The 119,582-nt window shown below is 40.5% G+C and overlaps 16 protein-coding genes and 1 long non-coding RNA gene across 32 annotated transcripts; 7 read left to right on the forward strand and 10 right to left on the reverse strand.

Moving 5' to 3' along the window:
* Positions 1-2,261: 2,261 nt before the first annotated feature.
* LOC6533933 (facilitated trehalose transporter Tret1) lies at positions 2,262-21,295 on the reverse strand. 2 transcript variants are annotated; one of them, XM_015194855.2, is made up of 5 exons: positions 20,971-21,295; positions 13,358-13,395; positions 4,304-4,924; positions 3,752-4,003; positions 2,262-3,689 (listed from the first exon to the last, which is right to left on the reverse strand). In XM_015194855.2, the coding sequence occupies exons 3-5, from the start codon at positions 4,898-4,900 to the stop codon at positions 3,123-3,125; spliced, it is 1,416 nt and encodes a 471-aa protein (XP_015050341.1). In that variant the 5' UTR covers positions 4,901-4,924; positions 13,358-13,395; positions 20,971-21,295; the 3' UTR covers positions 2,262-3,122. The 2 variants fall into 2 exon arrangements, with proteins under 2 accessions (XP_015050341.1, XP_002094633.1); XM_002094597.4 differs by lacking the exons at positions 13,358-13,395; positions 20,971-21,295 and adding an exon at positions 9,669-10,319.
* A 1,303-nt stretch (positions 21,296-22,598) lies between these two features.
* LOC6533934 (ecto-NOX disulfide-thiol exchanger 2) lies at positions 22,599-28,488 on the reverse strand. 2 transcript variants are annotated; one of them, XM_002094598.3, is made up of 7 exons: positions 28,394-28,485; positions 27,515-28,096; positions 26,728-27,453; positions 25,390-25,496; positions 24,057-24,176; positions 23,386-23,994; positions 22,599-23,272 (listed from the first exon to the last, which is right to left on the reverse strand). In XM_002094598.3, exons 1-7 carry the CDS (start codon positions 28,395-28,397, stop codon positions 23,009-23,011), a joined length of 2,412 nt encoding a protein of 803 aa, XP_002094634.2. In that variant the 5' UTR covers positions 28,398-28,485; the 3' UTR covers positions 22,599-23,008. The 2 variants fall into 2 exon arrangements, with proteins under 2 accessions (XP_002094634.2, XP_015050342.1); XM_015194856.2 differs by lacking the exons at positions 22,599-23,272; positions 23,386-23,994; positions 25,390-25,496 and having other exon boundaries at positions 28,394-28,488.
* Positions 28,489-28,530: 42 nt separating this feature from the next.
* On the forward strand, positions 28,531-31,555 carry LOC6533935 (WW domain-binding protein 2). 8 transcript variants are annotated; one of them, XR_006245212.1, is made up of 8 exons: positions 28,531-28,691; positions 28,856-29,155; positions 29,262-29,500; positions 29,653-30,066; positions 30,600-30,641; positions 30,796-30,890; positions 30,972-31,100; positions 31,163-31,243. XR_006245212.1 is itself a non-coding variant. In XM_015194861.3 (6 exons), the coding sequence occupies exons 1-6, from the start codon at positions 28,636-28,638 to the stop codon at positions 31,205-31,207; spliced, it is 1,155 nt and encodes a 384-aa protein (XP_015050347.1). In that variant the 5' UTR covers positions 28,531-28,635; the 3' UTR covers positions 31,208-31,555. The 8 variants fall into 8 exon arrangements, 3 of the variants coding, with proteins under 3 accessions (XP_015050347.1, XP_015050345.1, XP_015050343.1); XR_005561370.2 differs by lacking the exon at positions 30,796-30,890 and having other exon boundaries at positions 31,000-31,100; positions 31,163-31,286; XR_005561371.2 differs by lacking the exons at positions 29,653-30,066; positions 30,600-30,641 and having other exon boundaries at positions 31,000-31,100; positions 31,163-31,299.
* A 115-nt stretch (positions 31,556-31,670) lies between these two features.
* LOC6533936 (probable G-protein coupled receptor Mth-like 7) lies at positions 31,671-34,398 on the forward strand. The gene is made up of 6 exons (XM_039375011.2): positions 31,671-32,652; positions 32,700-32,847; positions 32,946-33,122; positions 33,201-33,452; positions 33,523-33,697; positions 33,766-34,398. Exons 1-6 carry the CDS (start codon positions 32,170-32,172, stop codon positions 33,965-33,967), a joined length of 1,437 nt encoding a protein of 478 aa, XP_039230945.1. The 5' UTR covers positions 31,671-32,169; the 3' UTR covers positions 33,968-34,398.
* Positions 34,399-34,544: 146 nt separating this feature from the next.
* On the forward strand, positions 34,545-41,949 carry LOC6533937 (equilibrative nucleoside transporter 4). Of its 2 annotated transcripts, none has more exons than XM_015194862.3 (4): positions 34,545-35,222; positions 35,428-35,989; positions 39,614-39,856; positions 39,911-41,949. In XM_015194862.3, exons 1-4 carry the CDS (start codon positions 35,008-35,010, stop codon positions 40,892-40,894), a joined length of 2,004 nt encoding a protein of 667 aa, XP_015050348.1. In that variant the 5' UTR covers positions 34,545-35,007; the 3' UTR covers positions 40,895-41,949. The 2 variants fall into 2 exon arrangements, with proteins under 2 accessions (XP_015050348.1, XP_002094637.1); XM_002094601.4 differs by having other exon boundaries at positions 34,546-35,222; positions 39,611-39,856.
* Positions 35,936-39,538, reverse strand: LOC26536221. Its single transcript, XM_015194863.3, has 4 exons — positions 38,659-39,538; positions 36,286-38,603; positions 36,090-36,225; positions 35,936-36,023 (listed from the first exon to the last, which is right to left on the reverse strand). Exons 1-3 carry the CDS (start codon positions 39,134-39,136, stop codon positions 36,106-36,108), a joined length of 2,916 nt encoding a protein of 971 aa, XP_015050349.1. The 5' UTR covers positions 39,137-39,538; the 3' UTR covers positions 35,936-36,023; positions 36,090-36,105.
* On the reverse strand, positions 41,737-45,612 carry LOC6533938. 2 transcript variants are annotated; one of them, XM_002094602.3, is made up of 3 exons: positions 45,094-45,612; positions 42,669-45,040; positions 41,737-42,614 (listed from the first exon to the last, which is right to left on the reverse strand). In XM_002094602.3, exons 1-3 carry the CDS (start codon positions 45,602-45,604, stop codon positions 42,531-42,533), a joined length of 2,967 nt encoding a protein of 988 aa, XP_002094638.3. In that variant the 5' UTR covers positions 45,605-45,612; the 3' UTR covers positions 41,737-42,530. The 2 variants fall into 2 exon arrangements, with proteins under 2 accessions (XP_002094638.3, XP_015050350.1); XM_015194864.2 differs by having other exon boundaries at positions 42,669-45,033; positions 45,094-45,161.
* Positions 45,613-46,340: 728 nt separating this feature from the next.
* LOC6533939 (CAP-Gly domain-containing linker protein 1) lies at positions 46,341-47,327 on the reverse strand. The gene is made up of 2 exons (XM_002094603.3): positions 47,245-47,327; positions 46,341-47,188 (listed from the first exon to the last, which is right to left on the reverse strand). Exons 1-2 carry the CDS (start codon positions 47,284-47,286, stop codon positions 46,427-46,429), a joined length of 804 nt encoding a protein of 267 aa, XP_002094639.2. The 5' UTR covers positions 47,287-47,327; the 3' UTR covers positions 46,341-46,426.
* Positions 47,328-58,565: 11,238 nt separating this feature from the next.
* Positions 58,566-59,149, reverse strand: LOC120321572. The gene is made up of 2 exons (XR_005561270.2): positions 58,693-59,149; positions 58,566-58,629 (listed from the first exon to the last, which is right to left on the reverse strand). It is a non-coding gene; the product is annotated as an uncharacterized LOC120321572 (long non-coding RNA).
* Positions 59,150-68,398: 9,249 nt separating this feature from the next.
* LOC6533941 lies at positions 68,399-72,521 on the forward strand. Its single transcript, XM_002094605.3, has one exon. It carries the CDS (start codon positions 68,419-68,421, stop codon positions 72,439-72,441), a length of 4,023 nt encoding a protein of 1,340 aa, XP_002094641.1. The 5' UTR covers positions 68,399-68,418; the 3' UTR covers positions 72,442-72,521.
* Positions 72,522-73,439: 918 nt separating this feature from the next.
* On the forward strand, positions 73,440-75,552 carry LOC6533942 (putative uncharacterized protein DDB_G0277255). 3 transcript variants are annotated; one of them, XM_039374037.1, is made up of 3 exons: positions 73,440-73,560; positions 73,628-73,756; positions 74,942-75,552. In XM_039374037.1, exons 1-3 carry the CDS (start codon positions 73,500-73,502, stop codon positions 75,529-75,531), a joined length of 780 nt encoding a protein of 259 aa, XP_039229971.1. In that variant the 5' UTR covers positions 73,440-73,499; the 3' UTR covers positions 75,532-75,552. The 3 variants fall into 3 exon arrangements, with proteins under 3 accessions (XP_039229971.1, XP_039229972.1, XP_002094642.1); XM_039374038.1 differs by having other exon boundaries at positions 74,434-74,978; XM_002094606.3 differs by lacking the exon at positions 74,942-75,552 and adding an exon at positions 73,826-74,346 and having other exon boundaries at positions 73,494-73,560.
* A 503-nt stretch (positions 75,553-76,055) lies between these two features.
* LOC6533944 lies at positions 76,056-79,519 on the forward strand. Its single transcript, XM_002094608.4, has 2 exons — positions 76,056-76,261; positions 76,817-79,519. The coding sequence occupies exons 1-2, from the start codon at positions 76,114-76,116 to the stop codon at positions 77,986-77,988; spliced, it is 1,320 nt and encodes a 439-aa protein (XP_002094644.1). The 5' UTR covers positions 76,056-76,113; the 3' UTR covers positions 77,989-79,519.
* A 5,419-nt stretch (positions 79,520-84,938) lies between these two features.
* Positions 84,939-86,472, reverse strand: LOC6533945. The gene is made up of 2 exons (XM_002094609.3): positions 85,847-86,472; positions 84,939-85,768 (listed from the first exon to the last, which is right to left on the reverse strand). The coding sequence occupies exons 1-2, from the start codon at positions 86,307-86,309 to the stop codon at positions 85,116-85,118; spliced, it is 1,116 nt and encodes a 371-aa protein (XP_002094645.2). The 5' UTR covers positions 86,310-86,472; the 3' UTR covers positions 84,939-85,115.
* Positions 86,473-86,691: 219 nt separating this feature from the next.
* On the reverse strand, positions 86,692-87,549 carry LOC6533946. Its single transcript, XM_002094610.4, has one exon. It carries the CDS (start codon positions 87,431-87,433, stop codon positions 86,783-86,785), a length of 651 nt encoding a protein of 216 aa, XP_002094646.1. The 5' UTR covers positions 87,434-87,549; the 3' UTR covers positions 86,692-86,782.
* On the reverse strand, positions 87,539-91,564 carry LOC26535112. Of its 2 annotated transcripts, XM_015194867.3 has the most exons (3): positions 89,830-91,564; positions 89,384-89,487; positions 87,539-88,605 (listed from the first exon to the last, which is right to left on the reverse strand). In XM_015194867.3, exons 2-3 carry the CDS (start codon positions 89,403-89,405, stop codon positions 87,539-87,541), a joined length of 1,089 nt encoding a protein of 362 aa, XP_015050353.1. In that variant the 5' UTR covers positions 89,406-89,487; positions 89,830-91,564. The 2 variants fall into 2 exon arrangements, with proteins under 2 accessions (XP_015050353.1, XP_015050352.2); XM_015194866.3 differs by lacking the exons at positions 89,384-89,487; positions 89,830-91,564 and adding an exon at positions 88,669-89,182.
* Positions 91,565-92,716: 1,152 nt separating this feature from the next.
* LOC26535721 lies at positions 92,717-93,939 on the forward strand. 2 transcript variants are annotated; one of them, XM_015194868.2, is made up of 3 exons: positions 92,717-92,998; positions 93,076-93,194; positions 93,248-93,939. In XM_015194868.2, the coding sequence occupies exons 1-3, from the start codon at positions 92,991-92,993 to the stop codon at positions 93,922-93,924; spliced, it is 804 nt and encodes a 267-aa protein (XP_015050354.1). In that variant the 5' UTR covers positions 92,717-92,990; the 3' UTR covers positions 93,925-93,939. The 2 variants fall into 2 exon arrangements, with proteins under 2 accessions (XP_015050354.1, XP_039229993.1); XM_039374059.1 differs by having other exon boundaries at positions 92,717-93,194.
* A 4,772-nt stretch (positions 93,940-98,711) lies between these two features.
* On the reverse strand, positions 98,712-101,105 carry LOC6533947. Its single transcript, XM_002094611.3, has 4 exons — positions 100,536-101,105; positions 99,034-100,469; positions 98,950-98,982; positions 98,712-98,882 (listed from the first exon to the last, which is right to left on the reverse strand). Exons 1-4 carry the CDS (start codon positions 101,041-101,043, stop codon positions 98,808-98,810), a joined length of 2,052 nt encoding a protein of 683 aa, XP_002094647.2. The 5' UTR covers positions 101,044-101,105; the 3' UTR covers positions 98,712-98,807.
* Positions 101,106-119,582: the final 18,477 nt, after the last annotated feature.

Here is a 119,582-nt window from a genome sequence, read left to right on the forward strand (position 1 = left end):
GAACAAGCAACATAGGGCTCGCAAAGGGGGAATAACTAGGTCTTATAATGTTTGATTCTAACAGCTGTTGAATTAGATGCCGAACTTTTGCCTTTTCGTCTACACTCAACCTATACGGGCGTCTTTGAACCGTCTTATTTTGGTCGATCAAGCGAATTTCTAGCTGTCCTGTAGACACACGGCTTTGTGGAATTCCACTAATAAATGAACCCGAATATTCTTGCAAAATTGATAACAATTGGTCTCTATCAGATCCATGCACGTCGGTGTCAACAGTAGCCAAATCAGGATTGCATTCAGAAACTTCAATGGGTAATATAGATTTTTCGTTAAACATAGTAAGGGCCTTTGATGTAATTGTCACGCCGATTCCCTGGCTCAGAATATCTCGACCAATCAGAGCGTCATACTTGATGTAATCATTTAACACTACATGAAACAATATTTCAAATGAACGTTCACTAATCATAACATTTGCCAGTATCTGTAAAGTGCTACAAACAGTATTACTACCAATACCCTTTAAAATGACTACGCTGCTTATTCTAGTTCCGGATAGTCTCTGCGAGGCGGCTTCTTTGATGAGTGAGCATTCAGCTCCGGAATCGAAGCAGAATTGGAACGACTCACCAGATTGCGATACAGTTCCAACGGGCTCAAGGACAGTACAGATGTTGACTTCTTTTACGATATGGGTTTTGTTAGATGACGAACGCTCCTGACGATCAGGACACACAGTAGAAACGTGTCCATCTTTTCCGCACTTGTAGCAGGTCACAGAAGACCGATCTCTTCCTCCCATGTAACCAGGGCGTTGTTGGCCGGGTTGCTGGGTATAATCTGCCACTGGTTTTGAGCGACACTCCGCCTTTTTGTGGCCGGTTTTTCCGCAATTATGACACTTGATGTGAGAATAGAGCTTAGCTCGTTTTCCTGGCGGCGCTGATGTATTGTTGGAATGCTGGCTCGGTCTAGCATCAAACGAATAAGCTTTAAGTTCTTGTTGTAATTCGTTCCGAGTGTCGATATTGGTGGTAAAAACTAAACGCCTCAAACGCCTGTCAATTCCAGCTGCATGTGCCAGCGCAACGGAGACTGCAATTTGTTCCACACTCAGCGACTTCCACCTGGCCATAAGCGAAGTAACCATTCGGCTTCCGTATAATGACAGGCACTCTCCTTCCGTAGGGCATCCTTGTAGCAGATTCATAACCGCTGCAGCTAATGTCTCTGTTCCCGCAAAATGTTGCAAAAATAATTCTCGGAACTGAGTCCATGTTATGCCAGGGAAGCACGTCTGAGATAGCCAATGGGACGCGCTCCCTTCCAGCGACTTGCTGAGGGTCATCACAAGAGCGCTGCCGTCCAGTTGATTTTCGGAAAATATATAATCCACCGTTGAGCACCAGGATTGAGCGTCTGAGCCTGAGCGTTCGGGATTAAACTTTGGCAATACGACAGCATTTGAGTTTTTTGGGTCTCTTTGTGAGTTTTGCACTTGTTTTAACAGTTCAGAAAAATGGCGACTTTGCGACTCCAAAATTGTCAGTAAATTATTTTCACTATTGGAAGTAGGAGTAGGCGATCCCACTTCTGATGTCGAATCGCGATCACTTTCGTGTTCTGCATCGCTTTCCACCGCGTCAGCGTAACGTTTTCTGGCCGCGCGTTTAATTCGGGAGCGAGGCATGTCTAACTTCTTCGGCGATCAAAAACTTAATGTGAAGAACAAATGTTGCAATAATGCGTAGAACCCGAGTCTACACGCAATACCAACACACTTTGGAGACTTACTTCACTCCACATACATTAATACCAACACACATACTGGCAATTTTGTCTATTCCTTGCTCGTCCCGTTATTAGCGGGAATATATCTCTCTCCCTCTCGCTCACGCCCGCGACCAGACTACGTTCGGCAGAAACAGTTATTTGCCACGCTGTTGCGAAGTAGAAAATGCGTGTTCTAAGAACATGCAAAACGAAAGAGGCGAACACAAAGTAGCAGAAAACGGTCGTTATATTTGAAATTAAAAGTAAATCTGCGACATATATATATTATATATTTTATATGGAGTTACTGTAGTTTATATAAAATATATTTACTTGCTTTGCAAGCAAAGATTGCAACTTAGAATCTTGATCTTTGTTATTTAATTAATGGGCAAAGTTTATAATTTAAATGGTAAACAAGAAGCAACTCTTGAAATCTTTAAAGGACCATAAAATCATTGAGGAGGCCAAAAAAATAACACAGTCGGTTACAACATATTAAATATATTGATATATTTTTATTTTACTCGGTAGTTTAAATTTTTTCATAAATACTATATGCAAGTTTAACAATGATAGACGGGATTTCTTTATAGCTTTCAGCGATTATAAAATTAAATTCAAATATCGGTTGGAAAATTATTTTAAAATGCGTATATTTTGGTTTTACTAAATAAAATATAAACATCTTCCTCTCGCTAACTGTGCATAAATAAATATATTGGCAAATGGCGTGGCTTATAACTTAAACGAGCTATGCTAAGTTAATCGACTGAATGCTTTTGGAAATTTAGACCCAAACAGCTACACATACATAAAGTTCATATACATAGACATACAATATAGTACAATTAGATTAAGAATTATCGAACAAATGCTTGCAAACACCGTAAAAATCCGAACAAATGCAAGTATGCCTTAAAATTTTGTAAAACAGATTTCGTTGGTTGAATGAATAACACTAAATAAGCATACATACATTATATGGATATATATAGGTATGTATATATGTTTTTTCTTAAATTGCTGTTGTCTTTTCTATGGCTGCAAAATAAAAAATATCGCGGCTTTTCTGCAGTTGACCTTCAGTCTTCGCTCTTAGTTATAGTTTCCTGCAATTTTCTTCATCTTTATCTGAATCTGCTATACTTAACCGAAAATCTATGCGGATATTAAATTCTATAAACAAATTCTTCCATCGAAAACGCCAAAAGACTTGCACTAAACGCGAACTTAAATCGAACGTATATTAACAGCAAGTTAACAGTGATTTCCGCTCCGTCTTTCGCCTTCCGGTTTGCAAATTGCGATTTGCGTTTCTGGCTACACAGGTGGATATAGGTGTTCCTTTACTTTTCCGCGGGAATAGCTTCAGGAGTCGACCGGTTGCCAGCCAGCTCCTGCTGAATCTCATTAAGACTCTTGCCCTTCGTTTCCGGCACGGCGAAGAAAACGAATATCACTCCCAGAACAGTCAGACCAGCGAAGAGCCAGAAGGTTCCGCCAATGCCCATGCCCTCGTTCAAGTTCACAAACGTCTTGGTAACCACAAAGGCCAATAGCCAGTTGGATGTTCCGGCCAGCGATCCAGCGAATCCCTTAATGTCGGTGGCAAAGAGCTCTCCCATCATCAGCCATGGCACCGGTCCATAGCCAATCGAGAACATGATGATGAACAGACACAAGCTGCCCACTGGGAGCCAGCCCAGACTTGCCACTTGATTGATGTCCTGGTCCTGGAGGTAGAAGTACACTCCAATGGCGGTGGTGGAAATGGCCATGGCAATTCCAGAAGCCAACAGAAGGATGCGACGGCCCAGTTTATCCACAACCAGGGTGGAGACAAAGGTGGCCACCACCTGCATGATGCCGATGATGATCGTTGCCCACTGGGGTCCGATGCCAGTATTGGCTTCCTGAAATGGAGCGAAGGAGACAAATTTGTTAATTATTTCTGATTGAAATAATTCCCACTCACCTTGAAGATCCTCGAAGAGTAGAAAATAACAGCGTTGATTCCGCAAACCTGCTGGAAGAACATAAGACCCATGCTGATGGCCAAAGCCTTCCGAGTGACGGGACGGTTCAGGGCAGCCCACACGTTCACCTTGCTGGCCTTGGTTTCCCGATCGATTTCACGCAGCTCCGCCAGCTCTGGCTCGTAGTCGTATTCCTTGCCACGCAGCCATTGAATGGACTTGATGGCGTTCTCCGACCGATCTTTGGAAACCTGTCGATGGGGATTTGGTCATTAGACATGTTGAATTACACTTGAAAAGGAATTTCTGGTTTTGATGGCAAACTCGTGGTGGTTGCGTATCTCAAAGATATACAAGGTGGGGTTGCCCAAGGTTTAATCTTGATTGACTGGCAGATTATATCTGACCAATGGATTCTTTCTATAGCGCGCATTTAAGATATTAATTTTACAGGGTGCTTTCTTTGAAACAAATATTCCTTTTTTTTATACAAATTAATGTTTGTTTACAAGCGAAAAGAAAAATGAAAATCTAAAATCTGAAAAACTTACCAAGTAGGTGGGCGATTCTGGCATGAAGAAGAAGATGACGCCAAAGACGAGGGGCAATATGCCACAAATGACGCTCAACCAGAATATGTTCACACCGGCTCCGACGGCATAGACGAACAGGATACCAATGGTTATCATCAGCTGGAAGAAGCTGCCCAGCGTTCCGCGAATTTCCTTCTGGGCAATCTCACCCGTGTACATGGGAGCGGTCACACAGAAGGCTCCACCGGCGATACCGAGGATGAAACGGGAGGCATACAGCATACCCAGATTGGACGCCCAGATGAGCATGGCCCAACCGAGGATGAAGGGCAGCACCAGCAACAGCATGGTCCACTTTCGGCCAATCATATTGATCAGGAAGCCAATGGGAATGCACACACAGGCGGCACCCAGCGTCATGGCCGATCCCACCCACGAAAACTGATCTGCGTCAATGGGGAAATCGTATCCTTCCTGGTCGTGCACGATCACCGTTTCGGCCGGCGATGTCCAACCCAGGACGGTACCGGCGGCGAAGGCGCCACCAGCTGCAGCCAATGCGGCGACATATTGCGGCCACTTCTGGGCGTTATTCGAAGTCGACGTATGCACCATGTTGTCCAGTAGATTCTCCTGATCCTGCAATGGACGAAGGCTTTGATAAGTAAATGTTGAATTTACTAGTAAAATTTTAAGTACTGGTTGGCTATTCTGCAAACACTTCTACGTATGTGTAGTTAATAGGACAACAGGATCGTTGTCCTTTATCGGCATATTTTGTTTAAGATATAAACTGATTCAGTATGCATATTTAAGTAAATGTACATTTATCCTTATTTTACCTAATACGTTACTTTTTACTTTTAATTAGATCGTTCTGCGCTGACCAACTGAATTAGACTGGGGGCCAGCAATTAGCTACCTACAAGTATTATCATGCCATGGTTCTTGATAAGGTCAGAACCCCCAGCTCAGTGATTAGGACATTTATTGGAGGTCCGATAGTGGGCACTTCGTCAAATGCGTGTGCCCCCGAAATTTATTGCACTCTCCCGGCCCCAAAAAATATCAAAACTAGGGGCCATGGCTATCCTCTTCCCGTTCCCATTCCGATTGTGCTCAAGTGCTTCATTATTTCATTGTACCAGTCACATAAACAAACAAAGTAGCACCCAAATTAAGCCAAGTTCGAGCGCACTCGCCACTTAATATCATTCATATGCCGAGTGGTTCGTATCTGAACGCTTTGGACAGAAAAATCCCATAAGACCACCGAGGAATCGGTGGGAATATTTGAAGTTAGGGATGCCGCATGGGAACTTAGAAAGTTGAGACGCAAAGTACTATTATTATGTCCATGTGTTTCCACTTGAATGTTTTTAAGACCGGCACTTGATCAATGAAACTTCTTGTACTTATAAGCATAAGCTGATAGAGTTGCTAAGATAAGGCGATTAAGTAAATGGAAATTACCTAATTAAGCGTTTCATATATAGAGCACTAATGTACATACATACATTTGCCATAGGTACACGTAATAATTTAAAACGCATTAAAGATAATCATCGTGCCAAAATAACCCATTCGATTCCATTCTACTTATAGATATTTCGTAGAAATAAAAACATTCCCCCTTTTAGTCCCCCTTCAAGGTGCTAAGATCAGTCAAGCAGCACCAATTAACTACTCATATAATGTTTGACCACATTGTTAACCATACTCATTGACTTCCGTTCGTTGGCCATAAATTACTTTGGAATCGACATATATATTATACATACGTACATATAGCTTAGGTTATCGCGTGCCTAATCAGTAAGTTGCCCAAATTCCATCCATGAACGTGTTTAAGAATCTTGCAGACCGGCATATCATCATATCAGTCAGCTATATCACAGCTTTTATTTATCGAAAGCTTTTTAAAGATATTTCCATGTTTACAAACAATGTTGTGCTTTATTTTCTGTGCTTAAAGGGGGTGTGTTTCGGTTTTTTTTTCCTAAATGGATAGATTCCATTTTGATTAAACTTGACCTATGACACGTTATTCTTAACACGTTAACACAAATATTTTATAGTTGTTCCAAAGAATTTATGAATATACAAAATCGAAATAGCGTATATTTATGTTACATATCCTCTTACTGTGCATTTGGCACGTGCTATACGTGATTTGTAAATTTTTGTGCGAAGAAAGAGGGCCTGTTCGAATTGCTTTCAACAAATTCGAAGCTCGTTTGTACATTGGCAACATTTACACAATATATTTTGTTGTTCTGTAGCAAGGCGTAAATTCCATTAGTCTCTAAATGGATTCTTTTACAGATATTAGATACAATAGCGTTCATTATCATAATATTTTCGCTCATTGCATTCAGATCTTAGAGACCAGTGTAAAAGCCATTTCGCCTGGTGCATATGGGTAATTTATGGCCATTTTGTCGTCGCCTCTAACTTGCTTTATACCATGTGTCGCCGCCCACTCACAAATCCCACTCAAAGTGCCATTGCCAATCTCGACCCACGCGAAACGAAGGAGCAGAGAACAAATCACTTCCGCGAAAATGCAGGCCGGGATTTGCAGCTGGAAAAAGGAGAAGAAGGAGAAGGCCATGTGGATACAAGGCGTATACGCCCACATATTAACTGTCACTTGGCTCTGGTCGACTGGGGACACACCTCCAGATTGCCAGTCGAGAGTAAACGAAGCGTTCAAATCGCGTCTGAATCGTCTGAAATCGATATCTGTCCACGATTCTGTGCCTTGGTTCGTTTGAGTTCCGTCTGCGGCTAGTGTGGTCAATCCATTGGCTGCCTGTCGTTCTGTATCTAAATTTAGTATTACTGCCAGTTAAAGGCAGCTCTAGGAACCCAGGTATCCCCCGCCGCCCCTTTTTTGGGTGCTTAATCCCCCCACCAACACGTTGATGATACTGGCTAAATATGGGTGGAGGTCCAAGTTCGTTTCAATGTCAGTGGCAGGCGCAGCAGTGCGCGTCATAAGTAAGAATGGTAATTTAATATGGCTTATGGCATGCCACTAAACTGGTTAACTGTAGAGCATAAGCAAATTCCGCTTAAATACTCCATAATTATTTAGTGGTCTAGGTTAAGATATGCACAATAATCCCGGGCTATTGACCATAAAATTTGCATATAAGTAGTTTGAAAGATTCCTACCGCATTTCAACAGAACTGTTTTTATTTGCGGGAATTTAATGGAAATAATTTCCATATGTAAAGCGATTGTTCTCATTTTTTTAAATAATTCCTTAAAACCCTAGGCCTTGAGTATTCCGTGGCACTTTTAATATTAAACCCAAAAATGTTCAAACTAGTTTTATAATAGCTTAATTTGGTGGTTATTACGATGACAATGAAAGTGAAAACGGTGATGGCTTTATAACCATCATAACGAGCCATTTAGGGCAACTCATTGATATTCGAAAAATGTGCCACACTTTGTTATCGAACTGGTCGAGTTTTTATAATTTTGTGGGTCGCATTTTAAAACGTATTCAAATGCTACTCATAAAATCATTCCAGTGTGTGTATAAGTTAAATTTTTAGAGTTTTCGAAGGGGTGGCACATTTAAATCGTGTGTTATTCGTACTAAAATAAACACCCACAAAATTGTTGACTCATTTTGGGAATTCGGGGGAACGAGTTTCAATTGAATTGTCAGAGAAAATTATCATATATGTTTGGTTTATTCCAAAGCAAATCCATATTGTGACTATTGTTGTTTATAATTTCTACCTTCGGGGAATAGGGGATACGCCCCTATTTATACCCGTTACTCGTAGAGTAAAAGGGTATACTAGATTCGTTGAAAAGTATGTAACAGGGAGAAGGAAGCGTTTCCGACCATATAAAGTATATATATTCTTGATCAGGATCAGTAGCCGAGTCGATCTGGCCATGTCCGTCTGTCCGTCCGTCTGTCCGTCTGTCCGTCCGTCTGTCCGTCTGTCCGTCTGTCCGTCTGTCCGTCTGTCCGTCTGTCCGTCCGTATGAACGTCGAGATCTCAGGAACTACAAAAGCTAGAAAGTTGAGATTAAGTATACAGACTCCAGGGACATAGACGCAGCGCAAGTTTGTCGATTCAGGTTGCCACGCCCACTCTAACGCCCACAAACCGCCCAAAACTGCCACGCCCACATTTTTGAAAAATGTTTTAATATTTTTCCATTTTTGCATTGGTCTTGTAAATTTCTATCGATTTGCAAAAAAACTTTTTGCCACGCCCACTCTAACGCCCACAAACCGCCAAAAGCTGCCACGCCCACTCTTTTGAAAAATGTTTTGATATTTTTTCATTTTTGTATTAGTCTTGTAAATTTCTATCTATTTGCCAAAAAACTTTTGGCCACGCCCACTCTAACGCCCACAAACCGCCAAAAACAGTCCTTCGCACTTACACTAGCTGAGTAACGGGTATCAGATAGTCGGGGAACTCGACTATAGCGTTCTCTCTTGTTTTGAAGTGCTCACTTATCACATTATTCTTTGAAAGGCAAAATGGTTTTCCTATAGGTAATGATTTGTATTTCATAGTCTTCTTTTGGCTATTGTGACCTTGTCCAACATAAAACCAAATAAAAATAGAAAGTTTCCACATTGTTTTTGGAACGGAACTCATTAGTTTGATAAGCTGCGCGATCCATCAATGAACGCTTAGCACTCTGAATGCAGGAAAACATACTGGATTTAAGATAAAGTCCACTGAAAAACATTATTGTGTTTTTATTGTTTATCGCTGAAAATATGTGCAGTGCTAGCATGTAAGTACAGAAAAGCAAATTATACTCTATTTTCTGTGTTTGTGCTCGCTTGATAGAGATAGCTTTTGGAATTGGAAAAATACTCATTTCGGCCTGATAATTGCCTGGTAAACTATTTATATCTCGTATCTTTTTGCGGCAACATCTTTCTGCTTTCTGCTCCCCATTTACTCTTCGAACAACTAAGATTGTTTGCCCATTTTGAGCAAACAATCGGAGCTACAACGCAGATTTTTAATGCCCTTACTTTTGAATGGCATCATAACTTGATTATTTTTTTATAGTGGAGCGCATCTGTATTTTGTTGCTTAAGCAACTTTATTTCCTGTCTCGTTTTTCACACATCGTTAATTGGACTTTCGCCGTGGTCTCAACCAAGGTCAACATCAAAAGATGCATTATAACTTGGCTAGCCAGCTGGTCAGCGTTAAATTACTTAAGTTAAGCAAGCACTGAGAAAAAACACTGAATAGAGCTTAATAAAAAAAAAGGAATAACAGAAGTTAAATTATTCATAATTAGCAAATTTTCGAACAAATGATATGTGAAATTTTTCTTAGTGCTCGTATCTATGGAATCATGCGAATTTTTGCGTACATGTGGGGTGGAGCTAGTGCGTCCATTATCGCTGGCTTTGACGATTTTGACCGGCTGTCTGGAGCCGTACTTGGCTCCATTTTCGGCGGACTCCAGCAGGTGGGAGCTCTCCTCGTTGTTGGAGCCGGACTTTTTGTTGGGCTCCTCGCCGCTGGAGTTGCTCGAAGATGCGGTGGACATGGCGAAGGGATTATGTAAACTTCGGTAGGATTGCACAGTTACGATTGGGGGATATGTATTTCAATATTCTTCGGCGAATATCCGTTTGTGTTTAGCCGCTTTTCTCACTTGAAACTGCACTTTAGCTGGCGATATGATAATGTTGAGCAATGCGTCAACGCCTGAGAAATGTCCTTTGGCTTGCGTTTTTGTCCTTTAACACGTCGGCCACCCACGTAGCATGGAATACTTTAAGGCGCATGCGCATCAACAATCAAACATGTTGTTGTCCAAAAATGTATTTTTTTTGTTGGCCCTTCTTTGCCCGTCTAATTAGCCAGTGAACTGGGTGATATGACACGAGTTGCGTTTCAGATATTTGAATATTTTCGGATATGTATCGGTTGATTCATCGATGTTTCCGCCGTGGCACTCGCGAGTATCTTATTTGTGCGCCGAGAGTATCTTTGTATCTTTAACCGCACGCAACGAATGTTGGCTAGCAAATGGCGCGCCAAACATTAAAAAGGCCTCCGCCGGGCTCTACTATGTGGACTCGCCGCTCTCCCAGTTCCCCGGATTCTCTTGCTGGCTGGCTCTCTTTCGGTTTGGTCTTGGGCCTCGGGAAACTGGTCTGGTACCGCTCTCCAGCGACCATACATTGGGGTGAAGACTATATCCATAGGAGGCTATTGACTCTTGGCGGCAAAATCCAAACTGGAATTGCAGGCGCTTTCGTTGCTCAGATTTTCTGATTGTATTTCGGATCGTTCTGCTCGAAATTGCATTCAACGCGGCATTGATGTGGCTGTAAGTGTGCATGTGGATGCCACCTTTGATGCACTACCCAGCTCATGGGGTGCATCTCCTGGGTTTCCGCTTGTTGCATCTGCCTCTCCATTAAGTCAAGGCAATGCAGATTTATGCATTTGCAATTGATCCGAATTGTCAAATTACTACTCCGTAATTTACGCTGATTGAGAACTTTGATATGAAGGAAAGCTATTGATTTCAGTCCATCTAATGTAACGTATCTAATATATATAACTTTTTGAAATTAAAAAAAAAAATACAATTGCTTTTTGTAGTATAAACAGGTATAAAAAATTATTTTATAGAATTTATTTTATAATAATTAAATAACAAAATAAGTACATCTCTTTTAAACTAAGGATTAAAGAAGACAGACTGTTTAAAAATTAATGTTTATAAAAGGTATACAATTTAATTAAAACACTCCAAAATTATATTATTATATTATTTTGCTTTTACTAAAGCGTATATATTGACAGATAAAGAAAAGGGTTAACCTGAAACTGTACAATATATGTAGATGGCCATGTGGCTTTCTGTTTACTGAGCTTCCGTATGCACAGAAAGATTATATAGACACAAAGCCAGCCGAGGAAATGCACTGTCTCTCCTTCCACCTACCGAATCGGGGCATACATGGATCTATAGATATATCTTTGTGCACACTCAATGCTTGTTCAAATTGTAGAATTTCCATTATCAATTCCAATTCCATTTGGCCAGGCGGGGAGTACTATTTGCCTAGCTGCGAGTGGGTACGTTCCATGGATCACGTTTGTTGTGTGGCCGGAAAACGCGGCTGCCACTGAGCATAATAGGTTGCCGCTTTATGTGGGTGAAAATAAGCATTTTCACGCTTTGGCCCTTTTTAATAAACAAACATCACACTGCTCCAAAGCCATAAATGGGTCAGATAGCGTGCGTACACTTTTCATATCAAAATGTTTAAGGCCAGAATCAAGTTGATTCTTAGTGAGAACTTATGGAAATTTTCTGCATACAAATGCTCTTTAATTAAGCACCTGAAATTATTTTTAAGTTACAGGAATTTTTATTGCACTTCTCAGGCATTGAAATGTGTACAAATATAAGTACGTGAAATGCATTAGGCATTTTATAATTTATTCAGGCACATGGGATTTTAAAATTATACTCAAGGAAGCTTTTGCGCAGAAATAAAAATGTTATAAAAACGTAAAAAATATTTAAGTGATGTATAAATAGAATATTTGGTCAATAAAGAGCATACAGAAAATATTTTAAGTCCTTATATCATAAATACAAATATATTTAAATACAAACTAATTAAAAAAATAAAAGAATAAATACAATAATAACATTAAGATATAATATTTAAAAATATCTTTAAAGATATCATCAAAGTACCAGAGCCAAAATTATTAAAAGTTACTCCTAAGATAACTTCGCAATAAAGGCGTTAATTAAAATCACATAAAAATAAAACTAAATAGTTTTAATACGTAATTTTTCTGACTGTACGCACTTTAAAAGTACGACACAGTGAGCTTGTTCTAACGCAACCCCGTTATCGTTTTGCAAACGCGCTTGGCGAGCACCCTTAACCTTGTCCTTGTGCCCGCTCCCATTAACCCCCCGCTGGTGGCAGGGGGCGTTAACGCGCAGCTTGCGGCGGGACTCGAAACACAACCAAACATTTGGCACGCTTCACGATGGGAACAGGCTCGCAGAGCGCCTAAAAGCAGGCTCACCTGCTGCGAAAGCGTTTGCGTAGATACAGAAAGTATCTGCATCTACTGAAAGTATCTGTATCTACACCCAGCGCACGCAGCGCAACACTATACATACTAATTACACGGTGGAAAAGGCCAAAAGGGTGAAACGATAAAATTCCACCGGCGTTATGCAACAGAAAGCTCATTAGCAGTGGGCCAAGTTGACTTAGGCTCTGCATTTTGTTGGCCATTTCATTGAAACTACGTCAGCAGCAGCTACGTCACGCATTCGTGTTGATGTATGTATCTGTTAGATATATCGCTTTTTAGAGGGGCGTGCGCCGCGTGACGTCACGGAAGCCAAGCCCCAAAAATCGGAACCAATCAGAATCGGCTACAGCGTAAAACGAGCCCCTTTCGCATGCCAAAGAAAACTAAATAAATATGTATCACACTTGTACGTCTCTTTGTCTGTGGGCAAATGTAAATATTTCTTTGCACTTGCTTACGAAAATCATTCGTTGGCCCACGAATATCACGCGATTTGGCTGTCTGTTGGTTCAAGTGCAGCCACCAAAAATTTCTGCTGACCCACCATAAACACCCACAAGTAAAATCCATTTTTGTTTCTTTTAAGTACGACCTACATTTGAACTTGTGACAGGGCCAACATGATGTAAACAGCACCGAATTTGATAAATTCTGCTTAGCCACCCACCAGCCAGCAGGGTCCAAAATCAATAATTATTCCTCGACAACGACCTCAAGGTGAATGTATCTATGGATATACATATACATTGGGCCACAAACGCGGCTGCCATGTCCTTGGCAAAGTAAATGCGAGCAAAGGCATGCAATTTCTCCGTAAACTGGTGAAATTTGTTTTAAAATCTGTGCGCTTTATGCCACTTTTATTCGTGTTGATTTAAATTAAAGCTCTTAATTTTGGGTCAATGTCTAGCTGACGGGGTATAAATTAAAATGTTTATATTATAGTTAAATGTATGTTCTTTGTTTACTCACAGTCAACGATCACAGATTGCGAATTTTAACTGCAGTTCCTGAAATGAAAAATTGAAATTTCCCAGTGAAATTGAGGTTAACAATGCAATTTTAATAAAAATAAAAAATGAATCTGCACCCTTATCAGATGTTCATGTTCAGATTGACTTAAAATTAAATATTGCAATTCCCATTAACATTGAATGTGTACATTATGAATATATATTACATATACATAATAATATAAGATAAAAAATAAACAAAATTTTATAAAAATAATTATTTTTAATTTATACTTCTAATTTAAAATATTTGTTTATTTATTATAAATAATAAATACTGTTTTAGATTGTGTCATTTCGAATTTTAGGTTTGCTAACGGACAAAAAGCTTGTTCAAGCGAAAGCTTTCCTTCACGAAAAAGTTTTATTCCTATATTTCCACTTGTAACAATGGCTCTCAAACTGTGTATTTGAGTTGTGGAACGAAGAAGTGTAGAAATGATTCAAACAGTAGGAGATATTTTGCCGGGTAAATAAGTAATTCAAATAATATGTTATCGTAGATGAATTTCCAGAAACACCTGTGACATTTTCGTTTGTTGTGTTTTACTGGAAATGAATCATAGTCCAGCTTTAAGAGCTCTCAAAAGTATATCTAATGTAAAAAATTCAAAAACGAAGTACAAAGAAGTTTTCTACGCAAGTAAGTGCTTTATTTGGAGTACTTCTTAATTATATTGGTTAGCCTTCTGAATAATAATTAAATAAACTTTATAGGTCTTTTATCCAATAAATATATTTAAATGGCTCTCGACGCTATCCTGATAAGCGTTGGAACACCTTAACCCATAAATAAATGACAAGGCACAGTTTATCACAACAATGTACAGGTCTTATCTGCCCCCCAGAATACATTACCAATTTATTGCCAAAAAAGTATGGGATGGCTACAACCATCGATCAAATTGTTATGTTAGTCAGACAGTCAGGCAGACAGAAGAAAGAAGACTGAATTTTGGCATGTAGGAGGTGCTATTATCGCATATCCTTATCACCATGAAGCTACAGCGTGGCGATATTGGATCCACTTCCCACAGGGGGTATTTCGGTATCGGCAATTGGGCTTATCGCAGGACCTTATCGCAGGCATGTCACCCCCAGTGTATTTTGGCTGCCAAATCGGTTTACGAACCAATAGATTTCCATATAACACCATTCCAGATATGGTTCACGTTAAGTATTCGTAATATTTATGTGCAGCCACAAATCGCAGGTCGAGTGCATTATTGGATCGGTCAATCGGGGCCTGCGACTACGAGTACCGGGCTCCAAAAACCTTTGATTGACAGCTCGTAGAGCTATAAATATGACAAGGGACACCATAAAATGCTACGAATATAGAGAAGAACTGGCGCCGAACACACCCCCACATCATCATCATCGTAGCAATAGTCACACGCAGCGCAGCCTTAACTAGAGATTTCCTTATTAAATTCAGTGAAAAGCGAAAATATTTTAAATATCTGGGCATCGTCGGTCTACCTAGCTGGGAATTTATTAGTGCCAATTGAGCGCACTTTACTTTGATTAAAAGAAATCTTTATGATCTGCTTGCGCTCAGATAAAATAAAAACATTCTGAGGAAAGTCATTCAAAATGTATTGCTTAATGCGATAAGATTTGACAGTAATATGGATAACACACACGGAGGGTGAGAAATAGGAGATACAACTTGTGGGGCCAAAAGTTTTTTAATCTACCAGCTCATGGTTTAAAAGGTATTAAACGAGCTTGTTTACTGACAAATCCCTTATATTTTTGTACTTATAATAAGATCATTTGTAATTGGTTTTTTTATCATTGATCTCTCTTGCTCAAAGTTGAAATCTTGTGCTATTCTTATTCAGCACTTCAAAATATAAGTTATAGCTTATCAACTTTCACTGCGTTGAGTTCGTACAGATCGTCGCTATCAGTTTTGCGATTAACGAATCGAACTCTTTGAAATTCACGCGATCAATCTTTGAACTGTATTAAAATCAACACCACTTGAAATTCCTTTCATTCCGAGTTTTTTTTCAAGCACGACATAATTGCAATAACTATGAGGCTACTTTGTGGCTTAAGAATTAGATTGCCTCATGGACGGTATGAGTGCTGTGCTAAGGCTCAATATTAATATGCCGATGGGCATTGATCAACCGTGAAGTCGGCCGGCCAATGAGCCCTGTTCGTGGAAGGTACAAGTTCAAAGTCTTTGCCATTGATTTGCGTAACGAGCGACTATCGCCAATGTACTGCCATTATTATTTAGCCGCTGTTGACATACTCTGATTATCACATTATTTATTGGCGCCAAATGTGGGCTCGTATTGACGCAGGCTGGATCTTGGGGACGAGCCCCAAAAGATGGCGGTAAGGCTGATTATTTGTGATATTGAGGCGAGTGCATTCGCCGGGAGTTCACTGGGTTTATCAGCCCATGTGGAACGACGCCTAGTGGTCGCTCAATCTCGCTGATCTCAATAAATACACATTATTAATTTATAATTGAACATATTATTTCTGCGGGGTGGGCACATTTTCATCTCGTTCGCCGACTGTTTGTGCTGGGATCCTAGTGGCTGGAAAATGTAAAAAGCTCTACCGATTGCAAATCGCAGTCCCAAGGTCCGTATAATCCCAAGTGCCTCTGTGTGGATGACGGGTTAAACAGGAGCTGCAGTTGATTAATACCTAACTCAAATAGAGATGATAAGACAAGCTGCGATCCTCATTAGATTTAATGTGTCGCACAAGTATTTTATTAGATTTCCATGCATTATTAGCACACTTGAGTCATTTCAGACCCTTATCATCCCCATTTTGCACTTGAGCTTGCTAGTTTACAAGGCTCTCCTATGAAGTGGGCCAATTCGTGTCATTATCGTATTGAGTTTCAAGATTCAAAGCCGTTTTCCCACATTTACGAGCTGTTATCACTCGTGTTCAACTTATCTGCGAAGGATAACGAAAGTATCGTTAATATATCTTCTATTTACTTGATTAATTGTCCAATTGCACAATCCAACAGGCTACTATCAACCTTAACGATGGATAAACAAGATAGCATTCATGGTAAATGTTTTCGATTATGCCCAGCAAATATTTGCCCCACTTGAGAGCGTTTCAATCATTTAATCGCATGTTATTACATTTCCAAAGCTGTAATTTCACTTTTCCCCTTGGAATGGAAATGCTTTAGTGAAAAATTACGAAAATGTGAATCAAAATGGAAATTATAGACGTGCCTTTTTGATTTACTATCTTTTGCTTGGCGCGTGTGGATGGAATTTTCTTTGACAGTTTGTCATGTGTTTTCTTAGCCTGATAACAGAAATATCGCCTATTTCTATGGCAAATACAAGTCTTTTGAGTCAAAAGTCAAACAAAATTTGAAATATAACGCTGATAAGAAATTAAGACCACACAGAAGGCTCGTCGAATTATTCCTATGTATTATTTAAAATTGTATTAAATATTTCACGCCTCCGCCCATAAAAACCTCCAATAACATTGAACCAAAGTACAAGGTTAAATCTAATAGTTTTGTTTTGACATTTTTCGTCTCTGAGCTGAAATCTTCAAGTACAAATTGAATCGATCCCTGAAATAACCAAATGTTTATGTAATATCGCTTATCAGCGATTTCCGCAATTCAATTAATTTAGAAGGCAGCGTGAAAAGAACAAAGAACCTTTTTGAAATAAGCCGACACAAATAACCAGTTTAGCTGCAACGATAATGAGCCAGCCCCGTTACGAAATCTCCAAGAAAACAGATGGAAATTTATAAATACATCCAAAACGAATGTAATGTCGTTTTCAGAAAAGTTAAATGTGGAGGGAGCCAAGGAGAATTTTTATAAGTTGGCTGCTGTTATTTGTTAACGAGAACAACAGCTTTAAGCTAAATTTAAAAGGAGTCATAACAAATTGGTTACGTTGAAATAGAAAGGTAACTTATTCAAGTAAATATTTGAATTTATCAGGTTTCTACTGCAACTCCTATTGCATAAACCATACAATTTCCTTTGCAGATTAGGAAAAACAAAATAGTTTAGCTCAAAGTTTAAGTGACATTTATAACGGGAAATTGCCAGTTCTAATTTGCACTTATTTTTGCACCCGCTAATCTGGCATTTAATGATCCATTTCCGTTTGCTGAATTAAGAGCCCAGTACTACAGGTAATCTGATATATGTCAGTGCGTAACTCGGCAGATCCATATAAAAAGTGAATTGAAAAGTAGTCATCAGCGTCACTGCAGTTGATTGACTGATTGTTTCAGTGGATGGAGATCACAGGTGAGGGGTGTGAATATTATTTGTTGATTTGCCGAGTCTGGCTGCGATCTGATTAGTATTCCCACAGAATTCGCGGAAAAACCCAAAACTTCCGTAGATGGAACAGCTGGTGGGAAGAGGAACTACATTTTAACAAAAGTTCACAGAGTGTATAAAGTAAATGGTATATTAAATAACACATTATAGTACGTGATGCTGACGGTTCAAATATAATTGTTTACATGTTTAGCACATAAGCAAAACCAGAAATTCTGTAAACGAAGTGCGAAATGTTAAACAAGATTATCTCAAAAATACCCAGCAACATTTAAAGGCGTACGGCTTTTCATTCATATTTTAAGATGATTTTAATTTTTGAAACGTGAACTGTGTTTAAGTAATGCACTTAACAACAGAGATCATTGATCCAAGCGGCATCAAAAAATGGGGAGGTTGTGAACTTTAAAAGCCAAGAACGGTTTTGAACTCTTTTCATCTTTGCTAAGAGTAAGAATGCGGAATATCTATTAAGGGGCTCGGTTTTTAATATGTAAAATGTATTTAATGAAAGAGAAAATCTATGGAAGATATTGATGCTTATACCAGCCAAAGGTCTATAAATATTTCTAGCAATAAATTGTCCAACGTTTTACTCTCCGCCGAGAATTTTTCAGCTTGTTTGGGTGCAGGAAAATATCTCACATTTTCCCAGCCAAAGTGTGGGTGTCGCCAACAGTTTATGCGCCTTTGATATCCCAACTTGACGTCACAGAAATTTCTTACGCATTATTTTTAGCAACTTGTAGCCAGTGCGGTGATTTAAATGCAGAAAGATACATTTCAAAAGATTAGGATATATGTGGGAACACGCTAAATAAGCCACATGAACTTGACAAAGAAATGTGGTATTTCACTTTCGTTATGCAAATAGTTGTCGACACCTTTCATTGATTAAAAGCCAATCACACAAATGAGTCAACATGGCCAAGGCCAGCGGAATGTATCTGTATCTTGTAATCGCATCTATGTGTGGGTCACTGCAGTTTGTTTACATTTCGCAGCTGAAACGACCGAGTTCCCTGACGTCACAATGCTTCGATTCAATTACAACCACCCACCGCCCCCTGCACCCATTCCGCCCCCTTGTCAATTACCTGTCGCGACACGTGATGTTAATTTCTCCCATTACGGCTTTCAATTCTGATGCATTGTGGCTGGGGAAAATCTCACATGCCCCGCCACTAATTTTCCTATATGCAAATCTAGGGATAGCTTCTCCATTTCACCCAAAAAGTCCCCGTTTTTGTTGCTAGATAATTCACTGGAAAATAGTTGGCTTGCCCTTGAACTAGACCGAGTTAATTGGATTTCGTTTTTGCTATGTGCAACTGCACAAAGTGTTGTTTTTAGTGGATAAGCTACGAACTCGTAAAAAAATGTAAATGAATTGACTTCGATGAACAAACCGAGTTTGGTTACGAGTAAATGAAAATCGGAGAAAGGGCGTGCGGTGTAAACAAAGTCTGACTTATGTTTACTTCATATTTATTTTTCATTCCTGAACTATATCGACAAAATAACTGCATATTCTTGGAATACCTAGTAAGCGTTAGGTATTTAAGGACTGGGTTTGTTTGGAAAGGTTGTGAAGTTTAGAAATACCAGTGTTAATTGAATATCTCAGTTTAATAGTCTGAAAACCCAAGAACTTTGATAAAAATTATACATTTCCTTTGAACTTTACCGTCACTTTCTTTTTTGGATCAGGGTCCACAATTTGAAGTGCACATAAAGCCCAGCCAATCGATTTCAGTTACTTATCAGCAATGAAGTTGTTTCCAAGGCAATCGCAGGGGTTTCTATAAACTTATCAATTGATCTACAAAAACAAAACTTTAATAAAAGGAGATTGTTTTTATTTCGATCAGAAAAAGTTCCAAATTTCTCACGAGCCCCAAAGTACGTGATTCTTTTCCCGTTTTTATAACGCCCCTATCCATTTGAATATAAAATCGAGTTTTGACTATAACTTTTTCAGAAAGGTTTGCCCAGGGGGTTTTTCAGATTACTGGGCAGATACCTGGAAGTACTTTGCGGTTGGGAAAAGTTATGTTCGGGAATTTAAAGCGAGCAGAGTGGGATCATGCCATAAATAAGTGTGTAGATCGTGTATTTAATGAATCGAATTTGTTTACAGCCCATGTGGACATTTGGCACGTTCCAGTGTCTCATCAAGTTTACGCTTAACTCAGCACAAAGCTTTTCCCCCATCGAAGGCGGAATAACATGTTCCCCACTCGACTCTATAGACATAGTTCAGTTCCGAAACGCATGTCACAGTCCCTAATTAATCATTGTTTACTGTCGAAACATTCAAATGGCAAGTGCTAAACTAGGGAGCTCCAACCCCTCACATTGTTCTACTCCACAAATGCCTGCCCCTATTCATAATAGGGGAATGCACTGATTGACTAAGTGCACCACTTTCAATCTTACCCATTGACATAGAATGGACATCAAAAGCCGCTTAGAAATGCTTCACTTCTATCTTTTTCTTCGTATATTTATGTCTTTCCCACACAATTTCTTTTACTGCTTAAATCCCTATCTGAAAAGTGTACTATTTAACACAAGTTTTTTTTTTATTTGAAAAAATATATTTTTGTTGACGCTTGTTTTTAAATTTCATTTGCTTTCTGTTCAATCTTTGACGTCCAAAAAAGTATTTCCTAATGCTCAACAAGTTTTTGAAATGTTTTTATATACTGATGATAATCTGTGTTAATTATTTACTGCATGGTTTTCCATATCGCGTGACAAGAAAGCCTTATATGTATAATAAAATGGCATATATATTAAAATTAATAAAAACACTCAAACAAACAATATGTTAGACTAAATAAAAACTTTTTGTAATTTAAATAAAGCCAAAATGTTTAAGCACTTGTTTACAAATTTCAATTCAAGTATTTGAACTTCTAAGAATAGATAATCAGAACAAACAACATCGCAAAATCAGAATAATTCTTTTTTCAATATTTTGAAATTAGTGGAAAATTTAGAAAATATAGAACTGATAATTTCACACAGGTTTCGCATTTATATGAGTACGTATATTTCTACTAAAAATGAACTCAAGTTGTTTCGGGTTTCTGCATTTATTTTCAAATATTTTTCTGCTTTTCCCTCTAGCCGGTAATTTATCACTTTGTCCGGCATTTTGGTATAAATTTTCGTGTTCGGTGTATTTTTGAAACTGACAGTGGCTTTCAAACTGCGTTCAAAGACCGGGTGAAAATCAAACTTACCCGCCTAAAAAACAAACACACGTGTTTTGTTGTTGCCCCTGCAGCTTCCCACTCGAATTCGTGAACTTGAATTGTCCTTTGAAGAGCGGAACTTTCCCTTCTCTCCTTTTTTTCGATTTCCTCTGTTCTTATTTTGCACAAAGAAAGTGCACGTAATTATATTAAAATATACAGCGGCGGACGAAATTACAGTTCACATTCACGCACATAAAACACACCGTTACTTGGACATGTACGACAAAATCAGTGGCTTATTCCAATGGAATCCTGCTGCGGGTTTCTGGAACAGAACCGCGCGCTTCGAATTCGCAAAAACGACTGATAGCATTGATATAGACGGGCCTCCCTCGTCGACGTCGCCGTTCGCAGCGACAGAAAAGCACACCAAATACACCGACACACAGAGACAAAATACGTTCTGTATTTGATTATCAAATTTTATAGTTATGGTTTAATAAAGATATTCTCTAAAATATCAAAAGTCTTTTTGATTATTGAAGAGCGGTAATAAAGCTAAAAGGTATAAGTTTTATAAATAAAATATCAAATATCTGTAAAACATTTTTAGATATATTTTAGTGTGTACAGATTTAATTTATTTTTATCTTTCAACTCTTCCAGTAGTTAATAATATGCTAGGTCAATGGAAAACCATTAGCTAAAAACCATATACGAATTACCCATGAACTTTAAGCCATACAGATTTTTTTCAGTGTAGCATAGTATTTTGTTTTTGCTTTAGGAAATTTGCGCTCATGTTCTTATTCTCTCTTTTATTTCCCTTCCTCTGCTTATGTACTTGTTGTTGTACTTTCATCTCAGTAATTTTGTTGCTGCGGTTACGGCTTATGCTAAATTTCCAAACGCGCTTAAAATACGATAAGCGTTCCGTTGACGTCACGAATATTGGGTAAACTCAAAGGTAGAGTATGGAATTTCATCACGTCATCAAAATATGTGGGAGGACGGGAGGTTAAAGGGGCCAAAGGATACGGGGAGGCAGGATGCTGTTGGCATTGTCCTTGGCAGAGGACGCGCAGCTTCTTTTCGCGCACTGTGTAGCGGCTTACGCCACCAACGTAAGCTCTTTACGTAATGTTTTGGAGTTACATACATATATGTATGTACATATGTAAATCTGCAGGATAATAACAGATTTCATCATATTGTGTGTCAAAACAGATTTCATCAAGTCCATGAACTATTGCTTAGGTAGAAGCTGAAAATTCTTTAGAATTTAATTTTATAACTTTGGTCAAAATGTTATATGAAATTTATGAATTTAAGCAGCATTATGAATTTAATAGCATTATTAAATCTCTTTTAATGTGTAAACTTTTTCACCAAATAAAAATGATTTTTAATGTAATTGGACAGCGTGTTCGGTTTCAATTAACGAATCATGTAAAGTTTGTGAATCAGGAAGCTCACAACTGATAACACATAAATTGAGTTTAATTTAATTTCAATTACACTGCAAAATAAAACAATTTTAAAAATAAATATGGTAATCCCAACATTATACCATTACATTTAAAAATTTAAGATGCTGTTTCGATATTGAGAGTGCTGGTGTACATTTATGTCATTAACCAAATATTTTATCCGATTCAAATCAAAGAAAACTGTTTGTTGTTAAGCATAAAATTTATTTGGTTCCATTCTTTCGCTTCCGTTCAACAAAAGCAACGCGACTTTCCGCCTCTCAGCTTATTTAAAATATTGATGTATATATATTTTGTATATATTGAATTCATTTAGCTTAAGTGTATACATATTCTTTAGGTTGAGTTATTTAAATAATTGAAACGGTAGTTAGTTTGTGGTGTCTTTCTTCCGATAGAGTTAACTTCGAGTACTTGTCCTTAAACCTGAAACTGGTCTCAATAAGTTGTCATTTCATCGAAAAACTAGCGTCTTTCCTTTGGTTAACATTTCACTTTTCTCCGCTTACTCTCTACTCATTATGATATAGTTGTAAGATAATTAAAGCATTTAATTGTCATCTTATTCGAGTCTACATTCCGCATTCTTCACCTCACTTTGACTCCGCCTGAGATTCAGTTGTTTCGCTGAAGCCACAGAATCTCCACTTCTCCTTTTCCGGCTTGAAGAGATTTGTGTACTTTCCGAGTATATTGGCTAGATCATTATGGTTACTGGGGGCAGCATTGTTGCGCAGCATTTCGCTTAAGTAACTGGCTATGTTGGCGATTTCAACGCCATGGGGATGCAGCACCAGATAGGCCGAGGCAAGAGCAATTATCTTGGCCTCTGACAAAATGAGCGACTTGAAAGACACCTAATATAAAGTAAACGGATTTGAAATATACAAGGGACTATGTGAAGTTCATAACACACATGTAATAATAATAATTTGTATTACAAAATATTAAAATATTTCTTATTACTAACCTCTTCCGCGGCCAATTTTGGGGTTTGCTCCTTGCTGCTTTTATTTATAGTCTCCTCGTTATTTGATTTTGAAATATTTTCCATAATTGACTCATTTGCTTTGCTTTCCGCAGAATCTTTAGCGGGCTCCTGCTTTTCATCGTCCTCGATTTCGTGTATCTCCACCACACCGCTTTGGTGCTCTATGATGCGCACATCATCATCCACTTTATCGATATCAATTATTTCCGGTTCTGCCTGGGGCCGGATAATCTCTGTGCCTTCCCGGCTACACGAGTCCCCACTGCTGTAGTCGAGATTTGAGGCGTTGGATGCATTTGAGGCTCCAGCGCTTGCCTCCTTGTCCTTTAACTTGTCAACTGTTTCCTTGATCTTGGTCTTCAACAGAAGTTGCTTAACGCCGGCATCCTTGAGATTTCGCTCCAGCTGCTCAATGGTCTTGTTGTCCTTTTGTTCGCGTAGCTTCGTCTGCAGCAGCTGTGTTTGCATGTTGCGAATGGTTTCTTGGAGTACCTTTATCTGCTTCTCCCGCTGAACGTAATCACTGCGCTCCAGCGTCATCTCATGTCGAATGGCCTCCAGTTGACAGCGCAGGGAGTCGTTCTCATCCTGATAAAGTTAAACGAATCATTATGTTTTAAGATACATTGAAAACTATTTGAGAAATATACCTTTAAGCCATCACTGTCATAGCGAATTCGCTTGGCGCTGTGTCCGCGTCGATCGTATTCACGCTCATCGTCGGAGATTTCCATTTCATCATCATCCGTGATCTGGACAGTTCGAAGTTCCTGCGTGGCATGCGAAAGGAACTTTAATTAATTACCCGTTGCTACTAGTTGGATAGGTTTCGTTTGGTTTCAGTACCATTGCTTACGATATTATAAATCTATAACCTAGCTATAAAATTTGTGTATTTAAATAATGCATCAAATTTGTTTCCTTTCTTACGACTCTGTTCTGGTCCGCTTACTTACCTCGCCACATTTTCAAAAAGTTTTAGAATTTGTTTTGATTAATTTCTTTTTGCTATTAAAAGTTATTTTGTATTTGTTGCACAAATTATGTATCACAGCAGCAATGATTTTAGTTCTTCTTTTTGCTATTTACCACAACCAATCGATTTGACTGAATGCCCACCAAACCTTCATCGTTTTCTATAAATTTTCATTTGCAATAGAAACTTGAAACTTTGTGGACACTCGGCTCAGGTTTACGTTTAGTTCAATGTATTTAAAGCGTATCGGAAATGTTATGCAAATGCTTAGTTAAAAATAGAGATAGTACATCAACAAATGATACTTGAAAGCCAAGAAAAAATAGACTAAAGCATTACAGATCGAGAGCGAAAGCAATAGGTGTAAAAAGACCTCATATATAGGCACTTATGAGTGATAATGATCTGGAAACTGTTTAAAAATCATCTTTTTAACTTTGCAAAATTAATTATTAAGAACATAGAAATATAATGTACTAGTTTCTAAACAGTTTCCGTAAAGATAATCTTATTCATATATCTAAATCTACATAATTTAAATAATAATACATTAAACGCTTGCAAATTACATTAATATTAATATGGATTTTTTAATTGACATCACAACTGATATGACAATTTCGATAATCGTAAACGCAAACAGCTAAAAAGAGTGTTAATGCACGGGACAAATATAAGAAATTAACAATTAATAATAAGATATTAGCAGCTATAGCAGCGTCACCAATGGAATAGTACCATATGATTATATAGGACGGGTAAATGGGCGACATGCTGAATGATAACACAAAATTGCGTTAGTAAACTGGTTAGACATCTACAGCAACACCACAACAATGATAACAACATCAACATAAACGGATACAACATTATGAAACCGAGAGGTACAACAGCGTATCGAAATTATTGGACAATAAATGACATTTGACATTTGTATTTTGGTTTACACAATTTGCAACATGTTTGAAATTGTTCGTATTTGATTATTTGAACATTTTAGTACGTACCGTGGCTAATTTCTTCCATTGATCGATGTTTTTTCTTTGGGCTTTGGTGAAATGGTCCCAAACCTTCTTGTGACTAGCGGCATTGAACACTTTTTCAATCTGAGTGACTGAACAATAATGCAATAATATATAATAATATTAAGGGAGGACAGAGGGTATTTTTTTTGATTGTTTATCTGGGGTGGTTTTCAGTTTTGCTCTTCACCTTTGTCAAACTAGACTTGTTCTTTTGCGAATAAAATGAGTGAGAAATGAAAAATTAAGTTAAACTACAGGAGAAACCCTCGCATAGCAATTATTTATTTAAAGTAGTTACGGTTATTTAAGGTTGATATATTAGGTACAATCTAGAGAGAATACAACAGCGTGATTACCTATCTTTACGTTTGTCCGAGTCTGAGATTATCTGAGATGCTCTACAAGGACTTCAATCCTTTACTGTACCAATTGCTTGAATTTGCTCTCCGCCTTGCGGCTTACAAACCTTTGGGCCAAATAAGACTTAAGACTTTTGTGGTGGTGTCGAGACACAGTGAAAGTGAGTGAGGATCAGCCGCACAGTGGAACGAATCAGTGAAAGGGGCGACCAACTTTTTAGATAAATATGAAAAAATTATGTCTCATTTTTTTAAATGCTTTGATTCATTCTCGAATCTCGATCAGGGATTGAATCTGTTTGTTAAATGAATCTGCGATATGTAGTTTTGTAGTTTTACGGTTAGACATTAATATTAATTATCGAAATAATTGATAATTTAAGCGGTCTTAATATTAATTCTTATTAGCGGTAGTTAATTGGCTGTAATAATAAAGTAAAACTCATTAAAATGACTAAACTTCCTAGTAAATATATTAATTTTTCAAGTGCCAAAGCTTGTGCTATGGTTTGATTTCCTATTGGATTATTTTATCATAATAAACATTTTAAAGGTAATCTCGATTGTCGCCTCATCCACTGACTTTTGCTGTGCGTCGGCCTTGGACTTTTTCTTTTTCGGCTGGTCTTTACCTGATCCTGCTTGGATTCATTGGGCTTGCTCCTGCGACTTTTGGCGAGCAAATTTTAGACGGTAGATTCTTATGTGGAGTTTGGCATTTAATAATTCAATGACTAGATTTGCTAAATAGTGTGTTGGATGGGTATGGTGTGTTTTGAGTGTAGGTGTGTATAGTTGTGTAGTACGCTGGTAGATTGTTCAGATATACAGACGCTAAAAGGCTAACCCGGGCGCAACGAAAACAGAAAAATAAGATTTCAAAGTGGGAGCGGCGCCTAGTTTCCCGTCTAGACTAAAGCTAAGAAAGCTGATTTTCCGCCTAAATGGCCGGAATACTTACATTGCGTGGACATGGTGCCCATTTGGTTGCGATAGCTGTCTCTGGCCTTCTTCAGGTCCTCCTCTAGTTGCTGTTTATCGGCATGGAGTCTTCGTACATGAGCATGTGTGCTTTGGATCATTGAATAGAAGACATTGGCATTCCGCTTAGTACAATCCCCCCGCTCTAACCACACGGTAATCGTTTGGATGGCCTTGACAAAAGTCTCGTTGGTGCGAAGGTGCTCCGCCACAGACGTCGCCTCGTGATCCGTGTAATGCGGTATTGGTGGAGGCGACTGCGACCGCATCCTGTCCATCGACATGCGTTCACGATGACGCTGTTCCCTCTGATGCTGCCTCTGCCGACACTCGTAATCATACTGATCATCCCGTGCCTGTGCATAATCCACATGCAGGCGTCCAAAGTTTGGTGGTTCATTTAGCGCTGATATACGCAATCTATAGCCGGATAGGTAGATTGCCCTGTCTATGGCACCCTCCTGACGGTAGCGAATATGGCAAAAGTTCTTCTTGGACATGCGCAACGTGGTAATCTCTCCGCACGACTCAAAGATCTCCCGAATCACTTCTTCGGTTATGTTTTCCGGCAGTCCACCCACAAACACTGTCCGGCAGCCTGGTGGCCGCTCCCTTATTGTGGGAGGAGGGGCATTTGGATTAGGTGGAAACAGGATGCAGTTCTTGGTCTTGATCACCTCCTTGAGACCAGCCGGTGCAACGCCATCTAAGGATTTTTTTTATTAGAATGGAGATCTAGGGTGCCAGTGTGGTGTTGGTTTCATTACCCGCATTAAGTGTGGCATCTAGTCCAGCTCCTGCTTCTGTGGTCATTCCTGCTGCTGCTGCCGCTGCATAGTGCATCTGTTGCATTTGCTGCATCGCCGCCGCCATCATGGCCGTAGGATCCATTAGCATTTGAGCATTGGCGGTGCTGTTTGCTGAACCTGTCGGCGTGGAACCCCCTCCAGCCGAGGATGTATTTCCGGGTGCAAGAGCACCGCCTGTTTGGGTGGTCGGAAAGTACAGATATCCAGGCGGCGTGTGCACCAAACCATTTAGGAATAGTTGTGTCGAATCGGGCAGAGTAAGCGAGGAGGGTGAGGTCTGCAATTTGGGTTCCTTGTGCACCGTCGAGGAGCTCACATCCGCAGAGTGTTCGTTCTCATTTTCCAGATCCATGGGCGCACTGCCCTGTGTCTGCTGCTGTGGTTTTGCCATCTTGTTCTGGACCTGTTTGGGTGGCGAAGAGGGAGTTCCCACGACCGATGTGCTCGAGGCCGCCGTGGAAATTGCAGCTGCCAGTTGGTTGAGGAAATTCGGGTGATTTGGCAAACTGACGCCATTCGGCATGGTCCCAAAGAGCGGTACTGCAAAATGTACACAGATTAAAGTTTGCTTTCAACTTGTTTAAAGATAAAAACTTAAACGAAGCCGGTAGCAAAACAAAATAAACAATCAGCTGAGCACCTCAATTTTCGATAGACAAGAAAAAGGGATAAATGTTGGGGGGTGGCAGGTGCCCAAAATGGCGTAAGTGCCCCGCTGATAAAAGTCCAATTTACCGCAAATACTATTGTTTCTTAATTTGCCATGGCTTTTTATTTGTTTCAATTGCTTTGCTACACATTTTGTGGGCTTTTTTAACTCATTATCTTATCACTTACGCATATCAACGCCCCAGTAATTGTACGTCAGGTAGTGTAAAAAAAAACTAATTATATTTAGAGGTGAACTGCTGCTCAACTGGTCACCCTAAGAATAGTATCGATATCCGATAATTTCGGCGTTGCCACACTTTTCACTATGAATCATCAGCTGTCGTCAGTTTTCTAGAAAAACAAAACGTAGTTGTGTGAAATTTGTGCAAATTTTTGTGGATTCAAAACAGTTAAAAAAATAAAGAGACATGTCGGTTAATACGGCTCACGCCAACAATGGCGTGCTCATCCACGCTGGAGAGTAGTAAGTTGCCGGAAAAAGTCCTTAAATTGAAACGGAAAATGCTGTGGCTTCCTGACGTCATAAATGTAAACACTGACGTGTGGCTGGCGATTAAAAAGGAAATCAGCTTATATTCCCGATAAGATAGAAATCCAGCATGTACCCTAATACCTTTTTACTTGCAGCATACTGCTCCACAGCGACAGTGTCTCCATGGAGTTCTCCGGCCAGGACAATCCCATTTTTAAGGGCTCCAAACCGGGCAGGATTTACCTTACCTCCCACCGGATGATCTTCAATAGCAAGAAGTCCTCGGATTCGATGCAGTCCTTCAGTGCCCCGTTTGTTGCTCTTTCGGATGTGGAAATCGAACAGCCGGTTTTTGGGGCCAACTACATCAAGGGAAAGGTGCGCGCTCAGCCAAATGGAAACTACGTGGGCGAGGTCAAGTTCAAGCTCCATTTCAAAGCAGGCGGCGCAATTGAGTAAGTGAATTGTACCCTCAATGGAAACTAACTAGACAAACACAAGCGGTTTGAATAATTCATAGATTCAAAAGGATAACTAGATTAACAAGACAATTTCTTATAGATATGGCCAAGCTCTACTGCGCTCCGCCAAGACGGCGATGAACAACTACCATCGCGGTGGTTTGGCTGGTGATGATCCGCCACCCTATCAGCCGGCTGGAGCCTGGAATGAGGCGCCACCACCGGCTTATCAGCCACCACCTGGCTACTATGGCTGGCTGCCGCAGCATGATGCGTTCAGTGGCCCTGCGCCGAATACGGTCTTTATGAGCGACAATCCGCCGCCCTATCCGGGTATCGGTAAGTTCAACAAGCGTGCACTTTACCCAATCAATACTCGGCTTTTGTTCTGTCACTGCTACGCGAATTGGCAATCTCGCTAACCCACGAAATTCACGCTACGCACTCGCTTCGTTTAACCCAATGGGGCACTCCTCTCTTTCTCGTCTTAGCACCACCTGCGCACCAACCAGCACCGCAACAGCCGCAGGCGCCGTCGTCGAATGAACCCAATTGGTATGGTTTTTCAGCACCGCCGCCGCAACAGCAACAACAGCAGCCGGGTTACGGGCCACAAGGATGGGCTGGTGGCTATGTCCAGCCTCCGCCGTACGCCTCATGTGCGCCGAATTGTCCTCCACAACCGCCGTACGCCACTCCGGCGCAGACTTACAATGGTCCACAGCCATATGGCGGATACGGCAATGTGCCCGGCGGATTCAACACGCCCGGATTTCAGCAACCGAATGGATATCCAAGTGGCTATCCAGGTGGACCACCGCCTCCCGGACAACAAGCAGCAGGAGCAGCCGGAGGAGCCGCCGCATCTGGAGCCAGCTTTATGGGCTTCAGCTTGCCCCCTGGAAGTGAGTAGAGCTCATCAACCTAGTAGTTGAACTCCCCATTAATTAACATTCCCTTTCCACAATGCACTTTTCTAAATTGGTTTTATTTTAGCAGAAGAAAAAATAACATAAGCAAAGGGAGAAGAAAATTATGAATTAGAAGAAAAACCATCTTTAAGCAAAACAATTTAAGATCTAAAATTTTATCAAGAATTTAAAAATAATATAAAATACCTTCTGCCTTAGAACGCGTAAAGAAATCAAGAAAATTCGTATATGATTGAAATGTATTTATCCTCAGTTCGTTATGTTTGTTTCCCTGGCTTACAAAATTATTAAATGTGTTTAGAAGTTAAAATACTAAATGGTTTGCTACACATAATTTATTTTACGGTGCAAGCTTCCTTTTTGAGTACTGTTTATGTATGATTTCTTTCCCACTTCAATTCTCTGATCAGGTTTCTCACCTATTATATTAACCTAGTATTACTAAACAAAAAAAAATTATATTCCGAATCTAAAAGAAAGCCTTTATCTTTTGACCTATTTTACAGTGTAATAAAAAGCTATTGTACCTCAAATAGCCATCCCAACAAGTAAGATTTATTGTTTCAATGTAACCCAACGCAAATATAATACTAACAAAAGCCGAGTCTTCAGTAGTTTAGTCTACCCCTTTTGGTTTAGTGACTTTTTTAATGGTTTCTTCTTTAACTTTTTCTTTACTACCCTCAAAATGCGAACCAATAGTAGCAAGATTTGGCAGCACGCATCATTATTTCTATCCAATTCAAAGACCTATGTGTGTTGTGCTGGTTCCAGCTCTGATACCGTAAACAAAAATTGTAAGAGGTGAATCGTAATGGTGTAAAATTGATGCTGTACATATAGAGCACATAGAGAATATATATTACAAAAATGGATAGTACTTTATCTTGTTTTCTATTTAAACAGATTCCAAAGAAGCAGAAGCTGCAGCAAGTGCATATAACACACCCTACAACCAAGGCGGACCCAGTGGATCAGGCAACAATGATTTACCACCTTCTTATAATGTGAGTAATGCTGAAGATTTCATTTGGAAATGCTTTATCAATTTTTCTGTTTCTTTCTCTAGAACTTGCCACCCAGTTATGATGATGCATCGAAAAAAAATCACTAAAAGAAGCTGAATACTATATTCCCTTACGAAGAAATGCAAAAGAACTAAGTAATTACAGCCCATTCCGTTGAGGATACTCGAAAAGGAATTAATCTATACGAAATTATTGTTGTTTTCGGGCACTTAAAATGTGCTTAGTGAAGAATTATTGCTTACTAAATTCTTAAATAAGCAGCTTATTGTTCATATGCTTTAACTTCTGGTCACAAAATTGGAATTTCGCTCTTTCGGCTTGATAAATTGTATTATTTTATATATGAACATAAAATTAATCAACTTATTGTTACATGAGAAGAGCAGTACTATTTTATCTGTTATTATATAAAAACAATTTATTATATAAATTTATCACACTTGTGTATCTGGCCTGTATTATTATTAGGATTATGTATCAGGAATCCTACAGAATTCATTGGGCTCCTCGATATCAGAACCGTCATCGAATGGTTCGTAACAAAATTCATCATCGAAATCATCGAAAAAAACTCGGAACAATAACGTAATCTAAGAGGTACTGAAAGGTAATTACCATTTTAATGAAGGGAAGTACAGGCTGTCAAAAAACATGTGAAGGGGTTTCTGTTCTTCGGGATTTCAAACCTTTTTCAAAACAGCCATGCACTGATCTATAAATTCAGTATTTATTTGTTCATTGCGTTCCGTTACAAAAACCGCTTAAAACTGTCAGTGTTGAAATATCTCCTACGCATTTCCACTAGCGGAGTAATGAGTATCAGATAGTCGGGGACCTCGACTTTAGCGTTCTCTCTAGTTTTTGAATTTTTTAGCGATAAACCAGGGGTTTCAGGCGGTCCCCAGGGAATACTGTTTGATTATTTGTGATTATTATTATGAAATTATTTGCCCAAGCCAAGTAAGGCTATTTAATTCGCCAACCAAGAACATTGATCAACAGTCGATCAAAATTCTTAGTGGCAAATGTTGTAAGACTCAAACTCAGCATGCGACTTCCTTCTCAGATTTTTTGTATAGTTGTGCTTTTCATTTTTGCGCGGAACTCAAAGGCAGATATTCCAGACTGCAGCTACTTCGACACGGTCGACATTTCAAACGTTGAAAGACAAAACGATTCGTATTTGTACGATGGCATCCCAATCCCTGCCAGCCTCACTGAAGACTACGACCACAAGCAGTTTGCCGACTTATCGACAGAGCCGGTAAAAAAGCATTTGAGGGCTTGCGTTTGCAAACTGCGGCCTTGCGTTCGAATCTGCTGCCCCGCCAAGTACACTTTGGCCAACGGAAAGTGCGGTGATGGTCTCCAGGAGGAGCTCGCCCGGCTAGAGTCCTATATATACCTTAAATCATCCATGAACCTTTCGACGAAGACACGAGTACCATTAACCGAGATGGCTATTATCAGAGATCCGTTCTTATCTTGTGATGAAATGATGCACGTCACGGATGAGTTTGCCTACGTAGAGGTTTGTCATTCAGTACTTCATAAACTGGGCTAACAGTTTGGTTATAGAATGGAACGCTATATATCTCCGATGAGCAGTACTTTGAAAAACACTACTACTGCCTGTACCCGTATCAGTTTAATTCGGACTTTCCAAACTCCATGTGGATAGTGAAGCACAGCTGCGTAACTTACTTACCGGACGGATTCAGGCAGAGTAATGAAATTATTATTTATGACATAGTTATAGACAGTCGAAAATAACTTTATTGGTTTGCAAAGCTGGTTTTACATTATTGATATTTTTTGTTGCAGTCGTAACGATATCATTGATATGCTATATTCTGACAATAGCCGTATATCTATACATCAAGGAGCTGCGCAATGTGACTGGCAAGTGCGTTATATGCTGCATGATTTCAAAGTTTATAGAGTATTTGCTTAAATTACTAATTAATATGAAGTTATTAAACAGTATCTGCTCTCTAGCTGGTTAGTTATTGAATTCATCTATGGGTAAAAGATATCCCTGGATATCTATATAAAAGGAGCTTCTTTGACTTCTCACAGGTTACAGCTTGTACTTTTTCTGGATGGCTTCCACTATCTGGTTCTCCGTCATCAGCTACCAATTATGGAAACTCTTGACGTCGGTCAATCGAGCCGAACCTACTTATAGGTTCCTGCTGTACAGCGCCTTCGTCTGGACCACAGCCGCCGTCATGACAGGAAGTATTTATATGGTTAATCTGATGTGGGAAAACGATCTTAATAAGTGGAACTGGTTGCCTTTGGTCGGTTTCCATCGTTGCACGGCCAAAGGTAAACTTTCAAAGCGATATCTTTAAAAATTGTTACCGAGGTAACGTATTGCTTTACTATATTGGAACAGATTGGAACTCATCCTCCTTGGTCTACATAAGTGGGCCGTTTATGGTCCTGAGCACTTTCAATATCGCCATGTTCACCCTGACTGTCATTTACATACGGAAAGTAAAGAGGGAAATAAAGAAGTTCGCACATGAGGAGCAGGAGAGGATAGACTGCATCAACTTCGACAGCCAGACGTGAGTCATGCTTTATGATAAGTTTGAACCTTGGTCAGCTAGTTATCCTCGCCGTTTTATCAACACAGCTACCTGCAGTTTCTGCGACTCTCCGTCGTGATGGGCCTGACTTGGATCGCACATGCCATTCCGTTTTCTGCGAGGTTTACCAACATTACCTTAAAGCAGATCATAATGATAAGCGACTATTATCACGACGCGTTTGGAATAGTCATTTTCGTTGTGCTTGTGTTGAAGCGCAGTACATTAACTTTACTGATTAAGTCTTAAGTTTTTTGCCAAAACCCTCGTATACTCATTAATTTTAATAATTGATTTGCTATAATTTCTGGAAAAAGAATATAATACAACTCAAGTATACGTATTAATCGCATTAAAAAAATAAATATAGTTTTAAAAGCAACGTAGTTCAAACTGCCAATCTGTTCCTAGAGCAAGTTTCGACTCGCTGAAAAAACTTTGAAAATTACCGCCTAAAAAACAATCAGTCCCTCTTTTATATTGTATTGACCATACGGATGAATATCAGTTTCAAAGATGTTTAAAGAAAACTTTTACATTTCTTATCCCCATTGGGTACAGAAGTATTTACGTTTATTGGATTGCTCATGCTGAATTATTATTTTAAGCGAAAAAATATGTAAATTGAATAAAGTGTACCTAATAAAAAGTGAGCTGATGTATTTTTCAAGGCTGCAAAATTTACTGAAATATAACGAATTCTTGAGATGTAAAAATCTATTTCGCTATAAATTTTCCTCTTTGGATTTATAGCCACCTCGAATTCGGTCATGCTGCCAAAAAAGAAGAAGCTTTTCATTCAGAAGTAGACTTCAATTCCAGTTAGCCGACCGAACAACAACAGGCCGATTTGGTCAGTTGTAGAAAATCAATCATACGCCACATGCGCAGTGGCGGGCGTGGTGAGAAATGTGCCAGGACTTTGACAGGCAACGAGTGGCAAGCAGATGCCTCTTGAAAAGCGGTTGAAATAAATCAAGTAAATAGTGAATGTGCTAAAGCTGCATTGAATTCAAAGGTGTAACAACCAAATCAGATGGTAGTTGGTCATATAAGAATGCCAAGTGGCTAATTGCGCAGCCACTTGTGTCTGTTTTATTTTGTTTATCGATTTGTGTATAACGACGAACTTGCACCCTATATGTAAGTACCGCAGGCAAAACAACAGAGCAGCCCTCACGCCCAGCAAGTGGCCAAACTGGAAAATAATGCCAAGGTCCAAGAACCACAGGCAGTAATTAAATAGGCTTTGCCAGCGGAAATCGTCGCGAAAACAAGAGTACAATATCATGGATGTTGGTGGCCAGGAAACCACCTATGAGCCGCTGGACGGACGTGGTTCCGGGCGTTCGAGGAGCAGTCATTCCACAACCGGTTCGGGACTGAGACGTCCAGGCAGCATGGACAGCCCGGAGTTCGATACCCGTGCACCCAAGGATCAGAGGCACTCCGTCTACCTGGCTCTGCTGGCGGCGGGCATTGGTTTTGTTTTGCCCTACAATAGGTGAGCAGTATGTTTGAAATAGGTTCAGGAATTAATAAGCACTTCCTCATAATAAAGACTTTTGTGTGAGTTTCTTAAACTCTACTTAAACTTATATAGTTTGCATATCCTTAAAATATATACTTAATAAGTAATTTTTTTACAAAACTGTTGCTAAGATCATTTAAAACTTGAAAACTAATTTGGGTATATTGCTGCCTTGCAGTTTCATCATAGCGGCGGACTACTGGCAGGCACGATTCCCGGGTCGCCCGGTGGCCCTGGACATGTCGATGACGTACATCTTCGTGGCCTTCGGCACCGTCCTGATGAACAACATAGTGCTATCGGTGGCGCCGTTCCAGTCGCGGGTGCTCTTCGGTTACATGATATCCTTCACCACACTGATCTTCGTGGCGGTGTGCGAGGTGGCCTGGCACATGTTCGCCTCCAATACCGCATATCTGGTGAATATGTCAGCGGTGGCCCTGACCGCCATCGGATGCACCGTGCAGCAGTCCAGCTTCTATGGATTCGCCTCCATGCTGCCCAAGCAGTACACCCAGGCGGTGATGGCCGGCGAGAGTATCGCCGGCTTTCTGGTGTCTTCCAATCGAGTCGTTACCAAATTGCTGATCAACAACGATCGCGTGTCCACGGTGATCTTCTTTCTGACCTCAACGCTCTACATACTCTTCAGCTACCTGTTGCACGTGGCCACCATTAACTCGCCGTTTGTGCGGTTCCATGTGGAGGCCTGCTCCAAGATCGTTTTGCGGCCGGATGAGGTGAGTGTGTCTTAACTTTAAGGACAACAGTTCGCTTTAATGTGCAACATGGGAAGAGTTTAATATTATTAAATTAGTTATCAAATCAAATGTGTTCTACCTTCAAAGCATAGTGTTTACCACCAATATTTCGGAGTAAGTGTCTCAAAAGCATGAAGTTCCAAATCGTTGGATCTGTGATACATTTCGTCAGGTGCCTGCTCAATGTTTAAGTAGGCTGCGTCATCAGATTCCAACTGAAAAAATTTGATTTGTTATCTAATTTTACCAACGACATGTCATACACCTTTTCGTACCTTTTCGGGAACAAGTGAATTGTTACGTGGGCAATACAAGATCAATGGAGGTTGCAATGCAGCATCTCGTTCCAATTTTATGTTGACCAAAAGTGCCTCTATAAATTCACTGCTCAAATCGTTTGGTAAAAGAAGCGACTTAAGTTTACTGCATGACTTAAATATAGGTCTTAAACTATTTTCGATATTATTGTGGATGGAAGATAGCTCCAGATCTTCCAGGTTACTCAATTGGGCCAATACTTCGATGCTCGCATCACTTGAAAAACCCACTATTAGTTTTTCCAATCGTATCATTTTCCCAATAGGCAAAGAAGCCTCGTAATCAATGAGTGTTTGTTTCAGTGTTAAGCTCTTCAGTTGAACTGATGTTTTAATTAAATCGAGGAGTCTATGCAATGGGAAGCCCTCAGGGTTTTCAATATATAATTCATTTAAGTTTGTGAGAAGAGCTATACTTGCAATGGCCATCATTAATTTTGTAAAGTCTTGGACTTTATATGGGCACAGAGTTAAGGATAATTTGCGCAGTTTTTGATGAGATGGATTAACTAGTGCATTTATAAGGTTTTCAATGCAATAGGAAATAAACAGAACATGAATATGCAGTTCCTTTAAATGAGGCAAATTGGCCAAAAGTTTCAAATTCTTTGGAATTAAGGATAGATCGGGATAAAAGTATGTTCGAGAAACAATATCGGCCTCCGAAACACCACTGTCTCTTTTAACATGTATATCATGTTCTATATCGCTAGAAAATTTAATATGAGATAAGCGACATTTTCGACAGCTGCGATAGTTTAAAACATCTTTGAAATATTGAAATTTATTTTTGGGTCTTTGTCTTCCTAGTTGCAACTTCTCCAATGACTTGATGCTCAAAACTGCGGACACTTCTTCCGATGTTAGTTCTCTTCTATAGAAAACGAGACTTTTAAGTACGTTTCTGTGGCCCAGGATTTGGAAAAGGCTTGTCAGCGAACCTTTTGGATGGACATTTATAGTTAGAGACTCAAGATGTTCCAACTCGCCAAGAATTTCGAGGTTTCGGGAACAGAAGAAGCCGCACTTAAGGATTTTCAAGCTACTGATTTGTGTCAGAAATCGGAGTTCTTCAGGGTCGACGACAGATATTTCAAATTCCTCTAGAATCACATGTTTACTCAAAACTAGATTTCTGAGAAGAGCGCTTAGGAAATTGGTGTTGAGACTCCCAATTACTGTGAGCTTTCTCATGTTTTTAATGTTGAACAGGGGAGCAAATATATCGGCTTTAATATTTCTAGAGATAAAGTCCAGAATCAGTGCTACATCGTTATTATCGTGGATAAGGTGAACTTCACATAATTCAGTTTTAATCCTATCAACTCGGCTTGTTGTGCTGGGAATTCCAACAAGCTGCTGTAGTTTTACACGAATTATCTGATCCATATGACAAAAATCGCAGTTAATGGTCCTTAGAGACCGGATGTTGGCAAGTGAGTCTGCTTCCTCACAGCTTATAGGTGTTTTTTGTCTAAACAGTATATGGCTAAGAAGTTGTGGCTTTTGTCTAGCAAATCCGCTAAGAAGCGTTTGCCACACAGTTGAGCCAACATTTGGATATACGATCAGTTGGCGGATATTGGGCAATTGGCAAAGAGGAGCTATAAGACTTGCGTTGACTTCAGCAAATTCTTGTCCTTCGTTTCTAAAGACAATGCGTAAAATACCTCCTTTCTCAAAATGTGTTATAAGCAATTTGCAGCTATCTGAAATAAGTGCTATTCGAGATTTTGACAGGAAGGGCACCAGAAACTCCATGGCGTCCAATTGATTGGGTTGAGTTTTCACCGACAAGAGGGTTAGATTTTTCAGTCGAGCCATGTCCGTAATGCTGGAAGTTCTTTTGAAAGAGCCCATCACAGAGGTTAGAGAGCTTATCTCCGATACGGCTAGTGACTCTTCTTTGGTAAGGAAACTGTTTGGAATGGATATGGTTATCAATCGTTTGAGTTTTAGTCCCATTAGTAACTCAAGAAGAGTTCCCTCTTGATGGACACCTTTAAGCCTAAGTTGTCTAAGTTGCGTTAGTTTTGCAACGTCGGCATATTCCGATGCATCTATATCAGGCTTCATTGTGAGTGCCAAGGTGTTCAGTTTATTGCAGTATGGAAGAATATCCGATAGCCGACCCTGTAACTCCGTATGGTGGAAATTCAGAAAGCGTAGATTTGGATTCGATTGGCAAAACTGGAGTAAGTCTTCAATCTCCATTCGCACGTTCAGTTCGAGTTTCGTCAGGGTTGTAATGCATGGCACATAAGGGAGACTATATCCTGCAAACCATATCTAAATTTCAGGACTTCGAATTCTTTTTGCTGTAAATCTTACCTGAAACATCCACGATAAGCGTACGCAATGATTTCTTATTTTTAAGGCTATTTACTACTGCCTCAAAACTATCCAAGTGATCGGGATAGAATCGGGTTGGGTGGTAAATAAGCGTAACCGAACTCAGCAATTCATTCTCTTCGATTGCATTGGCGCAAAATTTCCAAAATAGTTCTCTGTCTGTTTTGGAAACCTTTTTGAGAGTCTCGTATATTTGGGCAAAATCAATTTTTAGCAAATTGGATGTATTTAAAAAGGCATAATCGATCTCAAGGAACTTATATAGAGAATGGCTCCATTCTTCGAAAGCTTTTGTAAACACCTCGTGACAGATGACGAAATTGATTAGATCTGAATACTGGACTAGTTTGTGTCTGTTTTGTAAACTTTTGCTGGTCTCGCAATTCATTTTAATTTGTTTAAATATCTCAAACAAACAAAAAACGTTTAGCTTAAAAACTTCGGGCAGACTAGTCATGTTTGCAGTCTTAGTAAGTTTTATGTCACTACTTTTTTATTTGATTTTTTAGGTTTTAAGGTTTTACGCTAGTTTGTGTTTCAATTTTTGCGATTGTGTGTTTCCTTTGCTATTATACAGGCACCTTGTTGATTCAAAGTTCGCAACTTACTGTTGGCCAATTTCACATATAATGGAGGTAGACCCAAAGCTTTTGTTCTTATATTAGCTTCTATATGGGGTAATGTAGGTAAATGGCTAAATCAAAACAATACATATACGAAAATAAAGAGCTTTTACACATTTGTTGATTCATTGTTGAGGTTGACCAACTTGATAATAACTAGCGTAGGAAAATGCTACGCAGATGAGTTAAAAATGATAAAGAATACTCTTAGTTGACAATAAAGAAATGGAAAGATCACTGCAAAAAACATATTCTTATTTTCTAATATAACTTTATAACTAAAATACGAATTTCATTGTGAAATTTAGCAGGAGATTGATGGGGTTCCAAGTAGTACTCGATATGGGGTGCTCTCGATGGACGGAACCCACACCACGACCACTTCGGTGGGACCTCCGGGCACTGGAAATACGCTTAGTTTTAGCAATCCCGTCTACGAGTTATCCAATCCGACTGCCGGCGAGAGCAGCATTGAAGCCCTCGGACAGCTGCCCGAGCTTCCGGCCACGCCCCCCGCTCAGGAGCCCACAACGCCCACGACGGTGGCCTTCAAGGTGCAGTTTTAATGTTAAGAATAAGACGATAATTGACTAAATGTGATATTCCAGGTGGAACACGTCATCACCCCACGTCGCTGCCGGCCCAGTAAGTTGGGTGACATCCGCGAGGGATTCGTGACCCGATGGCGGGTGGCCCAGGTGATCTACCCGCACATGGTGTGCATCGCCTTGGCTTACTGCGTGACCCTCTCGTTGTATCCCGGAATCGAGGTTGAAGTGCAATCCTGTGCTCTGCGCTCCTGGATGCCCGTGCTGCTGATGTTCTGCTTTAACACGTCGGACGTGGTGGGCAAGATCCTGGCCGCCAGTCCCTATCCATGGTCGCGCCGCCAGCTGATCCTGCTGTCGGGACTAAGGATTGTGCTGGTGCCACTCCTGCTCCTCTGCTGTGCTCCGCGCCAGCGTCCCGTGATCTCCGGCGAAACGGCGCCCTTTGTCTTCACCATCGCCCTGGGCATCACGAATGGACTGGCGGGCAGCCTGCCCATGATGTTGGCACCGGCAAAGGTGCCGGGAACACTCAAGGAGGTCACTGGCAACATAATGACCTTGTCGTATAATGTTGGTCTGACTGTGGGCTCTCTGATTGGCTACGTATTCGAGAGCATGCTGGGACCGCAGCTGGTGAATCCGTGTCCCACATATCCCTATGTGCCCGCCTCGATGCTGGAACAGTTCCATGGTCACGGGCATGGACATGGCCATCTACCGCATCCTCTGCCGCTGACTAGCACCAGTACGATGAGTCCACCAACCACTGGGGCCACCACGCTGGCCCCACTACTGCTCAACACCACGCTGGCTACCCTTAGTAGCTCCAGTTCCACCACCAGCACCGCCAGTCCGGCACTGGCCACCGTGATCACCACCACAGCTCTGGCGCTCTACAGCACGGTGGCCAGCGGAAGCGCCGAGGTGATCAACGCCACCATATCATCGATCCTGTCCACGGTCAGCAGCTCGGTGGGCGATATCAGCGACGAGATGACCACAGATCCTCAGACGCCCGACGCACTGCTCGAGAATATCTAAGCGATTTTTGAACTTATTAAGACTTGAATAGAGTCCATGCGACATTCTACACAGCCATATCTACACTAACATGATTCCGTTTACTTCAATTGCAAATCTCGACATTTAAAAAGATTGCTCGAGTAGTTTTAGGTACGTTGAGAAAAGTGTGAAAAATTTAGAAATTGAATAATGGTTGCTGGAAAGAAGATCATTGTTTGCATCCACACTTATCAACTTCACTGTTCGCCTTTTCATGTCTGCAAACAATAACTTTCACTAGTAACTAGACTAATAAAAACATGTGTTTTCGCCGAAGAATGGTTCATGGGCTAGTTAAAACTTAAAAAACAATCTTAAAATGATGATAGATTTTCTAGCTCATTGATGTGGCTAATGAAATACGTAAAATGTCATATTTTCCGAATATATATTTAAAGCTCAAGAAATAAACAAGTGAACGATGATTCCAGTTAATAGCAAGCGCAAATTCTAACTATAGGCAATACTACTCCTGTGTACTAACTACTATATATCTATATCTATAAACTGTATAGGGTACTTGTGATTTCGGTTTGATTTCAGCTGTTCTAGGGCCTTAAGTCTAGAAACCAAATATTAATCTCCGAATACTCGTATATACTCAAAACAAGTGCTATGGATTTCAAATTGCAAACCTGTTGACTTAGATCATATGCTTAGGGTGAATGGATGGGTGTGCGGGCGAATAATTGACAAATGCCTGTTTATTTTTGTAAGAGTGAGAATTGATAGTTGCATATGCAGAAAATCATAATAAATTTACAAAATGAAACCACATCTGCGGGGGAGTAAGAAATAATATTTTAATTTTTTGGTAAATGAGTATGTGCGTAAAATGAATGTCGGATACCATAAGTGTTGTAAGCATTATAAGCCATCAAGTGCAAAAGCTGGTCTAAACATTATTTGTTGCTCTCACTTTAATTAATTTGGCTAAATTGATAGGAAGGTAATGAAAACCTTTGTGTACCATTTAGAAAAAAGTATAAAAAAGAAACATTAAATACATGTTAAAATAGACATATTTAAATATATTTCATATTTGTTTTATTCTTTAATAACGCGTGTCTTGGAAATATGTTCCAAACAAAATCGGTTAGAATTTGTTTTCATATAAATAATAATTTTGTTAAGAGAAACCTTCTTCAGTAATTATAATACGGATGATTATTTTAAAACGATTTAAAATTGTTGATAAACTTTTGTGGATTTTAATTGAAAGGAGAAAGCATTTGGTGCAATAATAAGTGGCGCCATCATGCGATATATTTTGCAAAGTTTCTTAAAAATATCCTTTTTATAGGACATATGTGGCGTCACGCTGGTATGCCTTTTATAGTTTCTTTTTACGATAAACGATGAGGCTATAAACAAAAATTCCGGTAGAGGGGCAATGGTATGGTGCATTTGATTTTGTACTCTTCATGTAAGATATACAGGAAGTCCCTGTAAATTTTTGCGCAAAAGTAACATATGTATGTCACTTTTCCCTCTTTTATAAATAAAAGGGAAAGAAATGTAACTGAACTATATATCATATGCGTGCTGCAGTGGCTAACAAAAGATAAGTATATTCGCTTATATAGGGGGTTTAATAATTATCAATGCGTTTTAATTACTCGCCATCAGATTCATCACTACTTTGATAGCTACCATCCTGCCGCCTCAGTTCCATGAACTCTTCATTATAGCAGGACAACTAAAAAAAGAGGTTTAATTAACAAATAATATTATGCGGCAAACAAAACCCCACCTGTTTGAATCTTTTGAAATCAGACCAAACTCCACGTAGTTTGAATGCCGGATGCTCGTAGGGATTTCGATACAGCTTTATATAATTTAGTATTCCGTTGACATAATCCATTTTAAGAAAATCGTAGAAGCGATAAAGAGATATTGATCTAATATTTTTGCACTTAATTAGAAATGAGTACAGGAAGTTGCTTTCATTTTCCTCTGCGTAATGGGTCGATGTGATTTCCAAGACTTCGAGATTTTCCAATTGAATTAGCAGAAAGATGAACTTTTTCTTGGCCAGGCCGAGTCGTAACTGTTTCAGACCACTTAGTTTTGTTACTTCAACAAGCTCTAAGAATTCCAGATTAGAATTATCCAGAAGTAAGCACTGCAGATTCTCCAAAACGTGCAGTTCCTTGAGAAGCTCCCACAAGGATATACCAAGAGGATTTTCTATCTGTAAGTCTGTAAGATTCCTGAGCTGAGATATATACTCGATATCGTTCATATGGCTAACAACGCATTCGAGAGATTGCAAATCCTTGAACGAGGACACCAACCTAAGGTCCTGAGATGCAAATGCGAGTGTTCTTAACTTTTGAGGGTACTGCAAGGCAATGTTGTTCAATAGGTTCACCACAGCCTGGGTATTGTAATCAACATATATTTTTAATTCCTCTAGCTTTGGCATAGTGGCCAGGAGTGCCAAGTTCGTCGGAGTCGTGTTGCGGTACAACTCCGTTAGGAAATGAAGCTGAGCATCCAAGACCTCGTCATCTGCTGCAGTTGTCAATGTATGAAGGTCAGTTTGATGAGTTTGGAATTCATCTGTATATGCACAGAAAGGCTGTCGGCACTCTTGACAATAATTCACGGCTCCGTTACTTCTTGTATCGTTCGTTTGCTGTTCCCAATATTTGACTTCGGGCAGACCGAGCTGAAGGCTTTCCAAGGATCTTATGCTAGCAAGGTGGCAAACTTCTTCGGAAGTAAGTTTTGTATTCTGAATAACGAGTCTTTTGAGTACTTGAGGCTTCTTGGAGGCCAGGAGACGGAACGACTCTATCAGAGATCCCTCTGGATGAACGATAAGGGTAAGCACCTCAAGTTGATCTAAGTTCGCTATTTCACTAATATATCTGGAACAGAAGAAGCCACTTTTAAGGATCCTCAAGCTCTGGATCTTTACCACCTCTTTGAGTTCTTCTGGGTCCAGGAATACAGTTTCTAATTCCTCCAGTGTGTGTTTTTCTAAGGCGCCAAAAGCTTTAAAGAGCTCCACCAATGATCCGCTTATAATTTTGCCCTTTATCTGCAGGCGTTTCAAATTTCGCAAATTGGCAAGAGGAGCAAGGATCCCCCCATAACTCAGGATGCATTGCTCGAGGAAGTCCAGTACGAGGGTCACAGATTCGTGGCTATGGACGAATCGAATCGTGCAAAATTCGGTTTCAATTTTATCCACTCGGTTAACAGTATCTGTAATCGCATCAAGCTGCTGGAGCTTAACCGCGATTATCTGCTCTATTTGAATGAATGAACATCGGATGGTGGTAAGTGTCGGTATGGAAGCCAGAACGGCGAGTTCTGCATCGGAAATCGCTACTTTCTTATTGAGGACAACCCTTGCGATGGAGACCGAAAATTGTTCTGCTGAAGCTTGCCTTGTAGCGGGTAGAACCTTGGCATCATACCAGCCCACGCAATTGAGGCGATGTGCATGCAAGTAATCCTCGTCGAAGGCCAATTGCAATAGCTTTGGATCTTTGGTCTGCCAGTAACGATAATACGCCTGGGTTGCGCACAATGGTCTATGTGCCCTATAAGTCACTTTGAGGATATCCTCCTCCTTCTCATTGTAATACGGATTGTATGGATCATATTGCGGGGGGTGACCCAGAATGTAGATATCAGTAAGTTTTCCGCTTAAAGGTAAGTCCGAATATATCGATTTATTACGCAAACAGCACTTGAGCGAAGTCAAGGAGCTAATGGATGCCAGCGCTATGGCCTCTGCATCACTGACATACGTATCTGGGATACATATGCTCTGGATCTGCTGGTGTCCTTGGAAACCACTGAAGAGCTTCTCCAGCGATCCCTCCTGATGCTCGCCACAGAGAATTAGTGACTTCAGTCGCGGCAGATTGGCGAGTTCTCCGTACTTGGATGCATCTACGTCATTCATCACAAAGCTCAGGTGTTCCAATTGATTGCAATAGGGCACAATATTCGACAATTTGCCAATTATATCAGGATTATTTAGTGTGAGTCTGCGTAAGTTTGGATTCAGTTTAAGCAACTCGACTAGGATACTGTCTTGCATTCGGACATTTAGATGTAGCGTTTCCAGATGGGTGATCTGCGGCAAGATCTCAAGGCTGTATCCTGAAAGCAATAAGGATCTGAATGTTAAGGAAAATTTATAAAAATGTACTTACCTTTTGCGTTCACAAGGAGCTCCCTCAGTTTAGTCTTGTCCTTAAGCGATTTTATGAGGTCCTCGAACCTTTCTGAGTATTCAGGCCAGTGACGTTCTGGTTCATAGATAAGCTTTACCGATTCCAGATGTTCGTTGTCCTCAATCTGATTTATGAAAGTAGTCCAGAATATTTTCTTTTCATTGACTGGCAACACAAGCATGTAGTAATGCAGGCTTGAGAAATTAATCTCTACGCATAGGGAGCTATTTAGGAATTCGTTTTCAATACGGAGCTCCTTATAAAGAGTAGGACTCCATTTTCTAAACGCCTTGTGGAATTTCTCACAGCAAATTGCAAAACGTATAAGATCACTGTACTTAAATAAAGCATCACTGCTGTGCTTGGATGCACAGTTTATTTTAATCTGCCGAAATATTTCATTTAAACAGTAAGAGTTCAAGATGAAAATCGGTGTTTTTTCTTCCAAAACCAAATATTCCTCCATCGCACCAAGTTGGTCTCGACCCATCGGACAGCTAATGCTCACTGACTAACAGCAAATGAAAAAAGGTTTATTTTGGGTATTCGGTTATCTTGAACGATAAGCTGTCGTTCAAATGCAATAAAAAGCCAATTCTCTGGAAGCTCAAGTATTTTGTATACTCTTTGATAAGACAGCACATATTATTTCAATGTTATTACTAACATTCTCTAAATCAAACCAAATTTAAATTAAAACTGAAAGAAAGCTATAGTCGAGTTCCCCGACTATCTGATACCCATTACTCAGCATGTGGAAGTGCGAAGGAGAAATTTAATTGAGCCTGATTATGAATATATATACTTTATTCCTTCTACCTGTACATACTTTTCAACGAATCTAGAATACCTTTTTACTCTACATGTAATGTGTATAATAAGCGTTGTTTCTTTTTACTATCACTATAATTATTGTACTAAGACAGATTGCAAAATAAATAAATAGAAAAAAAAAAAAAAAAGCTATAATTATCGTGGCCACCATTAATCGTTCGCAAAAACAAGGATTTGTCATCAAATTTAATTTAGAAATAAATAAGGGGGGACTTCCCGCTAAATGAACGACTGGTATATTGGTTATAGTAAATTTGATAATGGGAAATACTTTATCCGTAGCTGTGAATACCGAATCAAAGGAACTTTTTCCAGCAGGACCTTCGTCCTTTCAATTCCCGCATGATGGCGTCACTTACAGACAAAAAGCTGAAATGTACAATACTCTTGTATGCGATATAAAAATTAATTTATTTACATTGACAGCGTAATATAGGGAAATATGGAACAAGTAATACGTTTCATTAAACTTATTTGTTTAAAAAGTTTTGGATATTTGTGGCTCGCTTTCACTTTCTGAGGGTATACGTCTTTGTGTTTCCTCCAGTTTTTTCTGATAAGTTTTTAGATTCATTATTGTAGCAGCTTGATTGTTTAATTGATCATCCTTTTCCTTCGTTTTACATTTTTCCAAGCCTAGATCCAGCATCAAAAAGGTTCTTTGGTCATCTATTTCCTTGATCTCAGCCTTAAGACTTGTTATAAGTTTTATGTTTTTACAATTTAATTGATCTTTTTCATTTATTTGAGCCTTGAGTGAAGATATAAGAACTTTATTTTTTTCCAGTGATTCAGTGCTTTGCTTCATTTGATTTTGGAGGGAAGCTATTTGAGACTTAATAATTTTTGAGTTCTCTTTATCCTTTTTAGCGTTCTCTTTAATCTGAGCTTCGAGGTGAGCTATAACTAATTGCTTTTCTTTTAGACCTTCTTTAAGAAAAACAATGGTGGATTTAAGCTTGGTATCTGATGAATTATTCGTGTTTGTCTCAAGTTCCTGGCTTCTATCTATCTTTTCTTGCCTTAAGGTGGACACTTCCTCCTCTAGTTTTTTAACGATTCGGTTGGTTACGTTGTTAGACTGTTTGAAGGCCTCAATTATCTCGTTCTTGTCCTTAATTTTGTCGTCGTATATAGCCAATTTTTCGGTGGCAATTGCCAATTCCAATTCCGTCTCTCTTAGCTTATTTTCAAGCTCCAGCATTTTTGAATACATTATATTATCGAAATCGTGACTGGCCTGAAAAAATAAAAGTTTGCAATAGGATTAATGTTCTATGCATAAATATTGCATACCTTCAAAGCGGATTTTAAAGCGCTTTTACTTCTTGTATTCATTGCGACAACCGCATTGGTTGGTGGGAAAAAACAAACTAAATGGTATATTTACGCTGTTGCGTTGATAATCTAACAAATATTAGACCACTTAAAGGTCATCGGACTTTGTATACCCTTTCTATAAAAGTTATTGCAAAAGTGCGCAAGTGCCCGGAATACTCGCAGGCAGCACGATCGCAGATAACACTAGTGGCCAAAATAATACGCACGGGCCCGGTTTTTTAACTTAAATAATAACTGTCTTTTAAATTATACATCTGTTCTCCGTGAACTTATCTAATACCTGAAAATATCAATCCGATGTTCTTCGTGAACAGGCTACTTTAGTAATAACATATTGAATTGTGATTCTTCACAATTATCTAATCAGAAGTTTGATTAAATATTTCCAAATTGATAAGGTACTGCCTCAAAATCACTCAATTTTTTGCCCTGCACTCCTACGGCTTTGGCACAATTTTGTCATATAAATGTAAATTACTTAATATCAGAATTTTGGATTTTCATTAATTACGCACCCAGCGAAGGGGAAACATGCAAAATGAATACAAATTGAATCAATTAGACGGAATCCGCCTGGAAATTAAAATCCAGAGATAAAGTCTGGGAAAACGGGGGCGAATGCTTCGGCCAAATACGAATTTATTTATTCTTTTCCATGTTCTTTTCGGCAGTTGGCCGTTGCAAAATCAATGGGCGGCATTTTCCATTTCGCTGGCGGGAGAAAATGGCAGGGAAACAGGTTAAGTCGAGAGGACAACCAGGTCCAACAACAACAAGATAGGCAATTAATTTTATTTTATTTCACCTTCCCGTTTCGCCTTCAAGGGTCTTAAGGAAGTGGTAGTGGAAATCGCAGACAACACTTGCGTTTCAGGACGAAGCGGAAGCGATAGGCAAACTTTGCTGCACCAGGACACCCAGCCCCCAAAGGCCCCGCCCACTTCGCCTTCTCGAATCCTTTTCTTTGCATAGATAGCGGAAGTGCTTGGCCCTGTTTTCGGCCCTCCCGATTGCATATGCAGCTACTTTTATCGATTGCCTGAAGTTCGCACTCCTTGCCTATATATTTAGGCCTCGTCCTGCCGGCTTCTGGGTCCTCCTCCGACGCAATGTCATTGTCCCTGGGCGACTATTACCCCTTCTGCAGCGATGACTACGGGGCAAGTATCCTTGGTAATATTAAATGATCTATATCCGAGGCCAATGAACCAGAGTCGAGTGACTAAGCCGCGGAAGTTATCATTTCAAAGGATTTAATTACCCAAAACCTAAATAGGAAACAGTTGCATTTTTAAAGTATTGTTCATGAGAACTCTTTAATATTTTTAATTTTTTTACTAATGCGTAAAACATAAAAAAGGACTATTAAATAATTATAAATTATTACAAAATATTACAAAATTAGTTGATCATTTGTATAAGGATTTATTGATATATTTTACAGTCTTATACTTTTTGAAGAACAATGGTTTTAATATTTGTAGTACAAAAATAACATTTATATTCTTATTAGGAGTTTCGTATTAAAAAGGAATGAACAACTTTTTTCGTAATATTAACACAATTTGCCTTACATTCTAGAAATATCTTTAAATTGAATTGTAAATAAAAAGTAGTGATTGCGACTTCAGTTCACCCTTGAGAACTTTCCCTTAAGGACAACTATTTGCCGACTTCTAACGACAAGTTAGTCTCCTTGCTAGTCGAATTTTGCACCACATTCACTATTTTGGGGGACTTCCGCCACATAAATTTCCTTCGAATGGAGGCCAAAGAGTGGAAGTGGAGAGGAAGGATACGGCGGCAGAAGGACGAAGCACGATTCGCTGGGGCAACAAAAACAAGAGTGGAGCCAAGCAGAAGAGCAGCAGCAAACTACTTCTAATAACGACAATCAACGCTCTTCGGGTTGTTTGGGTGCTGTGTAATTACATGACAGCAACAGCAACAGACAACAACGACGGCAACAACAACAGCAGCAGCAGCAGCAGCAGCAGCAACAACGGACAGCAACAACTGCAACAACAACGGACAGCAACAACATCGGCAACAACAACAAATGCAGCAGCAGCAACATTACGAATTACGATAATAATTTCCATTTCTAATTTCCTTGCCACGCAAAAGGCCTTTGCACTTGCCGAGGCTGCCAAGCTGCCGAGCTGAACTGCAAGCACCCATCCAGCATAAAACACCACCACCACCCACAAACTGACAGCACCACCCACAACCACCCGCCACCCAATACCCACCCCCCCTTCTTCCAACAACAACAGGCGAAACAGACGGCCAAAACACTTGGATTAAAAATACGATAAACGGATGTAAAGGGAAAATGAAAGATTTTTTGAAGCAATTCGGGATTATTATTTTTAAGAAAATTTTGAATAAAAGAGTATTAAAAATATTCAATGAAAGCAAACATAACTTTTTAGGAATGTTATTTGCAAAATTTAAATATAGTTAAATAAGCTTAGTAAAAAGTTAAAAACTTGTATGCTCCACAATGTCAATGTACAATATCAATACAATGTACAAATTAAACTACGTTTTTACCTACATAAAATAATTAATTGTTAATGTTTTTTAACCACATCATTTGAAAGGTAGGGTACGTTTTCTTTCAGTGTACGCAAATGGAGGGCCCTGGAGGGAAGGAGATGGCGGTAGAGCCAGGGCCAGACGTTGGCATAATTTCGATGCAGAAATCTAACAGAATGCAAATGCAATCATTGACTTTTTAGCTTATAACGAAATAAGCGTCGTGTTTATTGGTTGGCTGAACGAGCACCAGCCTCGAATCCAGCGCCTGGAAAAGTGAGGGAAAGTGAGGAAAAGTGGGCAAAATAGGAGAACATTGCCGGAACTGTGGGGAGTGCACTTATAAATTCAAAGCCTCGGTGGGGCTACTAAGTGGGTGGTAACAATGGGTGGTTACCGAGCAGCCGCAACTAAGAATTTCACACAATCTAAGCCTAAGTTGGCTGAAGTGCACAGACCAGATGCAGAGAAATTTGCTGTTGTTCCTAGACAACAAGCAGTGAGTTACATAGAACTTATTTGGCAAATACTGAAATGCTTTTATTATAGAGGAACTGTTCAAGCAATAAAACTAAATTCAAATTTGACTTTACTTTAAAAATCAAAAAGAAAATGTTTGTAAAAAATCGGATCCGCACAGCTAAAATAAAGACTGTTTTGTGCTGCTAATAAACATAGCTTACTATGTCTATCCCTACTTTTTCGGTTTTCCAAAAAAAAAAAAATTTGACAAATTTTTGCATTTTCGATACGGGGTACCATCATCAAAATTTGCGAAAAATGGCAAAAAATTAGCATTTCAATGTATGTACATGGATCGATAGGAAATTTTGTTACGAATTCAACGAGGTATGGCATGACACTTTTGGATAACTACTTTTACTGCTATCGAAAAAATACGGATTATTTTGTTTCAAAAAATCGAAAAAAAAAATGTTTGTAAAAAAATCTGATATTTTCAATCGGCGTTTTCGCCATAACTTGGCCAAAAATGGCCGCACAGCTAAAATAAAGACTGTTTTGTGCTGCTTATAGACTTAAGGTTTTTTTCAGGTGGGTTAGAAAATAAAGAAAAGCCATTGATACGACTATAATACATAAACTTAAAAGTCTTAAAGGTTTCATTAGGGAGGTGTTATAGAAGGTCTCGATAAAAAATTAAAACGAAATAAATAAATAAGTTAAAAACGGCAAGTGACAAGGCTCCTGCGGCGCTTTGCCTAAATCACTGTGCTTTTCTTAAATCCAGTGAATTATCTGGTCTGAATCTGCTGAGACGCATAATCCAAGTATATCTGGCCTCGCACTCGGGCACTATCTGCTCGACTTAAATGGGCTGAGCTTTCCACATGGCAGTGCCAGGATATCGAGGATATGCGTTGTCGGTTGTCATCGGGCAGGTGGAAGTTTCATCCTTTCATTTTGTTTTGCTTTTCCCAGCCCAGCAACCGCAGGAGCCGCAGAGCGAAATTTCCTTTTATGCCGCCACGCCCAGGATCTCCGAGGATGTTGCCTTTGTTTTTGTAATTTGATAATGCATTTGATTAAGGAAATGAAATTTTTATTAAGGCTGTTTGCTCATTCGCGTCGCTGGCATCGCGCCTTTCTTTTATGATTTCCACCCCCCACACACACACGCATTCCATGTGTGCGTGTTGCCTTTTGGCCTTTTTCCTTTCGCATTTTCCCCAATTTCCACTTTTCCCCCTTTTCCTGCGAATTTTCCCTAACACGGCAGTTTTGTTTTCGCATAATTTCTTTGAGTGCGGTTTGGATCTGGGCACTTTTACGATGCGCCAGAAAAATGGGCGGCATGCTACCTGGTTCCGCCGCTCTCCCCTTCTATTATTCGCTCGGAAAATTTGCATTGCAATGGTTAAATATATAATTTAGTTTTTCCCCGCACCATTCCGTGGGCCATTGTGTTTTTTGGCTATGACTTTGTTATCCTTTGTCTGAATTCCCGCAGGTGAGTGCAGGTGTGGGTGTGCTTAGTTAATGTGTTGATGGACAGATTGACGGAACATAAATAATGAGTGAGCCCCGGAGAATCGTAAATAATATAAATGTGGGCATTGTAATTGCATTTTCCCCACCGCGACGTATAACAAGCCACACCAAAATGATTGTGTTTGGTGTTCCACATTTTCCCCAGCGGACGCGAAAATTTATCACATTTCTTTTTTGTTTTTCCGCGGCCTGGGACATGTCACGATACGAGGGGGGGTGTGGGGTTTGGAAAATCCTGAGGAGGACTTTTCACTGGCAAAGAGTGCAATGGAATTCGCATTCAACACCATGGAAAACCCTTCGTGCGCTAACTAAGTGCGCTCATTCAACTCCAAAAAAAAAGAAAAAAAGAAAAAAAGAAAACAACAAACTTTTGCTATTGTTATTACACTTTTCACATTTTGTTTTTCGCCAACAGAGGGCGGGTGTGGGAAATCCTCGGCTGGTCATTGACTTTTCAGCCACTTTCCTCTTGACATTTAACGAGCATGTTAAGTGTTAGAATGAAGCCTACTTTTGTGCGTTTGCCACCCACCCATTTGGGCCCACTGTTTACATTATTTTGTTGTTTGTTGCCAAAACCCCACAGACATTGTCCTCGGACAACAAAAGTTGTGTTGCCGTTATTCATCGCTTCTTAAAGCGGCTAAAAACTTTGCGGCTGTTAGCCGAAATCTGTTAGACTTAAGCCGGCCCGAGGATTTTCCTTTTCGCCATTTCGCCACTGCAACACACAGGAATGTGGGTCATTGGCTGTAATGTTGTTTTAAAGAGGTGGCCGCATTTATTATTAAAATTTAATCAAGCTGAATTGTTTGTTAAGAAAACCAGATCGATGTGGAGGCCAGGAAAACATTCCGGTGGCGAGATGGTTAAGTAAGTTCGGTAATTTTAAAGTAATTTAAAGTTTTTTTTTTTAATTTTGTGGTTTGCTTGCATTTAAAGAGCATTTAAATATGCACGTAATGCTTTTTCCTTTATTTATTTATAATTCGAGCAAGACAGCGCTTTAATCACTAAATCAAACTTAACTCAACTGGTTTGAACCACCGATATTTAAATGCTTATAGGTAATAAAATAAAATATAATTCAAATTTAATAAATTGTACCTTATATGTAAATATTTAAATCATGACAGTTTGGATTGAATTTTAGCAACATTGTATTTTAAGGAATGAAAACATAGGGAGGTTAAGTTCTGGCAAGAACATGTATGAAGGGGAAGCTCAACAGGCCCAGAAAGAGGGATATTCTGCTGTAAGGACAATACTGGTTGGACACCCTTATCCAGCATGTTGGACACCTCCCCTGCAACTCAAGCAAGTTGCAGCACCGCCACGTCTGGCTCAAACACGTTTGAAGCAAGTGCATTGAACGACAAGCAGCAACTGTTCCCATTCAATTTCAATACGACATTCAATGAAAGGAGTTTCGCAAATTTCGGCGATTTCAAAGAAAGAGTCCAGGGGTGTGTTCGCTATGGACCTACCTCAAAGCCAGTCATTTGGAATAGACAATGGGCCGCAATTACAGGCACGCCGTTCCGTTTGAAATTTTTGCTGGCAAGCTTCGGGGTTTCAAGGGTTAAGGGGTTGCGGGTTGCGGGTAAAGGGTTAAGGGTGCCATCCAAAGCAAACACACATGCGTGCGGGAAAAGTTTACTGCGTTCGGATCAGTGGGGGAGGGGCAGGAACTCTTTCTCATTGTCGCCCCAATGCCAAAGGATATGCGCGATGGAGAAGCGACCGGAAACGGGATCGCCATGCGGCGGATATGGGAAATTATTCACCCTTTGCCGCAGCTACAAGCCGGAAATGGTGCTATCCATGGATTGGGAATCGCTTTCGTTTATTCCCACTCAGTTCAGCTCGCATTGCGGCTGTCCTCCTGCCAACTGGCCAACTTTGCAGTCACCTGGACTTTGCCAATGGCATTGCCAACTAAGCGATTTATAAACGATTTGCCAAAACTTCGTTTCGACCTTTTCGGGTTTTTGCGGCTTTACGGCTGCTGTCTTTCGTCCTTCGTCCTTCTGGTCGTCCTTCCCATTCACCTGCGGCCAGGTGTTAAGTGTTTTTTTTTCTCCAGCCATCCATTTTTCAGCTGGGCGTGGCTGCGAGTAGGCCAAATATTTGCTAATGAGTTCTGCCATTCTATTTATATATGCCAGCCGGGCGAGCATTTGCGACCTTTTTTTGTGGCCTGAGCAAAATACATTTAATATTACCTATGCAAATGGGAATTTTCGGTCTGTTAGGTCGACATGTATTGATTTTTAAACACTGTTTGGTGTGGGAATTTTTAAAAAGTAATACGAAATTAAATTTAAACTGAAGGGCAGAGAAACCTAACTCATATCAAATGTTGTACATTTTGCCTCAAAGTTTTAAAATTAAAATGTTGGAATACTTGCAAAACTTTTTAATTGGGGCGGATCTCATTTCGGCTATCAAAAGTTAGGCCAAACCATTTAATAATCAATTGTAATTAAACATAAAGTTTAAATTAGGTATATAGTTTTAAAATGGCAAACTTGTAACATAGAGTCAAATTTAAGAGAGCTGTGTATTTAATGTGTGTAAAACAAAAAGATTATTGCTGCTTCGAATAACTGCCTGTAATCGCAGTTGTTGGTCAACAGTTTTTGCTTTTTCTGTTTTGATTGGCATTGGGCTCTGTGATTGTTTCCGTCCGAGCGACAAAACACGAATTGCAAATTTGAGCCACGCATCATTGATAGCTCGTCATTGGAATTCAATTTGCATTGTTCATGGGTGCTGGCCGATCCGTCGACAAATGGCCACAATGCTGGCCAGGATGGGGGACGAGGGTCGTCAGGAGCAGGAGGAGATGGAGGCGATGGAGGCGATGGAGGAGATGGAGGTCCTGTATATGCATCCGGGGCTTTCGTCTCTTGGCCTGTTTGTGGTTCTGTTTGCGGTTTTATCGGTGACCTATGGCTATCAATTTCCATCAACGATAATATATCTACATATTAATTTACATGTCTATACGTATATTTCCTTAATGTGACTGCAACAGATTTCATTTCATTTATACTCGTGTGCATTTGATAATATGCTGGCCAATTAATTTAATTCACTGCACAAAAACAGCCCCGTTTCACGTTAAATTAAAATCCGTATTTACTGGTAGCTCTATCTTTGAGGATTTTATCGCTTTGTTAAAACTTGAAATAGTTATTTTTATTTATTTTAGCTAATTATGTTGGCTAGCCGCCATGACAGCTCATATTTAACTTTGCATTTATATTTAGATAATTTAGTTAACAACAGATGGTTTTGAGCAAACTAGGTCATATGGCAATATTAAAGCGGATGAAAACTAATTAAATAAATCTGAAATCAATCGAAACTGTTCAAGCTTTACACATTTATAATTTCTCATTTGCTTCAGTTCAAAGTGTTTCCGTATTACAACAACCATTAACATATATGGATTTTATTTTAAAAACATAATTACTTATGTCACGTTGCAAAATAAATTCTTAATAGGTTTTTTTTGCCATGCCTGTCAAAGTTGAATACTTTTTGCCCCGAAATCCAATTGATCCTGAGGCCTTTTCGGTCACAGAAAATTGAATTCCCACGAAGGCATTGCAAATTGATTTTTAATACAATTTAACCGCAGGCGAATAAACTGCACGCAATGGGAGCCAGACGAATCTTTTACATAAAAGTGTTTTTAAGTATGTATACATATACAACTGCTGTTCTCCACGGGGCCACCCATTCCACCCACTCAGTATTTGGGTGTTGTGTTTCCGAGGATTTATCGCACTTGGTCTGCTGGCCGCCTGGCCAACGCTTTGTTTGCGGCTCAGCTTTAGACTGACATGAAAATCCAGGCAACGCCATTGTCCAAGCCGAATAAAAAAAAAAAAAAAAAAAAAAAAAAAACGAATGGAATAGAAGGAAAAAACTGCAGCCACATGTTGGTGCTGTCACAGCTCCCCCCAAACCCCCTTCGCCACGCCTTTGTGGCCATGTTTCTAACATGGCTTTGTGGCCACCTTTTCGCCCAGACCCTGAAAGTGTTCAAGTCCCTTTGAAGCTACTCCCACACTTGTATCCTAATTTTTTTTGTGGGGGGCATGTCCTTTGCCGCCGGCTAACTGCTTGTTTTAATTGCATTTCTGTTGGGCTTGAAAATTGCATGTCATTTGTCACGACGGCCATTTGCATTCGGCTAAGCCAAATAAATGAGTTGGCCATTCAAAGCGATGAGTTTCGTTGCGGAAATGCAGTTCAAGTTGCTCATTATGCGGATCACATTAGGTCCGCCGTCGCACAATGACAATGGTTTTCGAAGGACTAAGGGCGAAGGACGAAGGACGAAGGACGCAGGACGAGAGCTGAATGAGAATCAAATCTGCCATTACCCAATCTGCAGTGCTATTTAAGTGGTTTTCGTAATTCAATTAACCCAAATGTGTCTGCATGCTTTTGATTAATTGAGTGTCGAGCCATTTCATTTTTAAATAAACCATTATAATTCGAATGTTTGCACTTTAAGACAAGCTTTAAAAGCAAATTTAAACATACGAAATAAAACGTGCTGAACAATTGAACATCTCAAGGCTGTAGTTTAAAGTTAAGGAATACATTTAATTTTAAGGACTTGGGCTAGCTAAACCAAAATGCATATGCTCTTCAAATAAAACGGGTATTCTAGTAATATCATCCACTTATCTCTCTGAACAAAGATTATGTTCTTAAATAAATGTCTCCTTTTTAATTTATCATCGTTTGCTGCTAAAGCTCAGCTTATCCAAGTCTAAACAGCCACCGAGAATCACCGAAATACGAATACGAAAAAAGAAGGGACAACAAAACGAATGCCAATCCATGGAGCTGGACTAACGCTACCGCATTGCGGGTCCAACAAATAATTAAATTTATTTCAACTTTTGTCGCTGCCAACAGAAGGCGACCAAAGTCCGCGGTCCGCCGACAAAATTTGTAATTTGCATGAGGCAAAAAAAAAAAGAGCAGCAAAAAAGAGGAGCGACAACAACTGAACCGTGGGAATTGCAGGATTAGGGCCCACCAGGATCCATCCTCCTTGGTGTCCTGGTCCACTTCCATCGCTCGTCGAGTGGCAATTAATCAGTTTGTCCAAGTGGACGACACTCGAGTGCAGTGGGAGTCAGAATTTGTCCAACTTAAGTTATATGTACTTTATATATTCTTTTGCCACATCCGCTCTGCGGGCTCATTTATATGGCTTCGATTTTTATGGCCCTTCGGAAGTGGCAAGAATGTTCCGCTTTAGTTTATGGCGGTCAGCTTTCACCCCATACCCCATCGATTTGGCTGGCATAAAAATATTTGAGGCCATAAATATGGTGCACGGAATTGGCCTAATTGAGTGTATTACATGTTGGCCAACCAAATCGGCGTGTCCATTCCAAGTGGAATAGTTTGTGGACCGCTCGGGGTGCAACTTATTTATTTATTTTTCATTGCCGCATGCTGGCTGATTTGTAAAAGCGTATAAATTCGGCTTAGTGCCAACATTTAGGTTTTTCCTACATTTATTTTAAGGCTGGTTGTGCCGATTGAGCCGATTGATTGATTTCCCAAGAATTTTTCCTTAGCTTATTGAAATTTCTTCGGCGCTACTGAAATTCCTTTATTTTTTTGTGAAATGAAGCTCGCTTTCTTACGGAATTGCTCAGCCACTTGGGCTTTTACATTTGACCAACAGTTTGCTGGCCACGTATTTACCCAATTTTGTTTTGTGTTCCTTAACTTGGACAAGTAATAAATGAATATTGACAGGAGGCGGTGCTGGCATCAAAACTTTCAGCCTACCCACATAAAAACTTAACTAATCGCCCAGTTATCGACTTAATGCTCGATTTTCCTTGTCCTGCTCTCGTGCTGAAAAAGTAGAGAAAATACCCCATTGAAAGGACCTCTTGACAGGCGCACACACACATGGGTCTAAGTGGCACTTGACAGGACAAGGCGGTGGTGGTGGTGGTGGTGCTGGTGGCGCTGACCTCGAAACGGAATCAGGAGCAGGAATCGTCCAGCCTTTGAACTGCAAGCCAAGTCAAATGAAAACCCAACCGGAGGCGGAGGCAAATGGCAAATGCCTGCCCCTTGGCCGAACCTAAAAAAAAAAGGACTATAAATAAAAATTTGCCCGCTATTGATTTTTGGGTCCAAGAGCAGAAAGCAGCAGACGCAAGTGAAAAGCCACTCATGAGTGTTTGTCTTTTGCTTTCGTTTTGTTTTGTTTCGATTCTCGATTCTCGCTTCTCGATGTCTTTGGTGCTCCTAACTTGCTACCATGTAGTCCTGCGTATTCTGCGAGTCCTGGGAGTCCTGGGAGTTTTCTGCGTCCTGCCCTCCGTATAATGGAGAGAAATTGCCTTTTAATGAGTTGGGAATTTCATCTGCGCCTTGCTTCTCAGCTTTGACAAGCTTCAATTAATTTGCTTTTTCCGCGCTGTATTGCTGTTTTCTTTTTTAATATTTGTTAATTAAATGTTATTATTTTATGTTAGACAGTGCACGAGCACTCTCAACTTTGAGGAGAATAAAATTGCTTATTAATATATAATATATTTGGGATGCTTTGATTTTAGATACATATATGTATCAAAAGGCTTATGGAAGCGAATCTTTGCTCATCAGGGTTCTTTATAATCCTTTTTTTTAACCTTTAAGCAGGGAGCATCCAAATAGCTATATTTGTCGCTTAAATCCAAATCGAAGTTAAAGTTTATTTTCAAAGTTACACATTTGCTTGGAGAACTAAAACCAAAACGCACAGTTGTTGTTGGCTTACGATATAAAATTGTAGTTAGTTCGGCTCACTTGTACGATGAAATCTTTCGATTCCCGTGTCCGCCCATTTAAGTGGGCGTGGCGGGTGCATCATAAATATGGTTGCATATGCATGCAAGGGCTACCGGAAACGGAGCGTCTGTGTATGTGTGTGTCCGCTCCATTTGCTTTACGACTCCATTTTGTGAGCTTTTCATTTCCATCTCTCTCCCGCTTTTTGTTTAGCTTGCTGCACTTTTTGTAGTCCTTGGGCTCTGGTCCCCTTTCAATTTGTTTTACTTTGCTTGCCATGTTTGAGCGATTTATGGAGCCTGGACAACTGAAAAAGTTACGAAAAATGGGGGGAAAAAAACAAACCATTGAAATGTGTTCCGCTTGCTGCGATAGATAAACGTCTTTACTGCCAGCCTACAAATTGTTTTCCCCATCGATTCGCCCCTAAACTTTAAAGTGTTCAAGGTCGTCAAGTGGGGGAGTACATGAAATCCATTAGTGGGTAACCCGGCTAGTGGGTATAAACATATTTACATACATATGTAGACGACTGGCATCCCTGGAAATCTGCTGCTCTAAGCGCAGAGTTGAAAGTTCATTAGTAAGCCATAAAGTAGGCTATAAATTCTTGCGGCCCACACAGAACACATATGTGATAAGTACCCGCCCACTTACACCCACACATACACATACGTGCGGAATGGCTCATTATCAACACGCACACATGGAAAGATAAAGGCAGAGAGCGATTCTGCTAAGCTCTAAGCACAAGGATCTAGCAGCTGGTGCCCGCAACAACACTTTGAGTGGCTGTTTCCTTTCGCCAACTAGCGCTGATGTCCAATACTGAGAAAAAATAACCGTTCAGGGCTTAAGAAAACTTAAAAAAGATAAATCTTTGGATATAATTTAAAATAGACAGATATCTGGTAAGTAAGTAAGTATAAAATATTCTTAAAAAGATGTTTTAACACCATTTCCAAAAATGTATTTTTAAACACTTGCGTTATTTTTCTGAGTGCATTGGTGTGGGTGCGGCAGATCTCCAGGCGCTAAGCAAACCGCACACTCACATTTAAATTATGCAAGTCCTTGTCTAGGCTGTTCCATTACATCTGTCTGTGAGTCGGTTTGTTTGCTTAGCCGCCCGTGTCTTTGACCCAGAATCACACATTTCGCGTTTTATGTTCCGCTCTATATATATACTCACTTCTGTTATATATATATACATATATGTGTGTGAGTGTGTACCTTCAATGGGCACACGGGCGCACACATTTGGAATGGCTCAGGTTTTTTGTGTTTGTCAATTTGGGCAATGCCTGCAAACGATTTTTATTTGGGTCTGCTGCTGTTTATTTGTTTAAATTTAACGCATCAACGTACCCAACTCCTGGGGCTCGCTTTTTATACGCTTTTCTATTATTTTCCGTACTAGTACTAGGCTTTTGTGTGTTGGGCTTCTGTGGGGCAAAAACAGATTAAATTCGTTGGCTGCGCCCTGATGTATGCAGCATTTTTTGTCCAACTTAAAGTATACATAAGTATGGGTGGAAATTGAATCTTTTATCAAATAGTTTTAAAGATATGTGTATTTGATTTGTTTACATTAGGAAAGTCTGTTTAGCGTGTTTTGATTACCTTATTAAATTCAAAGTTATTCACATATCACGGACTTATTTTGTTGTCTTTGACTGAAATGGATTTCATTCATTTCCGCTGATCATCAACGTGTATTCATTCACGAATTTTTCATTTCAGCTCTGATTTTCCACCGGTCGGTCTATTTAGGATTATTTTCTTTTGCAGTTTCGGTTCATTTAATTTCAACGTTTACCAAATATTTTTGTACACGGCTTTGCCTTTTTTTTCAACCCGCGTTCAATTTCGCTTTTCTTTATATTTTTTGTGGGCACTGCTCTAGCTCCGCTCTCAATTTTCATTCAATGTTATCGTGTCGTGCCACAAAGTTTGCTCCTTTTTTTGTAGACAAAATTTTCTATTTTCCTTCTACACGCTTTATTTTTGAGGGGTTTTCGACCTTTCAACCCCTCGGGGTCTGCGTTGCGTGAAATCGCATCAATTGTACAAACTTTAGGCGCGTTATTTAATTTGCCATTGAGGCAGCTCGCTCCATTTATTCGCCTGTCCAGTTTGTCTCGCTTCGCTTTGGCTTCTTAATTGTTTGGCCAGGGAAATATTGGCAAGCAAGGATTTTGGTAAGAAAATTTAATTACAGCGCAATACGAAAACCCGAAATCATTCCGACCTTGTCGAAATTCAATTCAATCAGCAGAATCTCATTTCTTGAGACTCTGCAGACTCCGCCTGTCCCTGTATCCCTGCATCCCTGCATCCCTGTGTCCCTGGGCACTTTGCTTGGGTGGCTGCTCCGGCTCGAGCCATTCGACATCATGACCCAGTTCGATGCTGTTTGAATAATTGATCAGTTGGCGCTGCTCTGCTGCCTTACTTGTGTTTTCACCCAACGTCAACGGCCTGGCCTGCAAGCCTTATTTTTCCACATTTTTCCCTTTTTTTTTTTTTTTTGGCTTGTAATTGAGCCGGCGGCCTACTATTGAACCCAAGATGCCGAGATGTGTGAGGCTGCGAAATCGGAAAAATGTCACGCAGCTTTAATTATTTTCTTTAAGTAATTGATAGTCTGCTCTGAAAATAATGCCATTCGCCGGAGCAGTTGGTTACAAATCAAAATTAAGAGTGATCGGACTATTAAATATGGAAAGAAACGAACTTCAAATGAGTTTAGTTCTTGAGATGTACAAATAAATATTTTACTTCATAATTTACAAACTATTGTTAAAATGCCCCCTTTACTGTTCTTAATTTACTTAAGAAAGCATGTGACCGCCAGTGCCTCTGTTGCATGCCACTTGACCCTTAATTAATAACTTGAATTACGCAGGACAAGCATGTAGAGCACTGAAAAACTTTTCGTCAAGTACACACTTGGGCAAAAACCAACTTAATTTAGTTGCGAAACACCCGTTGAACTTTGGCCAAGTTCTTAAAAGGTACCCTCCTTTGGCTTTTCCGCCGCATATGAGTTGTGATCATTTAGTTAACTTCAAGGTTGATGAAATTTAAATTTAAATTTTAAACTTTGCTCATTTAATATTGATTTAATGATGTTGTTCTTGGCCCGAACTTTTTCATCTGAGCAGCATGTTTTCATTGAGTTTGCTCGCTTGCCATATTTTTCTTTAGACTAGACATTGAGTAAATAACGAACCCGCCAGCATGAAAATTCGCTGCTAGTTGGTAAACGATAATTTCCCATTTATTTTATAATTTAAATTGAGTTAGATAACTAATAATTAGTCTCACCTATGTTTGATTTTCAATCGGCCAATATAAACAGCATTTATGCGTTTAGAGCCACGAAATGTATTAGAAATTCATAGACACCTTTGGGCAGAATTCAGTTAGAAGCGGTTCAACCCTGAAACTTATTACCATTTAACCCTGAAATGTAGCCAAAAGTTTGGCCTCTATCATTGAATGACCTTTCGTGTTTTGGCAGCAACATAATTTATGGGAAAAACTCTTATCGTTGCCCTTGGCATACGTTTTACCCGCAAAAACTCATAAATAATTAATGGGTAAGAAGAACTTAAACCACACAAGTTCAAGACTGGGCCACCAAGTATGTTGGCTAATTTTGAGGGTTGGCCAAACGAAAGGCACTTCCAAAGGTAAAGCCGGGATAAGTCGGAAAACTAATTTTGGCTAATATTATTTGGTTGCAAGCTTACACAAGCAAATTCCAACAGATTGGATTTGGCGAACATCATATATAATGATGGGTATACAAGAGTCCAGTCCAGAGTACTAGAAGCTGAGAAGTTCCTAAGCAAAGAGCGCGAAAAGTCAATCATATTAAATATTGAAAATTTCCTTAGGTGGCCAATTAAAATATTTATTTTCCCTTTATCCTCCTTTTATAGTGCTTTAATATAGCAAATAAAATTTAATAACGAGTAATTATTAATTGTTAATTTGTTTAGTTTAATAAAAATGATTTGTCTGTTTGTTATGTTTCATAAAAGGTTTTGCAAATAATGGCACAAAAGAACCATTACGTAAAAGAAAAGCAATATATATTATTTTTGAGCCTATTTTCAATTGGCATACCCAACTCGATTGGATGGAAAATCGGGAACTGTGACGAGCCACGATGTGTGCAATGAAGATGTGAAAACACGCGATAATTATGACATTGCGACGGATAATGCTTCGTAACTGTTGCGTTGTTTTCGCTCGAATTCGGCGAACAAAAGGCTGCAACACTATCGCTCCTTGTTTGCAACAATTTAAACATTTGTTGTTTCCCAGGCCAGGATGCTAGACTGCTGGAATGGTAGACTGGTGGAATGGTCTTTAGCACGTTTACATTGAATTAAACGCTGGCGGGTGAGCTGAAACAGCAGATAGCAACTGCAGAGCAGAACAGAACAACAATTTGCCGGCGAACAACAAGTGCAAGTGCAGTGGAACATGGCCAACAGAAAATCAACAGACAGACAATGTTGGGAACGAGATCCACCGGAGAACCCTGTCCAGAATCCCGCGGAGGAGATGGGGCTGGCGGTGCAGATGGAGATGGAGATGGAAATGGAGACCCACGGGCGGAGCCGGAAAGTGAAACAAGCTCAGCTCAAGTGAAAGAAAAACAGACAACAGTCAGCGAAACAATGGCAACAATGCGCTCGAGAAAATTCTGATATTACTACTGGTACTTTGTTCCCATTCTCATTTTATTCAGCGAGTCCCAAGCATATTATTTATTATTATTTTTCGGGGCATCATGTATACATATATAACTACGTGCACTTCCCCACCGATATGCTAATTGAAATGTTAAAACGAGGATGGAAAATTCTCAAGAATCCTTATCGACCGAAGGGAAACAAAAGCCGCTGTGCTCCAGAAAACTGAATAAAAATGAGCACGGGTTCCCAATAAATTGAATTATAAAGAACTGGGTCTCTCAATGAAATGCATTAACAAGGAAATCACAATGGGTAATTTATTGAGTCACATTGTTGGCTGCGTGGCAGTTTTTGCCGTGGATAAGTAAGTGTAAGGAAACAATAAATAATTTTTGGAGCGAATTAAAAGAGGATAATTTTGATCGCAGAACAACATTCATAGTTATTTATAAATTTACAAAACAATTCTCCCTTTTAAGCTTTACTTGTATTTTAGTTATTATCTCTTACCTATTTACTTTAAAAATAAAATAAAAGATAATTTATTTAAATATCAAGAAAATAGTTTTCTTACATCAATATTAATTTTCGTTCATGATTTTTTAATTAGGTAAAATCGAAATAATAATTTCGCAATTTCTCAAGTAATATTCGCTTCACCACGTCACCCGAAATATTCCCTTTGGAGTTTCTTCGTCCTAAAGAGCCGATAAAGGGGTCATAAATATTTCATCACAACGCGTGTGTCCGCACATTATTCATTAAAATTTGCTTCATCAACGGTGAGGAATGCCACTTGATGAAAAAAAAAAAAAGAAAAACAAAAATTGTGAAAACGCGAAATTGAAGCAAACGAGGCAGCAGTAAAAACTTCCAATTACTCAGGCGCATCCTCGTCCGCTGCAGAATCAAGTGGTGGAATTGGGGCCCATAAAAAGGATACTCCGCGAAGTACATGTGTACATGGGCATGCATGTAGATGTGCGTATCTGTGTGCTTTTAATATCCTTTTCTTTGAATAATTCATGCACGCAAGGCTGACCAACCCGTTGGGTCCGTACCAGTACCAGTAACAGTACCAGTACCCCAAGCCAAAAGCGAATCAGGATCCCAAACTCTTCAGCGGCAATCAGACGAGCTGAGTTGACGAGGGCTGCCCGGAAGGGTTGCCATTCATTCATACCAAAGGCAAACTTATTAATTGGCACTTGAGCTGTGGTAACCACAGGCTCGTTGTTATCACCCCGATCCCTCCATATGTGTCGTCCAGTGCCCCACATCCTATCTCCGTATACTCGTATACCATTTCCCCACGTCATTCAACTCTTTTTGAGCGGGCATAATTTAACAGCGTTTCAGCCTTTTTTCCTTCGCGTTTGTCAACTGAACGCTGGCACAAGGACCCCTTTGGATATTGCTGGTAATCCACTTGGACAACATCGCGGGTTTTGACCATCGGGTCCGAAAAAATGGCCCAAAGGGCCCTGCTGGCCTGAATACCCTGCAGCCGCCTGCCACTGAATTTAAATCACTTTGAGTTCTTAATTATTTTTATAACGTAGAGAATTCCTTTATCTTTACAACATGCAACGAAAAAATTCCATCAATATATATTTTTTAAGGATTTTATTGCTATGGAACATTTATTGATATATTTATTAATATTTAACAATTTAAAAAATCAATCATAAAATGCATGCTTCTAAGGACATCAGAAAAGTTGAGTATAATTAAATCATAATATTTTCCAAATGTATAAAATAATTCGATTTACTAGATTAGTTACATACATAACTAGAATACAAGTTTTCTATTATTCGAAATACTTTTTGCATAAAATAATAATTTACGCCAAGAACTTTCTTAGCTTGCACATAAATGCCGCAACTTCTGCTGCAAAACTCTCTTCATTTGCATAAAATAAGTTTTAGGCACGGAAACTATCTCTTGGTCCAAAGACATGAAGTCTGTGGACTTCACTTCCGTGTTGCCCATAGAGTATATGTTCAGATTTGACTGACAGCGCGACACATGAGACAACCTCATATCCTCAGACTCCGGCTCGGCGCCATTGTCACGTTTCAGCATTTAAATTAAAATGTTTCGGTTAAAGGACGGCTGGAAAACTGCGAAAATTTCCTTGCGTTCAGCGGAGAGTAAAACCGCACCGAACAAAAAATCTCAGGAATATCCATTTAAATATGGCCCAGCAGACACAAAAAAAAAAAAAAAAAAAACCAAAACCTGGGGAAAAAGCTTAAAAAATGCCTTGGTTGCGCTTTTCTCGCTGCTCGCTGTCTTTTGCAGTCGGCGGTGCTCGTTTGGCGTTCTGCACTTGAGTGCCGCCTGTTTGTTTGTGTTGTTGTTCTTGTGGGGGCGGTGGTGGTGGTGCTGGTGGCATCCACATCCCCTGTCCACTTTCAGCGATCCACTATCCGCCATTGCCAGTGGCAGCCTCGTTTTGACCAGCTCCATTGCCGTCGCCAGCACTCGTCTTCATTTATTCAATGCTGGATCGACTTTGGGCCACACGGCGTATGCGTGCTCTGCGAAATTCCATACAAGAAACTTTTCCATTTCGAAAAGCGGAAAGAGTAAAAAAAACAGAGCGCAGCATTGAGGTGGCACGGAACAAGCATGTTTGCCAGTTTACCAACAGCTTGTGCTTAAAGAGTTGAGCTGGACTTTTTGTGGATTAAAGTCATTTCATGGCATCAAGATTATTTTGGGGGAGGAGTGAACGCCTGTAATATAGAAGTTATGAAGCGTTTAACTGAACTCCTTATACATTTTCAAAGTTTAAGTTCGTACCATTACAGCATTCCATTTCCATTCAGCGCCTAAGTGTTGTGTCGTTATCAGTGATACATTTCTCCCCTTCTGAGGTGCCACATTTGATAATTAAAACCTTGTGAAATTGCTCAGCAAACTATCCGAAAATCAATAGTTTCCCCCCAAGCAATCCTTGTCCTAAGCATCTGTTGCCTTGACTGCAGTGACCCTATCGAATTATGCACTTTCATTAACTAACTGCAATCAGGCGAATAAAAATCCTTTCGAGAGCAATCTGTTGGCTTGGCTGGCTGCCTTAACCTTGTGACTGGCTGAGCGTGGCTTAATGCACTTTTAATTGAGCCGAGCATCCTGGGCGGGCGGGAAATTGAAAAGAAGTGTAAATGGAAAATTATAATTAACATTGCCAGATGCTCCCCAGATCACCCAACACCCCTTAGCCATCTCTTTAATTGCAATTTTGCAATGGATGCAAGGTGAGCACATCTAATATTGCGCATACGCCATGTGTTTTCCATTAGTTGCCATAAATTATTGAAAATCAGAATTTATGTCCGAATTGTCACGTTCATGCTCCAAACTAGCACCTAGCCCAGCATTGTAATTGATTAATGCGAGTCTATTGCTGGCATTTCCATGCCAGAAAAAAAAGCGACTGCGAATTTGCATATTGGAAATTATGACAATTACACGACATTGTCATTGTGCATATGCCGAATGGAGCCTAGTAAATACATCTATAATTGGTGCGCAGCTTTAAGGGCTTGGACATTTAATATTTTCAAGAAGAAAGTTGACATTCTATTGGTTTTACTCAGAAACAAATTGTAATGGAAAGCAATGTGGTTTTAGTTTAAACAATTGAACAATTTCTGGCTCATAATGAACATCATACTCATCATTTTCAATTCCGTTCTGTTCCGAAGAGTATTTAATTCGATGCTAGTGATTTCTTTGTGACGAATATTTCGTTTCCCATTTGTCTATCTTAAATTTCCTGCTGTACATAATTTGATGGCAACATTGCCATTCAATTCGCATGACATTTGTCTACACATATATTGCATTTCATTGACAGGCCTTCTGTGCGTAGCAGCTGTCAGCTGCGAATGCGAATAAATTGTATTTTTCCTAACCAAATTCAATTACCTAATGATTTGTTTTACATGCAGCTTTTTGTTCGCTTCCGGAGAACAGAAACAGACATCCAATGGCCAAAGGAATGTCGACTAGGGTGAGCATCATTCGATTGCCGAAATTCACACGCACGAACAGTGCTGCAAATTAGTCAGTGGTCATGTACATATGTATATTTATGTGTATGTACATTTGTATGTGTTCTTGGTCTGGCTGACCACTCGGTAGTGGCCATCAGTTGACCCAACATTTATTTGATTTGGTCAGTATGAATGTTGCTGGTCTTGGTCTGCCGTTGATGCTGATTGAGTGCATTTTAGCTTTCAATAACAAATGTTGTTTTAGCCTAATAAGTTAATTTATCTGAAACACGTAAGGATGTGCATCAATCAATAAAAATTCGATATTTCCAGAAGCTTTGTTATTTCGAGGTTTTCTTTTTAATTCCTACAAATTTTAACCCCAAATTAATTCAATTAAATGCATTTCCAATTCATTTTCCTTTCATTGATTTTATTATGGCATTTGTATCTTAATCCCATATTCAATTAATTTATTAGTACTTAATAAAAATACAACATCAATTGAAAGCTGTTTGCAATTAACTTTATGGTAAATAGATTATGGCTTATTACGTTCGAATAATTTCTTCGGTTTATAGGTTAATGAATGGCACGATAAGAATCTTGATGGCTACTACTTACTACTATTAACGTACAATAAGTGAAGATAACATAGTAGCGAAAAACTTTATTGACAAATTCCTGAATGGACATTTCACTGGAAATTAATAAAAATACATTTTTATTTAGTTATTAGAAGGTGTATCTAAGTCCGTGACTTTTACAATCATAAATTGGTTAAGTTAAAGAAAAGTAAATAAATTTAGATGTGATCAGCTTAAGTGGTTTTGCAATGTTATTGACGTTATCTTCAGCTAAGCATTGATTGTGTTTGTGTTTGGATTCCCATTTTGTGATATTTACGGCTTTATTTTTAATCGGCCGCAATAAAACACGTAATCTTATCGATAAGTAGTCCCTATAAGAGGGAACTACGCATGTCCCACCTTTGCCATTACGTGCATTGCAACTTAGTGATGTGGAGCAATCGCTGCTCGGTTTTTATCCTGGCGCTGCTGGTCGCCAGCAGTGCGGTGAAAGTGTCCGGAAGATTGCCTCGAATCCTGCCGGAATCCTTCGCCGAGGGCGATGAAGGTGTCCCAGTGCGCGGAGATTGTGAATTTAAGGTGAACGGCGATCTGAAAGATCCCGCTCCTCTCTTTTCGCGACACAATTCCTACGAAATTATAGTGCCGGATCCCACGGATACAGTGCGTCTAGTCAATGGCGAACTTTTGGATATGTTCTGCCCGGGAGTAGGATTTGCCGCTCCATTCGTAAATCGATCACATGTGACGGCCACGTGTCTGCAGAATAAGTACTTCCTGGTCGATGATCTTATCTATCCGTTTGCCAACTTTTCCTGCACCGCCTGGCCCATATTCACTGCCCTTCGCTCGGGTAAGGATTGCAATGGAGGCACAGATCTCGTCCAGGTGGGCTTCGAGGTGGAGGATGGCGGCTTCCTGCAGAGCTACGAACTGTGCCACGATGCCGAGGCGGAAGCCACGCGATATGTTCACCATGTGCTCTATCCATCGAGCTACGATTATCAGCATGGAGTGGCGCGACCCAACTTTATCGAACTCGATTTCTATGGCGGAAGGGATGTGAATACCAAGTACACTCAAGTACAGCAGAACATCACTATCAGTAACATACTCGGCCTGGATGCGTCACCATACTTCAACTTTAGTGACAATCGCATCCTGGCTCGGGGACACATGATCGCCAAAACGGATCAGATCTTTGGAGCGGCTCAGCACTCGACTTTCCTGTTCATCAATGTGGCGCCTCAATGGCAGACCTTCAACGGAGGCAACTGGGAGAGGGTGGAGACTAGTGTTCGGAAATTTGTGGCCGATCGCAATCTCACCACCGATTGCTATACGGGCACATGGGGAGTATCAACCCTTCCCGATGTGGACGGCATTGAGAGGGAGCTTTATCTGGACTTTGATGAGAACAACAATGGCTTGATCCCAGTGCCCAAGATCTATTACCGTGTGGTTATCGATCGGGTGACTCGCGAAGGCATTGTGCTAATTGGCATTAATAATCCCTATCTAACGCTGGAGCAAATCCAAAAGGACTACATTCTGTGCAACGATATTGGCCATCAGCTAAGCTGGCTAACTTGGTACAAGGAAGATCTGCACGAGGGTTATTCTTATGCTTGTACGGTGAAGGATTTCACCGAAGTGGTCAAGGACTTGCCGCTGGAGGATCTGCAAACAAATGGAGTCCTTGGATTGGATGACGTGACCACTGTTGAACCTCCGACAACCGAGAGTTCCACAACTACTGAAGAGGCAAGCTCAACTACGAGCACCGATGTGCCATCAACCACTGATCCTGTAACAACACCCAGTTCCACTACCGTTCCTTCTACCACTGAAGAGCCAAGCTCATCTACTGCTTTATCCACCACTGAATCATCTACTTCCACAGTTACACCCACAACAGAAGCCAGTTCGTCTACTGCCTCACCCACCACTGAGCTTCCGACCTCCACAGTCACACCCACAACAGAACCAAGCTCGTCCACCACTCTGGAACCCACGTCAACTACATCATCCTCCACCACTTCTGAACCAACTTCATCAACCGAAGAATCTACTTCGACATCCTCAACGTCTACCACAACTTCAAGTCCTCCAGTGACTACTGCCAATCCCATTGGCAATCCCTGTCGGTTTAGTACAAATGGAGATCTCAAGGACCCTGCTCCACTACTAACACCACAAGGAGCTCTCAGCTGGCTGCTGCCCGATGAAAGTGGTTTTTACACCGTGGAAGAAGGATCTTCCATTGATCTGCACTGCACTGGAGCTCTGGTATCACCATTTAATAGGTACACAGCTCTGACCGCTCGATGTGTTGGTGATCAGTTGTACGAGGCCGAAGGACAGCGGATCAGTATCCGAGGATTCGTCTGCCAGAGTTGGCCCACCTATGCGGCAGTGCGAACGGGAGAATCTTGCCAAGGTGGTACGGATCTGGTGCAGATCGGTTTCGATGTGGCTGCCGGTTTTCTTGGCCATGTTGAGCTTTGCTACGATCAGCAGGAGCAGATCTCCAGATACGCTCGATACGAACTGACTCCGGCCAATGTGGCTTACCAAAAGGGAGTGGCTCAGCCGGGTTATCTCCGAGGTGATTTCTACACCGGCGAAGATGTCAATGTTCTGTATGGTCAGTCGCACCAGCTGCATGCATTTACTACGGCCCTGGGCTTGGATGCCAGTCAGTACTTCGACAGCACTAAGGATCTCTATTTGACCAGGGGACAGCTGGCAGCTCGTCTTGATTTCGTGCATAGTTCCGCGCAGAGAGCCACGCACTTCTATATCAACGCAGTTCCTCAATGGAGAAGCATCAATGTTGGCAATTGGCTTGCCGTGGAATCCAGCTTGAGGCAATTTGTAGCGGATGAGGCACTAAATGTGAGTGTACATGCCGGCAGCTATGATGTCTCAACTCTACCCAATTCACAAGGTGTTCAGACACCTCTTTACCTGAATGCCGAGACCAAACAACTGCCGGTAGCTAAGATCCTCTATCGCATAGTTATCGATCAGGAAAGTCGCAAGGGAGTTGCTTTAGTTGTGGTTAACAATCCACATATAACTTTGGCGGAAACCCTGGAGGATTATGTGATCTGTGAGGATGTGGGAGCACAGCTGGATTGGTTGGACTGGGACAAGGCAAATCTGCAGAAGGGCTACTCATATGCGTGCTCTGTAGAAGATTTCATCCAAGTGGTGAAGGATTTGCCCACAGACCAACTGCAAACAACAGGAATTCTTGGCTTGAATAGTCAAGTATTGGAAAATGAAGTGTGCAGCTTTAAAGTGAATGGCGATCTTAAGGATCCGGCTCCTGTGTTTGTAGTCAGAAGCGAATGGGGTCATGCGAGATATTTGGAACCAGACCATGAGGGAATAGTTCAGTTAAAACATGGAGAGGCCCTAGAGTTTCACTGCATCAAGTCCTTCAGTGGACTCTTCTCGGGTTACACCTTCGTGAATTCAACATGTTGGCAACAGCAGAGCTTCCTGACAATGGGCAGTTTGTATCAGCTGCAGGACTTCGTCTGCACATCCTGGCCAACATACACGGCTCGTCGCTCTGGTCGTCCTTGCAATGGTGGTACTGATCTCCTTGAAGTGGGATTCCAGCTCTCCTCCTCCTCGAGTGATGACTTCCTGCAGACCTATGACGTGTGTCACGATGAACTGGGCGAGGTCACCCGCTATGTGCATCATGTTTTGTACCCCGGGAGTGACCAATACCAGCGATCTGTATCCAGACCGAGCTTTAAAACTGCCGACTTTTACGGCGGCAAGGATGTGAACACTTTGTACACCCAAGTTCAGCAGAATATCACGATTTCCGAGATTCTGGGCATGGATGCCTCACCCTACTTCAACACCAGTAGTAATGTCTACCTGGCTCGGGGTCACCTTTCTGCCAAGACCGACTTTGTCTTTGGAGCCGCTCAACAGGCGAGCTTCTTCTTTGTGAACGTGGCACCTCAGTGGCAAACCTTCAATGGCGGCAACTGGGAACGCATTGAGGATAGTGTGAGGAAGTTTGTGGCCGATGAGAATATCACAGTGGATTGCTATACGGGCACCTGGGGTGTGTCCACCCTGCCGGATGTGAATGGCGTTGAAAGGGAGCTCTATTTGGACTTTGATGAGAACAACAATGGTTTGATTCCAGTGCCCAAGTTGTACTTCCGCGTGATTATCGATCGCGAGAGCAAAGGAGGCATTGTGCTACTGGGAGTAAACAATCCGCATGCCAGCATAGAGCAAATCGAAAAGGAGTACATTATCTGCCAGGATATAGGCGCCCAACTGAGTTGGGTCAGTTGGACCAAAGAGGACCTAAAGAAGGGCTATTCATATGCCTGTACTGTGGAGGACTTTACTGCGGTAGTGAAAGACCTACCTTTAGAGGATCTGCACGTCGAAGGAGTCCTTGGTGTCTAAGACTAGATTATGTGCACCCGCACAAAGTCGAAAAAATAACGAATTTCTTAATTTAAAACCAATAAAATCAATATGTAGTAGCAAACGGGTTTTTATGTAAGGGAAACCGCTGGGCAAATGCTTAAAGGCACGTTTAAATTCAGTTCTCATGGGCCATAAAGCACAGAAATCACGTTTTGCCTTTGTTCTTTTTGGATTTTGTTGCATGTTGGACATTTTGATAAGAGTAAGGTTATCAAATGCTTGGCGTTATCGTTTATGGCCGGGGTAGAGCTATTTATTTACCCAGCTATTGGACTATTTGCTCACGTGCCGCACGTTTTCCAAAGCCTTAATTTTCTCTGCTGTTCCAGTGGCCCAAAAGGTAGTCCCGTGGCCCGAATCGAAGTCCCCATGGCAGTGACTTTCACATTACTTATCGACGCTAAGGAAATACCTTGTATTACTTGTGCGGTTTCTTTTGTTTATCTTATCACAACACAATCGTCCCAGTCCCAGAACGTATGAAGTATACGCTCGCTTGGTTAATGATTATACTGTAATGGAGTTTTCAGGGGGTTAACAAAAGGTAGATAGAAACCGACATGCATGTCTTGATTTATATTTGTCGAGTAATCATTCACTTAGGATTGTTGTGGAGGTCTATGACTATCACATTCGGTTTATTAATCAGTAATATCTATCAAGGTTGGAAGTGTATATTTTTTTGTCAGGCTATGTTTATTTATGCCTTGAACTTTGTTTAGTTCAAAGCCCGTTTAATAAGCATCTCTACTTCGCTAACCTACTGCTTTAATATTAACTCAGTAGCCTATTAATCGTGTAACTTTTAATGTAATGTATATCATTTAAATAGCAATACTTAAAATTTCAATTAGAGCTGTTTAATGGAATTTCACGCATGTTAGAATGAGTCAGAATATTAATGAATATATTTCGGTGATTTAATTTTGCAAATAATCATTATCGCAACTCATCAAGCATGAATATTCGAATGATATAAATATGAGTGAGTTTAGGCCAAAGAGTTTAGTTTGTTCGAAAACTTACAAGAGAAAATGGAACTTTTTGGAATATATCTAATACTAGCCACTACAGTTGTTGTCCAGGGATACAGGAGTAAGTCAGTGAAACAGGACAAGGGAATAATTCTACCAAACACCCCACTTCCCCACTACCAATACAGAATTTGGACTTGATTGTGCGGATATAGAGTGTATATCGGGTCAAAAGTGCATTGTTTCCAGAGTTCCCTGCGAAAATCCAAATCAGCAACAAGGAGAGCAATGTGGAACATATCCGGAGTGCCAAACAGGTTCGTATGAGATTGTTTGCTCATCTTCATTCACACTGAAATCCGGCTCTTTTAACTGATCCGTTTCAGATCAGATGGCCAGCGATTTCACCATCGACACCACACAGACCACTGCCAACACCCAAAACAGCATCATCATACCCTTCAGCACCCCCACGAATCGCAATCGGAATAATAGGGATAATGACTTCGAACTGCTGACCGATTTCAGTAACTCCGATGCATTGGCCACGCATGCAGGGCAACGGCAGGCCAATGTTCTGGTTATTGTTCAAGATGGTTCCCAACAACCTCAACAGCCAAATCCCTGGCTGAATCGAGGACAAAGTTCTCCCTGTACCGTCAGTGCCCTCTACCCATATTCCTGCAATTATCCTGGTTATCCGAATTCCGGAGCGGGATTACCTTCTTATCCGCAGCAGCGATCGGCCAATGTGCCACAGTTAGTTCCTCCCACACCGCCCTGCTACTATAACTGCTATCCCAGAGTGCGGTCCAGTCCATATGGTCAATATGGATACCCCCTGTCTGGATCAGGCACTCCCTCACCAACTAATAACTATCTAATCTACCTCACATTAGCTGGCTAAAAGCCCAGAAGCTTTAGATATGTGCAAATAATAAATATAGGATTTACTATCATTTTTTTTTGTTTTGCCTTTCTATATCTTCACCAGTTTTGCACCGCTTCCGGCGAACGCCTCAAATGTCTTATCAGCCCGTGGGGATGCCAGTTCCCATGCCTCCTGGATATCCACCACCACGTCCGTCGTTTCCAATGCAGCAGCCCCGTCAAGCTGCACCACAATATGCGATTCCACCTCAGCTCAACCCACAGTACGCAATTCAATACCAGGCCCACAGGCAATACGCCATGCAAGGAGATCCCAACTGGGCCAATCCTGGGCTCTACTTCTCAATGGGGATGTCCTATCCCACGTATATGAACTACAATGGCCGTTCTGCCGGGAACTCCCCTCCATCATTTTACAATCCGTATCTGCCCAGTTATAGTACCTATAACTACAATATTAACTTACCCTTTTCGGGTGGATCTCCATAGGATCTTTAATACTGATTTAAAACCGAAGTTATAAAGTTTAGTTCTGCTGTACACCGGACGCACATTATTTCACTGCCTTCAAATTCGATGTTACCAACATTAATTGCCATTATTTTTGTCAGCTTCTCTGGGGGAAACGACGAAGGATCTCGAAATAGATTCTGATGCGACACTCCCACAATTCCACAATCGATCGGCCCGACAGATTCCCATGTCAGGAGCAATGCCAATGCCAATGCCAATGGCAGGATCGATGCCGTATCCTGGTCCTGTTCCCATGAACGCGCCAGTTCCGGGCCGTGCGTATTATCCCTCCTATATGGGACAGCCGTACATGGGACAATCGTACATGGGACAACCGTACATGGGACAAGCGATGCCCAGACCTATGGCAGCAGCTCCCATGCCCATGATGCCGATGATGCCCCAGGGAGGTGGAGCTATGGGTGGGACCAGCGTCATTGTGGAGCCTTTAGTAATCCTGCCAATGGGCATTGGGGCGAGCACGGGTGCGGGCTCAAATTCCAATCCATATTACGGAGCAAATGGGGCTTATCCCAGCTATAATAATTACAATCCCTACAACACATACACTACAGCACGACCCAACTACGACTATAACAACTACAACAACAACAATAATAACTACCCGAATTACAATAACAACACTGGCAGTAATAACAATTACAACGATTACAACTCAGACGGCTAATAAATAGTTTTAAAAGCTCAATGTAAATTTCAATTAAATGTTCACTAAAATTATCGTTTGACATTTTTTAATGTTACTAGGTAAATGATACGTGAAACAGTCCAGGTACTTTTATGATTATAAGCCATAGGTCATTCAAGAAAACATTATTTTTTCAAATATTGAGTAAGCAAATGTCAAAGATAATTGATTATTCTTGGGAAATTGTAAGTTCCCACTAGAGAATAAAATAATTCCGAGAGATATATGACTTTTCATATTCGGTCTATAAAAAAAGGGAATCGACCTAGACCTGAATTCGTATACTTATATGCCTAAAGAAAGAACTCGGAAGCACTTTTACTCGAATAATACAAATAAACCCAAGAAAATTCCAATATTATTATCTTTATTCTCGCTGAGATTTTAAACAAAGAAGCAAACAAACATTCTGGTGTGTGAGAAGAGAATGCTTACTGAAAAGAAAGAGAGAGAGATGTGGAACTCAAGAGCACAAACTGAGAATATAAAAACACCTGTTCACCAAACAATTTATTCAGTCGGCGGTTAGATATCAAACTCACCGGTCGAGTTGCCAGCATAATGAAGCTTCAGTTTATCGGTCTGATTTTGGCGATCGTGATTCTGAGAGAGATTCGGGCACGTGAGCCGGTTGCCCCCATTCCAGATGTGGGTCAGGTAATCAAAGATCTCGATGGACTGCACATTGATGGAACAACTTTTGAGCAAGGTAAGTGAACGTTTAAAAGTTAATAACAATACATTTATCCAAAGAGCAGATGAAGCTTTGTCTGAGTAGTAGTAGTCCGTAGTAGCCACATTCGGAATAAAACAATGCAAAAAAGGCTGTTGTTTGTTTCTTCAGATACGAATATATAGAAACAGTAAAAACCATCGAAGCTTATTTGCATAAAAGTCAGCTGTTTCAACAAACTATAACAAATTAAAAACAAATAGCACCAAAAAAAACTAAAAACTACACGTTTCATGTTATTATTTAAAGAGGTTTATTAAAAGCTATATATATTTATATTATAATTTAAATATATTTTATATTAGTACATTATAATTTGTATATAAATTATATAAGTATACTATAACTTTTATGTATATTATAGTAGTATTTTATAATTATTATATATATTTTTAGTATTTAATAGTATGTATATGTATATTAAAATATTATTATTATTATTGTGCTAATGATGTTTGATTTTTATCTTAGCACCTAAAAGTATGCCACGATTTTTACCCAGCTCGTCACACGCTCATTTTTCCATTTCAGGTGCTCCCTGCAGAGTGAATGTGCAAAGGGATCTGCCTCGTTCCGACCAAGTGCAGCCGCTGTACCTGCGCCCTGGGACGGATCTCTACTGGCTGCCCAATGCCGATGGCCACCTGGAGGTTAACCGCGGCGCCAGCATCGAGCTGCACTGCAGCCATCCTTTCGCGCCCGCGAATGGAGAGTCCTTGGATGCGAAGCTGCGCTCCATTCGGGTGAAGTGTGTGCAGGACACCACCTTCGAGTGGCTGGGGGCCAAAATCCAATTCAGCGACTTTGTCTGCAGTCACTCTATGTCCTACACCGTGGAGCGATTGGACAGGAGTTGTGGCAACGACACTACGAGTCCATCCACCTCGTACTTGTATCGCGTGGGCTATGACACCGGAGATGGCAGATTTGTGGTCACCATGGAGCTGTGCCACGACCCAAAGCACCTGCGCACCCACTACGCCCACCATCAACTGACACCGGCGAGTGTGCACTTCCAGAAAAATGTGAAACGCCTGAAGTTTAGCACCGCCGGCCATTTCACGGGCTTTGACATGGCCAGAATTTATTCGCACAAAAGCCAGGAGAAACTGATGGTGCCCGGCCTCATTGACGTGAAGAGTGGTCTGTTCCTGGCCCGCGGACACCTGACGGCCAAAGCGGATCTAATCTATGCCAGTCAGCAGAGGAGCAGCTTCAACTACATGAACGTGGCGCCCCAGTGGCAGAGCTTCAATGGTGGCCAGTGGGCCGACCTGGAGGACTCCACCCGACGCTATGTGGCCCGTTCGGGCATCGTGGCCAGTGTGTATACGGGCATCTATGGCGAAATGAAGTTGGCTGGCAGCAAAGTCCTCCACCTGACCACCAATGCCAATAACACTGGTGTGGTGGCCGTGCCCCAGCTCTTCTATCGCGTCCTCATCGATGTGGGACATCCGACCCGCGGAATCGCTTTGGTGGGTGTCAACAACCCACATGCCACTCTGGCCCAGATCCACGAGTCCTATATCATCTGCGATCCCGTGGAGGACCAGGTGCATTGGCTTAGCTGGCTGCACAAAAGCAACGCCAAGGGTAACCTGAAGAAGGGCTATCTGTATGCCTGTTCGGTGGCGGATTTGGCCCGGGCTGTCGGACATTTGCCACGCCCCCTTCTCGAGGTGGATGAGCTGCTCACTTAGATGTGGGCGGTGGCGGTTCGATTACCCATACGTTTGAGTGGGTGCAATAAAGACTGAGTGCGTTGTGCGACACAATAGCAGTTTGGTGTTAATGAAAATAAATTCATATTACTGAGGTTTTAACCACTGAGGTTTAAAACAAATGCGCAACCCCTTGAAATACGATATATCCGAAATGCATTTGTACATTAATATACACAAAATAGTTTTGGAGTAGGTTTCCACTTGCATGTTAAAATATGGCACTGTTTCCTAAAAATTTCTTTAATTTAGCTCAGGGAATTTAAATAAATCTTTAAGAAAACGTCTTCAGATTTTGTTAGCCTAACAAGCTAATTTCCATGAAGGAGTCGTCCTTGCCCATTCCTTTAACAGCCATATGTGCCAGTTTCGTGTGTGTGTGTTCAGATTATTAACGCTCGTGTGGGCTTCACGCCATCAAAATCAAATGGGACATCGTGTGTGGTCATGTCGGGGGCGGGGCCACGCCCACGTGGGGGAAAGGCCATACCCTCGTTATGCGATTGCCTTGTTGGCGAGGGCGCAAAATCGCTGGAAGAAATGGGGATATCAAATACGGCTCGGCTGCATTACCTTCATGTCGTTCACAAAACACAATTTGTTCCACAACATTGATTTAATCCTTTTTCTTCTGGGCCACGCATACACACACACACACACACACACACGGGAATACAAACAACGAAACGCACATAAAATGGCTGTCGTGAAGAATTTTCTTAAATTTTCCGCTGGCTTTTTCATGGCATTTCCCGTCGTTGAGCTGTGTCCTTGGCATTATCATGAATATTTGCCCCCTCCATTCAGTGCTTTCGATACATTTCCATTTGCTGATTTGAAGCGCACTTTCCACTTCTCCACTCGCCAGCACCCCACCGCTTTTCCGTTTTTCCGATTTTCCGTTTTCCGCTCGCTTAGCTCGGTGTCGGTGTGTTCGGGTTTGGAAAGGGGCAAGCCGAAATTATGTTTTTATGCTAGCTTGTGCGGTAAGCAATATTTGCTCAAGTATCCCATACAGACTGTTGGACAGTAATCATCAAATGGGGCACACGGAGTTTGGAAATTTCTGGTTGGGGTTTCAAGAAAACGGGGCGGAAAAATTAATGAGAAGTATCGCATGCCTGAGGGCTTAATAACAGCATATTAGATTAGCCTGTTGGATTTAATATAATGTAATTAAAATGTTTAGCTCTGTTGGTTTTAATGTAATATTATGTAACTAAAAAGATATCACAAGTCGTTTTTGAACAGATAGTTCAGCACAAAATCAAATGACATGAAAAGTCTATATAATTAAACCGAACTCTGAAACAAGCTCCTGTGACATAAATTAAAATGAGTTTGTAAAAACTCATACAACAAAAGTTTTCATAATCTGTGGAATGAAAATAAATTGAAATATCAACGAAATACGTAAAAAAAGTAACCAATTAAAAACTGATTTCTATGCAAATGAATTCCCCCTACCAGAAACAATAAAACTTTCAACTTGGCTCACATTCCCTGGAAATTAAATGTTTTTTTTTTCTGTTTGGCTAGCTGCAAAGCACTTGTAGCAATTGTATACCGCTTAAGGACATGAAATGGAGTGCAGTACAAGGTCCGAAGTCCAGACGACTTTCCTTAGTGGCTATAACATTTGCCTTAAAATTGTTTACAAAAACGAAGAATACAACAAATTGCTTTGTTGTTGTTTGTCTTGTTTCCCTTGTTTCTTTTGCCGACTTGATGAAAGTTTATCTGTTCCATCGAAATTGTGAGGTCAGTGGCCAAAAGGAGCAGCAGCAAGGATACCAACGACCGAGCGAAAAAAGTCGAATAATTGAACGCACTTCGCGCAGATGTTGTCGGGATTCTTTTTTATGTCATTGCTGCTGCCAGAAGGATATGTTGTGTTCTGTGGCGGCCAGCGGAAATTATAATTTATATTTGGGTTTTCGCTCGGCCTCTGTGTGTATTTTAATATCGCCACCTCTTGGTTGGAGGCCAGTTCCAGTGGGCTTCTTTTTTATTTTGATTAAAATGCATATTAAATATTTGGCAAGCAAGCAAAACAAAAAAAAAAACTTATTATAAAACCAACTGAAATGTATCAAATAAAATGATAAAAAAACAAACAGTGCAGAATACATAAAAAATATAATATAAATAATTTCCTGCTACCGCCTGAATTTATTTCCCGCTGTGGGTCCTGCTTCCTTCCGTCCTGGCGATAAACTATATACATACACACCCTATATATAACTTACATATAGATTGAGCTACGGACCTGACCCGAACTTACAGCAAATCCTTCGCCACGCATGCAGGGGCACATGGAAATAAACAAACAATGAGAATGTTCCCCTGCCTTTCGGGTTTATTTACATGTGCGTAAGGGCCAATGGGATTGGAAATGGGAACACAGGACCTACACAACCTACAGGACCTACAGGAAGCTGTAAACGATTTGATTTATATTGAAAATTGAAGATCCTTCGACCGCCCTTGTTTCTTTAATCGAAATGCGATGATGGGCGGCTATGTTTATGTCAGATTAATTCAAAAATAAATAAATGGCATTCCATTTAGCTTATTTATTGCATATAAGAGACATAAAGTTTCTTGCATTCCTTTAAGTTGTATTTTTATGTGCAGTCCGCGCTTAAATTGGATTTGGATATCCTCAATTTGAGCAACAATTTCGTTGACTTGACCAGTTTCCATTTTTGCCTTGCATAAAAAGCGAAACAACAAGCTGAAGTGAATAAAATACGTGCACACAATTCAAATGAAATAAGAGGAAAATATGAAAATTGGAGAATGCAAGGAATGTAGAATGAAAAGCGCAGCGTGGAAGAGGAAATTTCGTTTCATTTTACTGGAAATTACAGTGGAGAATGTACCGAGCAAGACAAGACAACGTTGACATCCAATATCCTTATTGTTGGCCAGCGGAATTTATGGCTAACAAAGTCGTTAAGTAGGCTAAAGTGTGTGGCTTGCCGTGGTTGGGATCCTTCGCTCCGCTCGGCGACTGCAACTGCAAGTGAGTGGAAAATGGCCAAGTCAGGGTCCTTCGTAACAAGTCATCATCCGCAACTTGAAGCTAATGAGGTCATCAACGTCTCCATTCCCTTCATCCCCACCAAAAGTCAAATCCCAGCCGTATCCGCATCCGCATCTACCAACACCGTTGTGGTTGCGAAATTGAATTTTGAGTACTGCTGAAGTGCGGCCAGGCAGTCCCTCCTGATTGAGGTGTTTGATTAATGGGACTGGGCCCTGTCCTTCCCATAATCCGAATCCGAAACTTGTTAGCTGCTCGCATTATGTCCCACCACTAACTGGCCAACCCGAGATCTAATTTCCATTCCGATTACAAGACCAGAACTTCAGTCACAATTGCGTCAAATTGGAGCAGTACCTTTGGCTTTCCTTATTGAATCCAATTCGAAGTGACACACTTTGTGGGAAGAAGGCAAAATTTCTCATTTTAGTCATAGGACCTTTATAATTATATTTGTACCTCTTTCAAAGTTTGAGTTTGAGTTTTCTTTAAATCTTGTTCTCTAGAATCATTATTAGGTTGTTTGTTATAAGCAGTTGGCCAAAATAAGTAATAGTTCCTGTCTGCACAAGCTAATTTATAGTTGAGGAATTCAATATAAAAAATTCATACATTTAATTTTAAGTGGCATATACTCCACACTTTTAGTTCCCATCACAGGATCCACGATGCTCGAAGGCTCTGAGCTCCCTTCCCCTAATCTCCTATTATTCTACTGTTTATGACTTGACTTTAAAGGTTGGTCCACTCGACCGAAAGACGCCAGAGGATCAGGAAGTGGCGCAGGAACCGGAAGGGGATGGGCAAATAAATTGGTTTCTGGCATAAAGGCATAAAACCATTAGATGCCAGGCCACACACAGAGAGGGGCTCACAGCCTCAATTTGAATGTGTGCGAATATTTATGCACACATACCTCCATCTTAGAATATTTCATAACCCTAACCGTAAAAAGCAACGACAGTTTCGTCCTTATTTTGCTGTCGTCGCCAAGTGAGTTCAAAGGGTTTGCCATTGTCCTCGGAAGTGTGAAGTCACCTGAAAGTTTATGCGTTTGCTTAAAGTGTGATGCTAATTACGCAAAGGGAACTGGATAAAAGCGAAACACTTTCCAGACTTGTGCATTTTTCAAAACCGTATTTGTTTAGTTTCTGGCAAAAAGCATTGTTTTATACATATTTTTAGTTATATGCACGTCGCCTTGAAATGTGCTTTGCAAATGGAATGATTGCGGGCAATCAAGTGGCACGAAGAAAGTCCTCTAGAAAACGGTGTAAAACCCTGGCTGCTAAAATATTTAACAAGCCGCAGAACAACAACTGCCAGCCAAATGGGTTAACACTCAGTTCTGCTTCCGTGTTCGAGGAGCATTCGCTGCTGCTCTTTTTATCATCTTTCTGGCCCGCCCAAAAGGCCTCGCCGTCTTGGCCACAATTGGCATGTTGGTGTGCGGTTGCGGGATGCAGTCTACATGCTGCAGCCATGTGGGCCACAAAAATGCGGTAAAAAGATTACCAAAAGCGAGCAAGCGTGCTGCAAGACGTCGAAACGAGCAACGAAACGAGAGGTAACAAGCGCTTTTGGCTTCGAAACGACTTTGCCATGCAAACCAAATTGTTATCATTCAGTTTCATTGCTGTGCTGTGCTCCTGCCAGTGGATAAGTTTAAGGCTTGTGGGCTCTAGGTAATCTGCATTTGAATCGGGGAAATGACGAAGCTCCTCAACTTCACAAGAGGGTATATATTAAAATTTGTGATAGCTTGAAAGTGAACCTCAAGTAAGCCTAGAATTGGACTTTAAAGAATTCAAGCATATACACTTGAATAAGTTGTTCTATAGAAAGGTTTATCTCTTCCGTAATGAAGGTCTTACACTAACAGTTTTTCTAATTACAATCTCAAAAATACAGTCAATTCTTCGAGTGTACATTGTAATTGATTAAATTTCATGAATTATTAAATCTGTTTGCACAACCCAGTTAATAACGGAAAATTAATCAAATATATGTAATTGATTTGTTTGTTGCTGGCAATCGGATTAACCCAAAAATGTGCGCCAATAAAATGTCATTCATCTGATAATTCAGTGGGCACAGAAAGGAATTTTAAAGCCAGCCCCAAATGATTTACACTTTGCAGTTCAATGAACTGGGCACATTTTGATTGGTGGAATGGGGGGACATTGGGCTTCTGGGTTTCCGCAGTGACAAAATAGGAAAAGCATTTGCCCGAGACACTTGAAGTGTAAACTTTATGGCCTCAAGGCGTTCGTACAAGTGCAATCAATGATAAATCTCCACGCAACAATGCGAATGGGTCTTTACTGTAGGCCAAGCCACATATAAGCAAACAATATATATAAATCTATATGGGATGTGGGAACGGTGCTGCGCCCCTTCAATTTTATCGCTTTCGTTACTGGAAATCAATTGAATTGAAGGGCTCACGAAGGAGAATCGGAATGGATACGTTTGTCGGCGCAATCGTGAAGCACGGATATAGGAAGTGAAAGCTCCGGTTTGTTGGGCCCAACAAACACCATACAATGTCGGTCATTAGAGCACTTTAAGGACCACGCATTGTATATAAAGCGAATACAATGTCTGGGACTTCACCATTCACTTCCTCACTTCGCCAGATTATCGCCTGGCTGACAAATTGCCGGCCAGACAAGGACTTCTGATAGCGCCAAATCCCCTCTGGAGCAGACTTTAATTCTCAATGAAGTCCTTGTAAAATGAAAAAAATCCTGAGTCCTGAGTCTGAATACTGAATACTGAATCCTGAAAGCCCAGAAACATAAAAGCGAAAATGTATTTCAATCTATTTGGCACAGTCTATAGGTGGCGACTGCTGGCCAGAAAAGATTTATGGCCCGCTCTCGTTAAATGCTCTGTCAGGAGACAGCAAACAAAAAGGGTTTAACTGATGCCAGGGATATGGATATTTCACTGAAAAGGGTGAAAGCAACAGTTGAATTATTCACGCGAATTCGAGATGGATATTTAAAGGCTAGCAGTTCGAGTTGTATACATTGATTCTCATTTTAAACATAGAAATCGAAGTTTCCATTGACATAACTTTATTGGATCGGTTATTGCTCCAATGGGAAGATCCCATTTCCTAGTGATACTAATTTTCTGAGTTTAAAACTAATTGTAATAGTAAGTTAATATACATTCAAAATATTATGATCATTTGCCGTAATATTACACAAAGAATTTTTTGTGAATGTTTTCCAGAGGAAAAGAGTAATTTAAGGAATACGGCTTTCAAGTGAAACGGAGTACGTATCATAACCATATGTAAATAAATAATATTTGAATTAACTCTCCAACTTCTGAATACTTGTTATAAATTGAAAAAACTTAGCGGATCCCGGTGGACTTCAAAATAATCCACATTAGCCAGCAGTTCTTTGGGTCAAGTGTTGCCATTTTCCGAACACGAAATCTCACGAATAATGTGTATGTGACTGGAATATAAACTCATATTACGGCAACAGAAAGTACAAATTCAGGCAGAACCACGCCCATTCCCGCCTGAGGGGGGCGGAAATATAACGAGCTGTAGTCCCCCCCTCCACTCGCCTCCCCTCTTCTCACCGAGAATGAGACTCTAATGTGACATTTATAAGTGCCGGGCGACGAATGGGCGACGTTGCATGTGCCACGCTGACGAGCTACGAGAATTACAAAGTGCATTTTTCATCATTCTCCCAGAAGGGCGAACAACTTGCACAACTATTTTTGAGATACTCATATCATATTCTTGCTTTGGCACTTGAGTATGCGAGATTTGCGACATACTTTTAAAGTTCTTTGAGCGGCAAAGTGTTCTAGATCTTGACAAAATTAGGCTCAGCCCAAGGAATAGTATATGTATTATCTTGTATAACGACAGATTACAACTTTTAACGAAAGCGTTTCCATGCACTTAAAGTGCACTTTTTAATCTCTAATTCGATAAAGTTACTCATTTGAACTACCTAAAACGCTTTAAATTTGGTTAGTTGCTGTCTGAGTAAGTGTAACAAAGGAAGTGCAACTTTTTGATCTATTTTTCAACTACTAACACAACTGGTTCAGATTTCCTAAGGCTTATAGCATCTTTTAAGGACTTTGCATTGACATTGCCCCCTGCAATTCGGAGTTTCAGATCTTTGCATTTTGCAATGATTGGCAGAAGATTATTGGAAACATCCGTTGGGCAGAACATCGAGAGGCAGAGCTCCTCCAGATTGGCAAGACAACCCAGCATCTCCACACAGTCACTCGTTGAGCAGAAGCCCTTGAAGTGCCTTAAGCTCTGGATGCGGACCAACTGGCATGTCTCCTGCAGAGTAAGACTCCCTCCGTCGATGGACAGATGTGTCAACTGCGATTTGGCAGCCAGTGCTGATAGTAGTGGCTCAAAGAAGCCGCTTCTGCGAATCCCAAAGTACGATAGTTCCCGGAGCTTCGGTAGCCCAGCCAGTTGCAAGTACTCTGAAGAATTCGCGGGCATGCCGAACCTGAGCACCTCCAGGTTCTTGCAGTGCGGCACTATGTAGCTCAAATTCTTCTGAATGCAGGCATAGCCCAGATGCAGGCTGCGAAGATTGCCACTGGACTTGCAACATTTCACCAGAGTAGAGAGTGAAATTTTCGGGACGAGGATCTGCAGGTGTTCGAGATGGCAATGTTGGCTTAGACGGTCCAAACTGCAGTCTATGTAATTAGAAAATTAGCTGTTAGAAAAATGTGTTTTCGGAATTCAACTCATTTGAAAGTAATATTTTTTCTTACCATCTCTAGCACAAACTTCCAATCTTCTGAGCTTCGGTGAATGTCTGACGGCAGTCAATATTTGATCGAAGGGCTTTTCAATGGGTGTAACTAGCATCGATTCCTGCTTGACTACCAAATGCTCTAGCCTTATCATTCCGGCCAAAGTCTGGCATAGAATTTGAAAACAGTTTTCTGGAGTTACGCATCCATAGGTTCTATAACATCTGGCCGTATCAAAGTGATCCAGATCAATGGTCAAGGACTCGACCGCCTCGCGACAAATACAAAATTGTATCAGCTCAAGTCGGGAACTGTCCTTATCGAGGGTATACACACGGTATTTAGCAGCACATTGGCTTATGAAAAGCTGACGAAATCTATGGCATACTTGAGCGAAAATAATGCGATCTTCAGTGGGCAAAAATGCAAATATATGGTACAGACAGTCGTCATAGAGCTCTTCTATATTTGCGAGACCCATTTCGAAAACAGTCGAAACAAAACTGAAATAAAAATGCCCATTCTAATCAATCCCAACCCCAAGACACGTTGGTACTGTATGTTATGAGTAATATTGTTGTTTTCCCACAGATTAGATACGTTCTAGTCAGCAATTGGCCAGACAACCTGTTTTGCCGGGTATATTGGCAACTGACCTATGACAATGACTGTTTGGTTAGGAAAAATAAAGCTTCATCAGCTGATTCGAAAGTGGGAAGCTTTGTTTCGACTGGCGCCATCAAGCGGATGGATCGGTTAGCTGGAAAAGCTGTTCTTAACTAGCTATCAGTACTACATATATGTACTTATCATTACTAATAAAATGAACATGTTGATTATATTTCGATTCTTACACAGTTTGGTTTGGTATGGTTTGGTGCAGGGTATTTACCATTTTATTTTCGACAAACACACTCATAATACAATTTAGACAATTCGTTTCAATTCAAGGGGCTATCGTTTCACGGACTTCGACACCGGTTGATCCCCAGCTCCAGAGTGATGGGCTGGCTCCTGACTCTTACGCTTTCTCCGCTTTTTTGCCTGACTATCCAAGTTGGTAGTTTTCGAGGAGAAGCGAGTCGATTGAAGCCGTAGACAGTTGGTCTTAGCTGGTTGGATGGCCGGCATCATGGGTTGGGATGGCAGTACAAGTTCATGGCCGGTGATGCGTTTCATGGCCATGTACTGGCCGCAAATTTGCGGTAGAAAGATCTCCGATTCGTGGACATTACATTCCACGAGCACCACGCTGCCATTCGAGATGAGCTTAAGGGAGAACTGTGGACACCGCGAACCTTCGTCCGCCACTCTTTTGAATGCACCGCCATCGGTGGACGCCGCCCAGGGAGCCAGACCAGCCGTCGCCGTTGTTATCCGAGTCTGGATACGTGGGCGCTGGAGAACCACCGGACCATTGTCCTGACCATGTATCGACTCTTCACAAAACTGGAGTTTTGGATTCGGCCGACGATTCCGTATTATGTTCCACAGCACGATGTCATTTTGGTGCAACTGCGGTACAAAGATCTCCGACTCGTGATGTAAGGCGTCCACGAGGACCACATTTTTGTCAGAAATCAATCGAATTTGAAAACTTGTCATAGCTCTTCGCAAATATCACACAAACATATCAATTTTATATAGTTTACTTTTTATTTTAAGCTATCAGCTATTGATAACTTTCTCGTGGAAATAGCTGTGGAATCGCTAAAGCCGAATATCAAAATCGACTTCAAACTTGTAATTTTGTATAGCAAGGCTGTTCTTTATATTCGTATTCTTAGAAATTCCCAAGATGTCCTTGAGATATGTCAGCTGGACAAGAATAATAATACTTTGAACATCGGAATCAATCGCAATATCCCCTTCTAGATCTTCAAAAGTAACCAAATCGCTAGAGTCAACAAATGTCCGTAGTTCTTCATCTATATTAAGCTTGATTTTCACCTCCAATTCCTCTAGTCCTCCGATTTCAGTTAAACGATGTATATTTTGTGTAATAGTTGGGAGCTGCGATTGCAGGGCTTCCAGCAATAGCAAAGATGCTACTTTTTTGCCACATTCAGAATTATTTCGCATTTGAATCTGCTGCCGAAGATTTTGTTTTTCGAACCAAAGTGGGTTGGTTCCGGCTTGTAACATTTTATGCCAGTCATGTAACCTTAATAACACATCTTTGTCAGACTTTCTACGGATTATAAGCGCAATATGACCCATATTAGATATAATATCTACGCTGTTGTAGTAAAGATTATTGTGTTTCAGAGGCTCCATTCCGAAGTTTATCGCGCTGATGTTTGGCAACTGAAGTACAGCAGGAGTATCTCTTAATCGACTTGGCATCAATTCGCAATTTAATCTGTATGCATGCACTTTGGATAACTCCTCGACATCCGCCGTTCCGAGCATTGCCTGCCGTATTGAAAATTGTTGCAAAACAGTTTCATTCAGTGCCATTGATCTAAATAGCGCATTTAGTGAACCCTCTCGTGGATACCCAAAAATGTCCAAAATCTTTAATTTCGGCAGTTTGGCCAGTGGAGTGTATTCGCTGGCATCCGTTTCCGGTTTCATATGAAACGTCAGCGCTTCTAGGTTTTCGCAGTATGGTGCTATATCAGCCAGTCTACCGTATATATATGGGCTTGTAAACTCCAAGTTGGTAAGTTTCGGATTCGATTTCACGCATTCTATCAGTTCATTAGCTCTCATTGGCATAAAGAGACTAAGACTCTTCAAATTACGAAATTGTTCCAGATGTTCAGATGAGTAATCTAAAAAAAAGAGCGCCTATTAAGTTGTGGTTTTTAAACTTTGTGTGCAATTAAATTCATTACTTAACATTTGAAGCGTTACATTGCTGAGGCTTTTCTTTTCAGAGAATATTTTCATGGTCTTTTCAAATATCTCCATATGATCTGGGCAGTACACATCATTTGGAATATAATGCAAAATGCAGTTTGTGACTAATGTATTTTCTTTAATAAGTGTAAAAAATATATCCCAGAATGTTTTTTTCTCAGCTGAAGTGCATTTCATTTGGCTGACGTGGAGATCATAAAATTGAACAGAAACAAATCTACAAGTCCACGAACGAAATTTTTCGACCTCGAGTCGAATGTAGAGCTTTTGATTCCAGTAATGAAATAGTGAATGTATCCGATCATCAGTAATAGCAAAAAAAATTAAGTCCCTGTATCGAATCAGGTCTGGAATTTCATTTCGATCATATTCGCAATTCTTTTTTATTTGCTCAAATATTGAAAACCAACAATATTCATTTAAGTTAAAAATGTATGCGTTGCTCATTTTTGAAAATACCGGTTCCTTTTATAACTGTCTGTTTGAAGGTTGTGTTAGAACTATTTCCGAAACTATGAATAACCATTTCTTTGATTAACCTACCAGTTTATTTAATCACCTCCGATAAGATAAGATAGCAGCTATATGAACTGTGAACTAAAATGCCGTGCAGTCGTGGCTACGCATAAGCCATTATAAAATACTTATAATTGAAATTCTTATAAAATGCTACGCTGGCTGAACCCTCACCTTTAGTAATCGTGGTAGCCATGTCCTTGCAGATATCCTGTCCTCTCCTATTTCTTTTTTTACCGAGCTTCGGTCATAAACTAGCAGCAGTGGAGGAGCTTCGTCTGGAACATTTAATAGTTAAGGTCATAAATTTGCCGGCTGATACAATTAGGGGAAATGTTCGGGCTATTGGTTTCTGGTACATCGCTGATAGTCGGTTCGAAGTCTTTTTCTTTGTCTTCATTTTTTATTGGTTACTTTCGGGAAAGTTGACGCAAATGGGTAGCATTAAATTCAGCTGGTTAAATGAGAGAACATTATGCGTACTTTATCCTTATGCCATGTAATTGAGATTGTATATTCATTATATTGTTTACCACGAATAAAAAATGAATGAATTTAGCATCGTGCCATCTTGCTTTTCAGGTGCTCGATAGCATAAGATGTTCTTGATTTTTACTTACCCCCAAGGATTGATGTAAGTTTGCGCTTCAATGGTCTGTCATCGGTTGTCTCCTTGTCCAAAAATGTGTGTAATTTAATCAGACGCAGGGCCAAGAAATAAAGTAGGCCTAATGTGCGAAAAGATGACAGGCGATGTGTTGGTAGTGGTAGTCAGTCCCAGCCGCAGGGCAGGACCTCTGATATTGTATATGTTTTATCCTTTCTTTATCCGTTTGTGTTGTCTCTGCTGCGCAAATGAGATGAGGACATTTGCATAAGTAAGAAAGTGTGAAAGTGACACCGGGTTGCCTCTGTTTTCTTGAAGGCCGCTTTTGCGCTTTTTGACAAATGACTTAAAGCCTTTTGGGCCAACCAAGGGGCCATGAAAAGGGTTCAAGTAATTTGTTGAGACTCTTGAATATTGAATGCGAATGTGAACCACGTGCTGGGCCGAATAAAAATGAAATATCTTTTTGGCGAAGGAATAAACAAGCTGAAAAGAAACTGCGTTAACCGTCATGTCACAAAATGCTTTATGTCCAAATATGCTGAAGTAAAAGGCTTTTTGGAACTTAGGCTTTACGTAATGCCATCAGATGTACCATAAAAATTGCATAACCCATTTAATATCAGATAAACGTGTGGGTTTTTTTCCAAGAACTCTTAAATCTTTAAAAACTATTTTGATATAGTAGTTCAATTATTGATTTCTCTAAATGCAAGTATAGTACACTTGAGAAATCTTTTGCGCTCACTTATAGAATATGGTTTGTTTTTTTTAGCACTTTAAATGGGTATGCTACAGATGGTCATACCAAAGACATTGGAATAACTGTGTGATAATTCCTACATGGATCTTGTTATTCCAATGTCTTTGGTCATACGCCTATAATCCGTATGAACGCACATCTGTCTTTCATATGCGCGATGAAAATCTGCCAAATATAAGTTCAGATTGGCTCATTCGTAGTGCCGCTGCCCGGTTCCATTTCTGTTTTATTGCACCAACTGGCGGCGGGGATGTCCGCCCAAGGAAATGGCGACGTGGGTGGTGTGGGCTCAATCCGGAAACTTATTTATGTATGCCTTTCCGGTCGTTTTCTTTGCCCGACGCATTTCTCGCATGTGTAAGTTCGTTTATTGTCGCACAGACAATCGCACAAACAAGAGTGTTTGGCTGGATGGCCGGAGGATTGGTGGAGTGAACTTGGTTTGGTTATGGGTGGTTATGGGTGGCTGTGGGTCTATTCCACACTTATGACACGCCCGCGCACACTTTCACTTTACATAAGCTCTCCATGGCCGGAGGTCCTTTAAAGGACCGATGTCGTCGTGTGTGTGCGTGTGTATGTGTGTGAGTGCTGTGTTGACAACACTTGATAATTCCTTGCATACACGCACTTTGACTGCAAGACACTATTATCCAATGCCATCCCGTACACATGTATCCACAGGATACTCCACTTCCATTGCCGTGAGTACTCTGATGCCCCTGGGCATCTGGAGGCTGTTCGGCTGCGGCTTTGAATTATTTAAAACTGTTTCGCCACACCCCCCGCTCTTCTGGGTGGCTCCGTGACATATATTCATCGATGGAATTATGCGAAATATAATATTTGTCCCGGGCCATAAAGTTTGATTTACAATGCGCCTTGCGGGCTGTCGTTTGGCTTTTAATCGTGCCTCGGGTTAAGTAAGTCAAATCATGGCCCTGATGCGATTTGCGATTCTTATCTGTGGCATAAAAGACTGAAGATGAAAAGGGTATACTAGAATCGTTGAAAAGTGTGAAACACGTAGAAGGAAGTATTCTCGATGACTCTTTGCTAATTTCTAAATATTTTAAAACTACAAAATGTAAGGTGAAACAAAATACTTGGTATCTGAAATACATATTTTTATGCTTTCTATTGGACTCCATATTTTGGAAAACAAACGTTCGTTAATTGTAATTATTTGAATTGAACCATAAGCTATTAATTACGAAAGCATTACTTAACTCTAGAAGTAAATATAAATAACTAAATAAAATGATTAATAAATCTGAAATATTTTAAAAAATATGAATTGTATTTCAAAGGACTTCTCTAACTGAAACAAACCACCGTTGGCGATTTAGCTTTCACAGAATTCATTCTACTCTGTAGCTCTGAAGAAGTAGAGGGTATCGCCTTGCCTTGTGAAGACATGATATTGAATCGCCGATGGGTTTGGTTTACCTCTATTCTGGTCGCTGCTGCGACCGCGTGCTGTGTTAATTTAATTAACGAGCAACGCAGAGAAATTACTTGCTGCTCCTCGGCGAATTGTTGAACGGCTGCGGATGGCGGGGACTTGGGCAGAAAAGTTGAGGGAAAAGGAAAATGCCTGGGAGTCAGGCCATAGATCAAAGTACGCCCGCTGAGCCCGGCTTTTCCGCTCTTTCCTCCTATGTTTCATATGCGTGTGGCCCGTCAGCAGGTGTGTGAGTATGTGTATGTGTGTTGCTGTGTTGGTGTGTGTGTGCCGAGCCTCCTCGGTGTTAAATAAAGTAGGTCAGTAGTAGTGCCGTGCCAATAAAAGTTAATGCTGGTGAGAGCCAGGTGAGAGCTTGTGTGTGTGTGTCCTGGCCTGTTGATATTTTTTAATATTTATAGAATTTTAAAATGCCTGTTAAGTGTAGATATTAAACATTTAAATTCGAAAACCAGTTGTAACCATTTTACAACACGCTAGTTTCTCGTGTCTCAACACTGAATAGTGCAAGTAAAGTGAGTTGCAATAAATACTGAAATCGGAAGGAGCTAAGAATGATTTCATGAATTTATTTGACACAGTATCAGTCACAATGCAGTTACATTACGAATGCACTTGTTTTTCTGTTATCGTTTATCTTATCTTATCTTGCATTTAAGCAATATTCTGTAAACTTTTCGTTTAGTCACTTATTGCTGCTTGCTTGTAATGGATGAACTCAGAATTTTGCAACTAAACGATTATTGCCTAGAGACAATATTGGAGTTTACTGAAGTAAAAGCACGAATAAGTTTCGCCCACACATGTTCGAGACTCAGGAATGTTTTTCATGGCTGGTCACGACGTGGATACGCTAATTATTATTTGGTTGGTGATGTTGAACCTTGGGAGTTCACATTGCTAAGTCTTATTTCACAAAGAGTTAAATCACTAAACATATTCGCCGATGATCTGGTTAGTTCATTTAATGATAACTACTCTAAAAATAAAAGGAATGATGCTTTTTCAAAATTCTATAATCTGATCCGAAGCATGAAAAATTTGGAGTCCATCAAGATAAGGCAGATATATCCTCACCCGATCACCAAACTCTTACTGAGGGCCATTCACGAATTACCAAATCTAAAGCAACTGCATATATGCATTCTACGTAAGTGTTAACATATCGATATTTGCTCTGCGGGTATTTAATTTTTTCTACAGGGCACGACAACGTTGGAAAAATATTACTGCGAAATTGCCGATCTCTGACTGCACTAAGAATTTTACACATATCGAAGGAAGTGAGCAGTTCAAGTCTACGGAATATACTGACTTTTTTGCCTGAGCTACAAGAACTGAGCTTCTATATAGATCGATCCACTGAGTCACCATTGCTGGTCTGCTATAGAAATCAAAGAACATCTCTGACGACGATTTTCGATTTCCTGGCCAGCAAGCAAACATTAAGAGTCCTTCGAGTCAAGGGACAAATCACAGCCAACTACGAGGCACAGTCGCTCGCCAATATAAAATCATTAAGGGACCTCGATTGCAGTTTTAATAACCCTAAATTGGTCATATATCTAACGTCACTCACCTCTTTGCAGAGCTTGCAAATAACGTACCTTCATCATATAGATATATCTGCAACATATCTGGAAGTAATACGGCAGTGCAAAGATCTCCGGGTATTACGACTCTTCGACTGCAATATAAATCCTGACTTCGTCAACAAAGCTTCTGAAGTGTTAAATCAGAATGAGTCAAAAAATACGTTACAACTATTAATTCACGGATGGCATGATACAGATACGTTGAATGATTTTAAAGCAAAAGCCTCAGCCAGCAATAATCTGAGGTTGCTTTCTGTAACAGCCTTTGATCTATTAACATTATAAAAAAAATATAAATAAAATATATAAAAGTATATAATAATTTGAGTGTTGTCTTTTGCCATCTAAACTCAATCAATAACCATATTTGCTAGAAATGCTAAAGAAATTGGCTTGCTTAGCTTATCGACCTAATTTTCCAGAAATGAAAATTAAAGCACATCCGACAAAAAAAAACTCTTAAGAGTAAATTGTTTATTTAAATTTTACCTACTCATTTGAATGAAACCGCCTGCGGGGCTTGAAGCCGAAAAAAGTTGAAAGTAAAAGCATTATTGGGGGTAGGAGAGGCATTTCCAATTATGCGAAACTCCGAACTGTTAATGAAATGTGTCAGAAACAATTTGGCATAATTTTTCACTTAAAGCTAAAAACAATTTATAATTAGAAAGCACTCTTAGAATGGGCAAATAAGGACAACAAGCAAAATGATGGCACCTGTTGTGCAGGCTGCGATGTCGCTGACTTTCCTCTCATTTTGCAGTGACAGTAACCAGGACGCAGGACAAACAAACCCTGATTGCGGATAGACAGGGGCAGACAGGGAAAATGAAATGGCAACTGTCGGAGACGGAAGTACGTCAAGTGTGGCGGAAGTGGGATGCGAGAAGAAGAACAAGTTGGCGGACCGGAAGCGGCCATTGTGTTTTGGCGGTGAAAATGGGGGTGGCGGCGGAAATTATTGTTTCTATTTTAGATTTCCATGACGTGTGCTCGGTTAAAGTATTATATTTATGACGAATTACAGCGCATCATGTTACTTCAACTCTATTCTGTGATTTTGTTTGTGAGTTTAGTTTTCCTCAAGTTAAAGTTTAAGTTTCCTCAAAAATGCCAAAAGTTGTTGTTAAAATTGGCTGTCTCAGATTTCTGAGAGAAATACAAGCTTTACTAATACAACCATTTTCTCTTTAAAGCGAGCTGTATTTAACATAATTAATTGTTATACAAGTGTAGAAAATTGATTGCCTTGTTCTGCCGTTTGGGAACTTTAGAAAGTAATTGCATTGTTTGACAAAGGTCCAAACAAAACCGTGTGACCTTATCACTCTTAACAGCCTTAACTTGCAGTGCCCTTCGGACAGAAGTCTCAAAGTTTTTGGCAAAATTGTCTTGGCTTGTTGACACTTGAACTAGTCTGACATGGTGCAATGCTCCATCAGACTATTTCGTAATTGGATATTTCGAAACATTTTAAAATGTCGTGCAAATTTTCGATGCCAAACTGCAGAACTTGGTGAAGTGTTTCAATTAAAACTTGCTCAGCTTGTTGACATTTATCGAACACAAAGCCATCAGTGTCGCATCCGCTTGTAACCAGGGGTTTTTGTCAAGCTAAACGCCCATCCACATCCTGTCTGCCCCTTGACATCCTGAGGCCTCTGCCTCTGCCTCCTCAACATGATGGTGATGGTAGTTCTTAATGTCATTGTTGAAGGGCTCGTAGTTTGCCGGTAGCAGACATCTCAGATATTTTCCAAGGAAGTGCACTTGCCAAAGGACATTTCGCAGCAATAACCAGAAACAGAGCTCTGTCATCAATGATTGACTTCCATCTACTGGCTTTGGAAGCGGGTGGCTCCCAAATAGGGTAAAAGTCGACTGACTTATACCAAAAGTTTTCTTGTCACAAACAACTTGCTCTCTCTTTTTATAATAAAAAGAACAACAATTTAAAATACTTGTATACAACTCAATCTGAATTCATTTCAATTTGTATGATTTCAAACAATTCTCTAAAACAAAATTAATTTTAATAAACCCCTAAAGCTGTTTTATGTTGCTTTGCATTTTGTAATGTTTAATTTTTTTCAGATATTATAACTGTCCTATTTATCACATTTATTTAGAACGATTTTTTAACCACATGGTTTCGCTAATTAAAAAGTCATTGCGTGCACGGAATTTATGTTGAACATTAATATGAGTGCAGAAAAAATGATTTAATGTCTCTCATTAACTCAATGGCCTTGTTCGCCGATGCATTTAACATCTGTTTCCAAATTAGTTGACCTATTTGGGGAAGGAAAACATGAAATTTAGGAGCGTTTTCAAACCATTAACATTGCATGAATACTTGTGAGAAAACAAGATCTGAAATAATGTGGCAGGCAATGTAGGTATGACAGATTTGCGTCGGCAAATTTCCCGGGGACCGAAGATTTTGACACGCGTGCAAAGTGATTGCGTTTTGTTGCCATCAAAATACACATAAATAATCCAATTAATTGACAACGGCGACACGAGGCATCCTTCTGGGACCCCGAATAATTGGTTTACGGCTAAAGGACCTCCACTCGCTCAAAGTGGCGGTTTGAAGTTTCAGAAGCTGTTTCGCAGTTTCAGGTGTATTTGATGGACCCCTCGAGCCCTCGAGACCCGCACAAAATGGCTAATTGGTTGCACAGAAAGGTACATAATTGGCAGGGCGGGTATCGGATGGGCCAATTGGACCCGGAGCGAACTGTTTAATTGAATCTGTCCAGAAGGGTTCTCCGTAATAAATAAACCGTCGCCAGGGAACAGGATGTATAGAGTTTCCCCTATTTGGCTAAAAAGTAGCTAAAGCTTCTCAAGTATATGCAACAAATTAAAAAACACAAAACATCAGGAATTAACAAATGGGACCCAAATTAATGTTCCAGTTATGATTTATTTATGGCATTCCCATAGGGATTTTACTCAGCAAAAAGTTAATTTAGTAAATGTATTAACTGCAACGCTTGAAAGCTTACATTGAAAAATAAATATGAGTGAAAAAATGTGACAAATTTGCCATTATCAGTCCACATTTTACACCACATTTTCGCTTTCACAATTTTAAATAATTAACCCAAATAAAGTTCACTTGCCGACTTCAACGGATGAATTGATGCCCAAAGTCAGCGAACCGATAAATACGAGTTCATAATTCCTGGGAATGCATTTTGTAATTAAGTGCACAAATATTTATGCTTGGCTTGAGGGATGATACTTTTTCGCTTTAAATGCATAATTAGCGCTGCTCTTTTGTATAATGTATTTTAATAAACCTTCAACGTATGCCTTAAACAAACATGTCGCAATGCATTGACCTCCGCAGCCTTGATTAAAATAAATGCGCAACGGGCTTTTGAGAGCGTGCCGTAAAAGTAGATACATTTTTTGACCAGCCTTTCTGTTTCTGCTTTTTTCATCAATATTAATATATTCCAGCACTTTTTTGCCCGCCACTCTTATCGCTGTGTGTGTGAATGGAAAGCCCGCACTCGAAATGTAAGAATTCATTCAATTGCAATTGCAAATTTGTGTCACTGAACTGTGAAACAATAAAGATTATCCGGGCCGGAGATGAGAATGCAATGTATGACCGGGTTTCGGTTACCAATTTAAATATCAGTTGGGCTGGGCTGACTTGTAAGGGAAGAACAGCAAAATGGATTTATTCCCGGAACAGTTTCAACACTTTGAGAAAGCAAAGTATGTGGCTAATAAGACTGAAAATAGAACAAACACATACATAAGTGTGTATTTAATGCCAGACCTGAATTAATCGCAAATGAAAATGCCACAAGGATCTGGTTTTGCAGATGAGTGCCTGGGCATTCGTTGACATTCACTGATTAAGAGTGGACCGAAGTGAACTGGCTGATTGGAGAGTTCTTTGTGTTTTCTGGACCATTGTTTGCATTGGCCCGGGCTCAGAGGTTGGCAATAGGATTGGCTTTCGAACCGAGCCGATTGGCCAAGTTGTGTCTGGAATTGGCTATTTGCATGGCACTCAACTACTTTGCAGATTTGCTCGCAATGTCTATTTACGTGTATGTGCTGGCATATTTAATTAGCAGCAGTCTCACAAAATTGCTCGACATCTGACAAATTATGCCAATGTGTGGCGTCGCTTGTCCTTTTGTCCGTGTGTCTATGTGTCTGTGCGACAGGACGAAAGGACGACAGAACTCGGCCACTAATGCACTCGGGCTAAATTATTAAACATTCATTGTCTCTCTACAGCGATGCCCACAATGCCTCGGTGCCTGTGTGTTTTCAACGAGTTTTCAGTGCGTAAATAAAACAGAGGCTGTTCGGTGCTTAGTTTGCACATCGCCACTCGCATCACACACTGCGTATACGCAATTTGCATTGCATTCGAGAATGACCCATGCTCTTTCAACACCACAACACACGCACAACCACACAAACACACACAGTAGCAAGTGCCAGCTGTTGTCTATTAAACGTCGATTCCAATTTGTATCTGGCTTAAAAATAGCAATTGCAAAACCTTGCCAATCACGGGCCCCAAATCCCGAAATACTACAAATATTTTCATTTTCTACTTGCTCATTTCCATCGGCTTTAGGTAAATGAAATACCCAAAAGTTCGGCGTCCCTGCTCAGGCGCAACATTCGATTTCCCCAAGTGTCATTATTTAATTATACCTTAAGCCGCAGCCCAGCTGACAAAATGCCTGCATCATGAAATTTCGCTCAATTGCATTTTCGGAAAATAAACACCTGTCATTCAGGTGGGCGATGGGGAGTGGGAGAACTGCGAGAACGCAGTACAAATTATTTCCAGCAGCGGAAAGCTTGTTGAGTTTAATCAAAATGCAAACTTACTTGTAAAGTAAATACTTGTCCTTCCGGTGTGTCAGGAAAATGGCTGCCTGTGTGTATGTGTTTAATTTATTTAATTTCATCCGTATGGGTTGAAATCCAGTAATGTTGTCGGCAGGTGCAAATTGAATTTATTTAATTGTCGTACGAGTGTGCTTAGTTTGCTCTTAGGAAAATTTATGACTAGCAAGTAATACAAAGGAATTTACAAATTATTTATTTGGCATATGTGCCTAAAATATATGTCCATAAATAAAACGAAAAAAATTGTCCAGCATCTCGACAATATTTTAAAAAATATCGTCACTCTCAATACGTTCAACTGTCAACTTTATACGTTCAAGTGGCCTTGTAATAAGTTTAAGCTGCAATTATACAATTACACAATATTATTTGGTATAACATCTTTACTGCGGTGGTTTGCATACCGACCTGTTTGTTAGTTAAATTGTTAACGGCTTTTTTCTGAAATAGAATAACTTTAGTGTGGATCTGTGCAATTCTTCGAATACAAACCTTGTTTAATATATCATGTGGCTTTTTCATCCAGACAATGTGAATATATAAATCCTCTTGAATATCTTGCTTAACTCTGCTTATAAGAACCACATTTTCAAGACTTTTCAAAAGCTTTTTGGTTATTCCATCTACTGGAACTTTTATTTTAAAGGAGCTCAGCTTGGGACAGTTCCCTAAAAGGGGGTCTAGGCATCTCGAAAAGTTAACATTCTTGGGGTGGTGTTCCGATAACACGTCAATATTCTCTAGTTCGTTTAAGCGAGCCAGTGGGAGAATGTAAATCAATTTCTTAAATCCACATGTGATTGTTCTTAAACACTTAAGGGTTGACAAAGCTTCGGCTACGTCCTTGTTAAGGTAGTCAATATCGGAATCTCTGCCAGGATATCCGATATATAATTCCTGCAATGTTTCTATGTTGTGTGTGGATAGTTGTTGAATAAGGCGAGTTGTTGGCATATATATAGAGATAAACTCAAAGCAGCGCAGATTCGTTGTCATTGAAAAATTAACATCTTTGTAGTAGTCAATTTCGTAGATCACATGAAGTTCCCGCTTCTGAGGATTCAGGACTATTTCGCATGCTCGACTTCTTATGCATACACCTAGCTCCAAGAATTGCAGCAATGTGGATTCCATAGATACGATCATATCAACAGGCACATTTAGATTTTTAAGGTTTTTCAGTTTCAAAAACGGTTCATAGTTAGCACGCCGAAAAATGTGCGCATTCTCTGTCTGAATATATAGATACCCTCGATCGTTTAAATACATTTTTGAATCCAAATTTGAAACAGTGACATGTTTTTCTAGCAAAGCTGCATAATAATCGGTATCTAATGGACCCCTACTGAGTATGCTTAATCGGTTAAGTGTTGGGTGTCGTACCATATGCCTAATGCTCTTGGGATCACAGAACCCGCACTCCAACATTCGTAGTCCTTTTACATTCTCAATAGCCTGCGCCATTTCCTCATCAATGTCAAAACCTATGCTCAATTGAATTAGTGCAGACTTTTTCTTTACGCCAAAAGCTCTAAGGAGGTTAAGAATGGAAGTGGATGCCATTAAAGTTGACACACTGGACTGTTCTTCCTGCCATATTTCTTTATTATTTTCAGGCAGCAGAAAATGAACCTTTGGAATCATGCCGACCATTTCTAATTTTTGAAGCTTATTTAAAAGAGATAGCTCGACGTAATCATTATCCCTTAAACCATCATTCACTAGAAATTTTAATTGCTTTAGATTTGGGCAGTGGGGAACGATTTGAGTTAGCTTTCCGTAGTCAGAAAAGTGACTTTGATTCACTTCCAAGGTTACCAATGTAGGGTTTAAACGGCAAAATTCCTTGAGGTCAGACATTTCAAAAGATGCAGTTAGGCTGAGCTTGGAAATATTTCGAAAGAGATAAAGGTCACTTATTTTGCGATCTGCAACGAAAAAATGTTGTTATAGAAAAATATATTTGTGTACATGTAGACAAGAGTTCCATTTGCCTGCTATATCAACAATTATCTCCTTGATTTTCGGCATTCTAGCCGAATCCAACGTTATGCGCTTGGCTTTGCCATGCAGTGCCATTACAATTTCTTCAAATACACTCGAGTGATCGCTGTGAAAGTCCGGTGTGTTATAGATCAGTGTAATTTTGTGAAGAAGGGAATTCCCCATCAAGGCCTTAATATAAATGTCCATGTACTGTTCTCTTTTTTGCCTAGTGGCTCCCTCCAGAGATTTATGAATCTCCGCAAACGCAACAGTGATTGTTTTGTGAGGAACAATAAACAGCAGATCGATCTCCAGTTGGTTGTACATCGATTTATCCCAGTCCCAAACGATTCGCCGAAATTTCTTGCAAGTGACAGCAATATTAAAGATATCAGCGTATTTGATGGGGGCCAAAGATTCATTGGCATTCTGTATTTCGCAGTTTTCCTTTAGAATGTCGAGTACACGAAAGAGATTATGATGACTCATGCCCAATATAGTCTTTTCGTTTTCCATTTTATGGAAACAAGTTCACTAAGGCACGTCCGATACAACTGTCTTTGAGGAGAACCCTAAAGCACTGGGGTTTAGCTCTGAAACGTATTCAATGGAAACGTATTCAATCACTTACCCTATACTCTCGGGGTGGCTTAGACTGCCTGATATTTTCTGATAACATCTGATAACTTCTGTCTAAATTTCTAATTTTCTAATTTCTAATTTCATAAGAAACCCCTGTTATTTTTTTTTATGTACTTCTAGCTGCGTAGTTATAACTATGAGATTTTTTATTATTACTAGTATTACTGACAATATTCCAAACAGGCTATTTCTTTTTCAAGCATCGGTTGTATACTTGTAATTATTGTGTTGATAACAGCAGCAAACAAATAACAGCGCAATATAATCATAAATACTTATATATATACATACAGCTGTGTTCATTGAAATAGCAGTGCATGGGAAACTATGAAGTATTAAGGTATTTTTCCATGTCCTTTTTTATATCACATAATGAGCCCATGAGAAATTTGCCGTAATTAGCTATTGCATCGTTTCCTTCATATTTTGTATATATTTATTACCTATCTAGGTGTAAAATAGAAATAGCATTTCATAGGGACTCTCTTTAAGAAAAAGAATCAAATCAAAAGGTACCATATAAATGTATTAAACAGAACTTTTGAACTTCGGCTTTGCATCGAAACGTTTCAAAATGTGTTACGATTAAAAGTCAAAAATACTACTACTACTTAAATTTACTTTATTTTTTATACATATCGTGAAAAAACGCCACTTTTATAGACTTCGAATTTTTTGGCGTCGGCTGTACTTTCTGGAGAATTGCCCCTATATAATATATGTAATTAGGGTGGACCTAAGCAAATTCGACTTTTAAAGATTTCTTTTTTGCAGCATGGGTACTTCCACACTTGCAATGCGTACCCTAGCTTCAAAGTGTGTAGTTTTTATTATCAGATTGTTAGGTAAATAAGTGCATTGGATGGGGTGTATGCATATAGTGCATATCGTTATGTTAATGTGCCGACGGACATCGTAATTTAAAAGTTGAGGGCGCATTGCATGGATTTATGATCTCCGCCCCGCCTTGTGAATGAAAACTTAAAGCGCAGTTAAAGTTAAAGTTTGTTTAAAGTAGTTGCCGCGGCCAAGTGAAACTGGCAGCTGCACTTAATTTGCAGTCAGCTCATTTGTTTTGCCAACCATCCACCCACACCCCGAAACCGCATGAAGCTTGCATTTTTCTCTGCCTGTCCCCCCTTTTTATAACCCAGCTATCTCGTACTCCTTACGTCTCTATCCCATGGTATGCGGTTAAAAAAAAAGGGAAGAAACTTTAGAAGCCGTTACTTCTTGTTCGTCCTTCCACCGCCCGGAAAATCCGCCCCCATAGCGTTGTTGTTGCGGGTGCGTGTAATCTACTCAAAGCAAATAAATTTTTAATGCTGACTAATGTAGAAAATGTGAGCAGAAATTTACCTGGAAAACTATAAGAGACCGTGGCATCAACTTTCTCATTTTTACTCCAGCCTTATGCTTACAGCCTTATGCTTACCAGCTTCAAGACTTTAGTCCTTGGTCCTGCGTAATTTGCAACGCAGGATATTACAAATTGAAAACGAAGCCCGGCTGGCTGCATATTTACTTAGGGCTGAGAAATCATTTTTAAAAACTTTTTCCTCGGCTGCAGTTCATTTGTTAGCCTGACAATTTGAGAAGGCATTCAGAGCAGCGGAGAAGTTGACCTAATTGCGAATGTAAGAACTTGACAACATTTTGAGCCATCGATGGCACTTGCAATTATGAAAGGCAACAAAACAGCGCAACAAATTGGCGCAAATGGTGAGTCATTAAAACAAACATCACAGAGAAGTTTCGCACCAAAAAACTCGAAGACATTTTAAATGCGAAAATAACTGGGACAATGGCTGGGCGAGAGGGGGGTTGCAGATGAAAATTGCAAGGCAGCAGCAGTCGCAGCAACAAATTGGCAAAATTCATAACGAGGAAAAGAGGAGCATGGACGTAGAAAAGGGGCAATCTCAGGATCGAGATTAATGTTTTGTGTATGTCAATTGGGTAATGAAACTCCATTAAATGTTATTATGTTTAGGAAGTTAAAGTTTGTTTTTCTAGTTTAGGCAGAACCCAGACCACGTCCATGACCAAAAACGACCTGAACAGCTCCCAAGAATGACTCGAAACAGTCGCAAGTGACAACGAGATGAGGACGCCCAAAGGATGCTGGTGTTGCTCCTTTTGCAGTTGTTTCTGTCTCTGTTTCTGTTTGCAGTTGTTTTAGTTGGTAATGAAGGCGACTGATGTCCAGAGGCGGCGGGTGGAGGGCGATGCAGTGGTGCAGGGGGTTAGGGGATGGGTTTTCGGGAGCTGGCCAAACATTAACCAGCATCAGCGAAAAACTTGCAACTTGCAACTTGCAGACGCCTGCAACTGAATCAAGTTCTGCAGCTGGAAGGGGCAGCATTGCATTGTTTGCAAAATGCTTCGAGTAACTTATGCAGAATGGCTGCTGAACAGCCGAAAGCCAAGGCAACTGCAAAAGTTAAGCGCCCAACAAAATGGAATTTACATTGCCTTTCACAACTTGCCCGCCAATGTCTTTGTAGCCATTGTGTGTTGTTGCATATTTGCGTTGGTTTTTAATAAACTTAATAACTTTGCAATTTGTTGTTGCAATCAGTGCGCGAAGCCAGCTGTTCCCGTCATGCAAATGACCAAATGTCTCGGACACTTTGGGTGCGGACACTACAAAATTGCCTGAGCCAGTCATGGCGTATACTTAATTTACAAGCGTATTATGCAGGCGGCATGTGCCAATTAATAAAGTTAATTCCCAAAACAAAGCTGCAAATTCATAAATTCATAGAAGGTGATGCTGCCAATTTCTTTCAATTCACTTAAAAGGTTTTGGTCGCATCAAAAATTAACCCTGCGGCAGCGTGGGACACAGGGCTCTTTAAGAATGCATGTCCAGTCCCATATCAACCGCTGAATCCTGAATCGATCCCTCAGAATGGTTAGCAGCCATCGCGGGAGCACGAAGCAGATGTTGCTGGGGCGGGTCATCGAGTAAACAAACATCTGTGGCAAGTGAGGTTAGGACACAAATTGAATTTGCGCCCTAAAAGAGCATAACAAATAGACGACGCGCATACGCCGTGTGGTACGCAAAGCCACAAAACCCACATGCATGTCGCCCATGTCGGATAACCAAGACACCGGACAACGCAAAAAATCACTCACTGACCCACACATCCAATCGCTCACCCGCAGTGATGGGAAACGACCAGGCATTTTGGCACACACTCTTCGTGCTTTTCATTAGCTATTTAAAAATTCGATTTTAAAAACCGCCCATTAATCTTAGGTTTTTTAATACTTTAACAAGATTTTTAAAATCATTCATGTTTATAAGTTTCAATCTATTCAATCGTATTATCTTTGGTTTTTAGTAACATACAAGTCTCTTCATATGGTAGCCATATGAAAGTACCTTTTCCATCACAACTCACCTTTCAGCCGCATGCAGTGAGCCATGCCGCTTAGATATGTTTGGCATGCGTGGCGAGTGACAGGGAATGGCCAAAACAGGTCCGCAACATTGTCGCAGCTGCTCCTGCTCCTGCTCCTGCTTCTGCTCCCAAATCCCAACTACGAGACTCACTCACACATGGCCACATCACATGGTCATCATCATCATCGCTATGGCATTGGCGTCTGGATAATAGCTGCCCCGGAGATGACAGTTAACAGTTGCCGAACTGGCTGCCCTGCACCAGGTAAATAAATCAAACAAAAATGGCGACCTATGTCTACGTGACCGGCGAACTGAACTAGCCAAGGAAAATGTACGATACTATGGACGCCAAAAGTCACGGAGGCTCAATAGCTTGACTGATTATGGGGCGAGTGTATATGGTACCTCCAACTTGGATTTGGATTTGGTTTTGGTTTTAGGCGACCGAAACTCTCGCTGAGATGTGCGTGACACAAATTGCGGGCCAGACAGAGAAATAGAAGCAGGACCTCTGACACGCAGCCAGTGTGCTGACAAATGCTTCCTGTAAGATGTCTGTCCATGTCCATCATGGGAACTCAACGGAGGAGGTCAAACAGCTGGCCAATAGCAACAGTTAAGTCGATTTTGACACATGAAGCACATGGAATACATGGCAGTTCGTTTGGCAGAAATCAATAATGTCTAGTGGAGTGTCCTCAGAAGAGGCAGGAAATGCCATTGAAGAACTGATGTGGTGCGACTGCAAAGGGAATAATTTGTCGTGGCAGAAAAGTTTTACAAATAGGGGAATGTTCCTGCGAAATGCGTTCACAGAAAAAATAGTTATTTACTAAAGATCAAATATACCGGCAAATATTACACTTAGTATCAGTATAATAGAAATCGTTCAAGGAAACTAAAAAACAACTTTATAATCATCGCAATAATAAACGAATGTTGTAAGACTTACTATCTAATTTCCTAATTGTTTTCAAGATTACTAGCACTTACTGATGTATTCTGTTACTATGTGTTATTTATAGATAATACCTCTAATCGCACTCTTTTTTTGCACACCTTGACCCCTCCGAAAATAAAATCAGTTTAGGTTTTAAAGTGCATTCAACTGTTAGTCGTAAAATAGAATAGCGCAATGCATTTTTTAATGATGTGCATTATTTATGGCTCTGCCGAGCTGTGTTTCTGCTGTTTACGTGACCTCACCTGACCCACTGAACCTGGTGACCCCGAACGGTGGTGACCCTGCCACCGACTGCGAAAACTGTGACTCCATCTGTGAGTGTTCGTGTGAGTGTGAGCGCCACACAATTGAATATATTATGGAATATATATTGCGGCATATATTAGACTACCAATGGATTGCGGTCGGTGGTCCATGCAGCATTGTCCATTCTGCGTGGTGGACACTATGGTGCTGTTTGCTTTATGGTGATCACTCAATTTGAATTAATTTGCGGCTGTCATGCCAACCTTAAATTAGTTTGCAGCAATTTGCATAAACACAAGTGGAAACTTTGCGGGAGTCTCGGCTTTTGACGTGATTTTGATTGGATTGCCGCTCAGCGGGCGAAATGTGGGGCTGCTTATTAGGAACACGGAAATCGCCATACCTCAAACTTTTCATACCCCTCACTTTCTAATTAAATTAAATTTTTTTCCTGTAAGCCAGGGTGGGCGTTGCTTCTTTGTATTTTTTACGAGGCACTCAATTTGACTTGAAAGTAACGTCGGAAAGTGAACAGCAGCTGTCCGAGCCTGAAAGCCGTTGAGGTTTTGTGGCTTTTTGGCCAAGAGCAAGGCAAGAGCACAACAGCTGGGCAAAAAAAAAAACACACACACACAAAAAAAAGAAAAGGGAAAAATAAATGTTTTGCCACTCTGCTTTTCACGACTAATTCGGTTTTTGTTTATCTCCACACTCTCGCCTCGCACATGGAGAGAATTTCTCCTTTATTTTTTCGGTTTTTCCGGGGGCCATCTGCAAGCTAACTGCAATTTGGCCGCTTTAAGGATACTCGCTGCAGATGCGCCCTAATGCCATGTGAGAATGAAGGATTAACAGCAGCAAGGACTTCTCGTCAGCCACCGCACCGCAATGAGTTGGCATTCTGCTGGCTGCAGATGCTTCTGCTCCTTAAATGTACCATGCAGAAAACTCTGCAGGATGTCGGTGGTCACAGGACCTGAATGCATCTATTTTTTACGTTTAGTAAACACTTTAAGCCAAAGTGATGGCAGTTAAACACTCGGTCCATTGAAAATTTCGCCTTTACTCGCAGGCGTGTTTGGAAATTAAATAAATTCCTAGGGTAGAAATAGGTTGTTAAGATATAATAAACACCTGAAGAGATCACTTATTGCCAATGTCTTTAGAGCAATACAAAAACTTAGTTACTCCATTTCATTTAAAGGACATATATTCGTTTAATTGAAACCCCGAAAATGGCCATTTCCAGTGTAGAATATTGCATTGATCAGTGAAGCTTAACACTTCCCTCTTCGGAAATAATTATTTAATAAGCTGACAGCTGATTAAAACGCCACGAGCCGTTTGGGCTGTGCAAATGCGGGGAGTGCAGGAGCAGCAGATTACATTGCGGAAATGGGTGGAAGGATGGAGGAGTGGGGGAATGTCCTGCAGGCTTCAGGGTCTGTGGTCTAAGCTGCTCTCTCTGACACATGGTATGTATATGTGTGTCTGTGGCTGGTTGCAGCGTTGCAAAATGCCATGTTAATGACGCTAATTGTATTACAATTTGCTTGAATGCCTGAGTGCTGGCAATGGCAAATTAGAAACCGCTTAGTTTGGGTATATTCCATGGCCAACTGGTCCGGCAGGAGGCACTCCTTTTGAGCTCCGGTGCATTGGCAATTGTTGTGTCCCCCGCCTCATTCCTCACCGCCTCTCCTTTGTCCCATACAATCCCAATCATGCAATCAGGAAATGCAATGGACTCCGAGGACGATGATGTCGAGGGAGTATTTTGTATAGTGGGCTGGCTTCTCATCCCATAAGAATGCTGGATATGCTTGGAATTTACTGGGGAATGGCCGGCAGCAGAAAGTGTACTTGATCATTGGAAAAGCTTTAAGTTGTTCAGATTGCTTTAAAGGTAATTAAAGGTAATTAAGCTATTGAGTTACGTGAACAGCTATGGGGTATTACTCTTAGCACAATGAAAAGGGAATGAGATTTTGGATTGATAAGATGACTGTTTTTAAAACAAGTTTTATGGAATAGCAAGTTCTTTTCAAGTATTTACTCATCATAAGGCCGGCTTAAAGCCTACAAACTGGCAGTGTCATACCCAAAAGAAACGTGACAAATTCACAGCAATTGTCCTCTATCTCTGGTATCTGTGCAGCCCCCAAAAACGTGGCCCCCAACCCCAAAAGTGATCCAATGAACCCGAGCAGAACACTGTCATAGTTTATCACATTCTGTGCAGTGGGAGGAATTTTTTATTCCTCCGCTTGGCTACTTGTACGCTTTTGTTCTACCCACAAAAAACGAAAGTGTGCCAGGGAATATGTGCAGCATCTTCTCCTCCTCCAGTGATGGTGATATACGCTTTGCCATCCCAACTGTCATATTTTGCGACAATGTGCGTTGGAGTATAAGCTGGGCAAGATTGGGTGGCTGGGGAAAAGTGGATGTGGAAGTGGAAGTGGATGCCAAAGAGGCTGCGGCACTCGGAAAGTGCCAGCTCACTAGGATCGTCTGGATTAGCTGGATGTTGTGGTGGCAGCCGGTATGGCAGGCAGAAAAAAACGAAGGCCAAAAGTGTGGGCCAAGAAAGAAATGGAAGAAAAGCTAAATGAAATTCAAGTGTTGCAGTTGCTTCGAGCAGCAGCACTGCAATTGTCCAAGAAAATATTTATCAAGCTGGAAATTGATTAAAAAGTGTTGCCTGCATTGGAAAATGGAGCAAAAACTTGAAAAAAAAAAATATATCAAATCAAATCAAATGGCCGACTTGCAAAAAGAGAAAGCAAACATAAAGTGTGCAGCTGGCAAAGAAATATTTAATCTTACAAAAAGTTGCAAAATGTAGAGGAGAAAATGTATATTTATCTTTGAAATTGTGTGGGTAAATGCAATTAGATATTTATCAAGGTGTAAATTAATTTTTAATTGATGCCAACAGTAATAAATAAAACATAAAAGCCTTACTAAGTAAACAATGGTATAACTGCAATGAAACGCTTGGAGTTTTAACATTTAAAGGAATTTATATTTTTAGCTAAGTTTCTTACACTTCAGTTAACATTCCAGTCTAAAACTTCAACAATCGACCAAAAAGGTATTCCGTTTATTTTAGCCTGTGTGTAGACGTTGTGCTTACACCTGTCCTGTAAGCAAAATAATTATTACGAACGGCTTGAGGCGTTTGGTTAAATTAATTATTTATAATTTAGCTGCATACCGCAAACGAGCAAAGTTTTTGATCTCAGGGCGTAATTGGGTCATGTGTGCGCCGGCCCATTTATCATAACTCGGATAAACCAAAATGAAAAATATGGCAACCGATATTATGATATGCCTAAAACTAGAAAATATATATATCAAGTTTAGCCTGTAAGCAAAGTATATCAAGTACTTACACTGTATCTACTAGCAAAACTAATTGCAGAATTTTGATGCTCTTGTACATGATAATATTTGCCGAACACGAACTCTTGACACTTGACACTTCGACATCGATGTTAACCAAAACAAGCAAATTGGTTAAGTGGATGCAGTGAAGTGTGGCTGAAGTTTAACTTCTGATGGAACAACGTTTGTATTAACTCGTTGAAATGAATAATTTGGCAAAAATTTGAGTATCCAAAATACATCATTAAGGTTTTTTACCATTAACAGCGTTGTTTTATATTTATAATTGTAAAAGGGAGTTTTTATATGATTTACTAAGAAGCAGAATCATTTTGCATTTACCATTATTATCGTGCTTAATCATTAACATTCTAAGGTGATTAAATATTAGTTGATCTATATTTAATGCCTTTTTAAAATGATTGCAAAGAAACAAATAATATTTCACGATTACTTACAACCCAAATAAATTGTTTACGCATTACAAAATGTGTCACATGCAGGGGCTGAATAAACGTACGGTAATCAATTGCCAAAAAATAATGTTATTGAATATTGAAATTTTATTTAGAATTTATGGGGCCATTGGGCGTTAACAGTCGATTGTTTCCAAGCCGAGGAACGCCCAGCTGGATATAAAATTGCACATTAGCACGCATAAATAAATGTGCTGGCTGTTTAAAATTTGAGCACAGCATTTTGCCATTCGAATGGCTGCTCGCATGTTTTTATCACTCGAATTTGGGATCATTTGCATGACTTTTATTGCGCTCGTAATTTCACAAAAAAGAATCAACCAGCACAACTGCCATAACTGCCAGTGAATTCTGTTGGCTGCATTAATGGTGAATTATAGCCCCAAATGCCGAAGAACTTTTCGAATTCATTACATTTTAATTAGTTTACTTTCATGATGGCACTCCAGCCACAGCCTTTGTTCATCCAATTCCTTTTTTTTTTTTTTGTGCCCCTCTCTATTTGAATCCCAGCCCGTATATACCTGTGGGAAAAAGAGTAGAATGAACTATGCTTTCAATTGTTTACTACGTTGACTTTTATCCCAGCTCTTTCCAAACCGCCCAGCTCTTTCTCTATCCACCGAGGTTCGCCACTAAAGTTCGTCCTGGGAACAGGACGTTGTTTTAGGTCGCTTGATTTGTTTGGGTTGTTCGACCCTCCCATTTGCATAGGCAAGCATTTCCCGTCTGGGGATTCTGCACTTAGTTTGCATATTCGGAAATGGTCCCTACCTTCGATAAAGTCCACGATTTCTCCTATCTCCTATTTTATGGTAATTCCGATATTGTCTTCCGGCTCAGGCCAGACAAGTACTGATTTCATAAATAGTTCCTAGGGCTGCGGAATATTAAAAGATTCGCATCGACTGCACCTCGCCATGTTTAAGTCATGAGATATTAAAAGGAGAAGGTGTTGTCTGGGGCATTTACTTATTTGCATAGCTGGGTGAGCCCCTTTAAGTAATTATTGAATGTGTACTAAAATACAATCTTAAAACCTATATATTTCAATCTAAAGTCTGAGCCAAGTAAGTAAAGGTTGACCCTGACAAAAAGTTGACCTACATGCACACATATGAAAACCGAAGTGCGTGTGCCGTTGCCCTTAATTTCCATATGAATCCTTTTACCCACACTACTTGAAGTCTTCAGTTATCTTTAAAGCCTAAAAGATATTTTCCGAACAGCAGGCAGAGAGTTTTATTTTCGGCTAATCCACCTCTAATTCCATTGCAAAGGTCTAACCAATTAAGATGAGTTCCATTTCGGCTTTCGCAAGAGGAAAAATGATATCCGACTTAACCCGAAAAGTCCATTAAAACACATGAAAATACATTTTCGGGCCAGTGTCCTAATGGCCAACGTGCCAAAAACACACACACCTGCACACCTGGAGATGCAAAAATGTTTGGGCGAGGCAAGGAAAAATGGAAAAGTGGAAAAATGGAAAAGGTGAGCCAAAGCTCCTCAATTTACACTCGTTCACAGACACACACGCAATAGGCAGAGGTACGACACGGGAAAAAAACATTCACACGTGCGAAAATGTAACAATTTACAAAAGGATATGCCGAAAGGGACACTGCCACACACTAACACACACACACACACGCATACTAGTGCTCAAGGATTCGCAAATGGAGGTGGCCGTAAGTCTGTGATTTGATCGAGAAAAACGTTAGAAAGTCACGTCGCACGCAAATTAGTAACTGAAGAAGGTCCTTCCATGTCCTGTCGCCTGCTGACCCAATTTCCAACTCCTGCTAGCAATTCAAAGTGTGAAATTTGAGAAATCTTACCCGTCTTTCGCCACACTTGTCGTGTGAATTATCGCAGAAGTGTGTTTGTGTCACGGTTTCCAAAGGCCCAAAGTCGTGACTCTATTCACATCCCTAATGCAGATGCGTAGCCCTGCTGAATCTCATTCGCCTGCTTTTTATTTTTGTTTCTATTTTACTTCTGTATGTAAATGTTTGAACTGTCTGCACGAGTGCCACGAGGATGAACAACTACAGAAACAACAGTGGAAATTGCAAAAGGGGTCAGCAGTTCACACACAAACATTATACACCCAAACCCAACCAGCAATACACCCATGTACGTATACGCAATATGCCTGCATTAATATGCAAATATTTGAGAGAGCAGCACAATTTTGACTTGGCTGAAAACCCGCTTGCATTTGTTCCCCTTCCTTCCCTTCGGTTGGGTTATTTGAAGGGATTCCCCTTTGGTTTGCTTAGGGATTTCCCCCACTTAGCCTTTTGTTTTGCTGGGGCGAATCTTTTCTGATTAGCCAAATTCAAATTTGCATTCACTCAATTTAGATAGCTCGAGTGGAGCTGGGAAAGTTTCTGGGATGGTTTGGGCATTGATTTGTTGCTTTTTAGATTATGTGAATCTAATACCAATGAAAAGCCTCGGGTCATGAAACTAATATTATATATTTAGATAACCGACAAACTTGTCTGGCTTTACAATGCAAAATTATTTCAGGCAAAATCTGTTGGGTTTTAATATAAAGAAGGGATAATTACACAATTTTCGATAACTTTTTAGGTTACTAGTTTGAATATATTTATAAATAGTTTATTACTTAGCAAAACAGTCTCATTTTGAATTCTGTATGACTGGCACTTTGCATTTTTCCATAAAAAAAAGACAATCAAGGCTCGCTTTTCTTAGTGAAAGTCCACAACACGCTTTGTAATTTACGACTTCCGATTGAACTGTGCGAATTTTCCATTACTAAGCACTTTGGGCTGACCCCATTTTTGAGACTGCACCAGGCAGCTGGGGCAAACACGAGAAAGGTGTTGCTAATCAAGCAACAAAGTTAGTCCCGGGGACAAAGTAAGCCGGTGGCAAAATGGAGCCGGTGGCAATTGAGTCGAGTGTGCATTAGAGGACGTGGATTTAATGCACTCAAGCGGACCGTGTTCGACTCCTGGCCAAGGTTCTGCTTGTATGTAGCCCGACCAAACCCCAGCCAGATCAGGTCAGGTCAGGTGAGGTGGCAGCAACAAAAGCTGGCAGAACCCCAAAGGCACGTCTGGCGGTCTGTTTGAAGCGTGAAATCGATCAGCCCCCATGCCCCCCTCCCCTCCTCCACTTTCCACCCATCGCGGGCCTTGTTTTGGCAGCATCCGTGTCAGTGGCAATTGAATTTGCTTTCCCGCCCACCGTATAACCTTACCGCCCCCAATGAAGGTGGGGGAGGTTGCCGTTTTGATGGCGCTTAAGTCGCAAGTCGCTGCGCTCCACTTTGCTGCTAACTGCACATTAAACGGCTCGATGGCAAAAGCTTCACTCAGGCGAAAGCTCCTCGAGCTCACTCACACTGTAATCAATGGGCACCAACAGCACCACCACCACCAGCACCACCACCACCAGCACCACCACCATCAGCACCACCAACACTAGCCCTTGATTTCCCAGTTTTCCCGACTTTCCTTTCGTACCAGCATTGTTTGCTGTTTATTTTCTTCTGCTGCACTGTTTTCTTCATTTGTTTCCGTTTGTGCTTCTTTGTTGTCTGCTACATGGCCAAATGTAATTATCGTGGGAAATAATTTTGGTTTCTTTTTTCCTGCCTCACTTTCTTTTGTTTTTTGTTCTCGGGCTCCGTCCACAATTGAACAGGCAATTGATTGGAGTTTTCTTGTTCGGCATCAAATTAGATAAGCCATTGTTTTCGATGAAAGGGAAAATAGGGAAATTAAAAAGATTGTATATTGTTTTTACTATATATTGTATGTACTATATAGGTCAATAATAAAACATGTACAAAGATTTCACAGAAATAAATGACATTTTCGAAATGGTTGGATTACATTGATTAATTTTTTGATTCCATTAATTCAGACACACTCCTTTTAATACCGACGTTCAAAACAGTTGTTGGAGTAACCAACAAATTTTTAAAGCCAACGGAAGTGATAATACCATCATTTAACAGTTATCACAGTTTGTTAAATTTATATGTTACATAATTTCCAAATTGTCCTCAAATGTGCCACAATGTCTCCAGTTTCGGTATTCAAAAAAGCCTAAATTGACAGAGTTGACCTAGGGAAGAAGTAGACATCACTTATGGTTGAACGGAGCAGTAAACAACTTGTCTCTGCGGCCCCACTCCTAAATATGGCCCAAAAGGAAAAACTCACATATATCTTGCTTAGCGCAATACTCTGTTTTCTATGTGGCCCCTCAAAGATTTACATTCCCGCACTTGTCGCTCATAACTTTATGGAAATGCAATTTGCGTGGCAAGGTGCAAAAAAGTGGCCAACAAAAACCAGTAACAGAAAATACTTCTTTTCCCTCTTAGCCACTTTTCTTCTGACTGCTTGTTTTTTCGACTACCATTTCCACTACGACCATTTTTTTTTTTGTGGCTGGGTCAAATGCAATTTGAACGGTGAAATTTTGTGTGAGCTAAAAAGAAAATGCCTTGGAATGTGCTGAAAAGGAGGCGACGAACGGCAAAAGAAGAACGGAACCGCATTTGAGCCCTTTTTATCGAGCAGAAAGTGGAACAGGCACAAAAAGAGCTAGAGCGAGATGGCGTGGATTGTGGAAGAGGGATGGGTAGACAGGGCGCAGAGCTGGGTAAAATTTATATAGCCATGGAGATAGTTGGAATGAAGATGGTAGTGGCTGCAGTTTTCGGCTGTCGTTGCTGTTGTACAAAGTGGAAAATGTGGTTAAAAACCGCAATACGAAATAAATTACTTTTTCTGCTTTGAGCTGCAGTCCGAGACTCTATGCTTTCTGCCTTCGTCCTTGTCGTCCTTGTCCTCCCTGTCCTCCCAGTCCTCCCTGTCGTCCTTGTCGTCCTCTTCGGCCTTGTCGTCCCGATCCTGTTCCTGGGCCACTTGCCTGCGACTTGCTCTCTCTCCACTGCAGCTTGAAATTGAAAGCTTCCGTTTTGGGCCAGGCCCAATGGAAAGGCCATTTAGCCAACCACCCACAACGCTCACACCCCCAATGCGCTGTACATTAGGCCGCAGTTCGCCATTGCTCGCTTCCGTTTTCCGCCAGACGCGCACCCATTGTCCCGCTATCTCCATTCTCCAGCACGGCCTGGTATACGCCACGCCCCTCCCCCCAAACGCCCCCATTTGGCGACCAACATTTTGGTCAACTTAAAGCCCGCTTAAAGGCAACTAGTTCCCCAGCCTATTTGCCAGATGACTAATTTGAATTATGGCCATCAAAGAGTGATTAAACTTGTTTGCTTTGCTGGCCAAATGCCCGAAGTCTGGCCCAAGTCCTTTTCTTGGCACACACATATGCTATACTTGCTGAAAAGTGGCAAGGTTATTTGGCTATCGCAACCTTTTGTCTGGCTGTCGAAGTTTTTGCTGGGTTGGGGCGAAAGTTTACATGTAGCCAGTGTTGGCATGAGATTAAGGAACTTCAATTTCTCAAAATATATATCTTTAAAGAAGCTTTTACCTGAAAGAATAATTTAATTTAATTTAATTAAAATTATTCCTAAATTTTTCCGTAAGCACAAAATGAAATAAAAACGTCTTACATCTCATTAAAACTGAGCCACTTTCACTTAACTCCTTTTATGACAAGCGCCAAGTGAAATACCTCTTCCATTCACCTTAAGCTATTGTTTAAAAAAAACAATTTAATGTTAGATGAAAATAGTTTTCGAACACATTTCAAAAGGCAACAATGGTGTTTGTGTAAGTCTAACGAAAAGTCGCATTACGGCAAAAGAGCGCTAAGTGGCCCACTACATACAATTACAATTACAGTGGCCCGCCGACGACCTTTCAACCCTCTGACTGGAAGCCCAACGATGTTGAGTCGACAGTTTTCTATGACAATTGTTGGCTGGTCAGCCATTGTTGGGCGAACTGCTGGAAAGGAGCAGCCCGAGCAGTTGGAGCAGGAGCAGGAGCAGGAGCAGGAGCAGGAGCTGGATCTAAAAGCTAGAGAAGGAGCCGGAGGATGGGGCCACAAGTTGCGTCAGTTGCCATTTATTTGCCGTTTGCATTCAACGAGTCTGATGAATGGCCATTTAAAGTAAGCGCAGCGCTCGCCGAGATTACCTTAAGTATGCGGCAATTGCACAAGCAGCTTAAGGACATCGTCGTTTGCCAGCTGGAGGAGATGTAAAAAGGATGCGGATGCGGAGGCGGAGGCGGAGCAGGAGTGGAAGTAGCAGTAGTAGCAGTAGAAGTCGCATTGCCATTGCTGATGGCGATAAAATAAAGCAAGCCTCACGCACCCCATGCCCATAATTTATGCAGTTGGTCGTGCTGAATTTATGGCCTACAAACAAAAGACAGCTGCCCGGTAGGGGGGCGCTGGAAAAGCTAAGAAAACTATGCAGACCAGATCCTCCCCATCCCAGCAGGCTACTAAATAAACGCCAATTGATGATGCGTGAAAAAGCCAAGTTGACAATTTTAAACTGTATCGAAAGCGGGAGCAAGGCGATGCGGAGTATTGGGCCGTTCGGCTAGGAAACTAAGACAAAAGTTATCAATATAGGGTTTTTCCCACTTCGCCAGTCACATTTATCATCATCGAAAATTTGCTAAGCAGACAGATGGGCAGAAGCGCAGGGAAAGCCAAGGGATGGGCCCCATATAATGCCTTGGGCCACCATTTGTTTCCATTTTGTGCCAGCGTCAGCAGGTCGAAGGCTCTGGAACAATGGAGACACAGATTCCGAATCCAAAAACCGATTCCGAAACCGAATCTGGATCGGCAGGCAAAGTTGTGAGAGTAGGCAGCGGAAGTGCAAGTGCCGTTGCATTGACATTTCCGCTTCGCAGCGCTTTTTGGCCACACTGCATCGTCATGGCAGTGGAAGTGGGGATATGGATGGGTATCAGGATGTGATGAAGCGAAGGCAACTTGCGAAAAACTTTTGCTCCACTCCGCACTTTTCCCGCACCAGAAGCCTCAGGAAAAATCCGCAAAAAAAAGAACAACTTTTGGTGGCTTAACGTATTAATGCCGGCTCATTTGATAAGGCGCTTCGGGTGAATTACATACGTAAAGCTTTTAAGAAACGGAAATTAAACCTGCATATTTTTGCTTTATTTCTCTTGCGTTAAGTTGTTATGGCTTTTAAATACAGCTATTTTTATAAGATAAAACAAAAAACTGCGGGCGTTAACAGCACAATAGCTGCTGTTGTGAGAAGTTGCTATGTTCTTTTCCTATTATGCATTAAGCCATAGCCCATAGCTAATTATTCTGCACCCTAAATCTACTCAAATAGTGAAAGCCGAACACAAGTGTGTGCTCGATCACCCAGTTATGTTACTATCTGCTTGGAGAAGGGGTACATGTAAATCGCTACCCGAGATACAGGAGAATACAATTTTCATGCAATTTGTACATTTCTTGTTTTAACTATTACTACACCAAATTGGCTTAAAATGGAAGAAGAGCTTAAAAAAGCAACAGACCAAAAGTTTTTCTTCAATGGAGGACGGCAGAAGCATCAACAACATCAAATGAATTTTCATTGTTTGACTTTATAGAGACGGAGGCGGCGTTTGTGCAACTACTTACAGCTGGCAATGATTGTTGTTCGAGCTGAGCAATGAGAATGAGACTGGGGATTATAGAGTTATTCTACAGGACAATGACAAGGATGGGCGGGCATTATCTGGCGCGTTTCTGTACCCAGACATTTGACTCGGTATTTGTGCTGCAGCTGCATCTGCATCTTCAGTCCGATGGCTTTGCCCCAGCTGAATTCGCACAGAATCCGCACAGCATCCGAATCAGAGCCAGAATCTGGATCTAAATGGTCCAGTGCTGTTGGTTCTGCTCTTGACCACCAGCTTGGTTGGCCGGTTGTTTGTGAGTTTTCGCATCACGTGGCACTGACAAAACAATGGGGCCAACGACAGCAGCCAAGTAGCCAAATGGCAGCTGTCTGCAGACCCACACTTTCATTGTCGTCATTTTGTCGGCAAAGAACGCCATAGCTTGCCCATTCTCATTCATTTCGTCAGAAATTTTAGCTCTTCCACTTGGCGACAGGGTTTTGTTGTTTCTTTTTGCAGTATTGCTGTTTGTCTGCGCTCGCGTTGCTTAATTAAAAAGTCATCATAATTTTCGTGCTGCAGCTGCTGACGTCGACTTTGTTGTAATTTTCTAAAGCTAATAAAATTGCTTTGTAGCTGAAGTGGAAATAAAGCATTTTAAGTGCTTGGGCGCTTATCGCCGACGAAGCAGTTTCCAAAATTGAACCCAATGCACTTAGGCACACACCCAGCCAGCCCCGAGCGAAAGTTAAAAAGGACTTGTTGAAAATTGTATGACATTTTAAAACTTGGCACCGAACGGGCACGCCAAGCCATTAAAATGTTATAAAGCAACATTTAGGCACTCAACTTGATATCTCTCCCAATCTCTAGATCTTCATCTATGCGAACAAAGCCTGGAAGTCTCGGAGAAAGTCATTATAGCCATGCCCATATATTAAACACGGCAAACTCTCTTGTTTGCATTTCTCGGCTTTGGCAAATTAACAATTAACGAACTTGAAGGAATCCGATGTAATCCGGGCCTCGAACTTTCTGAAAATTGTTCAATTGTCTGTGCACGATGATGGTACTTTAATAAAGTCGTTAGCTTAAGGGTCGTAAACATGGGAAGAGCCAATAAACGCATTTGACTTATGAGACAGGTAATCGCTGATTTCAGGAGGGATAATATAGTCATTAAGCGAGTCATTATACCGCTAAGGTAAATGCTTTGGAAATTGGTTACTAAGAAGTACATTTATAATCATTCTCATAAAGCATACAATCCTAACTAATGCTTTTAGTATTGAACAACAACTACTTTCCTTTACTTCTTTCCATTTTAAAGTAGCATAATTATTTTCGGCAGCCACATTACCCATTATGTAAAGCATTTCTTATCCACTTGCATTAACTTTGGTGATAATGAAGACACGCGCTCGATATTTTCTTTGAAAGAAATTCACAAAAATTGAATTATAAGCAAAAGTTGGTACCTAGAACCCGTGTGCAGACCCCCGTGGGCCATGCATTACATGAAAAATGTGCTGCGAAATGAAATTGAAGTTACTGCACTGGCAAAGCAACAACCGCAGTCAAAATGGGTGCAGGATGTGCTGGTAAAGGGGAAACTTTCAGCCGGCACATGGCAGGTATGCAGCATGCTAGCAGCGCCCACCTGGCGTATGCGTAATAATATTTTGCAGCTCCCCACGTATTTTGCATAATTTCCACTTGCGAAACTTTCACCACACACAAACAAAGAGGAACGAGAATGCAAGCGCTGGTATAAAAAATACAGTAAAGTAAAGTCAACTCAGCAAACAGAAAATTAAATTTCAACTAATATACATTTTTTGAGCACCCGCCAATTGCAACAAATTACGTTGGCGAGCATAGGGAGCGCAAACTTGAAGTCCAAAGACATTTGGCACTTGAGCAGCTTTCAGCGGTGGCATTGTTTCAGCTGAATGTCACTTCTGCCCCTCCTCCTGCGTCCCTGCCACATGTTGACTGGCACAAAAATTGTGTCACACACAGGGTCCCCAACTTCCATCGCCCACCGCCCAGCGGGGAGTGGCATTCGGGTGGTTTTGGGGTGGCTTCGGGGTGACTCCTGAAGTGGTTAGGAGGTGCGCCACGCGTACCATGAAATTTGCATAAATTAAAGAGCGCAGAGTCAGCACTGCCAACAGCTCTAGAAAGTAAACGCGGGGAAAAAAGAAACCGCAATAAGTTGTTTAATTTTCCGTAACGATTTTATAGCCCTTGGGTTACTTGTTGCATCGTGGAGTCTTAGTCCTGATTATAGTGCTTCCTTCGAAATGGAAAGTTGTTGCCTAAGTGGTATTGCTTTTAATGCC

This window comes from Drosophila yakuba, chromosome 3L (assembly GCF_016746365.2).
Source record: "Drosophila yakuba strain Tai18E2 chromosome 3L, Prin_Dyak_Tai18E2_2.1, whole genome shotgun sequence".
NCBI classification, from domain to species: Eukaryota; Metazoa; Arthropoda; class Insecta; order Diptera; family Drosophilidae; genus Drosophila; species Drosophila yakuba.

Excerpts from the sequence above, each read along its gene's own strand:
- LOC6533933 (XM_002094597.4), bottom strand. The coding sequence starts at position 9,848 with ATGTCCACCGCATCTTCGAGCAACTCCAGCGGCGAGGAGCCCAACAAA. Across the intron at positions 4,925-9,668 it reads GCACTAGCTCCACCCCACAT|GATCAGGAGAATCTACTGGA; the intron begins GTACGCAAAAAT and ends CGTCCATTGCAG. Across the intron at positions 4,004-4,303 it reads CAGAATCGCCCACCTACTTG|GTTTCCAAAGATCGGTCGGA; the intron begins GTAAGTTTTTCA and ends CCCCATCGACAG.
- LOC6533937 (XM_002094601.4), top strand. The coding sequence starts at position 35,008 with ATGGATGTTGGTGGCCAGGAAACCACCTATGAGCCGCTGGACGGACGT. Across the intron at positions 35,223-35,427 it reads TTTGTTTTGCCCTACAATAG|TTTCATCATAGCGGCGGACT; the intron begins GTGAGCAGTATG and ends GCTGCCTTGCAG. Across the intron at positions 35,990-39,610 it reads TCGTTTTGCGGCCGGATGAG|CAGGAGATTGATGGGGTTCC; the intron begins GTGAGTGTGTCT and ends TGTGAAATTTAG.
- LOC6533945 (XM_002094609.3), bottom strand. The coding sequence starts at position 86,309 with ATGGGTCTCGCAAATATAGAAGAGCTCTATGACGACTGTCTGTACCAT. Across the intron at positions 85,769-85,846 it reads GGAAGTTTGTGCTAGAGATG|ACTGCAGTTTGGACCGTCTA; the intron begins GTAAGAAAAAAT and ends CTAATTACATAG.
- LOC6533947 (XM_002094611.3), bottom strand. The coding sequence starts at position 101,043 with ATGGAAAACGAAAAGACTATATTGGGCATGAGTCATCATAATCTCTTT. Across the intron at positions 100,470-100,535 it reads GATAATTGTTGATATAGCAG|ATCGCAAAATAAGTGACCTT; the intron begins GCAAATGGAACT and ends TTTTCGTTGCAG. Across the intron at positions 98,983-99,033 it reads CACATGATATATTAAACAAG|AAAAAAGCCGTTAACAATTT; the intron begins GTTTGTATTCGA and ends ATTCTATTTCAG.
- LOC6533946 (XM_002094610.4), bottom strand. The coding sequence starts at position 87,433 with ATGACAAGTTTTCAAATTCGATTGATTTCTGACAAAAATGTGGTCCTC.
- LOC6533941 (XM_002094605.3), top strand. The coding sequence starts at position 68,419 with ATGTGGAGCAATCGCTGCTCGGTTTTTATCCTGGCGCTGCTGGTCGCC.
- LOC26536221 (XM_015194863.3), bottom strand. The coding sequence starts at position 39,136 with ATGACTAGTCTGCCCGAAGTTTTTAAGCTAAACGTTTTTTGTTTGTTT. Across the intron at positions 38,604-38,658 it reads GCTTATCGTGGATGTTTCAG|GATATAGTCTCCCTTATGTG; the intron begins GTAAGATTTACA and ends TATGGTTTGCAG. Across the intron at positions 36,226-36,285 it reads ATTCACTTGTTCCCGAAAAG|TTGGAATCTGATGACGCAGC; the intron begins GTACGAAAAGGT and ends AAATTTTTTCAG.
- LOC6533935 (XM_015194861.3), top strand. The coding sequence starts at position 28,636 with ATGTCGGTTAATACGGCTCACGCCAACAATGGCGTGCTCATCCACGCT. Across the intron at positions 29,501-29,652 it reads GCCGCCCTATCCGGGTATCG|CACCACCTGCGCACCAACCA; the intron begins GTAAGTTCAACA and ends TTCTCGTCTTAG. Across the intron at positions 31,101-31,162 it reads ATTTACCACCTTCTTATAAT|AACTTGCCACCCAGTTATGA; the intron begins GTGAGTAATGCT and ends TTCTTTCTCTAG.
- LOC26535112 (XM_015194866.3), bottom strand. The coding sequence starts at position 89,140 with ATGAGCAACGCATACATTTTTAACTTAAATGAATATTGTTGGTTTTCA. Across the intron at positions 88,606-88,668 it reads TGTAACGCTTCAAATGTTAA|ATTACTCATCTGAACATCTG; the intron begins GTAATGAATTTA and ends TCTTTTTTTTAG.
- LOC6533939 (XM_002094603.3), bottom strand. The coding sequence starts at position 47,286 with ATGAATACAAGAAGTAAAAGCGCTTTAAAATCCGCTTTGAAG. Across the intron at positions 47,189-47,244 it reads CTTTAAAATCCGCTTTGAAG|GCCAGTCACGATTTCGATAA; the intron begins GTATGCAATATT and ends TTATTTTTTCAG.
- LOC6533944 (XM_002094608.4), top strand. The coding sequence starts at position 76,114 with ATGAAGCTTCAGTTTATCGGTCTGATTTTGGCGATCGTGATTCTGAGA. Across the intron at positions 76,262-76,816 it reads TGGAACAACTTTTGAGCAAG|GTGCTCCCTGCAGAGTGAAT; the intron begins GTAAGTGAACGT and ends TTTCCATTTCAG.
- LOC6533938 (XM_002094602.3), bottom strand. The coding sequence starts at position 45,604 with ATGGGTCGAGACCAACTTGGTGCGATGGAGGAATATTTGGTTTTGGAA. Across the intron at positions 45,041-45,093 it reads GCTCCTTGTGAACGCAAAAG|GATACAGCCTTGAGATCTTG; the intron begins GTAAGTACATTT and ends TATTGCTTTCAG. Across the intron at positions 42,615-42,668 it reads ATTTCAAAAGATTCAAACAG|TTGTCCTGCTATAATGAAGA; the intron begins GTGGGGTTTTGT and ends CTCTTTTTTTAG.
- LOC26535721 (XM_039374059.1), top strand. The coding sequence starts at position 92,753 with ATGGATGAACTCAGAATTTTGCAACTAAACGATTATTGCCTAGAGACA. Across the intron at positions 93,195-93,247 it reads ACTGCATATATGCATTCTAC|GGCACGACAACGTTGGAAAA; the intron begins GTAAGTGTTAAC and ends TTTTTTCTACAG.
- LOC6533942 (XM_039374037.1), top strand. The coding sequence starts at position 73,500 with ATGGAACTTTTTGGAATATATCTAATACTAGCCACTACAGTTGTTGTC. Across the intron at positions 73,561-73,627 it reads TGTTGTCCAGGGATACAGGA|AATTTGGACTTGATTGTGCG; the intron begins GTAAGTCAGTGA and ends CTACCAATACAG. Across the intron at positions 73,757-74,941 it reads ATATCCGGAGTGCCAAACAG|CTTCTCTGGGGGAAACGACG; the intron begins GTTCGTATGAGA and ends TATTTTTGTCAG.
- LOC6533936 (XM_039375011.2), top strand. The coding sequence starts at position 32,170 with ATGCGACTTCCTTCTCAGATTTTTTGTATAGTTGTGCTTTTCATTTTT. Across the intron at positions 32,848-32,945 it reads ACCGGACGGATTCAGGCAGA|TCGTAACGATATCATTGATA; the intron begins GTAATGAAATTA and ends TTTTTGTTGCAG. Across the intron at positions 33,698-33,765 it reads ATCAACTTCGACAGCCAGAC|CTACCTGCAGTTTCTGCGAC; the intron begins GTGAGTCATGCT and ends TTATCAACACAG.
- LOC6533934 (XM_002094598.3), bottom strand. Across the intron at positions 24,177-25,389 it reads AATGGAAGAAATTAGCCACG|GAACTTCGAACTGTCCAGAT; the intron begins GTACGTACTAAA and ends CATGCCACGCAG. Across the intron at positions 23,995-24,056 it reads ATGACAGTGATGGCTTAAAG|GATGAGAACGACTCCCTGCG; the intron begins GTATATTTCTCA and ends TAACTTTATCAG.